The 144,179-nt window shown below is 44.0% G+C and overlaps 2 protein-coding genes and 1 long non-coding RNA gene across 3 annotated transcripts; 2 read left to right on the top strand and 1 right to left on the bottom strand.

Moving 5' to 3' along the window:
• Positions 1 to 73,484: 73,484 nt before the first annotated feature.
• LOC146062652 (uncharacterized) lies at positions 73,485 to 128,864 on the bottom strand. Its single transcript, XR_014471448.1, has 2 exons — positions 127,181 to 128,864; positions 73,485 to 73,646 (listed from the first exon to the last, which is right to left on the bottom strand). It is a non-coding gene; the product is annotated as an uncharacterized LOC146062652 (long non-coding RNA).
• Positions 97,378 to 119,154, top strand: LOC146062419 (uncharacterized). The gene is made up of 4 exons (XM_083174563.1): positions 97,378 to 98,198; positions 98,416 to 98,535; positions 105,635 to 105,764; positions 118,862 to 119,154. The coding sequence occupies exons 1-4, from the start codon at positions 97,749 to 97,751 to the stop codon at positions 119,152 to 119,154; spliced, it is 993 nt and encodes a 330-aa protein (XP_083030689.1). The 5' UTR covers positions 97,378 to 97,748.
• A 4,802-nt stretch (positions 128,865 to 133,666) lies between the features above and the next one.
• PTMA (prothymosin alpha) lies at positions 133,667 to 142,048 on the top strand. Its single transcript, XM_083177467.1, has 5 exons — positions 133,667 to 133,900; positions 136,575 to 136,649; positions 138,887 to 138,977; positions 140,342 to 140,415; positions 141,039 to 142,048. Exons 1-5 carry the CDS (start codon positions 133,856 to 133,858, stop codon positions 141,087 to 141,089), a joined length of 336 nt encoding a protein of 111 aa, XP_083033593.1. The 5' UTR covers positions 133,667 to 133,855; the 3' UTR covers positions 141,090 to 142,048.
• The last annotated feature ends 2,131 nt before the right edge of the window (positions 142,049 to 144,179 follow it).

The raw sequence follows: 144,179 nt of genomic DNA, 5'->3' as shown, positions 1-144,179 counted from the left end.
ACATAGGATGTGTAGGAGTGAGTGCACATGCTATGCAGTATTATAACAATGTACACGGCAGCAATAATACAGCACGCTGATAATGCTGTGTGCTTCCCCCCTCCCCCGTCTGTGCATGTCAGCAGATTTACTGCAGATGGCTGCAGGGAGGGGGAGGATACCTAGGTCCCGCCCGCTCATCCTGTTGGAGATGGTTCTGTGTAAAAGTAGGCTTTAGAGCACAAGAGGATTTCTTAGTAGGCTGAGGCATTATTAACCTTTTCCTGTGAAGTCTGTGTTGTCTAATTTGATTACAAATATAAATACATCTACTAATAGACAATATTAGTAATACAGTGCAGATGGGAATTTTATTTCAAGAAACGTTTACTAAAATGTAAATGATCAGCTTTAATGTATCCAATGGCAGCTGAGCAGCTCTATTCCATGTACAGGGTGTAGATATTAGGGTGGGAAGTTGTACAGGTTGCATGTGCTAAGATCACGTTGCCAGTCATTAGGTGCCCCTCTACTATATCCTTTACCGATATCCTTTACCGTGCAGCCATTTTCCTGCCTTTGTATTTCCCCACGATGTCTGCCAGTCCCTAAGAAAGCTACATTGTATTACCACTGTATCTCATTTACAGCAACTCTGATCTATGGATGTAGTGTGTGTATTTTATATACATATACAGTACACATTTCTCAAAGCCTTTCTGATTTGTCTTTTCACACCTTTCAACTCTACACCTCCCCCCCAAAAAATAGGGGGGAGCAGCGTCTACATAACCAACAGAAGGGACACATCTCAGAAGAAAAAGGGAAGGTGCTACAATGGCTCTGGTCAGGCAGTGTAGAGGCAGGAAGGATAGACAAGGAGACACCAGCAAAGAAGAATGACAAGAGGAGGAAGGCAGAGAGGTAAGGGAAGGAGGCAAAAGGCATATTCACAAAATAAAAATATCAAATGAAATATTCCAGAGGAAGGGTGGGGGTCTGTCGGAGAAGAGACCACAGTAAAAAGGAGTGAAGTATCTGCAATCGTTATATAAAGGCTGGCTATGTGGAGGACAATGTGTACAGTATCATATGTACAGACTTAGATATGTGACAGACTGCATGTGAGGACTAAATCCATGTACAGGTAATCTTTTCCACTCTAAATAATTAGTAGATCATTCAAGTATAAATGTAGCTAAGTGGGGTTTATCTTTGTATAATAGCATGAAATACTGTTTGTGTAGCACATGCTATCTAAGCTTAATGTATTCATTACTCTTGATCTACACTAATGTATAAAACTATGCGGGTGTAAATTACTAAACATTGACGTGTAATTCAAATTCTGTTACATTATAATACCATGATTGAAAGAAGTCTGTGTAGATTTAGATGTTTCTCATTCCAGACCACGTATGCAAAAATGGCTAGTAGTGTATTATATGTGCCACTCAGACAGACCTATACAGCTTGAAGAATATTATGTACATACAGTATTAACTCAATGCGCAGATATGTGTTCCACACTTTGAATAAACCCTACAAAGTATAACACATATGGGTCAGTGATGATGATGCATTTCCAGCTCATTTCTACTATCTGGCAATGGTAAGCCTCAAGGAGAAAATATGGCACAATGAAGAGAGAAATCCCTCAAATATATTTAACATTTTACATTGGGTACTTTGTAATTGATTCTATTGATCAAAAAATCCTGCGTGGAATCTGCTGATGTAAAGAGTGTCTGATCTAATGAAGATTCTTCATCATCATCTGTGACAGCACAAGTTATAACAAGGCTGCATACTGCCGGGGAGGATTAGCAGTGGGAGTGCCTTCACTTTAATTGACAGGGCGAGCCCTAAAACATTTTAATCATGTTCCTGTCTTGAGTCACATATACTTTATTACCTATATTTAATAGACAAAGGTAAGTCCACTATTTAAATAATCTTTGCTAAAATGACAATACAGAACCAGTATAAAAATACATCTACACTAATTACAATGTTAGTCTGATAGAAATGAATTAACAAGCAACTAAATTGTGTTCCCAAATAATTTATTAATGTTACGATCACTTTTAGAGGGGTATTTATTACAATTGTGAGAAATAAAATACCAGGCAATCAGCTTCTGTAATATTTTAAAGGCTTTATTTGAAAAATGACAGGAGCTGATTGATTGGTTGGTACCTTATCTCTCACAATTTTTACTCTCTCCAAGCTTTGATAAATACACCCCTTCATTTGATAGGAACATCTGACCCTTTCAGAAATATGTAGAGTGCTAGAAATGAGATTTTACATGTTTATATTTCTCTAGTACAGGCTGGTTAAGAATTGAACAAGTCAATGCAAACTAAACAGGATAACACACCACTACACTTTTTGCCTGTTGTACACATAAGTGTTATTTTTTTTCTGTATACACACACACACAAAAACAGCACCAATGGTGGCTGTTTTTAGTCTCCAGGCTTCACAGATAGGATTGCTGTTTTCTTTTTGTGTTTAATCATTCCATTGTTTTCTGACAGATACGACCATTATTTTTCTGTTGAAACTTCCATGTGTCCCAATAAGGAATGCTTTCCTGCTGTTTTTATATTCTTAGCAACTTAATATACATTGTTAGTATAAGGCCAGCTAATATACATTAACTAGAGGGCTGCCTTCATTTTACTAAAGCCCTTATGCAGGGACTACAAAGATGTAACCAATATTTCATTTGCAAAGGAAGGTATTTATCAAAGCTTGGAGAGAGAGATAAAGTACTAACCAATCAGCTCGTGACATTTTTTAAAGACATCCTGTATAATGCTAGAAGCCGCTTGGATAGTAATGTATCTATATCCATATTATCTGTCTCCAAGCTTCCATAAATATCCCCCTAATTATTTAGTTTTAGTGGGATAACAACTTCACTTATATTTCATTTTTCTTTACTTATTACTGTGGCAAATGGGATACGGGTGTTCTTAATTTGCCCTTCTAGTGGTTTCACAAAAGAGTGAATGTTGCTTATCTATGTGCAGACGAGCAACATAATTGATGGGACAGCACAGACACTACAGATACCGGGTTGGGTACATCATGTATAGTGTATATGTTATTCTGCATAAAAGGAATTACTGCTACATAAACAATGCTATATTATTGAAACATCATTCTGTCCTGTCATCATTTTTTTATAGGTTGAATTGCATTAGCGATCATGCATGAGCACATCTTGTTTCTTTAACGCTAAAGTCCTGTGTTTTATATTGGATTTTGTAGCACCACAGAAGATAAACACAATTCTTTTTTTTACACTGTATCTCGAAATGTGAGAAGAACAGCAGCCATGGTAAATGTAGGTCAACACCAGCAGGGGCAGCCTACTTCTTGGTTCTGCACAAGTAAAAAGACATTACAAAAACAGGAGTGATGTCATCAGAGTGACTGGGTATTATTTACTTAAAGGATCACTAAGCTTAATTAAACCAGTTAGCTAATATTAAAGAGCTGCTGATCACATTTAAAAATGTATATGTTTAGACACTTATGATGATATTTGAAATTGCATCATGTGTACTAGTGTATTAAGGAATTTGTGGGCTCAATAAATCAATATACACCAAGCAGATCATTTCTCACCTGTGCTCAGTGATGTTCTCTATTGCTCTTGCATGTTGAAACCAATAACAGATGTACCACACTATTAACCAATCACATGCATCCTTTTAGATTATTATATTATGGCAGCTGTATCCTTGAAATGATCTTCATTAATCAGTGGAGGAGAGAAATTGTCTGCAGCTCTGAAACAGGCCCTGTATGTGGTACTGTGAACTATGAGTGCACTATATAAATAACCCAAATGAATAAATATTTTCTTGCATATGTGATAATGATTCAGTTCTTTACCTAGTACTATAACACCAACAATATTGCAGCATTTGGTCAGTTTATTATTAAAAACAAACACATATACTCCACTCAAGATCTATATAATAAAGCTAACTGCTGATAGAATTGGAGTGATTGCATTGGTGTACATGTGCACATCAGACCCAACGAGAATGGCACACGCTACAGAACAAAGTTGTAAATGTGCTCCCACAATAGAACCACTGCATTTAACACTTTAGTGAAAAGTAAACAATGATGATCACAAGAACCAAAATAAGGATATAACATTGTGCAAAGTTAAAAAGTTCTCTGCAAGGCCATCAACATTACCATAACTATTGGGAAGGCTGACTGACAATACACCTCAATAAACATTCACAAACTTGCAAATAAAAATCCCCCTTGGCTCATGACACCAGTGCTGAAATAACAAGCCACTGACCGTTTCACTGCTTTTCCCAGTGCCATCTAAATTATGACAGCCTTACAGGGCCTACACACGGGAAGATAACTTACGATTGCTAAGCATACAGCGATGTGTGCTGAGCGCTCTGTCAGGGCCAGTGTTCTCTGGTGAGAACACTGGCCCTGACACTGGTGATTATAGACTTATCCAGCATGTTGGATATTAAATCGCAGGGCCATATCGACATGTAGGGCTGCACTTATTGCTATGGGTCATAGCACGGAGTGATGTAGAGGCCTTTTCAAAGCGATCTGCCCCTAAATCCCTACGTGTGCAGGCCCCATTAGTTTTATATGTTAACTAAGTGAAGACCCACTGACCATAACCTACTTATTAGCATCCTCAAATCTTACAAGTGTAAAACAGATGTGTAATTAATATATATATATATATATATATATATATATATATAGTGGAGTGCTGCACCAGCCAATGTTTTATATATATATTTGGACAATGGAGGAACCTTTTGATGCACCCTGCTGCTCACCCAAACTTCCCCCTGTTAGTGGGGCAGAAAGATAGAAATAGTGCAAATGGTGAATATTGAATACTGGAGGAACAGCTTCCTCCCAATAGTCACCATCATATCGATGTTTCAAAGGTCTCTAGGACCTTTTCTACAGGATAACAACGCCCGTTTTATTTAACAGAGAAACATCCAACATATGTATGTATGTGTGTGTGTGTGTGTGTGTATATTTCAAAATGTTATATATATATATATATATATATATATATATATATAATATAGGAAGGTAGGTTCAGGGTGCGCTAGAGATACATACACTACTTAAATATAAAATCCAGTTTATAATAAAAAATTGCCCTTATGTGTATAATGAAGAGTATACAAAATAAAAAAATACAAATACAGCATTGGAAGAGTACCCTTTAGGTGTTCAAACTTCCAATAAGGGGGCTCGCTATTCTTATTGGAAGTTTGAACACCTGAAAGATACTCATCCAATGCTGTATTTATAATGAGTATATATATGTATATATATATATATATATATATATATATATATATATATATTGCAGTACCTAACACTATTGTTAAGGCTGTTATTTAATAAAAAAAAACGACCTCTCCCGATAGAGAACTAGGTTGACACAATCAACATGACTGTGGATCAGCACATGAAAAAGTGAAAATGTTCACGATTTTTTTGGCCCTTTTCATACTTTACTATCCACGTACACTCCAATTGAGAACGGTAAAGTATGCTAAGTGCAGCAATAGCGGAGAGAAACACCTGGTCTATGCATGTCCACCGTTTGTCATTGTCGACCTAGTACCTACTGATTGTCAACCTAGACATTTTCTTTGCGCTAATCCACACCTGTGATAAAAATAAAGTGCTGACAGTAGTAATGTCTAGCTCAGTGTGCACTTTCTTCACATCTCTTCAATAGAGTCTACTATTGTAAAGCGCAACGGAATCTGCTGCGCTATATAAGAAACTGTAAATAAATAAATTATAGTCGGGTCAGTAATGATCTAGCATGTGCAGCACACTAGATCCTAAGCTCCCAATCTGACCATTGAAGACATTTATCGGCTAATGCTACTGCATACACATTATCCACTTATTGGGCCAATCAACCAGTACTTCTGAACATTCCCCACAAAAATGAACCCAGGTTAAGCAACCCTGACCAGACCTATTCAATTAGTGAGGATTACCCCCCACTGTGGAAAGTCTCTGATTACCCTGATGGTGGAAAGTCTCTGAGAAATGGGTTTATGTTTGGGGAAAGCGTGTCATTTCTGCAAAGTAATAACCCAATTTTAGGCAGAGAATAGGCTATTTAATTGAAAAGTCTTGCCACGATTTTGTGGGAATCTTAGTCCACAATTATGCTTTGCCAAATGTGTACCTGGGAGAGTACAATATAAGTTATGCAGAGCTGAGTGTGGCCACACAATTCAGCAGGTTTGGATTGACAGTTTTTGGGTTCATTTTTCTTTCACACTTCACTCAATCTCTACTCAAAGAAGACTGAACCACATCAAGTCCTAACTGTAGAAAAATGCATTATTGCTTGTAATAAATTAACAATATGTCACACATTACTTTTTATGGAGGTTATTATTATTATTATTATTATTATTTATTGTATTGTTTTGGGTGCCTATCTGCCAGGTAATTGTCATGTCTCAATACCATCCAAGAAACAATATGGTCATTATGAGACTAGGTAATCCACTGCACTTCCCCTGACCTGATATCAATATGCAGTGGGATGACCAAGTCTGAGTATGTCTCACATAGGGGGTTATTCTTGTTCACTCTTTCTGACAAATTCCTTCTTAGATGGACAAAACCATGTGCACTGCAGGGGGGCAGATGTTACTTGTGCAGAGAGAACTAGATTTGGGTGGGGTTTTACTTCAAAGTGAGATCTATATTGCATTGTAAAAATAAAGCAGTCAGTATTTACCCTGTACAGAAACAAAATCACTCACTCAAATCTAATTATCTCTGCACATTTTACATCTGCCCCACCTGCAGTGCACATGGTTTTGTCCATCTTAGAAGGATTTTCTTAGAGTGAACTAGAATAAGGCCCATAGTCTACTGGCCCTGAACTGAGAACCTGTGACAGTTAAAATTTGCAGGTCATGTATCATAGCTAAATTTTGTAAGCCATTAACCCATGGCATGTTTCAAGTAGACTCAAACTCGGTCCTCAGGAGCACACACAGGTCACTTTTCCAAGTCACCCAGCAGCAGCACTGTGTATCACTAACTGTCACAATTAATAAATACAGGTACACAGGTGCCCTGGAATAAAGGAACTATGTCGGTCCTGAGGTCATTGGGGCAGATGTATTAAGCCTGGAGAAGTGATAAAGTGGTGTTTGAATAATGACAGTTAGGAATTGATTGGCCGGTGCCTTATCACCTTCCATTTTTTTTTTCACATCTTTAGCACTTTACATGGCTTAATACATCTGCCCATGAGTTAGAGAACCTGTGAAGTAGAGGATTTCCCCATATTACCTCCTGGCTTTACTATTAAGTACTGTTAGTGAAGAAATGAATAATAAACTGCCTCCCTCCTCTGCTCATGGCTATGTGTCTTCCTACACTTGTCACATGCTTGCAACACACCAATCACAGAGCTGGCAGAGCAATACCAAACAACTACAAATAAAATAGAAACATTTATTGGCTTAACAACAAAAAAAGCACACCATTTGTTTTTTATTGTAACATCAAGTCATTTTTTCCTACTCACCCGAATACCAGTGAGACTCGCAAACTTTGGAGGTGTTCTGAAACACGCCAATGACAGAAGACCAGCCTACTAGATACCATCCGCTACCCAAGGCTTGATGATGTTATTAACAGTAACACACCATTGTGGCTACGATCTGTGCTGCACAGTACCACAAATCGTGCAATCGACATTGGGGAAAGAGGCTGCAATGAATTTGGTCATGTTTGGCAGACAAGGCCCATACACACTGGGTGATTTTCAGCTGAAAGCTGGCTAAAACTAGCCCAGCGTGTATGGCCCGGCGGTGAGCGGTGATGCACGCTTCCTCATCATCACTGGGAAAGCCGTTCATCTACTTGTATTACCAGCTGATGAGCAGCTTTGTGGACGGCTTTGCATAGCACTCTGCTATGCAAAGCCATCCGCCCCCCACTGACAGCGCTGGACTGGGGGAAAGCCGCTCAGTGTGTATGTACGGAGTGGCCTTCCCCCCAGCGATGACAGCGGTCATCGCTGTCCATACAAACCCGGGTAAAACCCTTCTTTTAACCCGGTTCAGATTGCTGGGTTGTCAGACCTGGGTTATTTGTGTGGTATGAAAGTATAAATGTGTGGCTAATTTAGATTCACGTTTTAATTGTATATTTTGATGATTCTAGCTAAACAATTTTAAAATGGGACACTGGAAAAGACTATAGTGATAAAAATGTTTATATATATTTCCCAAACTCTTTATCTGACTTGTTGTAAGTATGTATTCAATGGAAACTGGTACGAGGATGAAAGCCAACTAAAACAAGTTGTTACACTGAGAGAGACACTCTGTCTGGTGGAGGGTCAGAAAAATGGCAGGTCAGAGGAAGTGTGTGAGATATACATATGCTAACATTCAAACCCAAAAAAGATCTACCAATGCTAAGCTGATTTACAGCATTTCACATCCCGATGCTTCCCAAAAACTGCTAAATATCTCCTATAATAGGCAACAAACTACAGGCCACTAACCACAGATTATTCTATCAATTTCTGAAAACATCAACATAGAATATAAGAAAAATACAACTACGTTTTTTTTTTTTTTTGCAAAAATTATAAAAACTATTTTCAAAGAACAAATTTACAGATCACAATACATATAAAACCTAAAATAATTACTTGCCTTAATAACGTCTTAGTTCAGCTGACCAGACAAGCATTTTCTCAAACCTCCCAGTCTTCATTGTAGTCCATCTTGATTACCACTTTGTACTACCAGTGTTATACTGGTCCACACGCAATGCTGCAATTTTTGCAGCGTTGCGTGTGGACCAAATGCCACCCCCCCCTCGCATCTGCGATCCCCCGCACGGCTGCGAATGGATGATTTGACCATCAAATGATTTCTCCAGTGCTCACAGATCTGAGACACCTCTGTGGTGTCTCTGATCTGTGGATGCCCCATGCGGGAAGCAGACGGGTAGCTGACATCCGCTGACGTCAGCTGCCGGCCCCTGTACCATCGGGAAATTTCCATTGGAACTCCCAGCATTTTCATGGAAATGCCCATGAAATGCTCGGCGTTCCCAGGGGTGAATCCCCCGAGCCGCAGTGTTGCATATGGACCAAACGTCGCCCACAGTGCTGGCTGCCCCCCTCGTGCCCGCCATCCCCCACACACAGCTGCGAATGGATAATTTGCATAATCACCCATTCGCACTTGTGGGTGCAAATCATTCGATGGTCAGTGACCATCGAACAATTTCTCCAGTGCTTGCAGATCTGAGACACCTCTGCGGTGTCTTTGATCTGCGGGCACCCTGTGCCCGGTATTTCCCATGGGTAAATACCCCAGCGGCCGCCCCTGGCCCGGACTTCAGTGTGCGAGCACACATCGGCTGCACATGCGCATAAATAACTATGCGCCTGCGCAGTCGCCATAAATCTGTCCACCGTGTGAACGCACGGGGGACCGATTCAATCAGAATCACCCCCTTAATCTCCACGTCTAGTTCCTCTAGCCCAGGGAAGGGCAACAAGCGGCCCTCCAGATGTTAATGAACTACACATCCCAGCATGCCTTTCATCAGTTTCACCTTGGCCAAATAGCAAAAATAAGGCAAGGCATGCTGGGATGTATAGTTCATCAACATCTGGAGGGCTGCTTGTTGCCAACCCCTACTCTCGCCCCTAGTCTCGGCATTGCCCTATCCTTCTAGTCTAGATTATAAAACCTCACAAGCAGGACTCTCTGACTTTTGTTTCATGTCCAAACCACCTTCATCGACTTTATATGTATTTATTGTTTTTATGACTTGTTTATGTATACTTTGTAATACCTATTGCTGCAGAATTTTGTGGTGCTTAAAATAAATAATGATTATATAGTAGGGAATGTTTCTTGTGCAAGTACTAAAAAGGTACCCATAAAGGTGCAGATGTTGGCACCAGCTTATAGGAGGGGTTGGGTGGAGCAGGGTGTACCTTGTGAAGTTCCGAGTTTGTGTACTATTACAACCTAGTTTACAGTAATATTGTCGTAATCAGGTCTTCTTTTATAGAACTAGATTAGTGAAGTTAACTATAGGAGGGCAGATGGAGCATTTTTAGGGATATTTGTTGATTTGCATATCCACTCCACAAAAGGACTTTGACCCAGACTGAACAAGTATTGTGCTACGCTTATAAATGGAAACATTTAGCACCTCCTAATTGCACTTTAGTGGCAGAGCACGTTCTTAAACAAACTGAAATTGAGGTTTATTCAAAAAATATTTCTATGAATATTCACTCAAATATGTCTGAGATCTACGCAGTTACTATAGTGTTATTTTTGTGTGTGGTTAGTATAGCCTTCGACGAGAGTAGCAATAAAAATGGTCTTGAAATTAGCAACTTTTCTTTTTATTTACCCTACGCACTTTAAAACTTTGGGGTCACCTAGACAATCTTGTGTATTACATGAAAACTGACTTTTATTTATCAAATGAGTTGCAAAATGATTAGAACATATAGTCAAGACATTGGCAAGGTTAGAATTTTCTTCATCAAACTTGGCTTTCATCAAAGAATGCTCCTTTTGCAGCAATTACAGACCTTTGGCATTCTTGCTGTTAATTTGTTTCTTCCATAAGTAGTAATTGCATGATTTGAAGGTGTGCTTTGGGTCATTGTCATGTTGGAGGAGGAAATTGGCTCCAATCAAACACTGTCCACAGGGTATGATATGGCTTAGCAAAATGGAGTAATTGCCTTCCTTATTCAAAATCCCTTTTATCTTGTAAAATCTCCCACTTACCAGCACCAAATCGGCCACAGACCATCACATTACCTCCACCATGCTTGACAGATGGCATCAGGCACTCTTCCAGCATCTTTTCACTTGTTCTGCATCTCACAAATTTTGTGTATGTCCATAACACTTTGCTATGGGGGAGATTCTCTAAACAAGAAATGCGGTAAAAACCCCCTTATCGGGGTTTTTACCGCATTTTGGGATGCTGTAAGCCCCATAGAAGCCAATGGGCTTCTACCGCATCCCTCCGCCGACCCCCGCCGCCCCGCATCGCCCCCTCCCCCCTCACCTGTGTCCGGGCAGCACAGCGCAGTGCTGCCCAGACCTGTGACCTCCTCCCTGCACTGATCCTCTTCCGGGTGCAGGGAGGAGGAGAGCCCGGCGCAGCAGCAGCAGCGCCGGGTGTGTGAGGGAGGGGGGAGCCGCCGGGACCTGCTGGGACCCGGCGACTCCCACCGCAAAGGACAGCTCTTAACGCAAGAGCTGTCCTTTGCCTTAATTATCGCATATGTTACAACATATGCGATAATTAAGTATGCAATGGGTGGCGAAGGGGGGCAGAGATTCTTAGAGAATCTCCCCCTATGTCCAATGTGTTCTTTTGCCCATATTAATCTTTTCCTTTTATTGGCCAGTCTCAAATATGTATTTTTCTTTGCCACTCTGCCTAGAAAGCCAGCATCCCGGAGTCACCTCTTCACTGTAGACATTGACACTGGCATTTTGCAGGTACCATTTAATGAAGCTGCCAGTTGAGGACCTGTGAGGCACCTATTTCTCAATCTAGAGACTCTATTGTACTTGTCGTCTTGCTCAGCTATGACCGGGTCCTCCCATTTCTCTTTATACTCTGATTAAAGCCTGTTTCTGCTGTTCTCTGAAGGGAGTAGTACATGTCGTTGTAGGAAATGTTCAGTTTCTTGGCAATTTCTCACATGGAATAGCCTTCATTTCGAAGAACAAGAATAGACTGTCGAGTTTCACATGAAAGTTCTCTTTTTCTGGCAAATTTGAGAGCATAATTGAACCTACAAATGTGATGCTCCAGATACTCAACTATCTCAAAGGAAGGCCAGTTTTATAGCTTCTCTAACGGGCAAACCCATTTTCAGCTGTGTTAACATAATTGCACAAGGGTTTTCTAATCATCCATTAGTCTTCTAACGCGATTAGCAAACGCAATGTACCATTAGAACACTGGAGTGATGGTTGCTGGGAATGGGCCACTATACACCTATGTACAGTATATATTCCCTTAAAAACCAGATATTTGCAGCTAGTATAGTCATTTACCACAACAATGTATAGAGTTTTCTGATTAATATAATGTTATCTTAATTAAAAAAACAGTGCTTTTCTTTAAAAAATAAGAAGACTTTTTTGAACGGTGGTGTATTTATTTATTTAAATTCATTTTTTAATATCTTAGCACTTAATAAAAATGCATGGAAGATGCATGAAATGCACACTAATTTGTATAATAACAGTTTCTGCAAATGTGTAGGTTTAAATGTAAAGCTGTATTGTCACTGATTAATGGTTTACCATTGCTATAATTGATTTGTCTACATAGTTTATCTTTTTGTCTTAGATGGTTTTATTTCAACTAGATAATAGCTACCAAATGGAGAATCATTTTCTCTCCTGTTTGGGATATATTGGACTATTGATCCCAAAGTCATTAGTGCATCGTCCAATGAACTGCGATCTCTGTTTTTTATTAATTCATTAACCCAACTAAGCAAGTAGCTTAGATACCGACATGTTTTTAGAAGGATACTATGCAGTGCCCACCTTCGCTCTACAGCCTCATCCAGTTTTATGTCATATACAGAGATTGTTGATTAATCTCAAATAGCAAGACAGTGTACTCCTATCCCAACCCCAATAGCTTTGGAGCCTAGCTTCATATTCAGTGTTTAATCTTTTCACATGCTACCCCGGAGAGATACAGGAAGGTGCAAATGTTCCTACGCACAGAGGGACTGGTCTTTTTGCACGGACGCAAATAGCAAGTTTTAGCATATAGCTTAAGTGCAGATACAAATTATTTTGTATTTATTACATTCGGTTTGCAGACAAGGGAGCTTGGAAATCTGACAAATTTAGGTACAAGCTGGTATATTGTTGTGAAACCTCCATTCCACTGCTTTGTTGGTTCAGTTATATACATAGAGGGTATTCATATTTAATACCACCGTTTACGAATTCGGTCTGACCAACCTTGAAATATTACCTTTTTAACATGTTTTTTTCTCTTGGAAGACATACACCCCTCATGAAGTCTTGATTTATGAGACGAAACGCGTTTGGTCACTTCCATTCTGTCCATGAAATTTCCACAATCAAATAAAGATACCGGACAAGTCATTTAGTACTTAGATTATTATGGTTTATTTATAACCTTATAAGTCATGGACTATCAATAACCTTATTAGGTTACTTTCTGGTGCTCTTCCACTTTTGAATATATATATATATATATATATATATATATATATATTATATATATATATATATATATATATATATATATATATATATATATAGTGCCGGACTTTGCACAATCAATTAAATAAAAAAAGGTACTTGTGTAGTTTCACAGCGCCAGCATGGTGCCATGCGTCCTAGTCCCCTTGCGGGGCTCGCTTTGCTCGCCCACGTTGCGGGCTCGGTGGCTCGGTCCATTTTTGGTGTCTATGTCGATATAGGTTGATATGGACACCGTGGGATGGTAAAGTGTGAACAAGTTGGGTTTTTTTTTTTTAAATCCTATAAAAGTCGTATCGGCCTTTTGACCATGTTGACCTAATGTATGTCAACCTTTTTCATGTGTCAATATTTGGCTGTCGACTTAATGACTGCATACCGGGACTTCCATGTTACCGCTGACTGCACATGCACATCGGACCTGCCTGCCAGATAGAAATGTAGTGATTAGCCCATAGGCTGTGGGGGTCAATTTTGGTAATGCCTTGCATTCCAGAAATTGTTAAATATGGCAGCATAGCATCCCTCATAGAGACCTATAGAGGACGGGGCTGCCTGGGATAATTGAGGGATTGCAGCAAATATCTCTACTGTCTGCTGCAGATATATATAGAAGGAGGCCACTCTCCAGACTGAAGTTTCACAATATGCTTATTTATTTAATTACGCTGCCACATCACGGGTCAACGTTTCGACTCCAGGCGTAGCCTTTGTCAAGACTTAATGACAGACAGAATTATTTACAGTCAGTGAGAAGACACATACAGTAAATACATAAAAAAATGCAGCCAGTTCAGTTTGCACTTTTCTGCCACTACCAGAAACGGAGCTGTTTACAGCTTACACCCACACGCATTTTATCTACCTCTCGACTGAGCATCCGATATTGTGGATTCGAACGTCAGTACAACTCAGATATGGTCGTCAGCACTTCAGAAATGGGGTGGTCTTGTATTGATTAAGACATCATACATACACACCAAAAATAGGTGCACCAAGAAGGCCGCAGGCACCCTATATATTCGTGGACACTTCCATCTTATTATTGGATTTCTGAGATCCAGATTTTACCCAAAGGTTGGGCAAGTTACGACAGCCAACAGCTTCCTACGTATTACACCCTGCAGGTGTTTAATAGAAGGTTTCGGACAGTGCATACGCTTTTGATACGTTCCTATCTTATATTTAGTGTTAAACCCCTGATGAAGTCTTTTTCAAGACGAAACGCGTCGGGTTATTGATGTCGTATTCCGAAATGGAAACAATGTCCAGATGTGGATCTTCTAATAAAGCATTCTGGTTTTAATTGCATTGGGTCACTGTATTATATACCAGAAATATTGGTGTGAATTGTACAAGGTGGTGATAGCGCTCTCTAGATTTCCTGTGTCTATTTCCCATTTTTGCCTCCCACTAACAGGGGGGGTTTATAGAGTAGCTGCTTATATATAAGGGCGCACGTGGGGTCATTCTTTTGTTTTGTGTATATATATATATATATATATATATATATATATATATATATATATATATATAATGCGAGAATCCGCACTCCCAATCCAGAGGACAACAGCGGGGTGCTCCACTTAAAGTACCACTAGTGTACCAAATATAGTTCCAGGGGGCTGATCCAGGTAAATCAACCAAGTGTGCACACTCCAAAAGTACCAGCAAAAAAGTTTATTTTAATACATCACCACAGTGAGACCAGTCAATTAGTCGACGTTTCGGACATAAGTCAGTCCTTTGTCAAGATGACATCTGGGACAGCAATACAGCTCCACAGCCATACAGTAGGTAATGTGATATATATATATTCGTTCCAGCGCTCGGCACTCCAGTGTTCAGTAAGTAAATTAAATAGTTGATGCGCCCGGTGCTTCTCCAAGGATATGGATAGATGTGGTTTGTAGGATGGCACTGCTGGTCTTATGTAGATTAGGGATATAAAAAAACTCCCAAGATATCAAAGTTCATTTCAACGTTTCGATTTTATTAATCTTCATCAGGAATAACAAGTGAATGTGCAGGTACAGGTATTTATACAAGTGAGGTAACCTCGTGCTCAGGGTGTAGGTGCATGGTAGTGACATCATCAGTGGGAGACACCTCTGTCAACTGCCACGTAAAGTACAGTGATTAGCATAAATTTACAACACAATGGAGATGGTATACAAATAAAAGCATTAGCTGGTTTCATTACAGGATCTGCAAACAAAAGGTATAGCATCGCATGATAATGTGCAGAGTTTGGTTAATTGACAGGTTAATTGACAGGATACAATGTTATAGCAAATAGTATAGGGATGTTGCAATATAAATAAACAAAACAGAAAACGCAACATTTACAGAAAGCAGTTCAAAGACATGTATTCATTCAAACCATATGGTGCTACTGTATTTAAATTGTGAATCCATTTGGTTTCTAACTGCAAGAGTTTTCTTGCACAATCACCGCCCCTTATATCTTCAGGAACAGTGTCAATCATTTTATATCGTAACAATGCCAGTGTATGTTTATGCTGCTGAAAATGTTGAGCAACCGGTTGGTCTATTTTCTTACCTTCTAGGGCAAGCCTAATAGCACTGCGGTGCTGGGCCATACGTTCTTTAAACATGCAAACAGTTTTTCCCACATAGTATAGCCCGCATGGGCATCGCAAAAAATAAATAACATATTTACTAGTGCAGGTAAGTATGTGTCGGATGGGGATTTTGTTACCCGTGTGTGGGTGCACAAAGGTATCCCCGATTTCCAGGTATGAGCAGGTCGTGCATCCAAGACACCTGTGATTCCTGTTCTTTTTGGACAGAAAGTGTGTGACAGAGTTTTGCTTATATCTGGTAATGTCCTTGTGGACCAATTTGTCTCTTAAGTTTTTTCCCCGTTTGTAGCAAGGCAGTAATGATTTATTCCGTAGGGCTGACAGGTCACGATCTGCTTGTATTACTGGCCATGTTTGTTTTGCTATTTTAGTCAGACTGTTGCTGCTGGTAGTGTAATTATTAACCCATATAACTGAATTAAGATTTTTATTCATTATTGGCTGATTTTGCTGGGGTTTGTTTAGGGGCTGAAAGGGCTTTGGATTTCTTGTAGAAGTTTATTACTATATCCTTTCTGTAAGAATTTTTTGGTCATAGCCTCTAGCTGGATGAGTTCATCTGCTGGGTCACTGCATATCCTGTGCACTCTGAGGTATTGGGAGTACGGTAACCCTCTTTTTAGAGGTTCTGGGTGGTGGCTGGATGCTTGTAATAAATTATTACAATCAGTTAACATCGTTCATCATGTCACAGAAGTCATTTTTGGTACCACCCCACAGTATGAAAACATCATCTATATACCTGGTGTAAAAAATAATGTTGTTACAATATTTAGCATTTTTGAAAAATAATTCATTTTCAACAGAAAACATCAAGGCATTTGCGTATGCTGGGGCTGCGCAAGAACCCATCGCGCAGCCCAGCGTCTGAAGATAGAAGTCACCATTGAAAAGAAAATAATTACAATGTAATGTCAGAGATAAAAGTTCAAGAAAAAAATAAAGGTTCCGGACCCTCGTACAACAGGTTATCGGTGATGAGCTTTTTCACAGCCTCTAGTCCACGTATGTGTGGTATGCTGGTATATAGGCTTACTACGTCAATCAGGTAACAGCTTTATTGGAGTTATGTCAATGCGTTTCGGGAAGTACCCGTTGTCAGGACCTTTTTGTCCTGACGACGGGTACTTCCCGAAACGGGTTGACATAACGCCAATAAAGCTGTTACCTGATTTTTCAAAAGCCCCGGAGCGACGCTCTCTTTCCTTGTGCTATATTTGGGAGCTATCACAGCCCTCAGGGCCGGCACCTGGGCAGTGTAACATTGCCATTTTTCCTGTTGGCACAGGAGTGCCGGGCTCAACATTGGTTATATATATATATATATATATATATATATATATATATATATCTTAAAATTTGTGTCTAACCCCTGAAAATAATAGATGCAAATATTGTTTGATTCTGTTGATATGGGCCCCATAAACATATAAAACAACCCAATTAGTTCACATCGGGTAAATTCAGTCAAAGAGGCACATGCAATTAGCTGCAGTAATTTACCAACTCTCCCTGAAATGGCAACTCTAATACTTGCCAACGCTCCCTGAAATAAAAGCAATCTCCCAGACTCCCTGAAGAGACTAGCAATCTCTCAGATGTAGCAGTATATGTCCATTTTGTCACCACTCTAAAGCTGTGTACACACGGGGGCGATTTCAGCACATATCGCTGGAAATATGGCCGCTGAGCGACCATATTGGCAGTGATTTGTTTGTGCTGTCGGCGATAAATCGCCAGGTGCACGCTCCCGTGTGCAGCCCCTGATGGTCGCTGTTTCCCTGCCTCTTCCCCCGGCAGAGTCTCCTGTTCATCAACGACCATCTCTGGTCGCTGATGAACAGGAGACACTGAGCAATATATTACTAGCCATATATTGCTGAGCAATATATCTCCTAATAGGCCTAATACTGTAGGTGCTGCTTTCACAATCTCCCTGAAATGCTTCAGTAGGAAAGTATGCCTAATATTTAAAACATGATGGCCATGTCCTGCTTTTCTCTGTATTTCATTATGTGGCTTCAATTCACTATCCAAGGTTGCTCTGGTTTAATTAATAATTGTTAAATAAATAGACTTGGTTTTTACTCTATTTTATCTAGAGGGCATTGAGGAAACTGGATCCATCAAAACTTTGTTTGCTTTTTGGTGAATGAGATCAGCAAGAAAGTGAAAGTACTTGCAACAGTCTGCGACTAGGATGGACATCAGAAGCCCGCCATAGAACGAATCTGCATTTAATATTATGTGGCCCATTTATTATAGGACCACATATCCAATGCGATCTGGGCAGGATCTACTGCCCAAAATCGCATTACAATATGCGATCCCTTTAGACTAATGTATGTCCTTGCAGAGTGAGTAGATAGTTGCCTATCCCTGAAACAGGAGCAACCTCCCTCTCTCCCTGAAGAGTCTAATGCTGTGTACACATGGTGAGATTTGACATTAGATTTTGACTATATAGTCACAATCGCATGCAGATCATATGCAGATCGCAATGTTTTTTTTACCTTGCAATCCCGATGCGCGCTTCCCTGACAGGACAAATCGAAACCCAGATAGACAGGGCAGCAGTGACTATATAGTGCAAATCGAATGCAGATTGTATGAATTGTATGTTAAAAGTACAGAGATAGCAAAGATTGCATAGCCCTCGAATCTTAATGCTGTGTACACACTTGTAAAATCTGCATGAGATCCAGATGCGATTACAATTTAGACTATCTGCATACAATTTAGACTATATAGTGCAGATCTGCACTATATAGACAGGGCAGCCAAGACTTTCTGGCTGAGATATGGGAGCGCGCATCTTGAACGCATCTGGATCGCTTGGGATAAAACCCATACAATCTGCATGAGATCCAGATAAGATTTTGACTATATAGTCAAAATCTCATCTGGATCTCATGCAGATTGTACTAGTGTGTACACAGCATTAGTCAAATAGAAAGGGAATCTCACCGTGTCTACACACCTTAAGGGGTTTATTTAATAAGATGGGAGTTTTATTTCAGAAGGGATGTTGCTATGGGCAACCAATCAGAATCTACTTCTTATTTATTTAATACCCTCTAGAACAGGGGTGGGGAACCTTTTTTGTGCCAAGGGTCGTTTGTATGGGGGAAAAAATCCTTCGGGGGCCATATGTAAAAATTTCTGGTACAAATTAACCTGCTGCAGCTGCCGCTAAATAGGACTGACAGTCTCCGGCTGCTGTTGATTAAGAGGAATCTCGCAAGAACTACCGACCTCTCACGAGAATTCCCCTGTACTTGATTCCTGGCAAAGCCGCCAGGCGGGTGGGCAGGCCACTCAGACCAGCTATGGGGGCCTGCTCTAGAAGATAATAGGTAGACTCTGATTGGTTGCCCATAGCAACATCCCATCTGAAATAGAACTCTCATCTTCATAAAGAAATCTCCCCGATTTCTGCTAACCCACCTTATGCAGCGGTTACCTGTTTGGTGAAAAAAATAAATATATACAATCAGATGGGATTTGCACTTTATTACATAGGCATCACATTTATTATCACTAGAGACGGGATTATATGCATTTGCATATGTATTTGCATATTTTGCCCATTCTCACTGGTTATTGCATATTTTAGCTAAAATCTAGTAATGGTGCATATTTTTCCCCTTTCCACCCGCAAATCAGGGCACTGCTTTGCCCTGCTGCTGCTGGCCAGGTAGTGGTAGAGTGTGCAGGCCAGGCCAATACAGTATGTGCACAGTGTGGGGGACCTTGGATGTAAGCTACATCTGACACTACTCTAGGCTGCCAATCCATTTTAATAAAAGTCAGTCGGGGGCAGATGCCATCAGGAAGCTCCTGAACCTTTATTAAAAAACTGAAAACTCAAGGCTTGGCTTTGACTGAATCTATTCAGTGAATGAATAAAATTGGCCAAATTAACTCCACATTCCTGTGTAAACTTAAAGAAAATTTTGAAAATATTTTGAACACAAACCCAGTCTTTGAACCTTTGTGTCAAAATGATAGTTTTATTAATGGGATGGGTAAACTTTAGCCAGAAACAATAAGTGCCAACATAGCACCCAAACTCAGATACTACCCAGTTACCTCAGTGGATGTGGAATGGTCCTTTTCCACATAAAAATATTTTGAGTGATCGAAGAAGACACAATCTTACTACCAAACATTTGGAACAGTACCTGATTGTTTATGTTTTCAAGAGCAACAAAATGTTAAATGATAGTTAATTATCAATATTTTATTCTACTGCTTACTAATTGTATGCTGATTTTGAAATAGATAAGTTACAATTTTTTTTTATAATTTAATGTAGCATATTGTAACACTTTTCATGCATACTTTAAATATTTTTCAAGCATATTTACATGCATATTTCAAGCTTTTTACGTTGCATATAATCCTGTCTCTAATTATCACATATGTTGTGCTGAGAGAGAAGAAACTAAATATCACAGCAAATAATTGCAAGCAAATAATCCAATATTACAGGCAGCACTGTTATCAATACTTGCTACATTTCCCAAAGTATATAGTTACTAATGTTATCTAGAAATATCTAGCAACAAGCATTTAAGCACATGTACTTCTATATATGGAACTAGCCCTTTGGGTGGAGCATAACACCCCCGCTTAATGGGGCGATGTGCAAAATTCTACTGCCAAATATAATCCCTCTGAAACTATTTTTCAAAAGTTTGCAAGTATTCTGTAGACCTAGGAACAGGGGTTCCAAAAGAAACCTGTCCCTGCGAACTGCTTTGCCTAATGTCTGTGCATGTGCAGGTAGCGTGGACCCCAGCTGACCGCACTGGCACGCTGGCAGTTCAGCCTGTAGCCCAATAGGCTACAATGGGCTACCGCCACCTCATACTGGCGGTGATCCCAGGACCTGATGCGACGCTGCCTGATGTTGTTACTATACATATGGTTGAGGTTGCTGCCAGCTGGGATGGCGGGATCGCAGCAGGTATCAGAGATTCCTGCTGTAGTCCCTCTGTGTTACATTTGGCGAGATACTTACCATATTTTTCGCTCCATAAGATGCACTTTTTCCCCTCCAAAAAGTGGGGGAAAAGTGTGTGCGTCTTATGAAGTTAATACTGCAATTCTGAATTCGGTTCCTCCTGTCCCTGCGCACCGTAAGTATATCAAAGGCGCTGCTGGAAGATTGCTGAGGCAGCGGCCGGCGCTGCATCCAGGGACAGATACAGCAGGGGTGATCGCCCCCAGTCAGAAGCCTGCACTGCTGGGAGCTGGTACCTCAGGGAGGCAGCCATATTTTGAACCGCCGGAAGACGGGCCCCTTTGTAGCAGCCTCATCCCGCACTGCTGGCACCTGCACTGTGGCAGCGGTAACATCACGCACTGACAGCACCCTCTGCTTACACTGCTGGCAGCTGACACCCTAACCCACAGCACTGGGTACCGGGCTTTAGGGCTGTTCCAGCGCCATCCCAATCCTGTCAGATTCAGCACTGGGACCTATGGTCTGGACGCAGGTTCAAGAAAAGGTCAGGTTTCCTGTTTTCCTCCTCCAAAAACTAGGTGCGTCTTATGGAGCAAAAAATATAGTAATATTCGCAGCTAACCCACGAAAACCCACGGGTGTTTTGGGGGAATTAGTCACAAATATTGTATGATAAATGGGCACCTATATCACCAACTTTTTGACACTCTGCCGTAAGAAAATGACCATTAAAAAGGTGTCAAAAGTACAATCACATACCTCCCAACCTTTACAATTATAAATTCTGGACTAATACAAATAGGGTGTGGCCTCAAAGGGGGAGTGGATGCACAGTTATACTGCAATTGAGAGCCATGCCTACATTTGCCATCACTGTTTGGGCATGAGAGATGCTGGCGTGCCCTCAGTCCCTCTGTCTGTGTGAATAGAAGCTGTGCACACAGCATCTATTCACTGAGCCTTTTTTGGTGGCCACACCTATAAACATGACGGAGTTGAAATGCCTTAGCAGCGGATGATTCTCTAAGCTTCAAAAGTGATAAAATGGAGAGTGATAAACAGCCAGCCAATCAGCTCCTACCTGCCATGTCACAGACTGTGTTTGAAAAATGTCAGACAGGAGCTGATTGGCTGGCTGGTTATCACTCTCCATTTTATCACTTTTGAAGCTTAGAGAATCTGGCCCCTGGACTTTAACGATATGTATGTGAATTTCAATTTACGGTAAAGATAGAAATGTTTTTTTTTTTTTTTTACTCAAAATCTGCTAATGAATAGTACTGTATAATTCATAGCCAGCTTGTACTGTAGCAAGTGTAAAACCGACTGGGAGGGCTCTTTGTACCCCTTTTACAACACTGCAATATCCTATGTTTTTTGCTGGGGTAACCTGGGGCCACGCCTTGGCACTCCCATTCAAATCAATTGGCGGCTGCTGGTTGGCTGAGTGAGCCGTCTGTCACGGCTCTCTGCCAATTAGTGTTTTCCCATTGATTTCAGTGGTACTTTTGAAATCTCCTGCCCGCCCTCTCACCACTACTGCAGCCTGTTCTGCAGCACTGCTGGCACAGTTGCACTACCAACACAGCCTCCTCCCACACTGAAGATAAAGCTTGCACTGCTGACACAACAGCAACCCTATGCTGCCGACTCCTGCACTGCTCGCAGAAAGCATTGAATACACCCCAGAGAGGGAAGGGCCGCGGGTCGCCCCCAGCACATGGCGCTGCCGCACACAGGCTGCCAGCCCCCCCAGCAACAGCGGTGTGCTGTGGGTCCTCCGCAGCCTGCCGCACTTCCTATATTTGAGCACCTTACCTCTGCCCTAACGCCCTATACCAGTGGTTCCCAACCCTGGTCCTCAAGTACCCCCAACAGTGCAGGTTTTGCAGGTCTCCACACAGAATTCATGAAATAATTAGCTCCACCTGTGGATCTTTTAAAATGTGCCTGAATAATCTGTGCACCTGCCGGGTGACCTGGAAAATGTGTACTGTTGGGGGTACTTGAGGACCAGGGTTGGGAACCACTGCTCTATACAGTGTCCCTGGGGCCTGGGCCCTCCCCAGACTTCTGTGTCCTCCCCAGACTGTAGTGTCCTACACAGTGTGTCGGCTGGGCCACACCGCCCACACCCTGCCCGGGACTGCTAAATGGGTGAGCTGTACAGGAGAACAGCCGCTGTTCCAGGGCACCAGAAGAGATTAGAGGCAGCATCAGCCATAGGGTTCGGAAGGACAGTGGGACCTGACATCTTCTGCAGTGACAGAGGAAACACCCAGTTTTATCACAGAAGCTGAGGCAGGAAGGAGAAGAAGAAGGCTGCAGTAGTGGAATCCCAGGGACCAGAGCAGTGAGGAGCATAAGATGGTCAGGTTAGTAAAACAACCCGCAGCCTTATCCTAACTGCACAGTCCCCTCGCAGAATAACCATACACCTCCCACGCAGCCTAACTATACACACCCCACCGCAGCCTAACTATACACACCCCACCGCAGCCTAAACATACACCACCAACCTGCACAATAAACCTAACCACACTCTCAGCACAGCCTACCCGAATGCCCCTCTCCCCTGCAGCTTAACCCTATTAATACACATACACACACCCGTAGCCTAACACCATCCACACACATACCCAGCTGCAGCCTAACCCTATCCACACACACAACCAGCCGCAGCCTAACCCTGTCTATGCACACACAGCCACAACCTAACTCTATACATACACACATACACATCCGTAGCCTAACACTATCCACACAAACACCCAACCACTGCCTAACCTTATCCACACACACAGCCAGCAGCAGCCTAACCCTATCCACACACACGCCCAACCGCAACTTAACCCTATCCACACACACCTAGCCGCAGCATAACCCTGTCCATACTCATACACAGCCGCATCCTAACCCTAACTGGACACACCCAGGTGCAGCTTAATCCCAAACATTCACCCCTCCCCCTCCCACAGCCCCCGCCCCCCTGGCTGGCTGTGGTCCCTTACAAGATCCCATCCCCATTGGGCTGCTTTGAAAAATTTCCCTGGCTGGTTTGGAATCCCAATCCGGCCCTGTTAGTCACTCAGCCTGCTGCCCTCTGTGTAGGTAATAGTTTGTAACAATAGGGGGAGAGGGGCTGTCCATTATTTCTGATGGCAGCCCTGCACACTGTAACCGACATTGGGGCAGATGTATGAAGACTTGTTATGGGAGAGAAGGGGTATCAGTGCACATTAGGTGCACTATACCGCTTCTCCCCCATGTATGACGGCAGCAGCGTGTGGTATGCTATGCGCCCCTAAATGATAGCAGGCCGAATGTTTGAACGGTCAGCATCTCTGACTGCTTTTGGCCTCACCAGAAGCAGACTGGCGAAGCCCAGACCCTGTTAGGTCTGGGCTGCGCTGGGGATCTCGTGTGAGTAGCGAGATCCTGCGCATGCCCAGTGCAGCCGGCCGGGGGACAGGAGACAGCGCATCAGTGTAAACTGATAAACTGATGCGCTATCTCCAGGAGGGGACATCGCCAGAGGGGGGAGTTAGCACTCCCCCGCTTCAGTTGTCTGTCTCCCCTCCTGATTTGCCTCGCTAATGAGGCGAAGCAGGAAGTATTATAGTGGCGCGATAAGTGCCGCTATGATACATCTGCCCCATTATGTGATCCACACTCTATCCAGCACAGTATCTGACCAAAACTGCACTATATCTGAGGCACACTGTAACCCTGTGTGTTTGCTGGTGCAGTGTGGTATAACCCTGTGTTTGTGCCAGCGGCATGTGGTGTTGCTTTGTGTGCAGCTGTACCGGAATGTGTACATGTGGCACTATGTGGCATAATGTGAATTGGTACTAATATGTGGCCATGACCCTTATTTTTTGCGCACACATTGTCCCTGTTTTCAGTATTGGGGGGGGGGGATTTCCTTTCTGGCACACAGCACCGAGATGTCTATTTATGGCACTGTGCAACGCTGTATGAGGGATATGACATGGTTCCCTCCTCACATGGTTTCGACCACCAGCGTTGCTCTTTATATGCGCAGACCCAAAAAGTCCAGTGGCGGTTGAGCATTGCAAAGGACGGCTCTTAACGGAGGTGCTGTCCTTGCGTTAATCATTACATATGCTACTGCTTATGTGATTAGTATCAATGTGAATCCCATGCAATGTTTGGCAGGATGCACTGACAAGGTTTTATTGCATCGTGCTCAATGTCATCTCCAAGTGCTAACAGAACAGTTACCACTGCACCCGTGTGCAATGCAAGCAGGAACAACCCAGGCTACATCTATGTTTTTGTTGTAATTAGGGTAATTAGCAGTAATAACACACATTTCTGTCATTGCCACTGGAAAAGGGGATTATCACTGCAATATGCAATTTATCTATTTTGGAGAAATCAATGATTTCACATGAAGTCTCTTTAAATTCAGAGTTTACAGTGCACCCATATTCTGTTATGTGGACTGTGAAGTTTGTGCAGTTTATTTGCATTTGATCATCAGGTTCCACTATCTATGGTCTAATTTGTCATTTATATATATATATATATATATATATATATATATATATATATACTGTGACGTCTCTAGCTATATAAACTGGTGCAAACGAAAAAAAAAAAAAAGTATTTTAACCCTCAACATGTTTCTAAGCCAGAGAAAACAAATAGCAGGGTTTCAGTCAGTAAAAATGACTAAAATCGGTCAATTTTAATAAATTCTGCCCAGCCAATATGTTTTGCATTATGCGGGCTAAAAAGAAAAGAAAACCCTGCATTATGCGGGCTAAAATAAAAAAGTACAATAATAATAAAAAAACAAACAAACAAACATAGTTTTGCACGATGTAAAACCCGCTCCCACGATGGTAAGGAATTATAAGTAAAATACTCATACTATGGGTGTTATATATATAGAGTATCGTAATATTAAAATAACAGGTACTCCAGTCCCTCACAAAGACAATGGTCGGTTCACTTCAAAACCCAGGCACCCGCCACCCCCGTCAGCAGACACCCCAGTGGTACAGTCTGCGCATCGTTACCATATTCGGAGAAATTCTTCACAACTGCCAGAGAAGGACCGTTCCATTGCATGTGCGCAGGGGAGTCAGAAATTGAAAAACAATCTCCCGTGGCGTGGACAAAATCCTGCCGTTTCACGTGTGACAGGGCAAAACGATGTAAGTGAGCGTGTAAATTACGTCTAACATTGGAAAGATCACACTTTTTATGCGTGTAGAAGGGGGAAACCCTGCATCGGTTAAAGCCTAGTATCTGGCTGCGCAAGAACAAACAGGAGAGCTGCCAACAGCAGGGCGCCCAACAGCAGAGCACTCCCTCACTCATTCGGGCGGGGGCGGCTGAATGCGGCAGGAGGGGAGCAGAAGGCGACGCCTCTAATGGTATTAGCCGGGAAGCTGGCAGCAAGGAAGGAACTAATGCTAAAACAGACATGGCAGCAAGGACATACCAACGTCCACCATATATATGAGTTGTGTGTATATAATTATACCCCCCACACGCGAGAGATATATCCCTCCGGTTACATGAGCCACATGAGTCACTAGGAAAGTGTTACATGTGGAATGTATGAAGTTGTGACTGAAGACTAAACACATGGCTATGGGGCTCACCTCTTGAATGCAGCTGTTATATACTAGTACAGTATATATCACCTGCTGTATTGTATTTAAACACATGGTTCATTTGAAACTCAGCAATTAGTAGCAGTGATCTTGCTAAAATACACATATACAGTATATCAGCATTGGTGAGATAGCTAACAAGCAGGGTCGGCACCACCACTAGGCAGTTTAGGCAATTGCCTAGGGTGCCGGCCACTGGAGGGCGGCATGAAGGGAGCTGGGATGGGGGTAATGCGGCGGCTTTGTGGTGTGAGGATGACCTCACTCTCTCCACCCCCAGAGCAGATGAACCCAGCACAGCAGGTCTGCCCCGCTTGAGCAGCGCTGGCGTCCGCATCCCCCCTTTCTGGAACACCCCCCAGCACGGAGCAAATGGGCTGCCAGGTCCGCACTCCCACCCCTCCCTCCCTGGAGTAGGTGTGCGGTGGGTCTGCCATACCCCCCCACCACAGAGCAATTGGGCTGCCGGGCGCCAACCCCCTCCCCCCCAAGTGAGAGGCGCCCCCCATTTTGCATGGGTTGGTGAAAGTGCTTGCACTGGCACTGCTAACAAGTGGTCTCTTCTGGATAGTTTTTATGTATCAAGTATAACTGAGTACAGACGCAACGTTGTTGCCTGTAGTCGGAATAATATACATAGAATTGAGACTCCTAAACATAGCAGAAAGTGATTATACAAAAGGAGATCATCACAGGATTCACAAAGGGTATGGGTCATTGAGTCGACCCAATTTAGGTTGACATGCATTGAATTGACCACTGAAGGTCGACGGGCTTTAGGTCAACACCTAAAATAGGTTGACATGACTAAGGTCAACAGGGTTGGAAGGATGACACAAGCATTAGGTCAACAGTCTACAGTCGACATTTGTTTTTCATGTTTTTGTCTCGATTGTTGACATAGTCGACCAGGACACTGTCAACGTGTACCGCTGCGCTCGCCATGCTTCCAGTATGGCACTATTCTGTTCCCTCCATGCCCTAGTGGATGGTAGGGAATGAAATAGAAACATAGAATTTGATGGCAGATAAGAACCATTTGGCCCATCTACTCTGCCCCTTTTTTTTATCCTTCAGGTAATCTCAACCATTTTTGATCCTTATTTCTTTGTAAGGATATTCATATGCCTATCCCAAGCATGTTTAAATTGTTCTACTGTCTTAGCCTCTACCACCTCTGATGGTAGGCTATTCCACTTATCCACTACCCTTTCTGTGAAGTAATTCTTTCTAACATTTCCACTGAACCTACCTCCCTCCAGTTTCAGTGCATGTCCTCGTGTTCTATTACTTATTTTCCTTTGAAGAAAATTTCCCTCCTGTACAATGTTAAAACCCTTAATATATTTGAAGATTTCTATCATGTCCTCCCTTTCCCTTCTCATGTTTTACGTTAGCCTACAGTGCGCAGCTCCAAATTCCTTTTTGGCATAGGGAACCAAAATGTCTAGTTACGGTACTGTTGGTGAATGCCCGCAAATTGTAGTGGGTTGACACAGTACTTAGCCATAGGTAAAGCCTGTGGCTGATTATGCCCTGGGGCTTGCATTTCCACAACAGTTGGACATATCTGGATGGCTCACAGACTGGGGCCCTTATTCTGATCGGTGCGGATTTTTCCGCATGCGGTCGTACCGCCGATGGTTTTCGACTGCGCATGTGCAGAGGTCACTCTGCGCATGTGCAAGCGGTTTCGCCGTACGTATTCTTTAGATGCCGCACAGGGCGCGGAGAGGGACGTGAAGGGCTACTTAGCCTCATTACCCTATGCATACGCCCCGCGTTTCATGGGCTTTCCCATGCAAACGCAGGGCGTATGCATGGTAATGAAGCCGTGACGCATGTGTAGGGGGCGGGCATCTGACATCGCCGGATGTCAGCTGCCCGCCCCCATACATGATTTCATACGGACAAGTGTCCGTGTGGTCTAGGGTGGCGGGCGCTGGTGGAGCGTGCGGCCCTGCATTCGATGTTCGGCGACCATCGAATGCAGGGGCTGCTCCCAAGATGGAGGAGGCGTATCCCCGTCCACTTTCATGCGGACCGCCACATATCCGCGTATGGACGGAGGTGGCGATCCGTAAGGAAGGCGGGGATTCGCCTGCACGGTCCTGGCCGCATATTTATGATCTGGCCGCACCGATCAGAATAAGGGCCAATGTCTGGTTCAGAATCAGAATCAACTTTATTAGCCAGGTATACTTGTGTATACTAGGAATTTGTTTCTGGTTTACAATGCAACATCTAGGTAAGTACAAAGAAAAGGGAACATATAGTATACAGACATACATATGTTCATTAGGTGGACCGCTTGGAGAAATAAAGTTTTGAGGCTGCTGGTAGACTTGGCAGGAATGTCCCTATATTGCCTACCTGATGGCAGCAGGTTAAACAAGTCATGGCCAGGATGTAGCTGGTCCTTTACTATCTTCACTGCCCACTTCTTTGCTCTGGACAGATACAGGTCCCGGACAAGGGGAAGGGCAACCCCAATTACCTTTTCTGCTGTCCTCACCACCTTTTGAAGCCTGCGTTTATTAGTCGATATCACCAGACTAGTATTGAGGAGCGTAGTACAGACCACAAAAAAAGTAGAAGAGGAGCAGAAGCTGTTGTGGAATGATAAACTTTCTAAATTGCCTTATGAACAACCTGTGCTGTGCCTTCCTGATGATGACATCCATGTAGGGCCCCATTGAAGGTCCTGGGTATTTGTGGACCCAAAAAGATATGAGGTGGGAGTGGGTCACTTTCAAGTGTAGGAGCTTATGTGTATAAACAACCTAGGAGGGTCACCACCCTCAGAAACGGGTGCACATATGGAGAAAGGTTGAACAGACAATAGCTCTAAACAGAGTGACAATAGTGAATGAACTCCACTTGTGGTCTTGAATTTTTTCCACCGAAGAGATGTCTATGATCCCAACTTCAATTCACATATCCTCAACACAGTGGTGTCATGTAAAAACAAGATCAAACAGGCAGCTGTGTGGTATATTAATAAAAATTGTACATAAATATATTAGGGAGGGATTCTTATTGATGCAGGGACACCCTTCACCATAGATGGCGAATGGATGCATACTCAACTCACATTAATGAGAGGTAAAACACTCCTATAAAGGTATCTTTAATAACACACAAAGGTTGTACCTCCATTCACAGCAATATAGGTGAAGCGAAACACATCAAGGTATTTTTAATGGGTCATCATAAGTAGGATCAAACATACCACAACTCACTGCGAGGATGATTGGAGGACTCCCATAAAGTTATCTTCAGAATTATCACACCAATGTCACCTGGTAACAGACTTTATAAGGAGAACACATACAAAAAAAAAAAACATAAATTCAAGATAAAATATACACTTGGATGGCATAGAGTTAAACAGAAGAAAAAGCCAGAAATACAAATATAGGTTAACCAGGTTGAATATGTTTTCACTGGAGAAACGGAGGTTGAGAGTTGATATGATTAGTATTTTCAAATACAGGATTGGGAATCATATGGAACTGGGAGATGATTTGTTAAGTAACAGGCACTTTTATATGCGTGTACCTTCCACATCTTTTGATGGTCGGTGACTATCAAAAGATGTGCGAGGTTAACCGCAGCATACGAATGGATGTTTATGCTAAACATCCATTTGCAGCCTGTGCGGGTGAACCCGTGCTGCGAGGGGGGGCGGACGGGTTGGTGTACATTCGCAGGGTGGGTTTTGGTGGATTTGCAAGGCTGCGCATTTGCAGTCTTACGAATCAACCAGAATGACCCCCTAAATCAAGGACAAAAATCAAAAACAACATTGTACAACTAGAAATACTACTAAACAAAGAATCCAAAGTGTGGTGGGATACATTTACCATCCAATGGTACATAGACCAATGCACAGTAGCTAAAGGGCTGAAATGTAAGAAACAACCCACCGCCACTTAGATAACATCTCATTCATCTGCAAATGGAATCAAACACTTAAATATTGTTCTCTCAAACTCATGCGGGGGGAAGTTGGGGACCAAAAACAAACCCAAGTAAATCTAAAAACAACACACACAGTATAACCAGACAGACTTCTGAATGAAGCCAAAAGCACCACAGCAACTACCCAACAAACACAAGGTTATATTCTATCACAGTTCCCTAGAACTGGACAGTGCATACACAGTTGTCCTCCTAAAGGGCCTTAAATTCGCACTGACACAGACCTTGAACAAATTTGAAACATATTTGAATATAAAGACATTCACAAGAAAACTTGCCCTTAAGAGATACTTTGTACAAGACAAAATGCCCTACACACCTAAGCCGAGTAAGGATGACTTCCAATACACCATCCATGTTCTATCCAACTCAAACCAGAGGCCATATAATTAACACATCTGAACACATGGTACTTAAAGACTAGGAGAAGATAGATAACAAACATCACATCCACCAAAACCTAACAAGTAGAGAAAGAAAGGCTTTTACACAACTAGGGGATAACAAAAACATCATAGTGAAGCCAGCGGACAGGGGATTGTGATTTCAGACAAAGACATTTATATCAATGAATCCAAGAGATTACTGGGAGACACACAAACATCACAGACTCAGAGGAGACCCAGTATAAAGATGAACTACAGGAGCATCTGAAACAAGGACTCACTCGGATACTGAACAAAAAGGAGTATGAATACCTCAATCTAACCCTGTCATACCAGTATTCTTACCTAAGAGCCTACAGAACCCACCAGGGAGGCCCATAACATCGAATATCAACTCCATAACCTCCAATCTATCCAGGTATATTGACCACTTTCTGCAAAAACACGTCAGCACACAGAAATCATTTTTGAGAGACACCACACAAACACTATACAAATGCTCAAAGAAGTCCAATGGACAAAAGGGATGTGGTTGGGTACCACTGACATCACGTCACTCTATACAATCATCAAACACACAGGAATTGAGGGGTAGATAGATTTATTAACATGTCCCTAAATTTATTAAACAAGTTTCGCTTCACTTTTTCATGGTGAAGCAGCCTCGCAGTTCGCCCGAATTTATTATTGTCATTGTATTCATTATGGGAGTGCATTATCCCCACCCAATGGGTATATGCTTCCTCCCATAACAGACGTGCGCTCCCACTGCTGCCAACTACTGCGCATGCGCCGGTTACCTTGTCTCGCGATGTGTACCCGGCGCATGCACAGATCTATCAATCGGACGACGGGGACCAGACTTCCCGCTGATAAAAGTCTGTCAGCCAGGAGAGGACACAATACATTTTATTGAAATGAACAAAAAAATATTTTGGAATACACAGTGCCGGAAAAATCTGGCGTCCAGTTATAGGAGGAGCGCATGGCCACCTGGCACTTTCATAAATAAAGTAGGAGCCAGGCGCCCACATACAAATAACGCATAAATGTTAGCCCTCCTCCCTCATAGCGCCGCACGCTAAACACCCGCATCGTGGGTGTGATAGATCAGGGGAAGTGCTATCCCCTGCCTTAGAGCACAGCGATAGCGCATATGCCCCTGATCGAATGTTAATAAATCTATCCCTGACAGTGTTAAACACTTTTTAGAAACAGACCACACAATTCCCAAAACATAGGCAACATTCATCATTGACTGCATCAAATACATACTGGAACATAACTACACTTGGTTTGCGAATGAATGGGCAGAGCTATGGGGACATGGTTTGCTCCAAGTTATGCTAACCTGTTCATGAGTAGATGGGAGGATGAAAACATCTGACAGGGGCATGACTTTAAAGCAAACTTTGTCCTCTGGACGAGATAAATAGATGATGTCCTGTTCATATAGGACTGTACTGAACATCATGCAAAGTGAAATTGACACAGAAATTAGGTGCGTTAAAGCAGCTGGTAGAGAAATACACTAATATGGTGTCCCCACACCACATACAAAGACAAAGGAAAATGTAGTGTAAAAATACACAACAGGTGTGTATTGTATGCCTACGCTTGATAACAAAAAAATATAACACGTCCCTTAGGTGGGGGATGCCTCTCCTCTTCTCCGGCTCACACAGTGGTCTGGAGAGTTTATATAAATATTAGAATTCTCACTGGTTGGTAAGTGCATCAATATCAAGGTGAACCCTTCACCACATGTATTTAGAAAGGGAGATACCGTACATCCCTGGTAGGGGATAAACATCTCTTCTCCGATAACTTTGATTGCTAAATGAAAGTTGGTTTCCTTGGTCCGTTCCATTAGATGTTTTAACTCGTATGGTATAGGGCATAAACGAAAATAGAACGACCATATCGTTTAACGTTTAATCCATACAAAAAATATTAAAAAACATTTATAGATGATAAAAGATATAAAAGTCCACGATGGTGGAGAACTTGATGTCAATAAGTTCTCATATGCATTTAAGAATGAGAAGGTCCGGACTTCATCACTGCATAGCCCATCTACCAGGTCCCAGTAAATAGCTCTCCCAAAGGGGTCCGATATGTGCCAAGTACCGACGGGTTTCAACCCACACATGGGTCTTTTTCAAGGAAATAGTGGAGTCACGACACCACTATATCCTTAAAAAAGACCCATGTGCAGGTCAAAACACGATGATGAAGTACGGACCTTCTCATTCTTAAATGCATATGAGAATATATAGACATCAAGTTCTCGGGGCTGCACATGGGCTGACTCATGCGGCAGGTTACACCATCTCCTCTCGCCCATGGCTCACCACATCCGCTGTAGGCACCTCATGTTAGAAAACACCAAGAGCTAAATTTACTATCAATCGACTTGATTTGAGATTGCATTCTTGGCCTTAAAATGCATCTCGGTAATTTACCAAACACAAAACATGGCAGATATTGCTCAAATACAAATGAAGATCATTGTAGAACACACATGTACAAATCAATACAGCATTGGCCAAACTCGACTAGACTTTTTTATAGGCACCACTACTACCCATAAATTTACTATGAGGGTCATTCCATGGTTTTCATGACAAGCTTTGCATCAAAAAAGCATATCATGTACCAGAAACAACATTTACTTTGCACAAAATAATCAAAACACATGCTCAAAAAATATAATTCACAAGATCTGTTTAGTCAAACATTTGTTACCATGCAATGACCCATGATTCGTTTCTGCAAACACTGCCATATTTAGGGGGGTTATTCTGGTTCATTCAGAATGTTTTGCGCAGGGTGCAAGCAGTGCGGGAGGGAGAACCACAAGTTCTAGCATGCAGGAAATGCATGCTAGGACCTGTAGTTTCACAAGTTAAACACAATATTAATGTCTCCATATAAAGGGATCTAATTATAATATTAGGTAAAATGCCTATTTGTATAAGGCAATTTACATAATCATGGGAACATACAGTTATAAATGATTGCATTGTATAATATACACTGCGGTTGATGTAAAATGGTACACCAGTTAAATTATATTACTATATTATATTTCCTATATTGCATATATTCACCTGTATATAGTGTTGTACTAATCTTTTGCAGATGGAACACTTCTCTTGTTTTCTTTGCTTTTAGAGGTGCAAATGATATCAAGGCTTCTTGACACTACCATTAAACTCTGCATGGCCAGCATAAACTGGCGACCTTTCAGCATTCCTGCCACAGCTCAGTTACAACTCTTGATTTAGATGACATTGAAATGATGGGGTTTGGAAGGGTTGGTCATTGCTCTTTTAAGGGATACTGGTGAGATTTGGGTTAGGTACCTTTGATCAGGTCCTCAGTATGGAGAAGGAACTGTTGAAATCTAAATGTTAGAAGAAAATAGGGGTCCCTGCAGTGCGAGCGAGGTTTAAGGTCCATACACACTGGACGATAATGCCCGGCGTGTATGGCAGCGATGATCGCTACCATCGCTGGGGGAAAGTCGCTCAGTGCATGCACACTGAGCTGCTTTCCCCCTGACAGGCATGTCCTCAAAGCCGCTCATCTGGTGGTAATACCAGCAGATGAGCTGCTTTCCCAGCGATGATGCAGGAGCGCGTAGCATCGCTCATCGTGTTTTGAGCGGCTTTCAGCTCGAAGTCGCCCAGTGTGTATGGGCCTAGGGAACAGAGCATGATGGCAGGCAAGAAGTAGGCTGCCTGAACAGTCTAGGCATATGAGTAAAGGTGCTAAACTGATCTAAAATCTGGACCCTAGTAAGACTGCAAGTTGAGGAGGATAGAGTCAGGGAGAACTTCTGGTCACACTGTGGTGTGGCAAGCACTCTGAAAGTGAATGGCACAGATGTCACATTCTGATAAGAGGGATTTATTAACATCTTCTTTTTACCTTCTCTGTTTCCTCTCTTCCCATTGGTTTATTGCATGACAAACAGCCTTGCAACAACAATGCAAAATACAGCTGCAATGGAGATAGTCGAAGATTATATTGGTGGCAGATGCCCTGGCAATTTGCTTCCTCCACCAGTTTGTTTTATCATCTGAGAAAGGGGCTCTTGGGCCCCTGACTCTTCTCTTCTCAGTGACCAGTTGTCATGGGCAGATGGTATTGTGTGGTGCTCAGGAACTGGAGACTGACCAGAAGATGATGGGTTGAAATGAGCAGGTTTAATGAAGGATTTCATATAGGGGTAAACAATAGCAACCTCAAATATGTCTTTGAGAAAAAGTCTAAGTCAAAAGAAATAAGAAAGTCCTTGCAGGGCAACTTGGGTTTTCCAAGGGTAGTTGAGAATAGGGTGGCCAATCCTGGGATCGGGATCGGCGGGATCCCGGGATTTGGCCCTAAAAAGTCCGGGATTCCAATCCCGGGATTGGGGTATCCAATTTCAGGATTAGACTGCGCATGCGCAGTCTAATGCCGGGCAGCGTCTGAGCACTCACTCAGACGCTGCCCGGCTGTTCCTGACCCCGGCGTGCGGCCATGCCGCAGGCCATGCTGCCCACTCTGCTGTGACCCCTTCTCCTGCCCGCCCCTTCTCCTGGCCGCCCGCACGCCCCTTCTCCTTTCCGCCCGCCCCCCACCTCTTTTCCTGCACCTGCCCGACCGCCCCTTCACTTGTGCCCGCCCGGGCCTTCACCTGCAACCTGCTTGCCTGATTCTTCTCCGGCTGCTGATGAGGTGCACACGCCCGGAGGCACCATGCACCTCCAAACCCACTCCACTCCCGGCTGCCCACCTGCCAATGTAAGTAAATATGCGGGTTGGCCGGTGTGGGGGTGGGACTAGGTTACACGCCTGCAAACTAGGGATGCCAATCCCAGAAATCCCGGGATTGAGCATTTTTCAATCTCTGATCCTGGGATTGAAAAAATGCTCAGGGATTGGCATCACTAGTTGAGAAGAACTGTGCTGGATGAAGATTTGAGAGGATAATGGAGACTGTGAATTTGGGGGTTATTTTGGTTCACTCTTTCTGACAAGTTCCTTCTTAGTTGGACAAAACCGTGTGCACTGCAGGGGGCAGATGTAACTTGCGCAGAGAGAATTAGATTTGGGTGGGGTTTTACGTCAAAGTGAGATCTATATTGCAGTGTAAAAATAAAGCAGTCAGTATTTTTCCTGCACAGAAACAAAATAACTCACCCAAATCGAATTCTCTCTGTCCCCCTGGAGTGCACATGGTTTTGTCAATCCCTGGTCGGACCCTGGTCTTTGAACACAGGAGTTTCAAGGGTTGGACCCAGCTTCATACCCCATTTACACAGCACGGTGACCCAGATCGGACCCAGGTCTGCGCCGTTTACACTGAACCTGGGTCAGCACTGCTTTTCCCTATGGATGGCATTAAAAATGTCCATTTTAGGACTGATAAACTGCCATCCAACCTTCCCTCAATGATTTAAAATAAAAATTAAGACATGACAAGTTAGCATTGAAAAATGTTGGTTTGATTATTTTGTAAAATATTATATATTATTATAATAATATAAATGATACTGCATCAAATGATGATTTCTGTGTGCACTGCCTTTAATCTTCCTGGCTGCTGTCTTTTGCCCCTGCAGCGCACTGGTATCCTTTCAGCACTACCCGGATGTCCCAACCTGGGTTGGGACCATTTACACCGCCCACGACCCAGGTCCAACCAGTGTTCAACCCTGGTCAGGACCTGGGTAGGAGACCAGTGTTACTGGACCTGGGTTGGCCCCTTTTACACCAACACTGACCTGGGTCCGACCTGGGTTATTCCTTGGTGTAAAAGGGGTATAAGAAGGAATTTGTCAGAAAGAGTGAACCAAAATAACCCCCTATGTCTGGAAAGAAGAGCGAAGCTGATGAAGACTATTGGATCCAATGAGAAGAGCTGAAAGACTTTGGTATACTGGAAATGGTAGAACTTGGAACTGGACTTTGAGACTGGAGCTGGACTGGGAATGGGACCAGACCAGGAACTGGAGGATACTGCAAAGGCCCTGGGAGGCCCAGAGGATGGATGCGGACCCACAGGAATGGCTGACCTGTAAAGCCTGCGATGAGGTCAGAGGCCAGCAGGAATACACTGACAGACAGGGCAGTGTGAGCGCAAGGCACTAGTATTTAGTCAGGAATCTCCCCAAGGATGTGCACGGCTCAGGAGACTTTTTGTACTGACCCAGAATAACCTAGGCAGATCCCCTATATAGCTAGAGGGCGGCTGCCATAGGCTAACTGGTCATAGAGGGGAGGAGAGACCCTGACCTGGCCAAGCACACTGTTTGCCCACAAGCAAGATTGCAGTGCTGGCCTCCCCATGCTGCCAGGCCATACAGCATACTGCTGTGCCTCCGGCTCCCCCAGTGCCGCTCAGAAGCCGCCCAGAGCCCACTACTGCCTGTCCACCCCTGGAGCCCGCCGGACACTTGCCAGACGTCGGCAGGACACGGACAGGTGAGCACTATGCTTGCCGTATCCCGCCACGGCGGCATGTGACATCAGTTATGATATTAAAAGTCATGCTGCTGGACAACAGAGGACTTTGCGCCTGATTGGGACCCATTAGCAGAAGTGCACAAAATGGTATTCAGCAATTTTCACACTTCTGCGCATGATTAAGCAGGAACATGCATGTGCGAGCCCTGAAACTGTGATCACAGGAAATTGCAGTTTCAGTTCTGGTCTGGGTTTACGTTTTGTGAGAGCGGTCCTTATAATGCAGACATGCACATCCCACTTGGGGGGAGGGCAGTGCTGGATATGTCATACGCAGCTGCGACAACCCCAAACATGGCAGGCCTGCGTCTGGCTCTGCACCTAGACTGGGCAGACAGGGGGCAGCCGCTAATGTGTGAGCGCTGTGTAGCAAATTGCTCGCACATTAGCGATGTGCCTGCAAAATTTTAAGGGCACATTGCGGGGAGGGACCAAATGAGCAGGTCAGCCTTGCCTTGTGCTGGGCATCTCCTTTCGCAGTTTAGAACCAGCAGTTTTAAGTTTTGCAAAATTACAACTGACTCTGAATCAGGCCCTATTTCCTGGTAGTCATGAAGTTTAGCTCAAAATTAGGTTTTTGCAATTTCTGAATTTAATAGAATTTTTGCAGTGTAATAGTATTATGAACCTATGTATTTTCTGCTTATATGTTCAGTGTACAGTATGTTTGGAGTGCAAATGATAAATGAGGCCGTAAGTTTACTGAGGTGTGCAGGATGAGAATCCTTCCGATCCACACTTGTGTCATCAAACTCCACTCACCTCTTCTCTTTTAACCTCCTATAGATAATATTTAGGGTGCAATAATGCCTGAAATGTATAATGTATATGAAGAATTAGACAAAGGTCCTAGTGTAACTTGTATGTCCATAAGGGTTATGGAACTAAAGTATATTTTAATGTCCAACTAAAAGAGGGCATCACTGCAACTTAAGACAAAGTAAGGTATTTAGTACCCTTCACAATAGAAACTCTGTTAACTATTTGAAACAGAGAAGATTATAACGAACAAATAAAGAGCAGGACATTATGGTGTGTTGGTAGAAGGCTTCTATTTGTTCCTATTATAGGATGGCTGGAATTCCCCCTCCCATCTAGCATTCTATTGTGTGGGGAACAGCTGCGTCCGGCAGACACTGCACGGAGTGGACCATCTCAATCACAATGCATCATGGGAATCCAGCTCCTGTGTATGACACACATCCAGTACCTTGTTTTTATTAAACCAGACTGCAAACATGGAAGGGGATTCCCAGTTTAGAAGTTGTGAGTGATCACTTAAAATGCTTTTATACTTTACTCAGTATAGGAAAGCCTCATAAAGCTACACATACCTTGAAAAATTACCTATTACACTTAGGATATGCTGCCATGCTTCCATCCTAAACCGGACTAAATTATGTTGTTTTAAATATAAAATTACACATCAGCAAAAGTAATCTGCTGAAACGTGAAAACATTTTACATACAACAATGACCTATAAACAAATTGTAATAATAATTGACACATTTTGCAGCATTCCTCCACACATGCACCTCCACCTAGCCTGCTTCAATCCGTTGTAAAAAATGAATACTACCTAGAAAAGAGATGAAAATGGAAATTACTTCCTTTACAAATGGTGTTGTGGTTATCTTTGTTATCTTTCTCATGGAATTTCAATGTCATATGAAATGGACAAAATTAAAAAAGTACAATACAGTTAAACTAATAGGACCATAGAGTCCTAAAAAATGAGAGAAGGTGCATCAACAATAGTCTAATAGTACGTCCTATATACGTACTGTATATCTAAAAATGTTTGCATTTACATTCTTAGTCATATATAAGATTTTATCTTTATTATTTATAGCAATATCTTAAAAATATAGATGTATCCTTTGTAAACAAGTTATTATTGGTATTATTTTATTAAATTGTGCAAAAAATCTTGGCATGGTCAGCTTTCCAAATAAAAATATACTATCTATGTATCTAGACCAGGCATGTCCAAACTATGGCCCTCCAGCTGTTGTGAAACTACAAGTCCCATCATGCCTTGCCACAGTTTTACTATTAGGGAATGCTAAAACTATTGCAAAGCATGCTGGTATATGTAGTTTCACAACAAATGGAGGGCCATAGTTTGGACATGCCTAATCTAGACAAAATAGTCTCCTCTTCCAAGAGAGCTCTAAGAACTGGGGGCAAATCTAATATCAACTGATGTGCCAGCTTTTTGTTTCTATGTAAGATTCATCTTCTTTTTTTTTTTTTCTTTTTATATATTTATTGAATTTTCCAATGCTTTAGGGTTACAAAAGACCATAAAACAACAAAGGATTACAATCACAAGTATTTTTCCATTAGCTTACATAGGTTGCATAGACAATGGGCCTTATTTTGGTTCATTCTTTCTGACAAAATCCTTCTTAGATGGGCAAAACCATGTGCACTGCAGGTGGGGCAGATGTAACTTGTGCAGAGAGAATTAGATTTGGGTGGGGTTTTACTTCAAAGTGAGATCTATATTGCAGTGTAAAAATAAAGCAGTCAGTATTTTCCCTGCACAGAAACAAAATTACTCACCCAAATCTAATTCTCTCTGCACATGTTACATCTGCCCCCCCTGCAGTGCACATGGTTTTGTCCATCTAAGAAGGATTTTGTCAGAAAGAATGAACCAAAATAAGGCCCAATGTCACATAGGGAAATATTAAGCTACGGATATTGCAATAATTGAGTCCATAATTTGAAAGAGGTTTACAGTAAAGGGAAATGCACAATATATGGAATCTATTTCCTAAACACTTAATCCTTCTGGTATTACTAACAACAAAACCTGGGAGGGGAGATGGGGGGTGTGGGGGGGCTATTAACAAATCGGACTAGGCAAAGGGAGGGGGTACATGGGTTACCTCCGTTTATCAAGTTCAAAAATGCTAAGTACAATTACGACAGTTGGGAATAAATTGGTCCTTTATCAATACAACAATTGCAGTCTAAGACTAGGTATTCGTTATCATGGGCGGTCTTACATCTAATGTGGTATAAATTTGGCGTTGCACGTTTTCTGGTTTTGATCCTGGGGTGATTGAATGTGAGGTTATGATGGAGTTGTATCTGTCAAAATACATATATTTCAGAAATAAACCGTCCAGTTCTAGAATAGTCAGAGTTAAGGGCCCCATACATCAGCAATCACAATTAATGGATTTCCAGATCCAGGGATTTTTTTGCCAGATAAATGGATTCTACAATCTATTTGACTTGCCCACACATTACAGATTTATTTCAGTGATCGGCAGATTTTTCCATCTAAAGATTGCATCTTCATATCTGGAAATTGCCCAATCGATTGTCATTTCAGCTGTTCATAATGTAAATAGATGAAGAAGACGAATTGGGAATGCCCACACATATAAAAAATATCTGCAGATAATACCAGATTATTAAACATGTTTAAAAATCTGATTAAGCAATCGATTGGCGATCCCTATACATTTTTGATTGGGATTGCCAAAAGGGGGAGCCCACACATCTAAAATTAATTGTGGCAATCATCTCCAGATCTCAGGATTGTCACAATTAATTGCTGATGTATGGGGCCCATTAACCTGGTGATCCAAGCATTTAAGATAGCCTTCTTGGCCACTGTGCAAAGAAGCATCAGAAACGGTATCAGGTATTTATGGTTCACGTCCAATCCCCATACATCGAAGTTTGCAAACAATAGTGGTTGTGGATGAGCTGTGACCCTTAATGAGAATGTGTTGTTTATGTAATTTATGAGCTTATACCAGTATTTTTTTATTTTTGTACAGGACCACATATTGTGGAAGAATGTTGCCGAATGGAAACCACACTCCAAGCACTGCTCTGTTTCACTTGGGTCGAAGTCGCAGTGCTGTTTCTGGGAAATGTATGCTCTGTAAATTGTTTTTATATGTATTTCTTGTAAGATAGATGATTGAATAATGTTGATAGTTTCTCCGTAATATTTAAAGATTATTTTCTTGTTTAATAAAGGTATGTCTGATAACCATGAATTTGCAATTTTGTCTAATTCAACGTCAGAGTTTTTATTTTGCAGCTCATTATATACCATACCAGATTTGAATTAGTTTTTTTCTGAATTTGTCTAACCATTGATGCAATAGGAATTGGGGGGGAGACGATATTATGGATGCTGCTATGGTGAGTGCGTAGTGTTGTAATTGTATTATTGGGAAAAGACAGTGAGGCCATATTAACCCCTTCAGTGGCAATCCCGAGAATTTTCCGGGCTGTGCCTCAGTGCCCAGTCTGGCAAGCCCGGAAAATTCTCGGGATTGCTACTGTTTACAGCCGGGCAGCGCTGCTGAGTTCACTCACTGAACTCAGGCAGCTTCAGCGCTGCCCGGCTCCCTCCCCTCTGCGGCGCCTCCGTCTCCCTCCTCCTCCCCCCTCCCCTCCGGGTTTTGTATGAAGTCCCCGGCACCGGCTTATGACAAGCCGGCTGCCGGGGAAAGGGACGCAGTGTTGGGGGGGCGCAGGTTCGGGCAGCCGCTGAGTGACAGTTCAGCGGCGCTGCTCGTACCCAGGTAGGCGGTGGTGGGTTTTTTAAATGGAGCGCTCCCCATAAAAAACTCGCCCAGTGGGGAGCGCTCCCAAAAAAAAAACCCACCACTGAAGGGGTTAATCCTTGAGTACCTGGAATGTAAATGGTCTACCTCCCGGATCAAACACCTGCGGAATCATATTTAGACCCCTTACTTTCATTCGATTAAAAATTGGGTTATTCACTCCTGGTGGGAATTGTGGATTTCCGTTTATGGGTATCCACTCGGTACTTGTATGATCTATTCCTATCTTCGCTGTCATTTGAGTCCATGCTTCATAAGTGTCTCTGAATAAGCAATTGCGATAGATGTGAGAGGGTATAAACTTTTTAGGGGAATAAAGTAGTGCCCCAGGGGAATAAGGGAAAAATAGTGCTTTGTCCACCTCATATATAGAGTACGTGTCACCTTCTATTAGCCATCCCATTGCAAAACCAGATAAGAAAGCTCTTGAGTAGATGGTTAGATCAGGGCGCCCTAGCCCCCCCCCCCTTGGACCTTGGAAGTTTTCGTTTGGGAAGTGAGATTTTTTGGCCTTTTCCCCCGCCATATAAATTTACTGCAGGCCTGTGTTACAATAGTTATATCTTTTGGGTTTCAGTTTAATGGGTAGCATTTGAAGTGAGTACATTAATCTGGGAAACACGACTGTCTTCACTGTTTCTATTCTCCCAAGCATGGATAAAGGCAAGTCTTTCCAGCCCTTCAGTATTTTAGTGATTTTATTTATAATGTGGGGGTAATAACTTTTATAAAGATTATTATAATTAGGAATTTGGACACCCAGGTACTTAATTTGATGAGGTTGTAATTTGATGGTGTTGTAACCTTCCGTTGCGTCAAACGTTGGGGGATCTCCCTTCAAAATCAGCATTTCAGATTTATCGATATTCAACTTATACCCTGAGAAGCTACAAAAGAGTTGGATATCCCTGAGGACCAAAGGGATAGCATGCTGTGGGTGGGATAACAGCAACAGCATGTCATCGGCAAGCATGATGCCAGTGAAGTATGGTGAGTCTCTCAGGGTGATTGCCAGCGGTTTCAGAGCCAGGGTGAATAGTAATGGGGACAATGAGCAACCCTGTCTCGTCCCCCTGAGAATAGGAAAAGGATCTGAGAGCATTCCATTACATATAATGCGGGATGCAGAGCCATTGTATAGCATTTGCAACAACCTGATAAAATCTTCTGGAAAAGAGAAGCGTCGCAGGGTATCATAAATGTGATCCCAATGCACTATGTCGAACGCCTTTTCGGCATCTAATGAGAGAATCACCTTTGGGGTATTCGACACAGCACATTGGGAGACCTCAACCACCGCCAGCACCCTTTGTATATTGACAACAGAATTTCTGCCCATTACAAAGCCGGTCTGGTCAATATGAATTAATGAGGGTAGAATCGTTTTCAGTAGTCCGCCATAATTTTGGTTAAGATCTTATAATCGATATTCAATAAAGATATCGGCCTATATGACCCCGGCAATGACAGATCTCTACCCGGTTTGGGCCATACTCTAAGCGTGGCTAGATTGAATTGAGGAGAAGTGGCATTCTTGGACAGAATATCGTTTTGTACTGCTGTGAGGGTGGGAGTCAATTTATCTTTCAGTAATTTGTAATAATCGGTGGTAAGGCCATCCGGGCCGGGGGCCTTCCCAACTTTCAATCCTGATATTGCGGATGTTATGTCTTGAGTAGTGATTGGGCTCGTTAGGTACACTGCCTGGGCTGCATTCATTCGTGGAGTAGTGAGTGATGCCACTCCAGAATTCTGCTGCATTATTTTTGTTGGAGTTGGGTTCGGAGTATAGGTGGGTATAAAATAAATTAATACCTGGGCATTCTGGGAGTTATTCTTAGATACGGTGCCCTCTGACCCTGAAGTAGGGAGGACATTAACTTGCTTGACTTATTGCCGAACTTGTGGAAGCGGGAATTTCCCACAAATTAAGAAATGTATTCTAGTTTTCTAGTATTCTAGTTTTCCTATTATAGCTTCATAGTTGGCCTTAGAATCTTGGTAGGCTTTTTTAGTGATTGAGTTAGGGGAGTTTTCATAGCTGTCGGTCAGGGAAGTTTGAGCTACTAAGTGTTGTTTATTTGTACAGGTTGAGTATCCCGTATCCAAAATGCTCGGGACCAGGAGAATTTTGAAAAACGGATTATTCCGTATTTCGGAATATTTTAATATTTCAATTATGTATTTTGAAGTATCTTGCATTTATGCTATATAAACACATCGGTACTTGTGAGTTATCTGGGCGCCCGATTTCTAAATCGGGTCGGATCGGGCACATCGCATCGCATCGCATGCGACCATCGGATGCGATGCGATGCGATGACCCGATTTTTCCATAGGAATCAATGTTAAAATGGACTGAGTCCATTTTAACATGGAATTCAATGGGGAAAAAGGGGTCCTTTTCATACCCCTACTATCCAAGTGGGCATGGAGTTGGATATAAACCTGTGGCGAGCGTAGCGAGCCACCGAGCCCGAAGCGTGGCGAGCGTAGCGAGCCCCGCGAGGGGACACAGAATACCGTCCCCTCGCGGGGCTCGCTTCGCTCGCCACGCTTCGGGCTCGGTGGCTCGCTACGCTCGCCACAGGTTTATATCCAACTCCATGCCCACTTGGATAGTAGGGGTATGAAAAGGACCCCTTTTTCCCATTGAATTCCATGTTAAAATGGACTCAGTCCATTTTAACATTGATTCCTATGGAAAAATCGGGTCATCGCATCCGATGGTCGCATGCGATGCGATGCGATGCGATATCGCATCGCATCGCATCGCATCTGATTGTATGCCTTAACTTAAGGCATACAATCAAAAAATCGGGCGCCCAGATAACTCATAAGTACCAACACATCAAACACATGAAATACACACAAATATATTTTATTTGTTCAAAAAACAAGGTTTCAAAACATGAAACAAAGTTTGTGTACTATCTCAGATATTGAATTTGAATGCCAAGCAATCATTTTCTTGTACATATATAGTGCCAGTTACATATCATGTCCTCAGTAGTCCTGTTACAAATGTCCCCAGTGAGTTTTTTTAGCAAAAATATTTTTTATTTTTTTTCACTTTCTGGAATGTATGGTATTCGGATACGGGATACTCAACCTGTATTTCTTTTAAGTGAGGCTAAATGAGAGATAATTTCCCCTCTAATTGTGGCCTTGGACGCTTCACTAAATAGCATCAGATTAGACTCCACAGTCTCTGCATTTTCTAGGGCGTAGTTATTACATGCATCTAGTACTGCCTTTCTCAGGTGTGCGGAGGAAGCCGGGGATGATGGAAACCGCCACATTATACATTGGGGTTTCTCCTTAGTGAAATGTAATTTAGCCCACAGTACAGCGTGATCAGATATAACAATCAGCGCTGTTTCGCACTGTTCTATTCTTGGTAGTAACCCGTGTAACATACATATATAGCAGGGGCGGTTTTAAGACTGCCGTCCGTTCCTCTTCCACTGTCGGGTGCAAGGTTGGTGGAGGTAGCGGTGACCGGGCTAGGAGGTGGCAATGGTGAAATTCGGCCGGGACAGAAGCGTGCACACCCGTGGCTGCATGCTCACTTCATAGTGGTCACTGTGGTGGGCGGCCGCTCTGACCGCACTGTCTCTCCACCGCTGGCATGGGCACTTAGTATGCGGCATGCCTGGTGGTGACAAGTCTCACAATGTGCCTACTTATTGTACCATATAATATAGAGGGGAGAGGTCAGGACTGGGAAGGGGAGGGGTCAGGACTGGAGGGGGAGGTTCAAGATTAAACAGCAAACCACCCCCTCCCCCTAGAAGAAAAGTCTAGATCCGCCCTGTTATATAGAGGATAAGCCACCAGTGGATGACGAATGACATGTATATTCCTGGTCTGTGGGATGCAAATCTCTCCATATGTCTAATAAACCCGCTTGTTCTAGAAATGCTGGTATGCCAAATCTGGGAAGGGTATGGGCACGTACTGCATGTAACTGTCTGTCTAGGCCCGTCGTTGCTGTCAAATTAAAATTGCCACACACCACAAGAGGCATGTGAGTAAATGGGGCAAGTAACGAAATCAGCTTTAGAGAAAAAGATTTTGAGTACATATTAGGGGCATATACATTTAAACATTGAAAGACATGGGGGCAGATTTATTAAGCTTGGAGAAGAGATAAACTGGAGATAAAGCAGAGAAAAGGTAAAAGGAGATTAAGCACCAGCCAATCAGCTGTGTTTGAAAAAGACAGTTGGGAGTTGATTGGCTGGTGCTTTATCTCGTTTTACCTTTTCTCCACTTTATCTCCAGTTTATCTCTTCTCCAAGCTTAATAAATCTGCCCCATGGTCTTCATATTTCATTTGACACATCACAAATCTACCTTCTATGTCAGAGATAATTTTCGTAACTTCTAAATTGAGATGGCTCTTAACTAGGATGGCAACACCTCTTGCCTTTGAATTAAATGAAGAGGAAGCTGCCACCTTCCATTTTTAAGCATATTGAGCTCAGCGGTTTCTGTGGGAGTCAGATGTGTCTTGAATGAAAACCACATCTAACTTCAATTTGTTCATGTAGATTAGAAATCTCTTGCGCTTTACTGGGGAGTTAACTCCTCCCACATTCCAACTACCCAAATTCAGTGACATTGGTATGTTTTGGATACGGTAATTTTATCAATGAGACAATTAGCATTTTTGTACATTATGATGTTTGAGGTAAGTACAGAGTATAACTCCATGTGGAGGGGAGCGATCTGAACAGGATGGTGTATGTGGTAAGTAAAATCCTTATTCACATAAAGGGTGTGGGGGGGGGGGGGAAATGGGGAAACAATGCTTTAAGCAGGCTGGAGTAATGGGTGAAGAGCATCACAACCAGAACGTGTGATTGCAACTGCTCCTCCAGCCCGCAGCCCATCAACATTGGTAAATATAACAGTATGGACAGTACAGTCATCAGTAACGGTTAGATTTACAGCAGCTCTATACTCATCCGCCTTCTTCAGGAGCCATTGTTGTCACCAAAAGATAAAGCATATATAGTAGTCAGGCAGGAATCATCAGCCGCTCCTAAGTGAAGCTTCTGCAATAGTCGCCTTAGCGGTGGGAGACCGCACCGGCGGTGAACCACTCATTGGTGTACAAGTGAACAGAAGGATGATCCGTGCCTGATGAAAGTCTGGATGCTCTGGATGGGTATGGCGTAGTTAGTTCATGTAGTACAAATCTTCTTAGTGGCCGTAGTACCAAAAAAGGATCAATAGGTGGGATCTGGTCACCATAGCTAGAGAGTCCTGAGGGCCTGTCGTGTAAATGGTATGAGTCAGCATCATTAGGAAAAGCCTTCAAAGATAACTTTTGCTAAAGACGTCACTCAAAATATGACATTTGGCTTTGGGTGTGGTGCGACCTCTCCTCTTCAGAAAGGTAGCACTCTGCATCTCTCGTGGACATAAAATCTTTGAAGGAGATTCCATCGTAGATTCTTAGTTTTGCTGGGTAGAGTAACGCAAATTTGCATTCCATTTTGATCAGTCTGGAACAAACCTGGGAGAATTCCTTTCTTTGTTTCGTGAGTTCTGCCGAATAGTCTTGAAACAGTAGAATGGGGTGTACTTCCCACTTTATATTACTTACTTTACAGGACCAAAAAAGCTCTTTGTGAAGATAGTTCAGTGTTTTAAAAATCACCGTTCTTGGATGCGCGCCATCTATGCGCTCGCTCAACAACTAAATCTGAGCATAAGTGCTGGATCCGTAGGAACTCCGGGAGTTTGTTCTTTATAAAGTGAAACAAGTAGGCACCTTTTACCGTTATTGGCAGACCCACTATATGCATATTATTACGTTTAGATCTATTTTCAAGATCTTGAATTTTGTTATGGAGGGCCTGAATTTCCTTAGTGTGCTGGGAAATTGCTGGCTTGATTTCAGGTATGTCTGCGAGACACTCCCCCACCTTGCACTCCATCTCCTGCACCTGTATTTTGCAGTTGAGTGATCTGTTTGTTGATGTCCGCCATTTGCTCCTTGAGCAGTGGCTCCATTGCTACTCTAATGACGTTAACCCACTCCCCCTGTGTGACAGGCACATCTGCCTGTGTAAATACCTGTTTATGCTGAGCTGGAGAGGAGGGCAGTAAATCACTATCTGAGGCTCCGGAGAGATCAGGGGCAAGGTCCTTGTGGCGCTGTGGGAGTGGAGCGTGTGGTCCTGATGGCTGGCGCCCGGAGCTCGCTGTCGGCGCCATCTTGGATTCGGATGTGCGCGTCACCTTCTCTTTTTGTGACCGGCTTCTGGATCCTGGCATGGTCTGTAAATATTTTTCCATGTGCAGCTGGATGTCAGCGTGGAGGGCGGGCTGTGTCTGGCACTGTTTGGAGGCTGTAGCAGCCATTGGGAGTTGAATTGGGCTGGGTGGGCAGTGGAGCTTTAGAGGCTGTTACCTTTTATCCCGCAGCCGGAACTGCAAGATTTATCTTTAAATGCCTATACCTTCTTCTAAAAACATGCATGCTTTTCCACATCAGTCATGACAATGGCATCAAAGCCATTAGAAGAAATAATGCAGAAAAATGGACAAACCTGAGCTGTAAGAAAATTTTGGGGTAATAGAGCATCGTGGCAATTCTTTGGGCATTTGTGGCAATTCTTCCTCCATGTTATTCCTTTTCTCCTTGGAGGCTTGCTTCATAAACAAACACATGCCTTCTTGAATTCTGAAGTCATGGAGAATTTCTTAGATTTGAACATTGAACTTGCCTATAACCAACTAAGGGGGTATTCAATGCAGGATTCTGACTATCGGAACGTCCCGACAGTTGAAATCCATGACCATTTATGTTCCGTTCGACTGTAACTCGACAGCCGAAATACAATGTTTGGTACTTGTTTCCTAGCACGGCGCCCAATTTTTCATCTTATGGCATCTTATGCCATTGCATCACATTGCATGCCATATAGCCGCATGCGATGCGATACAATTTTTTTTTTATAAGCACCCTAATGGGTGCTTACAATGTTAAAAGCAGCCCCAATACAATTTTTTATTGTATAAGCACCCTAATGGGTGCTTACAATGTTAAATGTACCCCCACGCCACCCACTATCAATGCGAACCCGAACGTGGTGAGCGCAGCGATACTCGTCCTCCGACTTTTTCATACCCCCACTATCCACATCAGGGTGGAGTTGATCTTACATAGTGTGGCGAGCGCAGTGAGCCATCGAGCCCGAAGCGTGGCAAGCGCAGCGAGCCCCGCGAGGGGACGCGCATTACTTTACATGTATTCCGCGTCCCCTCGCCACGCTTCTGGCTCGATGGCTCGCTGCGCTCACCACACTATATGAAATCAACTCCACGCCAACATGGATAATGGGGGTATGAGCCGGCTCCTTGCAGGCTCGCTGCGCTCGCCACGCTTCGGGTTGGCGTTGATAGTGGGGGGGGGGCATTTAACATTGTAAGGACCCATCTGGGTGGTTGTACAATAAAAAATCGTACACCATCACATTGTATGCCATTGTATGGCATACAATTTTTTATTGTACAACATCGCACAGCAACGCATCGCATACCATATTTAGTCTTATGGTATACAATGCGATGGGCGCCGTGCTAGGAAACAAGTACCCAATGTTTTTCAGCTGTCAAGTGTCGGAAACTCCATGAATCTGCAAAAACAGACACTTATTGTCGAATAACAGGCTTGAATTTGACAATCTGCAGACATTTCCAACAAAACAGATCTGACTTCTGTCACAAACTGCCTTTAATACTGTTGGTAACGGTAAAGGGATGCTATTTCTGCTGGCAGAAATAGCAGCCAGGATTGATATCATCCCTAAAATGAAGACCTGATTAGAAGTGCTACCTAAAAGTTCCAATGTTACTGCAGGAGGAAACACTACATGTGCTCAGGGATGGTATAGGTCAGAAACTACTACAGATGTTCATCTGCAGTCTTTTAAGTTGTTGGCCCAGGACTAAATGTACACATTAATGCCCCAGGTGTAACAGGCTACTAGAGCCTGTCTTTATCTTCAGTAGTGCACACAGGGGGGGTTTCTGAGTACACAGAACCCCCCCCAGGAGTCTAAGGGTCATAGTCTGAAAGCTGGGGGTCCCCTCTTTCCATGGGTACAAGAATTTTCAAAATTGGCCCTTGGGAACCAGAGATATCTGACTTCAAAGCATTGGTCCCCATCCAAGCTTGTTAATTGCTCTTCCCAGTCAGATATTTAAGGTTCTGTCTGACTTAGTTTTTCTGAGGGTATATTACAAAAGCTGAGACTCTCCCCCTTTGAAGGAAACTAGTAGCTTGTCACTACTGTTCCCAGAACCAGAGATATCAGCCTTCCAGCAGATGGTTACTGCTCCAGCTCCACACACCTGGTATGTAGTTTTATCTACTCGTTGGCAGATTGCTCTGCCTCCTGAACTCTGATCCCCTAGTCCCCAATAACATTTGGTAGGTGGGATTCTCAAGTTTTTAATTCCATTAAAATCTAAGAAATCTATTTCCGGAAACTGGAGATATCTGCAGTCAAGCAAGCTGTCCTCCCACCAGAAAATTATGAATAGTAAGCCCACTCCACTATACACCCCTCCTCTGCATATTAAACATCCTCTACCACCCTGGAAGTTACGTATCAGGGCCCCTTTTATATACATTTGGTCTATCTATAATACAGTACTTTAACTGACCCGGTATATACTGGGTCACCTAAGTGTCCATCTCCATGCTTTGCACCGCCCCTCTGACAACCCCCTTCTGAAAATCCTGCGTTTGCCCATGATCTTTGTGCCTTTTTTTCAAAGGGGACTGTTTTAGTTGCTTTTCTCATACCCCAAAAGACTTCAATAGTTCCAGAAAATGCATATCTTTAATTAGGCCTAACCACCTTCTTAATCACGTACACTTTTCTACTGCTATATAACTCTTCTACATAAAGCTTACATGTTTTTTTTTTTAAATCCTACTGATTTACTGATTCATAAACCAACTTTGCTGTGTTATTGGATTGTATAGCCCAGTGGTTCCCAAACTGTGCTATGACACCCTGGGGTGCCTTGAGTGACTTGCAGGGGTGCCCTGGGTTGGTGGTCCATGACCAAATAAATACATTTTTGGCCAATGTAATAGGAAAATCAAGTTCTTATGGCTTCTAATCATAAAATATGTGGATAACCAGCTGTGAATCCTGTTCTTCACCATACAGTAAAACTAAAATAAGGATGACATAAACACAATTTGCTTAATTTAATATTATTTTCTGAAATTGTCAATAATAAACTATTGGCCTAGGGATGCCCTGCAAAAATTGTGTTTAATACACTGTTTGGGAACCACTACTATTGTTCCTGAAAACACTGTTTCCCATTACCGTCCAGCTGGATCAAACTACTGTTTTCTCATGGATTCTAAATTTGCCGTAGGGCCCTGGTACCTCTGTGATCGTGAGAACCTAGTCTTTTATTTAAAAAAAACAAAACATTTTGCCGATTCTTTATTGTAAAGTATAGATTATAAATAAATAATAATAATAACAACACCCTTTTGTAATAAATGTCATAAAGGAGCTTTACAAAATCTATACATAGATAGGAAAGCAGCTTTTCCAAAGGTTAAAGGAGTCCTCTTTTTCAGATGAAATTGTTCTTTTCTGGACAGTCCAATACTCTAGCAGAGATTTGGAAAGTTTTGAAACAACCCCATTGTAGATACTGAATTTTAGAAAAAAAAAAGGGTACTTATGTAATATCTGGGCTCCCGGTTTTCTTATGAGACTGTGTCCCCTCGCGGGGCTCGCTGCGCTCGCCACGCTTCGGGCACGGTGGCTCGCTGCGCTCGCCACACTATATAAAATCAACTCCATGCGTAGTTGGATAGTTGGGGTATGAAAAAATGGGGTGCATTTAACATGGGAGTCCAGATAATACATAAGTACCAAAAAAAGTATAGAAATGATCTCTAATGCTGCCTATACACTTATGCGATCAGATGCGATGGGACATCGCAATGCGATGTCCCATTGCATCTGATCACATCAAGTGGTGGCCAGTGCAGCAACCGATGTCGCATGCCACCCTGCGATGGACATCGGGTGCTGGAAGAGGGGTGGTGTGGGGCTGTGTAGGCGGGACCGGAGCTGGAGACCAAAGCGGTGGAGCTTTCAGGCGGCGGGACTTGTCATCAGCAGTTGACTTCTGCAGTTGACTGATTGGCTGAGAGAGCTCTCTCTCAGCGGCCTCAGCCAATCAGAGGGCCATCCAGTGTATCTGCTGCCGAGTCCTGCCGCCTGAAAGCTCCACCACTCCGGTCCCCGCTACACAGTCGCCATGACTAACCCTGCTGCTGCTGAGTCCCTCCGGTCCCCAGCATTAAGGTACCGGCTCCCCACCAGCGCTCCGGTCCCCATCCCGGCCCCGCTCCCCAAACCCACCGCTGATTGCATTCGAGCAATCGCATGTGGTTAAAAACCACATGCGATTGCTCATGCAATTTGATAAATATTATGTGCAGCTCATTATATCTATTGATGTGACATTCGACAGCGTGCCTGCGCATCGTGTCGAATGTCAGCTTAAAATGCATGCAATCATTAGATTTATCTGCCAAATGTGGTCGAAATCTAATGATTTGCATGCAATATCTCACATATGTATGGGCAGCATTACTCTGTACTCCCTCCATTATGGCAGTTCTACGGAAACTATGGATGTTTAATCAGGACAACAGTGCCACCTGGGTGATGCTGGACTTGTATGCAGAAAAATTGATAACTCTGATGGAGTCCATACCTTAACCCCATTGAGAAACTATGGGCCAAATTGGAGTGACGGATGCATTGTAGGAATGGCAACACCTGTTGTTGTCCAGGAACTTGTGGACAGTTTGCCAAGGAGGGTGTCTGCAGAAATCACTGCAAGTGGTGGACCCAAAAAGTACTGACATCAATAAAATCTTGCTGCTTTCCATCTCCAATCACTTTTGTCTATATAGTGTATATGTTTGTAAAACTTAATATATATAGTTTAAAATTACATATTTGATCACATCACGTTAGGTCAGTGGTTCCCAAACTGTGCGCCTAGGCTCCCTGGGGTGCCTCGGGACACTTGCAGGGGTGCCTCGGGTTGGTCGTCCAGGACCAATTCAAATTATTTATGATCATTTATTTCTGAAAAAAACCAGTGCTGGTGGCTGCCAATCATAAAATGTGTACAATCAGAATTAAAAACTTGCCCTTTACCATATAACTGAACCTAAGAAGCACATATAAACACAATCTACTTAATTTGATATTTTTTGGGGCCTAGGGGTGCCGTGGAAAAATTCTGATACTCTAGGGTGCCGTGATTAGAAAAAGATTGGGAACCCCTGCGTTAGGTTGTAAATTGTTATTTTTAGTGAAGTTTTTTATATTACCTCCAGGTGGCACTGTTCTCTAACTAATATAAGCTTTGACAGAAACTAGACTCACATATCTAAAATGCTTGGGCACAGAAGTATTATAGATTTCCCATTTTTCCATATTTTGGAATATTTGTATACCATCTTGGGAATGGAACATAAATTTAAACAAAAAATGCATTTATGTTTCATATACGCTTTATACAAATATCCTGAAGGTAATTTTATTACAATACATGTAAAAATGTTGTGCATAAGCATAAAACAAAGTTAGTGTGTATTGAACCATTAGAAAGCAAAGTTGGTACTATCTCAGTCACACTCAAAATAATTTGGATTTCTGAATATTTTGTACATTGGATTTTTGGATATGAGAGTATTGTGGAATGTTGTACTTTTGTGTCATAGCTAGAGATTGTAAGATTGCATGTAGGGCCTTCCTAACTCTATTACTGTTTGTTATTACCCAATTGTGTCTGTATTCCAATTGTATAATACATTACGACATTTGCGGCACAATTATGGTATAAAACGTCTACAATCATATGGTCGACTACTAATGGTCGACAGGGTTAAATGGTCAACGGGGTCTAAAGGTCGACGGGGTCCAAAGATCGACATTGAAACTGTCAAAAGGTCGACATGGTCAAAATGGCGACTTTGGAAATGTCGACATGTGAAAAAGGTTGACATGGGTTTTTAATGTTTTTAGGGTGTCTATGTCGTCATAGGTCCACATGGACATGGCTGCGCTCACCATGCTTTGGGCTCGGTGCCTCTCTGTGCTCAGCACACTATTTTATTCTCCCTCCACACCTGGATGGTAGGGCATGAAATATCGCCTTTCGGCGCATGACGGTTCAATTTTTTGTTAAAAAAATGCATGTCAACCTTTAGTCTGTCGACCATTTGACCAGGTCGACCTTTTGGCTGTCGACCTATTGACCATTGTCGACCTATTGTCTGTTGACCTTTAAACCCTGTCAACCTATTGTATGTCGACCATTTGACCATGTCGACCTTTTGAGTGTCGAACTTTAGACACTGTCGACCTTTTGACTGTTGACCAATAGTAGTCGACCTTATGACTGTCGACCTAGAGTCATTCTATGATCAGTCTGTTAACTGTTAATAAATAGATAGGTACTTGTGTATTTGCAGGGCGCCCACTAAGCTATTTGCTTAGTGGGCTATTCTGCGTAGTGAAATCGCATCGCATGCAATTTTGCGGTGCTATGCAATGCGATTCTCCTTAGTTAATTTTCAGTTCACCACTGCCCGCGGATCGCATCGCATTGCATGCCATTTGCGATGCAATGCAATTTTTCATTGTATAAGCACCCATGCGATGAGATGTGATGGTACTTCATTTCATTTTAAAAGCACCCATGCACACCCCCACTATCCACATCACCTCGAAGCGTGGCGAGGGGACGCAGTTACGCGTCCTCCCAAACCTTTCATACCCCAACTATCCACGTCGGCGTGGAGTTGATTTTATAAAGTATGGCGAGCCCCGCGAGGGTATGCGGATTACTTTACATGTATTCCTCGCTATGCTGGCCATGCTTCGGGCTTGGTGGCTCGCTGCGCTCGCCACACTTTATAAAATCAACTCCACGCTGACGTGGATAGTGGGGGTATGAAAAGGTCGGGAGGACGCGATACCGCATCTCCACGCTTCGGGGTGACGTGGATATGGGGGGTGTGCATGGGTGCTTTTAAAATGAAGTACTATCACATCTCATTGCATGGGTGCTTATACAATGAGAAATCGCACCGCAAATGGCATGCAATGCAATGCGATCCGTGGGCAGGGGTGCACTAAAAATTAAGGTACTATTACCCAAATTAACTAAGGAAAATCACATTGCATCGCATAGCACCACACAATTGCATGCGATGCAATGCGATTTTCCTTTGGTGCTGTACGTATGTAAATTGGGCACCCTGCAAATACACAAGTACCCAGCGGTGTAGCTAGGTGCCACGTTGCCTGGAGCAAGGGCATGTTTCACGCAAGGGCATGTTTCACACCCCCCCCCCCCCCCCGATTTGTAGTAGGCAGGGGACGCGGCCTAACATTATACCACACCGTAATGCCCATTGCACATAAAGCCACATGCTGTGATGCCAATTACACATAAGGTCACACATGATGCCCATTACATACTATATAACAAACCTTAATGCCTATTAAACATCACAGAGACATTACATAGTATAATGCCCATTCTACATTATGGCACACACCATAATGCCTATTACACATTGCGCCTTACACCATGATGCCCATTACACATTATGCCTCACACCGTGATGCCCATTAGATGTTGCGCCTCACACCGTGATGCCCATTACACATTATTTGACACAAATGATTCCCATTACACATTATTTGACACACTGTAATGCCCATTACATATTATACGGCACAGGACAGACAGGGGGGGCAAAGATGGACAGATAGAACAATATAGATAGAAAGATGGACGAGGGGAGGGGGAGAACAGATAGATGGATCAAGGGGAGCATAGACAGATGGGGACAAAGTACCATGTTGGGGGACAGACTGACAGATGGATGGAGGGGCAGAATAGACAGAGGGAAGAGTTGGGGGGGCAAAGACAAACAGATGCTGGGATGCTCACCATTACCTTCTCTCCTTCATAAGACAATGGCAGCTGCTCCTCCTCCCTGTGCGAAGCAAAGGCGTCAGCAGTGGGTCTTCTCCCCCCTTCATGGTGAGGCTATGGGCAGGTGTCCTCATGATGTGGCTCCGGGCTGCGGCTAGTCCCCACCCCAGACACCGCGCGGCTCCGGGCTCGATGACACCGCGCAGCCTCCGGGCTGTGGCTAGTCCCCCCCCCGTGTGCATACGCCAATATTTATTGGTACTTGCAGAGGCGTAGCGAGGGCGGTGCCGGTGGAGCACCAGCTCCGGGCGCAGGAAGGTATCATGGCGCCAGAGCTGCGCCGGCACGCCAACTCGCCCGCTCCCCTGCGCTCTCTCTGCCGCGCCGCCATCTCCCTCGCTGGCTCCCGGCGAGTCCCCGATGTGTCTGGGAGACCGTGACGCGGTGCTATTTAAAATTCACCTCTCCCGCTGGACCGCGCTAGCCAATAGGCGCTCGCGGTCCAGCAGCCACCAGTTGATTGGATTTTGACCATGTATTACATTGGTAGAAAGGGATGTCATGGTATGTGTGTGTGTGTGGTTACAGATCCCAAAAGGCCCTGGATGTCGGTACCTGCAGTTATACCAGTACAAGCATGTTCTAGCAGCAATGTGTATGCTGGCACTATCATAGCCAGCATGCTCTAGCCATCTATAGCTACCACGGGCAGCATGGATGGTGTAATGGTTAACATTACTTCCTCACAGCGCTGAGGTTATAGGTTTGATTTCCACCACGGCCCTAACTGTGTGCAGTTTGTATTGTCCCTGTGCTTGGGTTGGTTTACTCCGGTTTCCTCCTACAATCCAAAAAATATACTGGTAGGTTAATTGAACCCTAGAATATCTGTGTGTGCGAATACATGTGGGAGGAAATATAGGATCTTATTCAGGTCCGTTCGCATTGGGGGTTATGTTTTTTAACTGCACATGTGCTGTGTGTGTGCACCCACGGCAAACAGACTGTTCGCAGTGTGCACGCACCCACCCTTGCGGAAGGCGGGGGGTGTGCGTGTGGCGGCGGGCTGGCTTATTAGCATATAGGAACGCCCAGCATTTCATGGTTCCCACTGACATGCGAATGAATGTTTATATGAAACATCCATTCGCATGCTGTGTGAACGTATGCGCCCTGCAAATGGTGGGTGGGCATACGGCTATTTGCAAGGCAGGATCTGGTTGACTCTCAAATTTGCAAATTCATATCCGAGTGAATCAACCAGAATAACCCCCATAGAGTGTAAGCTCCACTGGGGCAGGGACTGATGTGAATGTTAAAATATTCTCTGTAAAGCGCTGCGGAATATGTGTGCGCTATATAAGAAACTGTTAATAAATAAATAATAAATACCAGGTACCAGGGCTTGTTGAATCTAGCAATATCACAGACAATTTTTTTTTTCCCTCCACTATGCTTGACTATTACCCCAACACCCACCATCTGTTTGGGTTTTTGTGTATTGACCCCTCTAATCAGGGCTGACTCAAACACATGGGGCAAATTAGGTGGCGCGGTTCCAACATTAAAGTATCTCCTCAGGTCCCACTGCGTCTTCCCGTGGCAGAAGAGAGGAGAGGTTGCATCCTTGGCTCCTCTGATTTTGCTGTGACAGGTTTTCCACTACCGCGCTCTAGGTGTCACACTGACTGGAGGATTATCAGCTATACCCATAAAAAGCTGTGTCCTATTTCTTTTTAATGTCAGTGGCTTGCACTACATGTCCTCCTTGTTAATGCCTATGGCACCATGTGGACAATAACGACGGAGAAGTGTTATTATATAACTCATACAGCCCCCAGCTAATAGAAATTACATCAAAAGCAGACATTTTCATTAGAAATATTGCAGGAAAAAGATTTCCCTTTAGATTTTTAAAGGTGAAAACAACAGATTACTTGAATTTGTATTTATATGTTATAACATTTTATTTGAAACATGAGACTTTCACATTTATTAATAACACTCTATAGGTACTATTCTCTATGAGCTGGTGCCATTTCGGTACATTACTATATTAGTATAGATAGGGCAATGTCATATCTCTGTGTAATTTATACGCTATCATAGGTTGTGTGCAGTGGTGTAAGTTCGTCTCAGTTGCCTGGAGGCAAGATAAATATTGGTGCCCCTACCAATTAGTAAGGTGTCTGTCTCCAGTATGACAGGTCATGGGTTCTAATACAGGGCGACACTTGAAAAAATGATGTTATGAGGGGAGTCAGCCACAGAAGTGATATTGATGGCTTTCAATCAACTGATTCAAACTCACAGGTGGAGGAGAGGTGACGGCTGTAGATGACTCCATTGCATACTTGCCTACTTTTGAAAACTAGTTTAAGGGAGATTATAGTTGGTAATAGAATTGAGCAAAGTGCCATGTTGAGGGGGAGGCATGTCATGCTCCACCCAAAAGGCGTGTCTAGTTCAGGGAGTCTCCTGCAAAACGCAGGAGGGTAGGTAACTATGCTCCATTGCCTCCCGGAGTTACGCCTCTGGGTGAGCGTATGCACATTAATAACATCTGATGTACACCGAGTGCTATTTTTCAGAAGGAACCAGCAGGAACTCAGTTCCTGAACCTCTAATTAAGTATGACATCATCAGGAACTGAAAATCTACTTTTCATAAGATAAGTTTTATTTTAAAGTCACCTGTGAGTGCCTTTGTTTCTAAATACAATATTTACATCTACCTCTCCCTCCCTCTCTCTATTATATATGTTTTTTTTTATTTAATTGATCCACCCCCAGACCTGGAGTTCCTGAACCTATTTTTCCATAAAAATAGTACTGTGTACACCTATCATGAATCCTACTGTTGTGCAGTCAGATGGATCCTGACATGCTTTAGACAGAACTGCTGCACTCAAATGTGCTTTTTGTGTACATTTTCTTGTTTGTATTTTTCAGGTGCAAATCCAAATATACTAAGGAACAAGTTCATGCATTACCCGTTTGTCGGGCCATCTCCTCAAGTAGGAAACGTCGCTGTTGTCCCTTGCTTTCTATTTATCCCAGTGAGGGTGCATTGTCATGTTTTAGAGGCAGTGGGCTAAGACATGCTGCTTAGCCACAAACTACAGTAGGTGACCATTTATCTAAGCATTGTCAGAACAAAGCACTGCAAGACGATAAAAAAAGTTTTGGCCATCTAGTGAATGCAACACAATTAAAGGGCTAAAGCTCGCCATACATCAGAACATAGGACTTTAGGCCCAAATGCAAGATTTCGATGGATCATGCATTCGTTTGTGTGCACATCATGTACACTTCGAGAGGTATGCTCCTATGATCTTATGTTTTAAGCACGTTTGATCAATTATACAATCTGCATAGTATGCAGGTCATTCTAATGTATTGCTATAGCATTAATAGGATACATTTGGGTCAGTTGTAAAGCATTCAGTTGTTTATGTCATTAAGCTTAGAAAGAGTTAAACAAAGATGTCTGAGATTCACACAACTACAGTCTGATCCAAATTGCCCAAACCGAGAAAGCTTGGCACAATTATAATCTTTGTAGAATTACTATTAATAATACGTTTCGGTACTTCTTTACTTTCACGGCGCCACTAGAAATCGCGGGCATCGCTGCCATTGAATGCACTAAAAATCGGGTGCGACGCGATGCCCGCGATTTCCCATAGGGAACAATGTTAAATTTCTCAATTGACCCGATTTTACTGTTCAATGCCTCAATTGGCACGATTTTTCCATAGGAAACAATGTTAAATGGCCCACAGAGGCCAAATAGGCACCCTCAAGTGTGAAATGGCCCCCACAATTGTTAACGCCACCCCACGATCAACGTCAACCCGAAGCGTGGCGAGCGCAGCGAGCCTGCGAGGGGCGGCGGTACGCGTCCTACGACCTTTTCATACCCCCACTATCCACGTCGGCGTGGAGTTGAGAACAGAATAGTGTGGCGAGCATAGCGAGCCACCGAGCCCGAAGCGTGGCGAGCGCAGCGAGCCCCGCGAGGGGACGCGGATACCTTCACAGGTAAACGCGTCCCTTCGCGGGCTTCACAGGTATCCTCGTCCCCTCGCGGGGCTCGCTGCGCTCGCCACGCTTCGGGCTCGGTGGCTCGCTGCGCTCGCCACCATATTCTATTCTCAACTCCACGCCGACGTGGATAGTGGGGGTATGAAAAGGTTGTAGGACGCGTACCGCCGCCCCTCGCGGGCTCGCTGCGCTCGCCACGCTTCGGGTTCACGTTGATCGTGGGGTGGCGTTAACAATTTTGGGGGCCATTTCACACTTCAGGGTGGCTATTTGGCCTCTGTGGGCCATTTAACATTGATTCCTATGGAAAAATCCTATGGAAAAATCGGGTCAATTGAGGCATTGAACAGAAAAATCGGGTCAATTGAGAAATTTAACATTGGTCCCTAAGGGAATTCGCGGGCATTGCGTCGGTTGCGTTGCACCCGATTTTTTAGTGCATTCAATGCCCGCGATGACCGCGATATCCTATCTGTCCTATCTAGTGGCGCCGTGAAAGTAAAGAAGTACCTACGTTTCTTATATAGCGCAGCAAATTAGCATTGATACACAAGAATAGGTGTTATCTATTGCATAGGCTCTTGGTGGGCTGTATGATAAGGGAAAGTGAAGATGGAAAAGTGAAGAAAGAAAATAAAAAATATATGAAGGTATGTGCGGACAGAACAGTGGAGATATAAATGGATAGGAAAGTTTCTGAAGGTTATGCAGGTGGTTTTGGAATTTGATATACTGCCTGAAGAGGGGCGTATTCAGGGAACGCTTGATGGTTTGGAGAAGTGGGGAAAGGTGATATAGATTTTGTAAAGAGTGAAGGTCGGGAGATATTTTGACACAATCAAAATGATGTACAATGGTGTCGTTTTGTTAATGGCATTGTGTGTGAGTAAAAATATTTTAGAATATAGGTAACTAATGGAGTTACTGAAAGAGCGGATCCACAAACAATGAACAGCTAGCGAGGAAGATTAGCCACATAACTGCATTCAGAGTGGATTGTAGCCGTGAGTCTCATTTTGGCAAGACCAGTCAAGAAGACTTTTGCAGTAATTAATGCAGGATATAATGAGAGCATGGATTAGAGTTTTTGCAGGGTCTTGTACAGGGCATAAATTGGTCATGCAGAGGTGGGGGGACTAATTTCTCTACGCCACCTAATTACACCCCCCCCCCCCTTCCCCCAATAGGCAGAGACAGTACCAGTGGTAGGGTTTTTGGCATCCCCCTGCAAACTAGCATGCTTTTCTGTGAGAATTACTGTGCAGGGCCAATGCGGAGGTTAAAATGTTCCACCTCACCATGGGCTCACTCTTTCTGACAAAATCCTTCTTAGATGGACAAAACCATTTGCACTGCAGGTGGGGCAGATGTTACTTGTGCAGAGAGAATTAGATTTGGGTGGGGTTTTACTTCAAAGTGAGATCTATATTGCAGTGTAAAAATAAAGCAGCCAGTATTTACCCTGCACAGAAACAAAATAACTCACCCAAATCTAATTCTCTCTGCACATTTTACATCTGCCCCACCTGCAGTGCACATGGTTGTGTCCATCTAAGAAGGATTTTGTCAGAAAGAGTGAACTAGAATAAGGCTCCACTTTATCCCCTGGTCTTGTATAAGATATGGTCATATTTTGGACTGTTTTTTTTCTGTACATTGAATTTGAGGACAGTTCAGACTCAGAGTCAAGAATGGCACCTAGGCAGCGTGCATGTATTGTAGGATTGATTGCCAAGCTCTCAGCAGTGATATACTCACAATGATAACAAAGAGAAAAAAAAAACTATACACACAGTAGCACTCAAATGGTGTCCATAAAATGAGATGTAATGAGCCCCATGCAAGGTGCTTATGAACAAGTATCCAATCCAATAACAGCTGAGTGCGTAGTGATGTAAAATGATGCAGCAATATGGATCTATAGCAGTGGTTCCAAAACTGTGTGCCGCGGCTCCCTGGGGTGCCTCGGGACACTTGCAGGGGTGCCTAGGGTTGGTCGTCCAGGACCAATTCTAATGATTTATGAAGGTCGACATGGGGTTAGTTCGACAGGGTCATTAGTTCACCAGGGTCATTAGGTCGACATGGGAAGGTCGACAGTCAAAAGGTTGACAGGTTTTTTTTTTCTTTTTTGTTGTCTCGAATTCCGACAAAGTCGACATGGACACAAAAACGTAGAACCGCTTCCCCTCGCATGGCTTGCCATGCTTCGGGCATGATGCCTCGCTACGCTTGGCACATTATTTTATTCTTCCAACATGCCCTAGTGGATGGTAGGGCATGAAATACCGCCTGTCTGCACATGTCGGCTCACAAAAATGTAAAAAAAAAAACATTTTTGATTGTCGACCTTCCCCATGTGACCTAATGACCCTGTCGACCTAACCCCATGTCGACCTTCTGTCAAATGATGCATGTCGACCTTATGCTTGTCTGTCTAGTGACTGTATCGCGGTTTGAGCATGATCTGGGTACACATAATACTGAAATCGTTAAGAGCTGATTGGTTTGCCTGAGGTATAGGAGTAAGGACACCGATGGATGAATAAGCCGGAGGTGACATAAATCACCGAAGGGGATAAGGCTGAAGCAAGTTAACAGTTTTGTTAAGTTAGACAGTATGCTGCGTCTGGCAGCCAATGGGTGCAAGGGGAGGAGTTGGGAAGGGGAGAAGGGTCTTGTGATTAGGAAGTGGCTTCCTCTGGAAGTTTTTTCCCCACCCTCCCATCCCTATTTTCTGTCTCTATTTTCTTCATTAGGCGGCGGTAAAGAACGGTCAATTGTGTAGATGGAATGTGTGTAGATTAGTGGGTGCGCTCTCCAGGCATCGATTGTCATGAGCCATACTTCTATGCACGGAAGATGGCTGCCTCCACTGACACTGGTGGTTGGCTGGCAGAGTTGGTCACCAGCGGTGTGTGAATGCTATGGTGATCCTACCCACCCCCTTTTCTTTAGTATGACCGTTCTTTAGTGCCGCCACCAATATATATAGTCTTTAGTCTGTTGTCAAAATAAATTTGACATTCATTATTTTTAACGCCAGCACTTGTGTCCGTGTCGTTATTTTTAGATAAGTTTAGTAAGTTAAGTGTTAAGGGTGTAAGCCTGAGAGTACCGATGGTGAATTTATAGAGTAATCACTGCATGCTTAACTCATTAAGTGCCAACATCTCTGTGTGCGATGCGCAAAATATCTGCTAAAAAATGCCCACATCTTTGTGAGAAATGTGCAAAATATGAGTGTCAACATCTATGGAGAATATTGGCTTAAAAAATGCCAGCATCGCTCACATTTGTTATATAAATTCAAATAAAAATGTTATGTAAAAAAAAGATTACATTACCAATTTCCAGTAAACATAACAGGTCATTATGATGAAGAAAATGTTTGCTTGCAATTTTAACACCAATTTTGACAAATTTACTTGGTACTCAAAGGGTTAAACAGTGATGGTTTGAATGGGATGAGCACAGGAGACAGAGCTTTACTTATTTGTGTAGAATAGGATCAAGAAGAGAGGTAGTAGGATGAGGAGAGTGTTGATACTTTATCTACATTTGTGGAATTAAATTACTAGAAGGTAGGTAGGGAATTCTGCAGGTCACTGGCTGAGAAAGAGCATACAAATTCATCTTGGATTCTATCAATACTGCCCTTCAAATAGGAAGCAAGATCTTGCACATTGATAGTAGCTGGTGGTTGGGTTAGGAAGGATTTAGAAGTAATTTCAATATATAAAAAATTGCTTGTGGTTAGAGGCTTGAGCAGAGATGAGCAATTGGAAATATGTTAGTTTGGCAGTGTCCAGGGTATTACAATAGAACTGGTAGTCTTATACATGAGGAAGCTGCTTTGTGTAAGAATCTTGTTAATTTAGAGTGCCATGGTTGACATCTAGGCCTACTAATTCTTACCACACATTTATAGGGGGCTATCCCTCTTAGCTGCTGCCGGTGATGACTGGTGACTGCGACTCTGGCCTGAAACCGAGGAGGCTGTATATAGCTTTTTTGCATGGGACTTGGGCAGCAGTGAGAACGGCTGTTGGTAAATATATCAGGTAAAGAACCACAGGACTGGCAACTGGCTGGAGATTACCGGCTGAGTAATACAGCTGGACCGGATTGGCTACAGGCTGAAGAGATGCTGCAGGACTGGACTGGCTACCGGCTGAGGAATATGAAGGACTGGACTGGCTACTGGCTGAGGAATATGCAGGACTGGATTGGCTATTGACTGAGGACTATGCAGGACCAGACTGGCTACCCGCTGAATAGATGCTGCTGGACCGGACTGGCTACCGGCTGAGGAATATGCAGGATCAGACTGGCTACTAGCTGAGGAATATGCAGGAATGGACTTGCTTCCGGTTGAGGAATATGCAGGACCAGACTGGCTACAGGCTGAAGAGATGCTGCTGGACCAGACTGGCTACTGGCTGAGGAATATGCAGGACCAGACTGGCTACCAGCTGATGGTATGCAGGACCGGACTGGATACCAGCTAAGGGTATGCAGGACTGGACTGGACTGGCTACTAGTTGAAGGCATGCAGGACCAGACTGGCTACCGGCTTAAGGTTTGCAGGACTGAATTGGCTACCGGCTGAGGGTATGGAGGATCGGATTGGCTACCGGTTGAGGGTATGCAGGACCGGACTGGTTACCAGATAAGGGTATGCAGGACCGGACTGCTTACCGACTGAGCATATGCAGTAGATTCATAGATCTTAGTTGAATATAAGAAAAATGTTTGCTTGGCAGTTTTCACACTAATTTTGACAAATTAATTGGCACTCAAAGGGTTAAGCCTATGGGTTAAGAGCACTTAAGACAGAGGTCCTAATGTCTGCACCACACCTCTTCCCCATGTTCATATTTTACATACATGTACTGTATATGTGTTTAAAAGTTGGTTTTGAGAAGGCGCTACACTTAGGGCCTTATTCTGCTTGGAGCGTCCGGGCCGTACGCGTACGTCCCGGGGTTTTTTACGATCTGCGCATGTGCAGATACGCTAATGCGCCGGCGCGAACACTCCACAACGCTTACGGCCGGGGTCTCAACGTGCGAAAAAACCTGTACGCGAGCGTACGGGTAATGGGGCGGCATAGGGGCGTGTTGATGGGAGCGGCCGAAATAATGAGGGAAAATGGGCGTAAATATGGGCGTACACGGGGGTGTGCACCCAAAATGAGCGGTGCTACTACCGCACGATCGACTAAGGCACCGTTCGTTTCGGACGCCAAACAGGCGGCCGCCAACCGCCAGCTAAAACCACCCCTACAGATACCGCATGCCAGCGTGCGCCTGAGTTGGCTAATTAACGCTGATTACTACTCAAACACATACACCTGAATGTAATAAGCAATGCTGCAGTCTATTAACTACAAACCATGATTTCACTGCCTGCAAGCCACACATGCAGCACGCAAACACATTGGAAGCTTATGTTTCTATACTTCTCCACATTTAAAGGTTTGTTTAATTTAAGGTAAGAATCTTTTTATACGCTAAGGTAGGTATTTGCTAAACAGACACATTCACTACCTGCTTTCATAGACTTTACGCAGTAGCACACTCAATCTACACAAGTCGACATGTGTCAACGTGTTCACTCTAATACTAACATAGGTTTTGTATTTAGGATACAATAACATAAACCACATCTAACACCTACAAACGATGTTTCAGCAATGTTTAAAGCCCATGACCACTATTTTCCACACAATCTTTGTATAGTACCCAAAATTATGACCTGTACCACTATCTCATCTGCTATGATTTGGATTTCACTACACTCTGGATGTAAGATGCCACCAATCACATTATTGCACTCTCATCTCTCTAACAAAGGATTCCTACATCTGCTTATGACACTGTCAAATCATATATATTTTAAAAGTTATGCATGTTTGTTCACAAGCTAATTTATCATGTTTGGCCCATTCACACATCTTTTTTTAGGGAGGACACATATGAATTCCTACACAAATGTACCTTTTCACCCTTGTTTGTCTGCCTCACCCACTCCATGAGGAAAGCATTGTTCTGGACCTGCTTTTACCTACTACTGTAGGAGCTACCTCACCTGCACACAAACTGCTTTCTCACCTATTAAGTTGCTCTGCACATGTGCTGACACAAACTAATTAGCAGGGAAAAGTTGGATAGGAACATGGGAATGGCCATGGAGAGGGTTACACATGGGAAACTTCCACCACACTTCAACAAATGTTCAAAAATACCCTGGTCAGTAAGTACACATAAATCTAGTATTTGTTTCACACAAGAAATGACACATACCACAATTTTGATTTAATTTGTAAAATAAATTTATTTGCTGTTCAGCATCACAGCTTGACACTTTAATGTGAGAAATCAAAAAAACAAATAAAATAGACACACAAATAATAAAACAGCCAGAACAAGAGGTTGCATATCTCCAAACATGTGTTACCCTGCAAATGCAATGGTGAAAGAAATGGGGACACCAGAATACGTACTGCAACAACCAGGGTGAATACTAAGCAAGATACACACCACCAAAAAAAAATATCCTGCATTTGTAGAGGTCAAAATACGAACTTTCATGCCCATGGCACGCAAATGGATCGATGGGCAACTCAGGAAGCGAATGTCCAGTGCAATTTAAACCTTTGGCCTCCAACCACAGAGGAAGTGAACCAGGTCTCATTTGGGCCCTTTTTTGCCCCTTTTAGATGGGGCCTTGGGGACAGGGGCCTTTGGGTCAGCTGGCTTTCGGCGTCTTCCCCTAGTCGCCACAGGAGGGTCAGCCGAGGTGGAAGGTTGGGGAGCAGCTTGGGGTGGGGCAGCAGATGGGGGATTGTCCCTTAGGGACCTGGCGGTGGACAGCTGCTCCGCAATAAGTTCATTCTGGCGGCTGAGGTGTTGGCCAATGCTTAGCATGCCAGCCGCCAGAGTTTCATTAATGCGGTTCAACGCCTCAACCTGCAGCTGGTTTGTGGCCTTCCACTCCGCCAGAAAATCCGCCACCTGCTGCTGACGGATCGCAGCATCCACCCCTTGCTGCTCGATCCTGTCCAGCGTCACCAACAGGCTCTCACTCAATGTCTCCTGTGGCTGGGGCTGGGGGCGACGTCTTGCTGGAGGCTGGACCACCTGCTCCACCTGTGGCTCTGCAGAGGCCGATGCTGCCGGTACATCCTGACTTTCTGCTTCTGCTAGGATAAGAATTGAAAACAATGTCACCATCACATACGCAATAAAAAATATCTTTCTAAATACAATGCATTACTGTGACTTACCATCAAAAGCAGCAGCAAAGACCTCCACCGGGAGCTCACTGTCCATATTGGAGATCCCCCTGATCTCCCCCACATCGATGACGTCACAGGAGTCCAGCTCCAGGGGGGTATACTCCAAATGGTCAGGCATAGGACCGCTCCCGGTGGACATGCTGTGGTTGTACCGGTCAGTCATCTTCCTCTTTAGGGCACTTTTGAAGTCAGTCCACCTACAAGTTTAAAAATACAAATATCACCATGAGATATGTGCACCACTGTGCTACGTGTAGGGTTACCACCTAGTCCCTTTAATTCCGGACACATGTTACTTACACAGGTTCTGTGGCAGTTTAAAATTAGGTGAAGTGGAGTCTTGAAGTCAGCCAGCCACAGAACCTGTGTAATTAATATGTGTCCGGAATTAAAGGGACTAGGTGGTACCCCTAGCTACGTGACATTTCCTAGTGTGGGTGATCTTTTGTGCCATGTGTGGCCAAATATTTCTTTGATGGACAAAACCATGTGCACTGCAGGTGAGGCAGGTGTAAAACCCCACCCAAATCTGATTATCTCTGCACAAGTAACACCTGCCTCACCTGCAGTGCACATGGTTTTGTCCATCTAAGAAATATTTGGCCAGAAAGAGTGAACTAGAATAAGGGCCTCAGTTCCTGCTGGAGACTGCTGAAAAATTGCCCTGACAAACACACTAACCTTTTCTTCACCGCGTCCCAAGTTCTGACCACTGGTGACACCTGGTTCACTTCCTCTGTGATCTTGTCCCAAAGGTTTCTCCTTGCACTGGCACCCGGCTTCCTGGTTGCCAATTCAATCCATTCGCGTGCCCTGGGCACGAGAATTCGCATTTCGGCCTCTACAAATGCAGGGTTTCTCCTTCTGGTGGTGGTATCCTGCTCAGTCATCACCCTAGATGTTGCAGCACGTTTTCTGGTGGCCCCAGCTCTCTCACCATGCACCTGCTGGGTCACACCTGTTTGGAGAGATGCAACCTCTTGTTCTGGCTGGTTGCTTGGCCCTTGTGGAGCTGGTGGAGGTTCACCAGGGCCTGTTACTGAGGGGCCCGCTTGATCTTGCAGGCGACTCCTCTCTTGGGCCCTCCTTCTCCGCTCCTGTTCCCTCTTCTGTAATGCTTGAAGCAGGGATTCGGCTTGTGCTCTCTGCAGAGCGTCCTCTGCTGCTGAATCGTCAGAGTCAGACATGTTTGCAGCAATTGTGGGCTGCATCTGACTGAATATTTATATGTTAATCTCCCGCCACGAACAAGGGGGCGTATATATTTTCCCGCAAGGTAGATGCAAATTTACGCCGATATTTCCCGCCGATAATTGCCGCTTAAATTACGCAGGTCTCAATGCACCTGATCAATCACCCGTATATGTATATACACAGGTTGTGGAGCATTGTGGGCTACATCGTGAAATGTGTGCACCTGTCATTCCAATGATGAGTGTTGTCAGCTGGTATCTGTTGGAGTTCGTGTATGCTTTGTGAGTCACATTTCAAAACAGCACGTTATCATGCTTGCCTTGCATATGTAATGTGTATGAAATTGTCATACAGCAACATGTTGCATTGTGGCCCTTTAGGCAGCGTAGTTATAAGTAGAGGGTTGCGTGTATTATTTTCCGCCTACTGTATATACAGTACTCCTCTCCATGCATATCGGTGTATCGTGCCCCCTTTAAGCAGCGTAGTTATAAGTAGAGGGTTGCGTGTATTAATTTCCGCACACTGTAAATACAGTACTTCTCTCTTCATTGAATGCATGCTGTTGGTTGTGGTGTGTGTATATCGGAACGGTCCGCGTAAGTTTCTATTCGCATCCAGTTTGTTAATGTAAGAAGGATTAATAAAGTTAATACCAAACAAACAATTTTTTACACCAATCAGCAAGCACCAAAAGTGATATATGTACCTGCAATTAATAACTGCGCCATTGCCACCATGACTTCAACCAGGGCTAGGGCGTTTTCTACCCAGGAGCTATTGGCCTTGGTTGAGGTCATGGACCGCCGCCTGGGGCCCAGGGGCCCTTATGTATCTAATAGGGAAAAGCGGCGGGCATACAATGCTGCCCGGCGGCTAATTTTCGCCAGGACCGGCGTAGATAGGAGCCTGGCTCAACTGGAGCGGCGCTGGTCGGACCTGCGCCGGCGGCAGCCAGTGTTGCTCAGCACACTTCGCCGCCATATTGCCCGATGTAAGTTTTTATTTACTAGTATGCCTGCGTTATTTTGCAAATGTTTTCTGTACTTTTTATAAATGTGTCCCTGAGTATGTGGGTGTATATGGGTGTATATGGGGGTGTATATGGGTGTATATGGGGGTGTATATGGGTGTATAGGGGGTGTATATGGGGGTGTATATGGGTGTATAGGGGGTGTATATGGGTGTATAGGGGGTGTATATGGGGGTGTATAGGGGGTGTATATGGGTGTATATGGGTGTATATGGGGGTGTATATGGGTGTATAGGGGGTGTATATGGGTGTATATGGGGGGTATATGGGTGTATATGGGTGTATAGGGGGTGTATATGGGTGTATATGGGGGGTATATGGGTGTATATGGGTGTATAGGGGGTGTTTAAGGAGTTGATCAGTTTTTGGGTGTAGGATATCAAATAGTTTGCATGATAAATGTCTGAAATTTCACAGCAATGATAATTTTGAAGGTTATGAGCATGACTAATGTGAATTTTTCTTTCCCCCTTTTTTATGAAACCCAATCTTCGATTTCTATGCCATCAACATGAACATTTCAGCACGGGCAAGGGCACGCATTGAAGCCCGGGAGCAGGCAGCCCGGGACCAGGCAGCCGAGGAGGAGGAGGAAGAGGAGGAGGAAGAAGAGGAGGAGGAAGAAGAGGAGGAGGAAGAAGAGGAGGAGGAAGAGGAGGAGGAGGAGGAAGAGGAGGAGGAGGAAGAAGAGGAGGAGGAAGAAGAGGAGGAGGAGGAAGAAGAGGAGACCCAGGATGCAGTTTGCACCCACACAATTTCCCCATCCCCCACCCCCTCCACAACCCCCACCCCCTCCACAACCCCCCCCCCCTCCCTAACCCCCACCCCCTCCACAACCCCCCCCCTCCACAACCCCCACCCCCTCCACAACCCCCACCCCCCCCCTCCCCACCCCATTTCCAACCCCCCTACACCTCTCCACCACCCACCCCCAAACCTCTCCACTCCCCAGTCACACCCACTACCTCGGTCCAAACACCAGGACCATCCTCCTTGCTCCTGCCCCCCCCAACCACTCCACAGCCAACCAGCGGCGCCCAGGATGGCTCAAGTAGCCGTAAGTAAATAATGTGTCTAATGTTGACCTACACATTTCTACACATAAACAATCACAACAACCACATATGTGTATCCAACATCAACATTAGTTGCAACATATCACTGCAGGCCGACCATGAGGTGTGTCCTGTCCTTCTCCAGGAACAAGGGTCCCCTTGGTGGTTTTTTTGAGTGTGGCCATGCCTCACCCCTTGAATAATTGACATAACAGTACATCCAATGAGATATCCGACATTAGTGGTGTGGTAGTTATGTGGCTCCAGGTGTTGGGTAACTCCAGTTCCCAGCATGATGTGCAACACAGGGCCAGATTATAATGGAGGCGCAAGGGGTCAGTGCCCCTGGGACCCCCTCTAGCTAGGGGCCCCCTGTGGTTGTCATTTTTTTTTTTAAAAAGAAAATGTTTAAGTTATGTTTTTTTTTTTTTAGCTAAATGTTTTGTGCATGGGTGGGGTAGTGCTGCAGCTTCACCTATCTGCCAATGTGACAATGATTTATGGTGCTGAGCATCGGGAGGCAAGGCACACTGATTGCACAAGTGTGCAGTGCATTTCTGGGAGTTGACTAAGTCCCATGACACTTTGCACCAGAGGATAGAGGCTGAGAAGTTTGTGCTGAGCTCTGATTGGTGGAGCTCATTACATACTTCTCAGGTCCATGGAGAACAGCAGCAGCAGCTTAGTCATAGGAGGGTTTTTAATCAGAGGCAGCACTAGGACTGTGAGGTCTCCTCCAGAGTAAGGGGCAGAGGGACAAACACAGGCTTTTCATGTGGTGTGTGTATATATATATATATGGTGTCTATTATTATTCCGAGTGCCGCCAACCCCCTGTCTATATATATATATATATATATATATATATATATATATATATATATATCCCCTGCAGGTAACCATTGACCAAGTTTATTCTGCCTTTACTCTATGTTTTGACAGTATAATATTCGCCCATGCAGTGTGCGGCCAGTAATGACAAGTGCAAGGGGGCCCCCCGCTCTAAAGTACCCCGGGCCCCCCAAAGGCTTAATCTGCCACTGGTGCAACTTAAATGTAGAGATTGTTTTGGTAATAGTGTGTGAGGCCATGCGGATGCATGCTTTACAAACATAGCTGTAGGCCTATAATTTGTACAGCAATGTCCTAAATTTAAAATAGTAAGGAGTGCTTAAGCCACAACAATGTCATAACCCTTAAATAGCACAGGCTAATTGTGAGGTTAGAGGAGAGTCCCCCAAAACCAAAGTACCAATTGGGATACAGCATACATTCATTGATGAAGGAGTAATTGAATTAATGTTATTTACTATGTACAGTATGTGCGTGTTAACATATTATTTTTTAGTACTGTGTTTACAGCAGACCCATCTTCAATGTAGTTTCTAAATGTATGTGGCCTTCACACATAACTCTGAACTTTTTATTATGTACAAATACAACAAACATTTGTGTATATTAATTTTTTGTTTTATCCCTTCATTACAGACACTGAACAGCAGCAGGAGGAGGTGGCCGCAATAATGCGGGAAATAATGGTCACCCTCATCTACCTGCAGCTACTTTTTGGCCTTCTGGAGGCCCGCCTTTAATTTTTTATTTATCCCCCCCCCTTTTTATTTTTGTATCCAATAAAAGTTTTATTACAGTTCGAAATTGCCTGTGTTTTTAATAATAAATATGTTAGAGGGCGTGTAAGGGTAGGTACATACAGATGTGTACTGTAAGTTATACTTGTAATTTGAGGTGAGGGGTAATGATTGATGTGTGAATGTGTGTGTTTTTGAGTAAAATAACACATAGTGAAAATGCATGAATGTTTAATGTTGTTCGATTAAAACATCACACATAACATCAGGGTAGGTATACATGTTACACATTTTGGACAAAGTAATTACGTACATAATTTAGTACATATACAGAAACACCAACATAACTTGATTTAAAAGTAACAGCAATATGGGGACACATAGATAGTGATTAAAATGCCACATTAGAACATAACAAATATACATGTAATGTGGGTTAAAATGTAGTTTTATTAGGTCTTTATTAAGGTAGACAATTGAGTTAATAGAAAACAATAATTGAATAACAAATAGATTAATTAATCAATTGTCAGATTAGTAGTTGAGAGGCAAGATTTGCAGGTCCATATATGTGAAGGGTATGCCAGCGTGCACGGACGTACGCTCACTCTCACGAGCGGTGACATAAGCTGAGTTTTCCATTGAAAACAATAGGGACCCGTCCGTGCAAACTGGCGTACGCTCAGATCGCCGCAAGAAGGCGGTGGGGAGACGGAGGAAAGACGGCCGTAGACGGCGCCGTACGCTCAGTTGTACGCCTGTTGTCGGAGTGCAAGGGCTGGCCCGTCCGCGTACGTTGCCGTACGCTCATTTGTACGGCACTCCCCTTCTACGGTATTTCTGCCCGTACGTAAGCGGCTGATTTGTGGGTGGACTTAACCCTAACGGCCGCGTATGGCTAGCGTGCGGTAATTGTGAACGTACGCACGTTTGGCCGCTCCGATCAGAATAAGGCCCTTAATATACCACTAGTATAGTTGCTATTTTATTTCCATTGCCATTTTTACACCAATTTGACACCAGTTTTTCCTGATAAAGCATATTAGTATACACCCTTATACAGATAAACTAGGATTAAGAAATATACAATTTATTAAAACAATGTAACTCCATAGTGCATATTATAATGCACTTAAAATTAAATTTGACAACAAAATACAGAACAACATGTCTGAGTAATTGTTTTTGTTTTATCCGTTTAAAACAAGGAATACCCTAAGTTTGGTACATGCAGGCTTCCACTGTTGGTTTCTCAGTGTGGCTTCTCTTTTTGATGCTCTACGCATTTTATCTTCATAAAGACTTCTTCAGGTGTTCTTTATTTGTGGAAAACTGGAGAAAAAAAATATGGATAAGTGTGTTTTTAATATAAATGACTGTTCAATTGTGTGAGGAGGAGTTTATAGTACATTATAAAAACATTTTGGGGGATAACTCTATGGGGGTTACATTTTTTTCTGACTGTTGGAAAATGTGTCCAATTCATCTGTCGGTATTCCAGAGGCAGAACTCTGGGAGGCAATAGAGTCATCTGCCGCCAGGCTCCTGCTCTCAAGGGGGCACCTCTCCACCACTGCCAGTTTAAATCCATTAATTGAAAGCAATCAAATATGCTTCTGTGGCTGAGTTATGAAATATATATATATGTTCTCTCTCTCTCTCTCTCTCTCTATTATATATTCATAACAGACTATATATATATATTTTGAATGACATTGTGTGTGTGTGTTTTAGGGGGCGGCACCAATAATCATCTTGCCTCCGGGCAACTGGGATGAACTTACGCCACTGCGGTATTCGATCTACCGATGTGCAAGTTGGAAAACACTTGGATCAGAGAAAAACTCACCGTACCACATGTATTTTGTTGAAAACAAACACAGATTTATTTAATTGTTTATTAACAGTTTCTTATATAGTGCAGCATATTCCAGTGTGGTTTACAATTGGAGACACACCATTTTTGTGATTCATGGTCCCGACCATGCAGGTGTGTGTTTGTGTGTGTGGGGGCACGGAATCTGCATGGCATCACACGCAGTCGCTGTGTCCACAAACATGGCCGGCCTGCGTCTGGCTTCTCAGATTCTGCACAGCCAGGGGGCAGCCGGTGATGTGTAAGCGCTTTGCTATATAACAGGCACATCATGAATCATGACTCGGCATGCGGGGTGGCCGTGTCCTGTGCTGGGAATCCCCCCCGCAACCTGTCGGTGAGATGCCGCACCTCCGGGCGGGGGCGCGGGGGAGTGAGATGCCACAGCTCCGGGCAGGGGGGGGGGAATGAGATGCCGCAGCTCCGAGCGGGCAGGGAGGTCAGTGGTGTGTGGGCGGCGATATCCAGGGGCGGGGGTATGGCTGACTCACCTGCTCCAGTCCCAGCCGGGCCTCGGCGCCAGCGGAAGCTCTGCTGCTGCTGCTCGCAGCTCTCCACCCTCCACCAGTGGCCGCCCCTGCCTCTCTCTCCTCCCTGCTCTCTTTCACCTATCTCTCTCCCTCCACAGTTACCCCCTCTCTCTCTTTGACAGTCCCTACATGACGTTGTCTCTCTCGCTCCCTGTCTCTCCTTTATACCATTTCTCTGGGGGGAAGGTGGGGGGGGGGGGAAGGAGTAGGCAGACCATTTGTCTAGGGTGCTGAGAAACCTTGCATCGGCGGCAACAGAGGGACACACAGCTTGGTACAGACAGATATGTGTAGTAGCTGTCAGGTGAGCAAAGCGTCCAGTCTTGATCTATGGCCCTATATTCATCTCACCTAGATCCACAAATATATACACGTAAGTTCATCCCAGTTGCCTGGAGGCAAGATAAATATTGGTGCCCCCCCCCCCCTCCCCCTACACACACCCAACCTTATATAAATATATGTATGTATGTAATGTAAAATATGTTTAAAATAGAGTGTGACATCTATGATCCTTGTCGGAGGGGGAGTCAGTCACCGAAGCGATATTGATGGTTATCAATTAAATTATTTAAACTTGCAGGGTAGGATTGGTGCCCCCTTGTTAGCAGGAGCCCTGCGACAGATAACTCCATTGCCTCCCAGAGTTATGCCTCTGCCCCCTTTTGACTCCCTCACTTTGGCACTCTAGATTTATTCAGCCGGCACACCCTTTAGTCCTCTCTCCCATAATTTTAAGATTTTGTTTAAGGTTATTAATAAAAGCAGCCATATGTGGCTTGGATACATTCGGTTTATTATTAAGACCAGCTATTAACCACTTATCTGACAACATTTTCCACACACATCCCTTTCAGAAAATGTCATTTTTTAAATTGCTTAATAAAGTTTATGAAGTATTTTAAAAAATATATCATTAAAAAAATATATATCTAAGGGGTGTTTTATGTCACCCCCATCCCCCATGTCATAGGCCCACATTTGTGCAGATCTCCTCTTCTAAAGCTAGGGTACAAAGTGGGGTGGTGTGGACCCATGTGATGCTAAAGGAAGCAATGCCAGCTGAAACATGGGGTCGCACTTGTATTCTGTAAGTGGGCGACCGAGGGGGGTCAAGGGGGATGCAGGAGTTTTGCTCACCATTTTGGAGGGCCTGTTTTTTTCTGAGATCAACAATTTCTGATACTAACAGAGATCTAATTTTAAAATGTGTAATTGTCTTTTTTATGGTTTTTATTAATAAAATATAAAAATATATTCATTTACAAAACCAGCTGATCAATTGTATGCCTGTATGAGCTGTTTCTTTTACATACTGTTGTGAAGAGCTCTGTAAAGGTAAATGTATTTGTCCGTAACCAGGGAACTACTACCAGGTAGTTACTAGCATCATTTACTTACTGTCCATACCATGGGACAAGACCAGGTGCAAGCAGTTAGTGAAGTGTGAATGGCAGTTGGAGGAGGTTCCTGCTGCTGAATTAATAAGGAAGTAAACAAAGTGTGATCTCATTTCACTGCAGAAATAGTGATATATATATATATATATATTTTTTAAATCAGTCGATCTCAGTCAGGGAGTGGTTATCATTCAGCACATTTTTGCAGTGGTATTTTAAATTATGTATCAACATTTACTACAGTGATGTAGAATTGGTTAAAACTGCAATTTATTATAGACGACCCCTTTAGAAATGCAAATGGTAAAGTTGTGCCCACCACTAGTGATCATGCTCTCTGAAATTTTGACTATTTTGAAAGTATTAATAATCTTTCAAAATTTTAACATGAACGTTCTTTGTCTCTGTCTATTCAGTCTTGCTGATATAGTAACCACTGTAAACATATGTGACAATAAAAACACACCCATAGTAACACTATTCATGATAACACACACCTTGGTTTACACCCATATTATTTTTCCACTTCAGGAAAGCATGCCTATTCTAACAAGAGAACCAAGCTGCTGAAATAGCTACAGACAGGAGAACTGATGTTGGTTTGTGACAAAAACCTAAAGGGCTTAACCTGGACAAACACCTGGCAATCTCATTAGACCAGGCTGGTGAGAAATCACTGTATGTCTGATTCCATTTTTCCAGTACAGCTAATCTGGATTCACGCAATTCCCATCCAAAAGAGGAGGGAGTTCTGTGGCTGCTATTTACATGTAAAAGGTGCTGTTGGACAAACTGACCTGATACCTGCCTCGATATTTAATTGCTCATTTGAGCGGCTTTTAGAAATTATAAATTTGTTGGTGTGTAGACCTGTCCTCCAATCATATTGGGCAATAGGAAGGTATGAGGAAACCTTGACAAAAGCAATGTCTCTTCACGAAGGAGACGCAAGTGAGATTTACGAGTAGACCACACCCTTCTTGGAACCGCATTCCATGTCCCCTATATCTGTTCTGTTTGGTATTTCACTGGAGAAGGGAGTATTTATCAAAGCGTGGAGAGAAATAAACTGGATACAAATAAAGTATCAACTAAGTCTAAAAGTCTGGGTACACACTGTCACGGCTTGATGGCAAGCCCACTGTCACGGCGACATAGCAGCCAATCCAGGTAAGCTTATACACTTACTGACCAGCTGCTCGATGTGTTGGGCATGCATTACTGCCAGGTGGGCATTTGAATTTGCTATCCCGGTGTATAGATATATCAGGCATCGACTGTGCTGCATGTTGTGCAAAAACATATCATTTGCCTAAACCTGCCAACCCGCTATCAATATTCCGCCTAGTGTGTACCCAGCATATCTGTCACTTTACAAATACATAATTCAAAAAGTATATACCAAGTTAGGGTTAATGTATTATCAGATATACTATAAAGAAATACCATAAACCAGTGGTTCCCAAACTTTTTTGAATCATGGCCCATTAGAGCATCAACATTTTTTCAAGGCACCCCTATGCCAAACGTTTCTCACTGGGAAATTTAAAATATTAAACCAGGGTTGCCGACCCTCCCGGAATTCCCGGGAGTCTCCCGAAAATCGGGTCCCCCTCCCGGCCCCCCGGAAGGGTGGGCAACCCTCCCGGAATCTGGGGGACCCCCCTGAACCCACCGAATCACATGCCGCAATCCGCGGGTCTCAGAGGAGGGGGCGGAGCTAAAATGGCTCAATCGCGTCGATTTAGCCCCGCCCCCTCCATGGATAGCAGTAATATCTACTATTTCCCATAGTGGGGGCGGGGCTTAATGACGTCACCTTCAAGCCCCGCCCCCCGATCGGGTAAGGAAAGTCTCCTCTCCGGGCTTCTCCCGGAGAGGAGCATTAAAAAGTCGGCAACCCTGTATTAAACTGAGTAAACAGTGTTTCTGTCATCCTTAGGGTCAGTTATGGGGGGGGACAGGATTTGCGTCTGTTTGTTCACATATGTTATGATTGGCAGCCACCAGCACTGGTTTATCCCGTTACATTGACCATACATAATTTGAATTGATCCTAGACCACCAACCGAAATCATCAATGCAAGTGTCCTGAGGCACCCCAGGGTATCTAGGCACACAGTTTGGGAACCACTGCCATAAAGAATGTTAAGAATATTCCACAGTTACAGTATGCCAGGCGCATGAAGAATTTAGGTCTATATATTAATATGTAAACAAAACTAGGAAATTCCAAAAGTAAGAATAGTTTTTTTAATTCTGATCCCAGAAGAACATAACGTAATGTATTTAAGGTATGTACAAGCAAATATAAAATACTTAGCATAATTACCAACATAAAATGGGCTGAGAGCCAGTACTCTGGGCAGTTTAGCAAGAGGTATTTTTGTCATGATGAGCAGTGTAGGTTTGTTTTGTCTCTAGCTCAGTATATTTTTAGCAGCGTCTGGCACAATAAGGTGGTTAGATATCCCTCTACTGGCAGCAGTTGCACATTGTAAAGAAATATGTGATCTTTAGCATAGTCCTTCAGCTCTACAGTTCTAAACTGAAACCTGTCTGTGGTATCACAAGTTTGCAGCAGTAGCACTTGTACTACATCGACCGGGGATTCTGCTGAGATTCCAGTGTGCCGCGCAGCTTCAGGGATGCTTGTGTCTTTCCTTACTTTATCATTGTAATAACATGCAGCCGCATACTTGCTTGCTCTCCTTTAAGCTATGGGAGCAGACTCCTGAATATCAGGTAGCTCTCCCACACATCCAGTGGCAAATGCAAGTTTTATAGAGGGGATTTCCAGATATTTGCAATATAGAGAGCAAGAAAAACATGGCGAGAGAAAATGAGGCATGACGAGAGAGAGCCATGGTGTGAATTTAATGACCTTCCTAACATCCGCAATGCTTCCCAGACTCATACCTCCAATCTAGCAGGTCACGGTGATTTATTTGAACTCTGGCAAGCCATTTTTTAAGCAAATAATCTAATATGTGCCTCTATCTGTTTATACCTTAATGAACACATGTCTGTTTCAAGAGGACACCTTTCATCTGTCTACAAAGTATGTGTGTAGGCACAAGCTACAGTAGTTTTTATTTCTATTAGTATTATGTGGCATCCTCTTCCCTCTTTTCAGCAGCACTCGCCTGGATGTTCCTGCTGCGTGTGTTCATGTGTCTCTGCCTCTTCCCCCATTCCTGCAAGTTTAAGCATCATTCCACTGATATCTCTCAGGCCCATCATCTTATGTCCTCCATGCAAATCCACCCTTTGCTTTCCCAGATCAGTGCCCTGGTCTGTCAGTATGTGTGCTTACCTCTCTGCAGCCCTGTGGCAGTGTGCAGGCTGACTCAGTTCTCACTCAGGGTCCGGGATCAGCGTATTTGAGACATAAAATAAAGTACCATAATAATCAGGCCTTTTACAAAAAAGTAAGAACTTTCTATCTCCAAACTCAATTGCCATAAAATCCATTAAGGGAGAAGAGTCTTAAAACCCTTCAGTGTAGCCAAAAAAATAATTCAACTGCATCCAACACTGTAATTGCACCTCTGAATCAGGCCCTCAAGGTGCCCACACACTAGAAAGATGTGTAAAAGAAGATGTTTCTAAAGATTTCACTTGAACTCCCTGTCAGTCCTGGACAAATCATTCCCTGACAAAGATTTATCTTGAGATTTCAGAATTTTTTTTAGTAATGGGCCGGACTATTCTAGTGAAAGTGCCGAAGGCACGTGGCAAAAATTAACAACATAATTTTTTTATTACACATTATGCCACATGCTGTAATGTCCATTATACATTATAATGTCCATTACACATGATGCCACACACTAATAGCTATTACAAATTACATATTATGCCACAAAACTGTGTATTACCCATGGCAGTTTAAATTGTTGCCAAAGGGGATTACATGCTCATTTCTCCGGGGGCATTACATTATGGCAGGTGCCACACGCTAGGGATCGTGCTAGTCGGCGTCGCACCAGAGATCGGGGTAGCTCGTGACAGGGATCGGGTAGCGACAAAGGATTGTGGTAAGCATGGCAGCTTTACACCTCCTGCCATGCTTACCAGGTTCCGCTGGCTCTGGGTGGGATTAGCCAGACATCAATCGCAATCCGATGAACAGTCCCATGGATCGTGAAAGATTTTGCAGTAAAATCGGCCAATCAGCCCAAAAATCGCTGTACTGTGTGTGGGCACCTTAAGAGGATCACTGTTCAGTAAGCAAACACAATTTCAACCTATCTTACTTTCTCCGGCAATCGCTGACTTACTGTAAAATTTTACATAATGTCACCATTTTTATATTTTCTTTTATAAGAATTCCTGGTTCATGTTTGACAAATAGTGAGTGATGTGATTCCAAGAACAGGTTAAGAATAGCCTAATACATTATTTGTAATTGCGATTGTACAGGCTACCAGTAGGTGGTGGCAGTGGGCAGGACAATATTGCCTTTCTAAATTGTATGGACTTTGGACCTAAATTTACAGTTCAGAGCAATGCCAGCAAAAAGTTGTAGATTAACACTTGTACAAACCAAACCTGATTCAGAGTTATGCCAATGTGTTAACTCCTGTATATGCATACGAGTCACACTGAACATGAATACCAATTGTTATACCATGAAGGCACAGAACAAATGTAGGCCCAGGAAGTGCGGATTTTAGTGGGCATAACTGGGAGGTAAGTACAAGTGGGTGGCTAAAAAGATGCGGGTGGTCACTGACAGTAACTGTGTCAAAGACGCAAAACAGCTCACACAGTATGCCATTCTCAGAGAGAGAAAACCTGCACCTGCCATAGGGCAGATGAAAGTTTAGATGATGGGTCCAACGTCATTTTTATTTAACTTTTTAAATTGTATACACTTTTCCAGACGGAAACATGCATGGATCTCGCTGATCTTTGCCTGCTTCTGTCAAACTCTCCTGACAGAAGCAGGTCTATTTTGGGGCGATTTTTTAGTCATGTTAGGCGTGCGATCTAAAAAATCACACCCTATTACATTTGCGATTTGTATACTTTAGAATTGGAAAACATCTTGATGTGATTTTGGATGTGTGATTTTTGTGGTCACGGCATAACGTGCGATTTGTGGAAAATGTGCGATTTGCCACCAATTTGACCAAGACATCGCACCTGTTACATTTAGCCAATAATGGTATAGGATATGTGGAACAAGGTATAGCAATATTATCAAACCCTTTATCCATTATCACCTCTATACATACATAAGACTATATTATACATATAGCTTAATGCAATTTACAGATGTGTCCACTGCATCAAACCTCCTGGCACATTAAACAGCCCTTCTAGTCACACTATGATGGGACTTGTCAGGTCACACCAGACATCTCCCGCTGCACGGCTTATTGTGGAAAGATGTATGAGGAGACATCTGTAGATGCCAGTTTCTTTACTAACAATCTGATACATACTGTAGTAAAGGTAGACTAGCAGTACTACTCCCAGTTGGCTGCCACACTAGAGTCCACCTCCATCTCCGAAGGTGTTGCAAAGAGGACATTTGACTCCATCCTACTCGGGTGCTGGCCCTCACCTAACTGTGGCCCTTATTCATATCTGATCGTAGTACAAATTTGTTCTCAAAATGGGCACAACCATGTGCACTGCAGGTGGGGCAGATGTAATATGTGCAGAGTTAGATTTGTTTGAGTTATTTTGTTTCTGTGCAGGGTAAATACTGGCTACATTATTTTTACACTGCAATTTATATTTCAGTTTTAACACACCCCACCCAAATTTAACTCTCTCTGCACATGTTACATCTAGCCACAGCTCTGCTTACCCCCTGGGCCTAATTTAGCTCTGATTGCAGGGCACATTTTGTTAGCAAATGGGCAAAACCATGTGCCCTGCAGGTGGGGTGTAAACACGGTGCAATTTAGGGGTGTGGTATATGGTCCCGACAGTCATTAGCTCGATATCGGGATCCCGACTGGCCGGACTCTTGCGGGCTCGCTATGCTTGCCACCTATTCTATTCTCCCTCTATGGGGGTTGTGGACCCCCACGAGCGAGAATAGCCGGTGGCCTTCGGGACCCAGAGTGTCAGGGTTTTGACTGTCGGGATCCCGACGTCGAGGCAATCACTGTCGGGATACTGTCCGGCACCCGCGATTTGGCCAGACAATTTTTACTAGATAGTCAAAATTGCCTAAAAGTTAACCAGAATCATCCCTTATGTACACTGAGGCTGATAGTGATGCACGGACCCACAGTGTCACTATCGTCCGGCCAAATAAACTCTGTGGTGGTCTAGACAAAATTGCCTTGCCTGCACAGTCTATTTGGATTTGCGGCTGGGGATGGCAATCTGTAGTTAGCCATCTATCTCCAATGGCTAACTACATCTTGATTTTGACTCTGCTTAGTCAAAATCACCCAGTCTGAGCCCGTGTGTACACCCCTTTAAATATGGGTGAGTTATTTTGTTTATGTACAGGGTAAAATACTGACTGCTTTATTTTTACACTGAAATTTAGCTTTCAGTTTGAGCAAACCCCACCCTAATATTATATCAGCCCCACTTGCAGTGGGATATGCTTTTGTCCATCTGCTAACAAGATGTGCCCTTTGATCAGATCTGAATTAAACTCCCTGTCTATAGTTGAATCACATCAGGTAAAGTTTGACTCCTGTGTTTTATGGGGACCCTCTTGGATCAAAATCTGCTTGCCTGGTACACCAAGTTGGTTGAACATCATGGACCTGCATCCAACCAGGCATAGAGAGACAGCATAGAAGTTTGATTATACTTGGTCCACAAGCTGGCTCCATGATAAAAATGTTGCAGATGTCTCCCTAAATACAACTACTGTCTTCTGATGCTTGGCTGCTGGTCCACAATCTGATGCTGGGCCTTCATTCTGTCAGGGCCCGGGTCCCAGCAATCCCCCTAATGGCAGCGACTGGGCTATATGGAGAAGAAGAATATGCGGCCCCCAACCTCAGGGGGTTGCCCAGAACCAAATGTGGCCCCCAATCACAGGGAGCTGCCCAGAACAGGAGGCGGCTCCCAACCACAGAGGTCTATTAAGAAGATGCAGCCCCCAGGAGCAGGGGGCTACCAAAAAGATGTTGCAGGGGGCTACCAAAAAGATGCTGCCCCTAGCCACAGGGGGCCACAAAGAAGAATACAGGGGGCTGCCAAGGAGAAGATGCGGCCACAAGCCACAGGAGGCCACCCAGAACAAGATGCAGCCCCCAGCAACAGGAGGCCAACCAGAACAAGATGCGGCCCCCAGCAGCAGCCATTGACATCCTCTACACAAGTGGATTTTTTGGTATGGTGAAAAAAAAGCTCTTTGGCCTGTCACTCTGGAATTTATAATGGTGTTTTATATTCTCCTTCTATCATATGGATTGTCCTGCTGGAGAAAGTGCGATATATAAATTAAAGTTACTTACTTACTTTTTATTTTTGTAGAATAAACATTAATTTTGTTCAGTCGTATGGCTTCTTCTTCTATCGTCACCTCAACACTTTACCAATAACCCATTAACAATGGGCCAGATATCATTCCCCTCTACACATATTACATCATTGATAAATGGAGCCCACATTCTCAATGATTTATGTAATAGTTTGTGGCTTGCTTGTTGTGTTTAGGCCAGAGATTTGAAAGGGTAAATTTATAATACCAGAATACGCTGTGGGGGTTATTCATTAAGACTTGGGTGGGGCTGTTCCGATGCTGGGGGTCTGCGCATGTGTATTTGTGCATGTGCAAACCCTGGCAATGAACAGCATCGGTGAGTTACACAATCGCCGGGCCATTCGTTGCTGGTAGGGAGGGCCGGTGGTGGTGGTAATGGGGCTCACCCATGGGAAGGCCCATTGTTTTATGGGCATCCTCATGAAGAGGCTGGGCATTCCCATGGGGATGCAGGTGGGCTGGCGCCTGCTGGGGGCGAATGGCTGATGTCACAGGACGTCAGCGCCCGTGTTCGAATTGTCAAAGTTTCAGCTTGATTGGATAATGTTAAGACGTGCCTCATCAGCCCTAAGATGCATTTTTTTTTGCCATAAATCACTACCATTTATCCTAGGAACCTGGATTTACATTACTTAAGTTTATATAGTTTATATATTTAGCATTTTCCAGAACCAGAAGAGTTCCCTTTTTCGGGACTGTCAAAAATTAACTAAATACGATCATTTTTTGTTTTAAGTTTTTTTTATAATGTTTGTTTCATTTAACATCAAAGCAGCGCCAATAAGGTGCTTTTTAAAAATAAAATAATCCAAGATGTGAGTGAAAACTAAGCTTCAGAAATAGGGAGAAGTAGAAGGAGGTGGAATTACATACAAATTTATGAACCAACTCTTTATTGTAATCATTATCGTCAACTTAATTACTACAAGAACAATCTTCGGAAAGTACAAACGGTACCACATAAAACAGTGTTTTAAGTCTAAGTTTTGCCCTAGCTTATATTTTAAATGAATCTAATCGGTCGCCAGTTGAGGTAGAGGTTTGGAGAGGGTCACTTTTAAGGGGTCAGGAAAGAGCTTTCAACATTCAGTAACTACTGTACTTGCAACAGGTATTGCTTTTGTTCTTAATTTTTTGCAGTGTCATTTACGACTCTGAGACCCCTGACTATTTTCTGCCCCTTCAAGAAATCTTCATTATCAAACCAAACATCTGGATCAGCAGGGACGTGCAGTAAGGGGAGGCAGTGCCTCCCCTGTCATCAGGGCCGTAACTAGGGGGGATGGCTAAGGGGTCACGCTGGAGGGTGGGGGCGCTAGTTTGGTGTCCCGGCAGCGTGGTTCCTGGGATGAGCAGCGGGGGTTCTGGGACTGGTGGGTTAACGCCAGGTCCTAGCGGGGTCCCGGGGACTGGTGGGTTTACTCCGGCTCCTAGCGCTGCCGGACGGTGGGCGGGAGGCAGGTTTTGAAAAGACTTGCCGGACGCTGATTGGCTGAATTCCGCCAATCAGTTTCCGGCAAGTCTTTTCAAAATCTGCCTCCCGCCCACCGCCCGGCAGCGCTAGGAGCCGGAGTAGGGTGGCCAATCCAGGGATCGGCGGGATCCCGGGATTTTGCCTCCAAAACGCCGGGATTTCAATCCCGGGATTGGAGTTTCCAGTCCCGGGATTTCGGGATTAGACCGCGCATGTGCGCAGTCTAATGCCGGGCAGCGCCTGAGCTACGCTCAGACGCGGCCCGACTTCTCCCGGCAGCACTGCGCAGCGTGACGGAGATCAGGGGTCACGCTGCGCAGGCAGAGGTTGCGCCCGGCAGTGTGATGCCGCGCCGCCCGCCCAGCCAGCAAGCCCGCCCAGCCAGCAAGAAGCCAGCAAGCCCACCTGCCCGCCCAGCCCAGCCAGCAAGCCCGCACATCCAGCAAGCCCACCACGCCAACTGCGAAGTCAGCGCGACAGCTCGCCCACCCAGCCAGCACGCCAGCCCGCACCCAGCCAGCAGCATGGACGACCCGTCGTCCCACCCACCCACCGGGCTCCTGGCAACCCTGCTGGCCCCTGAAACGTAAGTAAATGTGGGGCAGCCAGGGAGTATTTTTATTAGGAATAATTAGGAATTACGAATCCCGGGATTGAAAAAATGCCCCGGGATTGGCTTGCCTAAGCCGGAGTTAACCTTCTCCAGTCCCCGGACCCCCGCTGCCTGACCCCAAGGCAGTGATTTTTTTTTTGGGGGGGGGGGGGGATGGGGCGTCCAAATGACTGCCGACCCGGGCGCCGAAACACCTAGTTTCGGCCCTGCCTGTCATAAATGATTAACACAATAAAATAACACAAAATAAATACTTATGACACATATCTGTCATAAATATATGCTTTATATTATTTTAATAATTTTTTATTCATTTTTATTCATTTTTTCCCCCGGCTTCGTAGGCACCAAGAGCTTAAAGGACCTTTACAGAGGAGCCAGGCCCACTGGGCAAAAGTGTAATTCAAAGGTGTTATGATATTAACAGAAAATGATACATATGGAACATCCCTCAAAACCTCAATAAGGTCCTTTTTAAATGGATGTAATTCCAATGTTTGCAAATGCTGTTTCCCAATATTCTTTCTCCTGTGAAGACTTTTAGGCCCTTATTCTGATCGGTGCAGCCGGATCCAAATATGCGGCCAGCACCGTGCGTCCTAAACCCCGCCTTCCATACGGATCACCAACTCCGTCCGTACGCGGTAAGAAGCTGTCCGAACGGACCGCACGTGTATTTCTCATGAATACACCTCCTCCATCTCAGGGAACCTCCCCCATCATTCGATGGTCGGAGACCATCGAATGCAGGACCGAGTGGCGGGGTGTAAACATATGGTAATGAGCCCAAACAGCCCTTCACACCCCTCTCCACCCCCTGTTCGTAGTGTACACATTTCATGCGGAATGTGGCCGTGCGTCCCGCTCACACATGCGCAGAGACGCCTCTGCACATGCGCAGACACAAAACATCGGCGGCACGAACGCACGCGGATATTACCGCACCAACCAGAATAAGGGCCTTAATGTGGATGTTGTGTCTCAAATCAACTCAGTATACAAGAAAAATATATATGTGTAAAACCTTTACAACAAAATAAATTGTTATAATGAAAATAACAGTAAAATATATTATCTCCTTTGTGATTAATTTTTTGCGTACCTCGCTCACCACACATTGAGGGGCAAGAAAGCATATCAAGGTATCTTTCTCCCAAGTAAAACTGCCGTCAGCTAGACTTCAGTCATAAGAAATCATATCCCACTCAGGTGATTTTCAAACATATAGCAGTTTCTTTCAGGTATCACTACTGTAGGATTTAAAAAAAAACTGGATGTAATGGGCAAAGTACTCCACAAGGTACTCAAAGCAAAGAGAATTTTCACAGCGAGATACAACCACTTAGTATGGATTGATAGTGTTGATTTTTAGGGGGAGAAATTAACCACAACCTTGTGGTTTTATGGGAACGCGCTTTGTGGTAAGGTGTACTTAACTTACATATGCGGTAGGTTATAAATGCATATAGCGATTTCTTTAGCTTAGATACCAATTTTCAGGAATATAGGTGTGCCCCGCTCACGGTAAGTCAGGTGCCTTTCAAACTTATAGCGGTTTCTTTCAGGTATCACCACACCACACTGTCTGCAACTTGGAGACACTTTATTAGATGTGCTGTTTTCTATACCATTATAGCATTCTCCAAATCATCTAATTTATGCCAGATACTATAATTAAACAATTGTGTTTAACTAAAGATACATGACTTTTAGACGATTTCATCCGATTTCGGCACTTTGGGCTGATAACCGGGTGAAATCGGCCCAAAATCGCAGGTGTGTGATATCTGATCCGTTGCGCGGTCCCATGCGCATCGGACCGGATCAGGGAGGTTGGACGGTCAGCACATAAGATCACGTCCAACCTCCCTGTAAAGGCGACTTTTTAACACATTTAAGTCTCTTCTGTACCCTCCCCCTCCTCCCCCACCGGCTACCATCAGTGCACAAGAACTTGCCTCCTACTTTAAGGACAAGATTGATAACATCCGAGATGAAATGGTATGCTCCACAATCTCTAACCCTCTTTCTGCCACACCTGAACCCTCTGGCACTTTCTCTTCGTTTGAGCCCACAAATGAAAAGGAAGTATCCGCACTCTTCTTATCCTCCTACTCTACTACCTGATCCTATACCTGCACAAGTCATTAAAAATCTATCTCCTGTGCTTATTCCAACCTTAACTAAAATCTGCAATCTCTCTCTTGCTACTGGTACTTTTCCGTCTCTGCTTAAACATGCAGCGATTACTCCCATTCTGAAAAAACACAATTCTGACCCTAACTCTCTCTCTAACTATCGTCCTATCTCTCAGCTCCCATGCCTCTCCAAGCTACTCGAGAGACTTGTCTACTCTCGCCTAACAAACTTTCTTAACTCCAACACCCTATTAGACCCGCTTCAGTCAGGCTTTCGCTCTCAACACTCCACTGAGACAGCACTGACTAAAGTGGTGAATGATCTGGTAACGGCTAAGTCTAAAGGCCATTACTCACTGCTTATTCTTCTAGATCTTTCTGCTGCGTTTGACACTGTGGATCACACTCTCCTTTTACAAACACTACACTCCCTAGGTCTTAATGATACAGCCCTTTCCTGGTTCACATCTTACCTATCTGATCGCTCTTTCACTGTTCGCTTCTCTGACTCTACTTCCTCTTCACTACCTCTGTCAGTCGGAGTTCCGCAAGGCTCAGTCTTAGGTCCTCTGCTTTTCTCAATCTATACCTCCTCGCTTGGCAAACTAATCAGCTCCTTCGGATTTCAGTATCACTTATATGCGGATGATACTCAAATCTATCTATCAACCCCAGAGTTGTCACCAGTGGTTTTGGGCCGAGTCTCTGAATGTCTCTCTGCCATCTCACTTTGGATGTCTTCTCGCCAACTCAAACTCAATATTTCCAAAACTGAATTACTTATATTCCCGCCAACTAAGAACAGTTACCATCCTGATATCTCCATCACTGTTGACAACTCGACAATCTACCCTACCCCACAAGCTCGTTGCTTAGGGGTCACCCTCGACTCTGACCTGTCCTTTGTTCCCCACATTCAATCTGTCTCCAAATCATGTTACATGCATCTAAAAAACATATCCAAAATACGACCGTATCTCACACAAGACACTACTAAATCTCTTATCCATGCACTCATTATATCCCGCATTGATTATTGCAATAGTCTCCTAACTGGACTTCCCAAGAACAGACTCTCACCACTGCAATCCATTTTAAATGCTGCTGCTAGGCTGATCTTCCTTGCAAGACGCTCATCGTCTGCTGATCCGCTCTGCCAGTCCCTCCATTGGTTGCCTGTATATTACCGTATTCAATATAAAACACTTCTACTTGCATATAAAGCTATTAACCATACTGCACCAGCATATATCTCTGCACTTATCACACAATATCTCCCATCTCGACCTCTCCGCTCTGCACAAGATTTGCGTCTCTCATCTGAGCGGATCACTAGCTCACATTCACTATTACAGGACTTTCATCGGGCTGCTCCCATCCTATGGAATGCCCTTCCATGCACAATTAGACTCTCCGCTAGCCTCCAAACTTTCAAGCGTTCCCTGAAAACTCACCTCTTCAGGCAAGCCTATCATATTTAAGTTCTACACGCATAACCCTCTGAGGCACATATGTATTATCTAGCTTCCCTACTGACTTGTAACTTGTTGGGACTGCTATGCTATTACTGATGCCTGTCCTTGTGTTTCCCTCCTATATACCTAATAGATTGTAAGCTTGCAGCAGGGCCCTCTAACCACCAAGTCTGTCTGTTACCCAGTTTGTTTTATCACTGTCTACTATTGTAAAGCGCAACGGAATCTGCTGCGCTATATAAGAAACTGCAAATAAATAAAATAAATAAATATGCCTGCCCACCTGACAGGCATATGCATGCAGATAACCGGGGGAGCAGTGGGAAAAATCGGTGAAAATCTGTGAAAAACTCATGTCAACCCTTTGAATGTCGACCATGTCCATGTTGACCTTAAGCTTGTGTCTGTCTTCTGTCAATGTCAACCTATGGTACATTACCATTTGGGGTCACTTAGATATTTTCTTATTTTTTAAAGAAAAGCAGTTTTTTTCAAAGAAGATAATATTACATTAATCAGAAATACACTCTATACATTGGTAATGTGGTAAATGACTACACTAGCTGCAAATGTCTGGTTTTTGAAGGAATATCTAAATAGGTGTATAGAGGCCCATTTCCAGCAACCATCACTCCAGTGTTCTAATAGTACACTGTGTTTGCTAATGGCATTAGAAGACTAATGGATGATTAGAAAACCCTTGTGCAATTGTTTGCTCATTGGAGAACCTATATAACTGGCCTTCCTTTGAGCTACTTATCTGGAGCATGACATTTGTGGGTTCAATTATACTCTTAAAATGGCCAGAGAAATAGAACTTTCATGTGAAACTCGACAGTCCATTCTTTTTCTTCAAAGAAATTACTAAGAAACATTTCCTACAACAGTGTGTACTACTCCCTTCAGAGAACAGCACAAAAAGGCTCTAACCAGAGTAGAAAGAGAAGTAGGCCCCAGTGCACAACTGAGCAAGACAAGTTCATTAGAGTCTTTAGTTTGAGAAAATAGACACCTCACAGGTCCTCAACTGGCAGCTTTATTAAATGGTACCTGCAAAACGCCAGTGTCAACGTCACCAAATTATGCATCCTTTAAACGAGAAAGAACTATGCCCAAGTGCAGCTTGTGTGGACAAAATCAATTGATAAGTCCGCTCATGAGGGTTTAGAAACTGCGCACAACACAAACAAAAAGTATTGCACTTCACAACTCTACAGTTTTCTTTTCTTCAACTGCCTTGCTTGAGCATGCTAGTAGATTTGTCTACAATAGGCATGCTACTGCAATAAGGCCTAGAGTTTGAAGAGAGCCCTGTAGTATTGATTGGTTTTTTTTTTTTTTGTGTTCTCCCTACTACCTCCTGTTAAAATAAATGAAAGGGGAACATATTGACTTCAGAAGCTGATGTATTTAATTGAAAAGAACATCATAGTAAATTTAGCCATACACATGACTTGAGAGCACTCCTTAGATTCTAATTGGCTACTGATGCTGAAGCATACCGCACATTTTCAGGGAATCTTCTATCATTTTCTCACTTGGATTCCAGCCAGTAAAAAGTGTAACATTCAGAAACTCATGTGGCTATGTGCTTCCCATTCCCTGGAAGCTCACAACATTTTAATACAGTATATGTCTGTGTCAGATCAGACAGGTGAGCTGAAAGTGATCAGTCCCCTGTACCTCTTTAGTGTAATCATGTAGCTATACATAAGTGTAAGCTCATTTTGCTAGCAGAGTGCCTGAATTTAACCGAGATACTGTAGAGTGTGCAAAGGCAGAGCTTGATGGAAGGATAAATAAAAACAGGTGCTGCATATATTTATATATGTGCTATGATAGCCTTGGTGGAAGGAATGCAGCTGTAAAACACTTACAGTATACAGTGTACAGTATACAGTGATTGAGCATTTGGTGCCCTCCCTCCCCCTCCATTAGCCCACTGTGCAGAGCAAGGAAGGGGCACATAGAACATTGTGTGATACAATAGAAAATTACCACAGCTAAAAGGATGGTTAGAAATAGTGATGATATAAATATTTGATACAAGTATGTCAGCATCAGCATATGATATAAGGTAGACATAAGATACAGTGACATACACAACAAGAAAAGCAGAATGAAATACAGTAAGAAGACAAAAGAAGCTGAGACATATTAAAGTACCAGCAGTCACAAGGATGCAATCATGGTAATAAATAGACTCACACAAATCAAACTCTCTCTGCACATGTTACATCGCCGCCCCCCCCCCCCCCCCCCTGCTGTGCACATGGTTTTGTCCATCTAAGAAGGAATTTGTCAGAAAGAGTGAACCAAAATAGCCCCCACAGTGCTCTGACAGCAGAAACAGTACAACTTTAAATGCTGTTTTAGGGTTGTATATTTTGCATTTATTTTATATCGAAACTTATCATAAAACAAACTAATGCACATTGAAGATAGCCTTGATATTGCCCGTTAAGTGCAGTACTAACCTACAGTAAGGAACAAGTCTGAGGAAGGCTTTGGCATTTCAGTAAGATTCACTCATTGGCCCTTATTCAGATCTGACTGCAGTACAAATTTGTTTGGAAAATGGGCAAAACCATGTGCACTGCAGGTGGGGCAGATGTAACATGTGCAGAGAGAGTTAAATATGCGTGGGGTGTGTTGAAACTGAAATATAAATTGCAGTGTAAAAATAATGCAGCCAGTATTTATCCTGCACAGAAACAAAATAACTTACACAAATCTTATTCTCTCTGCACATGTTACATCTGCCCCACCTGCAGTGCACATTGTTTTGCCCATTTTCCAAACAAATTTGTACTGCAATCAGATCTGAATAGATTGAGTGGAGTCAGTGGGGAAAATAAAAATTTTGGCAAATGGGATCTACTGCATTAAAGGTGCGTACACACGGGCTATAATCGCTGGCAATATAGTCACTGAGCGACCATATTGCCAGCGATTGGAGTGTGCACTGGCGATAAATCCCTGGGTGCGCTCTCCTGTTTTTAGTCCCCTTATGATCGCTGGTTGCAGGAGCTTGCTCCTGCGACCAGCTGATTCCCTCTGCGGTTCCCCCAGCAGAGGTTCCCTTTCATCAGCAACCATCTCTGGTCGCTGATGAAAAGCAGACACTGAACAATATATCGCCCCCGTGTGTACACAGCTTTATAGTCACACTTTGCAGCAGCCTGATCTCTCACAAAACACCTTGCACTCCCATAGAGTTTTAACAGTTATGTGCAGATTCGGCTAGGCGGGCAAAGAGGTGTAAGATATGATGCCATTGCGGATGTTTAAACACTGTGGTAGTTGCAATTTGCACCCTTCATCTGCAATTGAATTTCCCATAGAGAGTGCTAGTAGGGATTATGGAATTGATAAGAGTCCAAGTTTGATACTGTCAGACTTGACTTGCCAAGAAAGTGCAGAGGCAGCGAATTATCAATGACATATGTCCAAAGTGCCGTGAAGTATGTTTTCCACCTATAAAACTAGAAAGAGTTTAGGAAAAATGTATGCTATTATCGTTTTTGTTATATGTGTGTATCTAATAATGTGTTGAGGTAAAGAAAACCGATTTTTTTTCCACTGAATTCAGTATCCCTAAACTTTGCAAAAACACATGCAGTGGGGCACTATACTATGAACCGTGGTAATTTACAAATATACTGTAAATAAAAAGCGATATATTGTGGGGTAATGTCAATAACTAGCGATACAATGTGGTGTACTGTTGACAAGGAGCAATACGATATTGTGTTATGTCAACAATGAGCAATGCAGTGTGGTGTAACGTGAATAAGGTGCACTACTGTGAGGCATAATGTGAATAAGGGACACTATTGTGTGATATATACCCCTTTTCCACTAGCAGAAAGAGACACCGAATGCTGAATAAGCAATGAGGCTGACATAAACCACGTAGGGTTCCTGCAGGCTGCACTGCCTAGCTGTCACATGGTTATGTTGATTAGGATGGGCACAAGGCCTATCAGAGCAGGGGGAGGGCTTAGAGGGGTTAGAAGGGATCACGAGTCTAGGTGATCCTCCTCTGTCTCAGGAAGCCCCACTCACCCTTCCCTATTTCTCTTCTTCGGCGGCGGTAAAGAACGGTCATCTCTAATAGATCTGTGTGTATGTAGATAGTGGGGAGCACTCTCCCTTGACATCGATTGTCGTGGGCCATGCTTCTGCACGGGGGATGGCCGTTACCATCTGCCCAGGTGGTTGTGTAGGGAGAGTGATCACCAGCAATGGTATGCATGATCATCTTTAACCCCCACTTTCCTATAATGACCGTTCTTTGGTGCCGCCACCATTTATAGTTATATATATATAGTTATTTTTCAAAATATATTTTGACAGTCTTTTGAAACGCCAGCACTTTGTGTCCGTGTATTTATTTTAGGATAAGGTATTAGATAAGTAAAGTTAAGTTATGGTTTTATGTGATGGTTTTAGAGTGTGGGCCTGGGGATACCCGATAGTGAGTTTAATAACCCAGTAATCTGGGGGACGCGCATCTACATGGGTTTTTCTGCTAGTGGAAATGCTCCCTGTCAAATAACCCAGTTTGGATTCCCCGGCAATCCTACCCAAGTAATGATCAGGGTAGCACCCGGTTTGCACCTGGGTTTAGGGTTAATGGAAACGCTCCCAACCCGGTACTTTTTACATGTCAGGTATACTGCAAACAACAGTTTTCACAATAGTTTTATGTGTCGTGTCTGAAGACACTTTTTAAAAGGTTTCATATTGAATATTTTGGGACTAAAATAAAGTTAAAACTTCTTCAAATAAATATTTCTGGTCTATTCTTTAATCAGAAAATGTTTTGTATAATGGTGGCCCTTTTGGGTAATGGTGGCCCTGTTTTATGACTTCCCCTTTCTATTAAAATGATTTCTCAATATGGATTCAGTATTGAATCCCGGCGGTCGGGATCCCGGCGTTCAGAATCCCGACGCCGGAATCCCGACAGCCGAAATGCCGACAAGGGGGGGACGTGGATCGCCCCCCCTTGCGGGCTCGCTGCGCTCGCCACGCAGGGGGCCCGGTGCCTCGCTACGCTCGGCACGCTAATTTATTCTCCCTCCAGGGGTGTCGTGGACACCCCAGGAGGGAGAATGTGTCGGCATTTCGGCGGTCGGGATTCCGGCGTCGGGATTCTGAACGCCGGGATCCCGACCGCCGGGATTTTAACTGCATCCCCTCAATATTTCCCTTTCATTAGTCCCCTGCAAAGATGTGTTTGTGACTTTTCTTCCCCCCCAAAAAAAATACATGTACCCCACCATGTGCTATTCCTGTTATGTGTAACTCCGCAGGTTGCACACCCTGCTAGCTCTGACCTATGCAGTTCACCAAGTTGGTTGCCTCAGAATATTTAGATCTTCATGGTTTAATTAGTATCAACCAACATGGGTTTGTGAAAAACCAATGTCAAACAAATTTACTAGGATTCTATGAGGATGTCAGCAAAAATCTTGATAATGGAAATGCTGCAGACGTAGTCTTCTTAGATTTTGCTAAGGCCTTTGATACAGTGCCGCACAAGAGGTGGATAAACAAAATGGAGGAACTGGGTCTAGGGGTAAAAATTTGTATATGGGTAGGGAACTGGCTGTGTAATAGAGATCAGAGAGTGGTTGTGAATGGCACAATATCAAATATGATACCAGTACTAAGTGGAGTACCACAAGGGTCAGTACTAGGGCCCATTTTATTTAACATATTTATTAACGATATTGGGGTGGGAATACTCAGCAAAGTTTCCATCTTTGCTGATGACACAAAATTGAGCAGAGTAATTAGATCAACCGAGGATGACTCTGCACTTCAGAACGATCTTAATAAACTAGATCAGGCATGTCCAAAGTCAGGCCCGGGGGCCAAATGCGGTCCGTGCTGTCACTTCAAGCGGCCCGCAGCCTCCAGCTGGAAGCGGGCAGAGCATCAGATGTGGGAAGCACAGGACACTAAAGGTGGGGCCCTGGCGAGCACGCCTTTACCTTGCTGTCTGCTGCAGTGAGGAGGTGCCAGCCGACACAGTCAGATGTGTTTGGGGTCCTACCCCTGCTGCTGCAATCGTATATCACCCTACTCCACAATCACAGTGATAGCAGTGTTTGGGGAGGGGGGCAGCAAGGGAGTAGCTTGCTCCCGTAACATGCAGAGCGGAGGAGGGCAGCAGCGGGAACCCAAGCATCTCCTGTCCTTGCAGTGCCTGCTTTACCTCTCCTTCCTCTGGCTCACACAAGGGGCTGGGAAACATAGAGAGAAGGGAGGGGGCAGAGTGGGGGACATACAGTGAAGGAGGGTCAGACTGGGGGACATACAGTGAAGGAGGGTCGGACTGGGGGACATACAGTGAATGGAGGCAGTGATGGCCATTCAGAGAAGGGGGAGCAGGGCTGAGGGACATACAGGGAATGGGGGCAGAGTGGGGTACATAGTGAATGGGAGTCATACAGTGAAGGAGGGTCAGGGTTGGGGGACATACAATGAATGGTGGCACTGATGGACATTAAGAGAAGGGGGCAGGCTGGGGGACAGAGTGAATGGGTGCAGAGTGGGGAAAATACAGTGAATGGGGGACATACAGTGAAGGAGGGGCAGGCTGGGGGACATACAGTGAATGGGGGCAGGCTGGGGGAAATACAGTAAAGGGGCAGGCTGGAGGACATAGAGTGAATGGGGGCAGAGTGGGGGACCATTCTGATGTCATTAATGATTCAAAGATTTTTAGGCTGAATGGTCGGCCCCCACAAATTTACACTTCACCAAATCTGGCCCTCGTCGCAAAAAGTTTGGACACCCCTGAACTAGATGAATGGGCAAAAAAGTGGAAAATGAGGTTCAATGTGGATAAATGCAAGGTTATGCACCTTGGGAGACATAACCAATGTGCTAGTTATAACCTAAGTGGGGAGGCATTGGGTAATTCAGAACTTAAAAAGGATCTCGGAGTCCAAATAGATAACAAATTGGGGTGCAGTGCTCAATATCATATAGCAACAAACAAGGCAAACAGAATACTAGCATGTATAAAAAGGGGTATGGAAACTAGGGACTCAAAAGTAATTATGCCACTGTACAAAGCATTGGTTAGACCACATCTTGAATAAGGAGTACAATTCTGGGCCCCTCACTATGAAAAGGACATCATAGAACTGGAAAGAATCCAAAGAAGAGCAACAAAGCTAATAAAGGGAATGGAGAATTTAAGCTATGAGGATAGATTGAACAAATTGGGATTGTTTAGGCTAGAGACGAGACATGCTTAACATGTACAAATATATCAGGGTCCAATATATGGAACTGTCAAGCGCCCTTTTTACTACAAGGAAGGACTCTAGGACACGTGGGCACGACTTTAGATTAGAAGAAAAAAGATTTTGTTCCCTTAGAACAATGGTTCCCAACCCTGGTCCTCAAGTACCCCCAACAGTGCACGTTTTGCAGGTCACCACACAGAATCACAAGTGCTATAATTAGCTCCACCTGTGATCTTTTCAAATGTGCCTGAATAATGAGTGCACCTGCTGGGTGACCTGGAAAACGTGCACTGTTGGGGGTACTTGAGGACCAGGGTTGGGAACCACTGCCTTAGAAGAAAAACATTTTTTCACGGTCAGGGCAACCAACCTATGGAACTCTCTTCCTGGTGAGGTGGTGTCGGCAGACACAATAAAAATGTTTAAAATAAGGTTGGACAAACATTTATTGGTTAAAAACCTACATGGGTACAAATAAGAATAACAATCTGTCTTTAAGATATCAGTATTCACTACATAAAACAAGGGTTAAACTAATAAACCAAGGTTGAACTAGATGGACGCACATCTTTTTTTCAGCCTTAACTACTGTGTAACTATACAGAGATGGCAGCGTCTGTGAGGACGCAATGGTTTTTATTCAGTTAAGGACTGAATTGGGGAAATCTAGTGGATTCCTAGTTTGTTACTCCAATGGATAAAAATAGAATTCACTTTGTAGGAAGGGGTTCTAAAGATTCTATACTTAAAGCATTAAAGCGTTTTGGAAAAATCTGAATCATGTACTAAAGCTGGGTACACATATGTACAATTTCATTTTTCTTGCGACCGTTCGATCGACCGAATTCACGTTCGGCCGTCCGAAACATACGACCGATCTGCGCGTACACATATGTACAATTTTACTTGCGACGTCCGATGTACTCCCGTCCAAACAATCGCAAGAAAAAGATTGTACCACCGTACACACTCTCCCGTTCTGGCTATTCGCACGATAAAAATGTACACAACATTATCATAATGGGCTGGATTAAAAGAGCATACCAAAACGAGGCGTGATCACGGAACAAAGAATCGTTCGTGTAGTACAGTGAATAGAGCCGTGACTATTCAGATCCATTGCTAGCTGTACAGGATATACGTACGTACGTTCGTCTATCGGTGCATTTGGGCCTTTTTAATTATGAGCTTGAGGAGAAGGAAGGCTCGTGCGTGCATTTTGGCTGCTATGGCCATTAGATTGCAGGCTATTAAAAAAAGAAAAAGGACCAAGAATCGGAGCTGCTGGACCAGAGACTGGCTTCTGAGGAGAGACACCTTCTCCCACATGCCATTGCTACAGGAGATACGGGAGAACAATCCTGATGACTTCAGGAATTATCTCCGTATGGATGACGCTACCTTCATGGAGCTGCTGACACTGGTTACCCCTTTAATAGAGAGAGAGGACACCTATTTCAGGAGGCCTATTTCTGCAGAGCAGAGACTGGTGGCAACGCTGCGTTACCTGGCAACAGGCAGGACCCTTGCCGACCTGAGATTCACCACCGCAATATCATCTCAAGCGCTGGGGCTGATAATACCAGACACCTGTGATGCCATCGTCCAAGTTCTACAGGACAAATACATGAAGGTAAATATGGAAATTACATACATGTCCCCCATATGTGCACATACCTGTACCCTATATGTATATCTTTACAATGCCTGTTAATTTAAACTTTTACACCAGTGGGTGGGGGGTCATTTTGATAAGGCGGGTAATAGCTTTGAGGCTGCAATGGGGGAGGGCTGATGGGTCTAAAATCAACCCAACAGATTATTAATACACATATACTTTTATATTGCAGTTTCCATCGTCCAAGGAGGAGTGGCAAATTATTGCACGTGATTTCAGAGATCTTTGGAATTTCCCTAATTGTGGTGGAGCTATCGATGGCAAACACATCAGAATCATGCCCCTGCAAAGAGTGGCTCTTTTTATTATAACTATAAGGGGTTCTTCAGCATTGTTCTAATGGCCACCGCTAATGCCCGATACGAGTTTGTATTTGTGGACATTGGGAAAAATGGTAGAGTTTCAGATGGAGGAGCCCTGGAGAATACATTTTTCCATGACAAACTGAAAAAAAATGAACTGAATCTGCCAGAGCGGACTGAAAATGAGCACGGTTTGAACTTTGTTTTTGTGGCGGATGAGGCCTTTGCATTGCACCCTAATGTCCTTAAACCCTACCCACAAAGGGCACTGAACAGGGAACGACGCATTTTTAACTATCGCCTGTCACGTGCCAGGCGAGTGGTTGAAAATGCGTTTGGGATTCTGAGTAATAAATTCAGAATTTTTCACAGTGCCATCAATCTGCGCCTAGATAAGATTGACAAAGTGGTGCTGGCCTGTTGTGTGCTGCACAACTACATGCGCAGAAAAGCGGTGCACACACAACAACTGGGGGCTACAGTGGACGAAAGCCAAGTTGTTGACGAGCCTATTGGTCTGACAGCTTTGGAAAATAATTTAAACACCAGAAATGCATCAACGCAAGCAAAGTTGTCAAGAGACGAGTACTTGAATTATTTCAATGGTGTTGGGGCTGTGGAGTGGCAGAATGACATGATTGCTTAAAAATGTATGTTTTTGTCATTGTAAATATATTGTTTTTTGGTGTGTACAAATCAATATTTTGCCAATAAAATTTGTATACTCACAGTTCCGCACAAGTTGTCCTCTGCCTCTTCTTGCAGCAAGGAGGGGGAGGTGGAGGCCGAATCACGGCAAGTGAGTGGTAGTACTCAGGTGCCAGGCATTCCTGGAGGGCACAATGCCACGACACCTGGAGTGCAGACTGTACCCAGTACTGGTGTTTATGTACTAGCAAGTAGTGGCTCCACCACACCTATTTCTATGCCAATTTCTCCTGGTACTTTTGTACAGTCTCCAGGAGCAATACATGAAGGTAAATATTGAAACAACATGCATGTACCCCATATGTATATCTGTGCCCTATAGTCACCCTGCATGGTAAATGATATTTTCACACGGACACCAACTAGATTTTAAATTTTTATATAAATTATTAACTTATAAACTTATAACAAATATAACATAAATAACAAGGAAATAAATAATAAAGAAATACTTAAACATAAAAATATTTAAACTATATTATTAAAACAATAATGCAATTAAATCAACTATATAAAATATTTACATATGGTGGTAAACTTGTCCCACCCCATAATCCCCTGTATCCATCGGTGGTTGGGAGGGAGATGGACTTTCCACTAAACTCTGGAAGGGGCCACCAGGTGGACCTGGTGGGAGTGTATTAGCCAACGTTGCCGGTTGGTGCTGCCTTTGCCCAGTTGGTGGCTGGAAATGTTGGTACTGCGGATATTGCACCGGGTGAAATACCGCTTGTTGGGGTATAGGGGCAGGGCTGATGGGTTGAAATTCAACCCTAGGCAGAGGGGTCTCATCGGTGAGCCGTGTGTGCCGGGACAGAGTCCCCACACGGGCCCGGTACAGCGTTTCATAAAATATGCGCTCTACCTCCACCCTTGTAGCCGGGTCTAACTTTCTTAAATTGTCAGCCAATACACTCCCCACCCGGTCCGCATCATCCTCCTCCATGGTCATCAATCTGTTGGCAGACTCCAGGATCTTGGTGGTTGCCACGTCCGCAGCATCTGGAGTCTGCCTCGGCCTTTTGCGCCCTCTTCTTGATGTTGCTTCTGCTGGAGGTTGAGCGCTTGTTTGAGGTTCAGCGCTGGCCGTGGCGGTTGGTGTGGGGGTGGAGCAGAGGGCCGGTGAATGCAGCTGTGATGCCACCTCCAGCGATGCCGAAGATTCCTCCTCGGCAAATAGCGATGGCTGTAACAAAACAAGATGATGTATCACTATCGATTTTTAAGACTTCAATATATTTTTATATCTACGCAGAAGAACGCAGCCCACACACCACCATGTTGCTGCCATGGATGAAAGTGAGCTAGTTGAAGAGGCGTTATGACTGGCATCTCTGGAAACTAATTATTTAGATACCAGACATACCAAATACTAATTTAAATACCAGAAATGCATCTATGCGTGCTAAATTAACCAGGGATGAATACATGCAGTATTTTATTGGTGTTGGCGCTGTGGATTGGCAGAATGATATTATTTCGTTAATTTTACACCACAAAAAAAAATTACAATAATCCGCGCCAGAAAGACTACAACAGTGTAGATACCAGGGATTACCAATCCCAACCAAAAGTTCCAAATACAAAAAATGTGGTAAATGCACTTGCGATGTCTGAATATTGATCACTGTGTTCTCAGGCGGATAAGAGTATACCTCCACCACTGATAAGAACCAGAATTAGGGCCACAGAGAATGTCAAATTGACGATGTATAACCAAAAGGGAGGGTATCGCCCCCTGCAACTGACCTCTCTGTTATGCCCAACAGAGAGGTCAGTTGCAGGGGGCGATACCCCCCCTTTTAATTTTACATGTTCACAATTTTTATACTGTACTTGCTGTTATATTTATCTGGTTTAAAAAAAAAAATTAAAATAAAATCCGTCTACTTACTGTGCCGCAAATGGTGTCATCAGAAACCTCTTGGTTGCACGGGGAGGTGGAGGGGGCAGGCTGGTTCCTTGCAGTGTTGCTGACCGATTCCCTGGGCAGCTCCTGGTCCACCGTGAAGGCCAGCAGGTCGTAGTACCACAGCCTGGGCACATAGACTTGGTCTGCCCCTGCCCCAGACCGCTTTGAGGACTCCACCTTATTTAGTTCCTTTTTAAATACGGTCCTCATATTAGCAATCCGAGTCCGGACCCACTCTACATTTGCTATGGGGTAGTATGTCTGGCTGACCCTCACCAGCTCCTCCAGAGCAGATAGCCTCTTCTGCCGATTCGAATGGTCTCTGGATTTGGTGTTCCATAGACAATTCTGATCCCTGTAGGCCTCAATGAAGTCCTTCATAAATTCGACATTTTTTTCTGCCATGGTTGAATTTCTGTTCCAAAAAATAAAATAAAAAGGCATATTATTTTCTTGATACACAAAGCACACCATAAACTATTTAATGTACAGGTGTTCAGTCTGTGGGCCACTAGATATACTGTAGCTATAGTACAGGAGTTGAAACTCTGTGGGACATAGGATACACGGTCACTACAAGCCCCAGCATACTCATGGCCCACAGATTGAAGTCCCTGTCATAGAAAACTACACATTTTGTTTTAATACTCACCGAAAGAAATGTCGCTATACAGTCCGGAAAATTCGCAGCGCAGCTCCGTTCACTCGAACAGCAACGACGGAATATTCTTTCGTGCTGAACGTGGCTTGAAACACAGTGATTGGATGAGCGCAGGAATCTCCGCCCCACTCACGTGCTTGGCGTCACACAGACACGGGACATCGAGGAGCCATGTCGGAGGGTCTGGCGCCACCACATATGGGGGAGACCAGTACAGCACCTTTGATTGCAAATTCAGCACTGATAACAACAGATAAAGAAATCGCTGAGAGACAGGACAACAAGGAGAAAAAAGTGACGCGCGCCTCCGCCATGTCATCTGCAGGAGGTGGAACTGATGGTCAAAATGCTGGATAGAAGGGACTACGATTGTTCGCGAAAAACATACCCCAAGACAAATTATAGAAAAGAAATTATTATGCAGCGTGTATGCAAGGAGATAAAGGAGAAGTTTGGGAAAAGAAGGTCCAAATACCAGCTACAAAAACGGTGGTCGGACCTGAAGCACAAGGAGCAGGCCAAGCTCAAGAAAATTCGTGGAATTATTAAAAGAAGTGAGTACAATGCCCTAGGTGGCTTTATTAATATACTGTCTTGATCCATTACATTTTGTGTGTTTTGCTGACATGTTGCTTGTTTTTACTCAGAGGAAATCCAATCCAGGAGAAGACATGAGGAAGGCAGAGACAGGGCCTCCAACCTGAAAATAAAGAAGGAGAGTACAACAGGTAAGGTTTTGTACCAGCACACCAACACAACAACACATGTTTTATACACAAAACAAGGGGTAGTAATATGTCACTTTACCTTGTCACTATAGATGATATCCAGGCTGCGCAGCCGATGGAAGGGACCACAGAGGGCCACCAAGTGATTGCGATCACCAGCAGTGTAGATGGTGAGTGTATACTGCAAATCATCTTTATGGGATAGTGACGTATCATTTGTGGAAAGGTAAACATTTCTTTATCTGTAGTTATTATAGATATCATCGAGATTTCAGATGTCAGTGCAGAGGGGGAGAAGAACACACCATCACCTGACACGTCCAGCGACGAAAGCACAATGCAAGAAAACATGACACAAGTCCATAAATGTCTACAAGAACTAAGCGGAAAAGTCAATACCGTAGCCCAAAAAATTTCAAAAATCCAAAAAGGCGTAGCAGTAGTACACTCATTATACGAAAAAATTTATAACGGTTTGCATTATAAAGTCAAAAAATAGTTTGTGTACTTTATTTAACATTTTTTCTCCTTCTTGTTTATTTTGAGGCCAGCAGCATGCACCCAATGGTGTATGTCATGGCAAGCAGTCTCACGGCAGCAATGCATCACATGTGAGCAGGCCAGGATGTTCCCATTTGATGCGTTGCTGCCGTGGGACCGCTTTCCACTACATACACCACCATGTTCAAATGTGTTTTTATGTTTTTTGGGTGGGTGGGCGTTCCTGCTACACCTTCACACGTGGCACTTATGTCATGGCAAGCAGTCTCACGGCAGCAATGCACCACATGTGAGCAGGCCGGGATGTTCCCATGTGATGCGTTGCTGCCGTGGGACCGCTTTCCACTACATACACCACCATGTTCAAATGTGTTTTTATGTTTTTTGGGTGGGTGGGCGTTCCTGCTACACCTTCACACGTAGCACTTATGTCATGGCAAGCAGTCTCACGGCAGCAATGCATCACATGTGAGCAGGCCGGGATGTTCCCATGTGATGCGTTGCTGCCGTGGGACCGCTTTCCACTACATATACCACCATGTTCAAATGTGTTTTTATGTTTTTTGGGTGGGTGGGCATTCCTGCTACACCTTCACACGTGGCACTTATGTCATGGCAAGCAGTCTCACGGCAGCAATGCATCACATGTGAGCAGGCCGGGATGTTCCCATGTGATGCGTTGCTGCCGTGGGACCGCTTTCCACTACATACACCACCATGTTCAAATGTGTTTTTATGTTTTTTGGGTGGGTGGGCGTTCCTGCTACACCTTCACACGTGGCACTTATGTCATGGCAAGCAGTCTCACGGCAGCAATGCATCACATGTGAGCAGGCCGGGATGTTCCCATGTGATGCGTTGCTGCCGTGGGACCGCTTTCCACTACATACACCACCATGTTCAAATGTGTTTTTATGTTTTTTGGGTGGGTGGGCGTTCCTGCTACACCTTCACGCAAGCACCTGTATGTGATACTCTGTTCAGGTCCGACCACCCAAATAAACAAAGTGTTCACAGTATTTTTTGTCAGTATTTCTTAATAAATGTTAAGTGTTTATGCAGAACAATGAACATCAAATATCTATCTATCTATCTATCTATCTATCTATCTATCTTCTATAACTATATCTGTCAGGAATGCACACACAACGATTATTTATTTCAAAAGGAATGCACACACAACGAATATTCTTTAACAGCATGGCGCGGAAAGTACGGGGGAGAAGACTTCCTGTTGTTTACATGCTGCGCTGATGGAGGGATGACGCAGCTAGTCAACACCCACATGGGCGTGCTGCTTTTGGGAGGAATGATCGCAGGAACGGGCTGCATATCGATCGAACATGCGTACACATGTCACTTTTCTTTCGATATGGAGCCGTCCTGTCGGAAGAATATTAAGCAGCAAAGAACCTGCGACCGACCGACCGTGGACGGCCAAGAGCGTTTTTGGCCGTTTATCGATCGCAACGAAGGGATCGGGACAGCATACACATATATACAATCGAACGGCCGTTCGTCCGCAGATCGGAAGAACGGCCCGACGATTGTACATGTGTACCCAGCTTTAGACCCGGGTTTTGGTTTTAGGTTTGGTTCTCTAATTTATCACCCTCAAGTGTTTTGATTTCAGTTCATTTTAATTCAGTAAAAAAAAAAATCATTGATAACAAATTTCATTTTTACAATCCAAAACCATAAGTTCGGATTCAAGCTGGCACTCGGTTTGGATCAGCTCTTCTTGGGGGAACCGGACCAGGTTCTGGTTTGGATCCACAAAATTTGTGTGGATTAGTTATTTTTGGAGAACCAACTGCATATCTCTACCTGAAATGAGATGACTTTCCTTGCAGATACAGTACTGAAAGCACAGCATGACAGTGATAATACATTTTAAATTATTTATTGGAAGAAGAGAGATGTTTAGTATCCCTGGAAACGTTAGAAGCCATAGGATAAATTTAGCAATATGTTTTTATTTCTAATAAGGGGGCAAAATCCTGACACATTTTTTTTTTTTTCCCAATTCATTCTAAATTAAACTGAAGGGAAATACACATGGTGTGATTCCGGCTATGGTCAATTTTGACTATGCGATTTTTCCTTGAAGTGCATGGAGCCGATTTTGGCTTCATGCACTTGCAATTTGAACTATGTACTATTTGGCCAGGGGCGGAACTACCGCCGGTGCAGACGGTGCAGTGCACCGGGGCCCAAGGGGTTAAAGGGGCCCGGTGCCGCCATCTGCCCGGCATGTCAAAGTTATGTATTTTTTTTTATTTTTTATATGTGGCGCTACGCGTGTCCGCCGGGGGGTATGCGGCTGGGCATCGGGGGGGGGGCGATGCGGCTAAGCATCGCGGGTTATACGGCCGGGCAGCGTGGGGGAGGGGGTGACGCGACAGGGCAGCAGGGGGTGTATGCGGCCGGGAAGCAGGGGTATGTGGCCGGGCAGCGGGAGGTAGCGGCTGGGCAGGGTGGCTGTCCGACAGATATATGGATGTAGTAGAGGCAGCAGCGCTCTGTACCTATGCATCCATTTCCATCCGGTGACTGTCAGCTGGTCTTCTTCAGTGTAGCCACAGCAACAGGCAGCCAATCGCAAGGCTGCCTGTTGCTGCTCTCAGTCTCAGGAAGTGAATTTGTCTGCTCTGAGGCTGAGCACGGGAGGACTCGAGGAGGAGCAACAGGAAAACAGCAATGGCAGAGGTAAGTTACTTTAATGGGAGGGGAGGGCAGTGGCACTGCTGACACACCTCAAATTATTGGGGGGCTGGGGGCACATAAATTAAAATACAATGGGGACTCATACATTTCTAAAAATATGATGGGGCCAAAAAAATATACCAGTGAACAGGAGGGCAGAAAAACAAATGAATAATATAATGGTGCATAAACCTTACACACCCCCCCCCCCCCACCAGGCTAACTTTAACCATACACCCCCTCCTCTGCAGCTCAGCTCTCACTATACACTCTTCACCTCTGAAGCCTAACCTTCATTATACACACCCCAGTAGCCTAAACCTATCTATACACCAACAGCCCAATTATTCACCAACCACCTGCATCCTAAACCCACCCATCCCCCCTCCACAGCCTAAACCTAGCCATACACTCCCCTCCGCAGCCTAACCATACACCCCCTGCAGCCTATAACCCTAACCACACATACACACCCCGCAGCCTATAACCCTAACCATACACACACACCCAGAAGCCTATAACCCTAACTACACACACACCCCGCAGCCTATAATCCTAACATACACCCCGCAGCCTATAACCCTAACCATACACACACACACACACACACCCAGCAGCCTATAACCCTAACCATACACACACACACACCCCGCAGCCTATAATCCTAACCATACACCCCGCAGCCTATAACCCTAACCATACACACACACACACACACCCCGCAGCCTATAATCCTAACCATACACCCCGCAGCCTATAACCCTAACCATACACACACACACCCAGCAGCCTATAACCCTAACTACACACACCACGCAGCCTATAACCCTAACTACACACACACCCCGCAGCCTATAACCCTAACCATACACACACCCCAGCAGCCTATAACCCTAACCATATACACACACCACGCAGCCTATAACCCTAACCATATACACACCCTGCAGCCTATAACCCTAACCATACACACACACACCCCGCAGCCTATAACCCTAACCATACACACACACCCCGCAGCCTATAACCCTAACCATACACACACACCGCAGAATATAACCCTAACCATACACACACACCCCGCAGAATATAACCCTAACCATACACACACACCCCGCAGCCTATAACCCTAACCATACACACACACCCCGGAGCCTATAAACCTAACCATACACACACACCCCGCAGCCTATAACCCTAACTATACACACACCCGCAGCCTATAACCCTAACCATACTAACACACCGCAGCCGATAACCCTAACCATGCACACATAGCCCGCAACCAAACCCTAACCATACACATACACCCCGCAGCCTATAACCCTAACCATACACACACACTGCCGCCTATAACCCTAACCATACACACACACACACCCCGCAGCCTATAACCCTAACCATACACACCCCGCAGCCTATAACCCCAATCCCACACAAACACACACACATATTGCAGTCTATTTTTGGCGCACACTGTTCCCATTTTGAGGGGGGGCACAAAGCATATTTTCGCACCTGGGCCCACAATGCGCTAGTTCCGCCTCTGTATTTGGCCTATGGCCAAATACATTACCAGCAATTGCCATTGTCAAAATTGCGTTGCCGACACAGTTTATTTGGTACTTATATGTTAGTTGGGCGCCCACTATAGTTAGTACGCTCATACCCCCACTATCCATGTCCGTGTGGAATTGATTTTATATAGTGTAGCGAGCACAGCGAGCCACCGAGCGAGGGGACGTGTAAAACTAAGCAAATAGCTTAGTGGGCGCCCAACTAACATATAAGTACCATTTTTTTTTCCATGAGATACCAACCTTGCAGGTCCACACCCCGTATTGCAAGTAAGGGAAACACAGCAACTTTGACTAACTTTTCATATAATTTTGACTATATGGTCAAAATTGTTAGCCAAAATCTCATTGTGTATACAAGGGTATTTTTTCAAATATGCAGTCAAAATAAACCATGCATTTGTCACAAAAAAATACCCCAGAACTAAAACAGAAAAAAATACATTCATAATTAGTCTAGTCATCCCACATACCCATGAATTGTCCAGAAGGTATAAAGAAAGTAATACACAAAGATTTCCAGGACATTTAAAAGATTATATTCCCATAATGCCATGCAAGTTTTTCTTTTTGTTGGAGATTGCAGATCTAGTTTGGCATTTTAATATTATGCCTAAGCCAGATCCTACTGGTTCAGTGGATAATACCACTCCTATGATTTCATAATAATGTTGGTAAAAGTCGTTAAACTGGCTGAGCAAACTTCAGGATAATGGGAATATTAACACTAGCAAGACACTTGGAACACAGACACTTTTGAACATTGAGAATGTTAAACAGCAGCATTGTGTGATCACTTTATCTGAGCAATCTAAGAGTTGAAGAGACTTTGGGAGCATTTTTATTTTTAGTGAACGGATTACCAAATCATGCAGTTGGGCTGGAAAATGTTGCACCTTCTGCTGGGAATACTGTAGCTTGATGGATCTGGGTGTACATTCCATTGGTCAGGGTAGGTACATTGGTACTCCATGCACTGAACCCACAGGCAAATATTAGACTTTATTTTGTGAATTTACATAAGAATAAAGAGTTGAAGTAGTGCATTTATGGGATTTCATTCCTCTGTTAACAATCAGCTATAGTGCCTCACAAACTGACTTGATTTTGACATGTGCTAGAAGTGGTGGTTTATATTTCAACAGATTACTTTGCAACTTGTAGGTGCCCTTTACAGGGGAATATGTATTAATAAGGGTAATTCTACCAAGGTTCGCTCCTTTACTGTAATAATGGATTTAGTAACAGTAACTAATGATTTGACCTAATAAAATGACTAACTGTGCCTCAGCTAGTTTGAAAAGTACTAAACTATAACCTAAAGTTGTGTCTTGTTGAATTACATTACATAGATACAGTACATAGGCATACCTCCCAACTTCTGCCCGGAGGAAATAGCGCCCGAAAAGGGGGCGGGGGCGTATGCAAATGAGGGCGCGGCTTATGCTAATTAGCCGTGACCTCATTTTCATACGAGAATAGACGCTGTGCGCATGCGAACAGCGTCTATTCTACTAGATTGGGGGGTCTCCCAACTGCCACCCCCCGCAGCGGGACAATGCCTGCCGCGGGTGGGACAGCGGGATAGGACCCGAAAATCGGGACTGTCCCTCTAAATTCGTGACAGTTGGGAGGTATGCATAGGTATAAGAACGGTGGTACATGTGTATTATCACGGCGCCAAGTACGCAACTTTCTTAGTGGGCTATTCTGCGCAGTGAAATCGCATCACATCGAATGGCACTTTTTCATGGCATGCGATGATTGCGATGCAATCTCACTAGTTAATTTATTCACTGTACCCTGTCCACATATCGCATCGCACGTGACCGCATGCGATTTACCACAAAACCCCCTGTGTATATGTATATGTGATGCAACAAAACACAGTGTATATGTGATGCAATTTTATTTTTCACACCCCCACTATCCACGTCATCCCGAAGCGCGGCGAGCGCAGCGAGCCGATGCGTCACGCATCCTCCCGAACTTTTCATACCCCCATTATCCATGTCGGCATGGAGTTGATTTTATATAGTGTGGTGAGCGCACGCAGATTACTTTACATTTATTCCACGTCCGCTCGCCACGCTTCGGGCTCGGTGGCTCGCCATACTATATAAAATCAACTCCATGCCAACGTGGATAGTGGGGGTATGAAAAGATCGGCAGGACGCGTAACACGTCCGCTCACCACAATTCAGGGTGATGTGGATAGTGGGGGTGTTTTTAGGAACACATTCACACCTGCAATATCATATATCTGACACAGTAATGACGACATGTGTTAATGAATAACTGGAATTTACTTAATAAATAATAATGAAATAGCATATTAAATAAATTAACAACATTACAAGAAATAATGACAATAATAGCAATGAATCAAGTATAACAACATTAATGAGTAAAAATCATGAACAAAAAAATCATAAAACTGTCACTCTGCCTTTGGAAGCAGCGAAAGTGTGTGAAGGATGCGCCCGAATGAATCAGCACCCAAAGTCTTACGCCACATGAACTTCTTCAAGTATGATTGCAAATGATGACGTGTTGTGCCTCTTTGGCGCTTGTTGCACCATTTGCATGAGCCATAAAGGCGCTCAATGTTCTGTGTGTGAACACCTGTGGCCGGGTCCACAAAGTTATACCTGTGGTTAACTCTTGCATGTTGATATCCAGCCTGTTCCAACTGCTCTGTACTGTAGGCCCGCCAGCAATCGGAATAAATTGTTGTGTAATCATTGATGGCCGCCATCAGAGTGGTGGCATCCTGTTTTGTCACCACAGTAACAAAGCACTGACCACTGTGACGTGAAATGCCTCCAAAGATCCATTGCTGAGGTAAAGTACATCTGACATTACTTTTTCGCTTCAGAAGTAAACTTTCATCGACCTCAACAATCTTCCCAGGACCACCGATACGCCGCTGGGGCTGCGCCATAAGGTCCATGGTGCAGGCCTCCCGCATCCATCGATTGTAGAGGACCACAGTTTTATTTGATAATTGTAGCTGTCGCTCACAATAATAAATTTGTAGCACCCCAGTGGGTTGCTAATCACTATAAACTGACATTTTGAGTATCTGCCTAAGGTATGGAGCACTGAGGGTAAATTGAGTGCAGGCCCCTTTAATGCTACCAGCAGGTGCGGGATCAACCCAGCAGGATGATTGACAGCTTTGAAGAAAAGGTAGCTGTATTGGCTAACAGAGTGTGGGGTCAAGAGGTGAAGCAGGAAGAAGCATGTGGAAGAGAGAGAGAGGGCAGCAGCAGCAGCATGGTGTCTGAGCTGAATGGAACTGAGGTGTGAAGAGAGTGACACAGAGAGAGTTCTTAATCTCCCCAGCTAATCTGCCAGCCATCCCTGCTAGCAATAAAAGTGCTACTGAGTGGGACACAGTGGAAATAACTGCTAACAGCAGCAGCAGCAGCAGCAGCAAGGTGCAAAGACACACAGAGCCCCATGTGCTCAGAGGAGACCCTGCAGAGCAGGACAGCATGCAGAGTGGAGGACACTGTAACAGCCTGTACCAGCAACATCTAATAAAGCGTGAGTCTGACTATAACACCCCTGTGTAAAAGTGTGCTCCCCACTAGATCCAAGTTTGCACCACTCACCCCAACTCCAGTATTAACAGAGGAAAGAATCCACAGAGAACTCAGGCAAAAGATAGCTCCTGGCTATAGAAGTGTGTCCCTGTCAGACCCCCCAGCAGAGTATAACAGGACTGCCCTAAAAAGACTGTAACCTTTATAAAAGGATCTCTCAGTAGACTGTGAATGCAGAGACTTCATTTAACCCCTTCATGCTGGAAGCTGCTTTGAATGTGGGATTCAGCATTAACCAAGCCCTGTCTAAGGATTTGAGAACACCTAAATGAGTTGGCCTTGGACTGTTTTCAGTTAGCAAACCTATTGCAAGACTCTCAGCCACTGACCCCCAAATAAAGACTGTGCTTTACTGCTGACTGAGCCAACCTGAAGAGACTGTTACACATCATTTGATCTGCAGGATCATTACAAGGAATAGTGACTATTGAGTTGTATCTGGGTACCCAGTAGTAGGATGATATAGCAGAGTCTAGTTAATGTATGCAGCTATTGCACATAATAGTAAGTGTATTGTGAAGAGAAGTTTGCATATATTGCAGCTACACAGATTGTGTTACAAGAATTGAATTGTTCATCGGATTGGATATATTGTACTCTTCCGCTAAAGATGTGTACAGAAGTGTGCAGTGCTTTGTTTGCTTGATACCATAATTGCCGTTATTACTGAAGGTGTTCATTTATACCATGGGTCCTCAAACTGCGGCCCTCCAGATGTGGTGAAACTACAATTCCCAGCATGCCTTGCCACAGTTTTAACACTCCCTTATAGGAAAACTGTGGCAAGGCATGCTGGGATTTGTAGTTTCACCACATCTGGAGGGCCGCAGTTTGAGGACCCATGATTTATACCCTCACCCAAGAGTCACAAAATAAACCGTTATAATTGTACCAACTTGTCCATTCATTGTGAGCAATTGGAAAAGAAGAACTGAAGTAACCTCACAGTGTGAACTCCACCCAGTTCAGGTAAACCAGTCCACCACTGGCCTTGGGGGTGTCACAAATTGATGTGAGCTCATCTGCCAAGGAATAGATAAATCTAATCAAGGTGAGGAATAATAAGCGGCACCCTGGAAAACAATGGCCCACTCTTAGGCTCACCTTCTGTCGGCATGCTTTGATATGGCATATTTTCATACCCCCACTATCCATGTCGGCATGGAGTTGATTTTATATAGTGTGGCGAGCGGACGCGGATTACTTTACATGTATTCCACGTCCGCTCGCCACGCTTCGGGCTCGGTGGCTCGCCATACTATATAAAGCATAGGGTGCCTGTTAGTACAATTCTGCATCAGCAAATTATGCTGCTGAAAGAAGACAACAGCCTTCTCCTCCGTCTTAGGCAAGCTGAACATATTTGTTGCAGGTACAGCCATTTCTGACACTTCTCCTGCAGCTTTGAGTGATGCAGCCATTCCTGTCAGTAATTCACCTCAGAATGATTCTGACAGGGAGCGGGAATACTACCTCTGACTGACTACGCAATTTACATTACCTACGCTAATTCTGAAATGACAGTTACGCTAAATGCCTAACACACACCAATACAGAAGTACCATATTAACTACTGAAATCGCATCGCATGGCACTATAACGTGACATGCGATGCGATTTCAGTACGGTAGCGGACGTATGCTAATTGGGCGCCGTGATAATACAAAAGTACCAGAAAGGCATACAAATTCATGTCCTGTGTATGTTTCTTATCCAGAACAGCTGCCAAGGACAAGCCTAGATTTTGTCAGGCCCACGTCAGCAAGCCAAGCCTACTGTATCCCACACATCTTCCTTGTTTTCTTATTTTGAAAGGCTAAATGCTACACTCACAGTTCTAGAGCTTACCAGGGTAGACCAACAATATCACAAACCACATGGCCAAAGTTCACATCTCCAAATGAGTAAAGTGATCACAATTCTCAGTCAAGTGAGAATTGTAATGGCCAGTCAGCACCAACTGCAGGCTTAATTTCAATCAATGAAGCAGGGCTCACAAGCGGCAAAAGTTGTTGGCAGCTCACGCAAAATAAACTTTAATATCACTGGAATCCCCCCCTCCAACACACACAACTGGCTGCAATTTAAGGGGCTACCAGCTACAGGTATAGAGACCCCTGTGTACCACTACACATAAGATGAATTTGTACTGTACATGTGACCAAGTGCAGCCATTTAGAAGCCTGCAAAGTCATCATTGTTAGTTTAGCATACATGCTAAAGACAATGTAGAATGGCAAATTGCTATCTACTGGCCGTTGTAACTGGTAGTTTACACTCTGTGCATTTATACTGCATATAGTATATTACTGGTCTATTGTTTAAGCAGTAGAACCTTATAAATTAAATGAATGTCTGCAACATAGATTTCTGCCTTTTAATTATTGGTTTATACGCAGTTGTATTATGTTTTCTTTGCGGATAGCAAAGTGCTGGGTGACATTTGGTATTAAGAAAACCTAGGTATCCGCCTTGGGCCGAGCAGGTCCCAAGGGTCCCCATAAAGATGTCCTGGCCATACAAAACATTCCCAGAGGAGCATTGTGTGACTACTCATATCATCAAATGGACCTGCCCACACTGCCAAAGTTCCTTTGATGTTTTAAAAAGGATAAAAAAATGTTTGGACACACAAAATGGTTTCATCCACTGTATGTGTACAGGTCAGTTTACATTAAATGTGACACTGGGGCTAGATTCTTTTAAATCCAGGATAGGGTTCACAATGAACTATACCAAAACTGAAGCCCTACTGTTCCTTCCCTTTTTCAGTGGCCCCCCCAATGAAAGTATAAAGTATTTGGGCATTAGAATCCCCAATCTAAATTATATACATCCAATTATATTCCACTTTTTCGAAGAACATTTTCAGCGCCTGAACACCCGAGCCCCCCATTACTAGGGCTTTCTGTATTTCTGTGCTGAGCAGGGGAGAAGGGCAGCTGCAGCAGCAGCAGCCTGTGTGCCGGCATGATTCAAGGCCTAAGAAACACTTACTTACAATGTAAGTGTTCCTCTAGGCTTGCTCAGAGACTTTCATCCATGTCTGTGCTGCGGCACTCCGGTGTCCAGCTGGCACCGAGTGCGTTTGCTCAGCATCTCTTGCAGGTCCCGCTAAGTCGTATCTGCGACCTAGTTCATCACAGCATCCCGCGCCGGGCCTCCACTCCACGTGGACGCCAAGCTTCCCCTGGTCCTCGGAATGGGCGCAGCCATATTGGATTCATCCACATGATTACGGTCAGCCAATCCTGGACTGGCCTTTCTGACATCACTCCATCACAGCCAATCCCTGGCCCAGTCAAACAGTCAGTACAATTATGTCCTTAGGGTAACAGTGTCTCCTGTTACCTCTGAGTATCTCCTACTTTCCAGAGCATCTGCGGCTTATCACCTCGCTGCAGCCTGACTCTCTCCAGAGTCCAAGACTGGGAAATTACCTTGGTTCAACCATGTAAATTATTTTTCATTGTTTCCTGTGTACCATCGATCATTCATCATTCATCCTGCCTTCACTGCTTGCTTCTTCTATCTGCTCGCACCTCAGTACCATCTCCATTACCAGCCACCATTCAGAGAGTCAACATCAATAATACTTACAGCCATTATCGGTGGAACTCTTCTTTGTGTTAGTGTTACCAGCTGGAGCTACATACTTACCTGCAGTGCTCATTCCATATTCTCCACCATCGATGGTCTGCATCAGCCAAGGCCGAATATCATTTAAAATTGTTATACTTACCCGAGTCCTCCAGTGACTTCCTCTACACTCACGCCTTCGGGCCTCCTACACTGCTTCCAGTTGTTAGCACTGTGTATATGCAGTCCAAACTAATTATATAACCCAGCTTCCGTTTCACTCAAGCCTCAGTCCAAAGTCACCCCTCAGCCGCGACAAACATCATTTAATTATACTTATGTAGCTATACATCACTGGTATAATAAATCGTGCTGTGTAATATTGCTTACATATTAGTAATGGAATTATCACTGTTATATTATATTTAAAAAATACACTATTATTGAGAGATCACACAATAGTATGAGTATTTGCCAGTTACATTGTAATTGACTTTATTACTGGCACACTAAACTCTGATGGCCATTATCAGTGTCATTCTGCAGCTTGTTGGATATTACCATTGTTACTATGCTTGGCATTTTGCTGGGCATGTTCCATTTTGGAAAGCACTATTATTGTGAATATGCCAACATATTGCCAGGGTGTACTATACACTTGGATGCAGCTGTGCAGAAGTTAAGTGACCTTGGAAATGTAATTCAAATGCCATTATCTGTTGAAAAAAATGTTGCCCTCTGCAAACAAATCATATTCTCGGTCCATTTCATGGTGTACAGTATACAACATTTTCCAGAAAATGTCAACATAGCAAATGAGCATTGCAGTTAAGTAACGTGGTACATAAAGCTATGATCTGACATTCTGCTAAAATATTTTTTAATAATAATAATAATGACAAACCACTTAAATGTCTCAATTTTGCCAGACAGTCTTAATTCTATGGCAATAGGCCACTGACAGGAATATTACCAAGTGGAATTTGTGTGCACAAACAAAACAGAAAAAAAGAAACTCATTCTATTGCCATAGTTTTCTAATATAAAGAAAGAGGTAGAACTATAGGAAACACTGTTTCCTGGGTGATGTTTCTCAACAAATTATGACATCAGAGATTGTCCTAACAATGGGGCGGATTCTGACCTGTTTGTTCGGCTCCGAATGTGGCCCAGTGTTCGATGGTGGGGGTTTGCGCATGTGCATGCACGAATATGCACATGTGCAAACCGCAGGAGCAAATGGCTTTGGCGAGTTTCACACTCGCCAAGCCGTTGGCTGCGGACAGGGAGGTTCAGGGGCAGGTAGGGGGTGGCAACAGGGAAACACCCAGCAATTTATGGGCATCCCCATAAAAATGCTGCCTTGGAACACAGGTGTGTCGATTCCTGCGTGGGACGGGTGGCTGACCTCACATGAGGTCAGCGCCCGCCTCCTTTTTGTCCAACTCCATCCAGGATAAAAGACTTGCTTTTATCCAGGGGATGTGTTAGTGTACACATCCTCTTGCATGCTAATGAGGGGATATACACACACACACACACACACACACACACACATACACAAACACACACACACACACACTAGTAAGCCCGCTCGAAGCAAAAGCTTCAAAACCTAGTCTGCTACCTTCTGTGTTTGAGAGAGAGAGAGAGAGAGAGAGAGAGAGAGAGAGAGAGAGAGAGAGAGAGAGATACACACATATGAAGTAAATGTGGAATACCCAGTCCAGGGTTTAGAGCAGTAGCAGGACTGAGTTGATCCAGTCCAGGTTTTCTGATTTCTGCTGTGAATCATGGTTTTGCTAAAACAGCACCTGTGGTTTCCTGCTTTATATTTGTTCAGAACAGAGATCAGTGTTCCCAAGGCCTTTCAGCGGCTGGGCAATACCCTGGGGGAATGTGGGGAACTATGCTAGGGATCTCCAGAGTATAACCGCATTCTGAAGCCTATATGTTGCCTGCTGGAAGTCATGCCATGCTGTAACCTCTGACTTGACAAATTATCCATCCTGTATGCTGTCCAGAGGAGGCTGCAGCGCCTACCAAGTAGTAGTGCAGGGAGGGGGAAATCACACACCACACATATAAATGCATGTTATCATGCATGTAATATATGTGCTGGATCAATCTCCTGGGACTCGCCAGCACTGGTCAGGTATAAAGATAAGCGATTAGTGTGTTGAGCCCACCCTGGCCAATAGGAGTCCAGGGGGCGCACTTAACACTACACTAGTGTATGCTGATTTCCGGGCGCCATGCGTCCGATTCAAAATGAGGTGGCGATCTCCAGGGAATCGATCCAGCACATATATTGCATGCATGTATATATGTGCTATGTGATCTCCCCCTGCACTACTTGGAAGGTGCTTCAGCCCTGAGGCTGCCATTTTGAAGAAAAAGACTTACCGTATATACTCGAGTATAAGCCGAGTTTTTCAGCGTTTCTTTTAGCTGAAAAAGTCCCCAACTCGGCTTATACTCGAGTCAGTAGCTTCTGTCCTAAGTCCGGCCATCCAATTCGCTGCACGGCTCCACTTTGAGGAGAGGCGCGGCTACGGCAACATGGCCGCCGGCCTCCTGCACTATACATGTCCTCAGTGAAGGAGGCCGGCGGCCATGTTGCCGTAGCCGCGCCTTTATTCAAAGTGGAGCCGGGCAGCGAAGTGGACGGCAGGGCAGTGGCAGCAGCGGCTGCGTACCCCTCCCGTGGAGCCATTCAGCGGCGCACCCCAAGCCCCCTGGAGTCGGACGCTTGAGGAGGTAAGCGATGGCTGCTTCCTCTCCCCTCCATGTGTTTTGTCCCTTGCAGGGGGATCAGCTTGTGGTGTCACAGGGATGAGCAGGGGGATCACCCTGTGGTGTCCCAGGGGTGAGCAGGGGGATCAGCCTGTGGTGTCCCAGGGGTGAGCAGGGGAGCAGCCTGTGGTGTCCCAGGGGTGAGCAGGGGAGCAGCCTGTGGTGTCCTGCTATTGGGCAGGAGGAGCAGACTGTGGTGTCCTGCTATTATGCAGGGGGAGCCACCTGTGGTGTCCTGCTATTATGCAGGGGGAGCTATCTGTGGTGTCCTGCTATTAGACAGGGGGAGCAGCCTGTGGTGTCCTGCTATTATGCAGGGGGAGCCACCTGTGGTGTCCTGCTATTATGCAGGGGGAGCTATCTGTGGTGTCCTGCTATTAGACAGGGGGAGCAGCCTGTGGTGTCCTGCTATTAGGCAGGGGGAGCAGCCTGTGGTGTTCTGCTATTATGGAGGGGGAGACGACTGTTGTTTCCTGGTATTATTATACAGGGAAATGTACCAGTAGCTGCTGCATTTCCCACCCTAGGCTTATACTCGGGTCAATAAGTTTTCCCAGTTTTTTGTGGCAAAATTAGGTGCCTCGGCTTATATTCGGGTCGACTTATACTCGAGTATATACGGTAATTCTTATCCAGTGTATGTGATTCTTTTTCACATTTGGTGGCCAAACAGGGTCCTCACAGCTGGACATTTTAAACCACAAAAACCCTAGTAAAGCAGTTATAAACTGGTAAAAAATTCTGGTTACAAATTGTGCAGCTGGCTTGGGGGCCAGAAAATGTTGTCAATGTGGTATGTCTATTTTCTTGTCAGCCTGAAAAAAGAAAAAAAAATCCAAATTTGTGCCTGTAGTGGAACAGCAGGGCAACTTGAAGTTGATAAAGGTTATGCAAGTGGCAGCCAGCCTTAGAGGGGGGTGTGGATCGTTTTATCAACCACACTTAGGTCGACAGTCATTAGGTCGACACCGTTGGGTCGACAGGTGGGAAGGTCGACAGGTGTCGGTGGACAGGTGGCAAGGTCGACATGGGTTTATATCGACATAGCGTTAGGTCGACATGGGTTGGGTGGACAGGTCGGAAGGTCGACATGTTTTTTTTTTACTTTTTTTTACCCGAATGTCGACACAGTCAACATGGACACAGTTGGAAGTCAACCGCAGCCCCTCGCATTCGGGCACAGTGCCTTGCTGTGCTCGGCACACTATTTTATTCTCCCACCACGCCCTAGTGAATGGTAGGGCATGAAATACTGCCTGTCGGCACATATCGGCTCAAAAAAACAGTAAAAACCATGTCGACCTTCCGACCTAACCCATGTCGACCTAATGCTATGTTGACCTAACCCATGTCGACCTAACGCTATGTCGACCTAAACCCATGTCGACCTTGCCACCTGTCGACCTTCACCTATGTCAACCCAACGGTGTCCTGAGTCTGGCACATTTTTTAAGCCTCCTTAATTTGTCCACTCAGGTAGATACGCCATGTACCATGGAGTAATAAACATATTTTCTAAAGTCTAAACTGTCTGCAGGGCAGCTGCACCTGGCTGATAGACAGAAATCCCAGATTCAGCTGATGCATGAGGGACATCAGGCACAAATGAAGCTGCTCCATAAGGAATTAAAGGACCTGAGAAAAGGTGGGCAGGAGCGGGAGAGATTACCGAAGCTCACCAAAGCTGACAACATTGAGGCATTCCTTTGCACTTTTGAGTTCAATGCCATGCATTTAAAATGGCCTGCAGATGAATGGTCTAATAGACTGCCATACATACTGTTCAACAGGGTAGGTGCAGAGAGCCTACATGGATATGACTGTGGCTGAGGCACGCTCCTACCCTGGCCTTAAAAAAAGGCTATACTTAACAGGGTTGGGGTGACGGGCCCCAGCAAAGTCCAATAATTTCATGACTGGCGGCTGGATGCCTCTGAGGATTCAGCTGGCCAAACTAGCCAGGCTAGCTAACTATGCAGTGCAAATTGTGACGATATTCGCAATGGACCAGGCTATGCGGGTATTGGACCACACAATACAACAGTGGGCTCTTCAGGCTGACCCCCAGACTTTTGAGGAGTTGGCAGTAGTGATTAAGTGGCTCTCGACCTTGGGGAAATAAAGTAAAGCCAGGTCAGGATTTCTGCCAGTACCAAAGCCCAGAACTCAGATGCCAGTGGGTAAGACAAAGGCCCCACCTCCCACTGTGTGCTTTGAATGAGGCGAGCTGAGTCATGTACAGCAGGACTGCCCAAGACAGGGAGAGCTGATGGACTGTAGCACAGGGAAAGAGGCACAGCCAATGGTCTGCATGGCTGCTGGAAAATATTCCAAAGAGAATTCACCCTGTTCCGTGTACTGGCCCAGCTGGTTGACCAGGTCCTGCCTCCTGTCAGGGTGTTATATATACATGGCAATGTTGAGGAGTGCCCCCAGATGTACTTATCCCTTACATTACAAGACCGGCTATTAAAGCTGGTAGCTGCAATGACCTCCAGACTGCCTTATCCACTAATTCTGGTCTGTGACTTTTCATTGCTGCAGGTGCTGATTAGCAGTCAGTAGTTGAGGCGTCTCAGGAGCCGAAGACCAGAGAATACCAAAGCGTGGCATCTGGGAGAGCAACTGCAGCCTCTGAACCGCCCCAGTAATCAGACGGAGGACCATTGGAACCATGTTGGTGAGAAAGTATCATTACAGGACTTTGGGCGAGACCAACGGAAAGATTACAATCTGGACCATGCTTTTGAAACTGTGAAAGTGCATGGCCAGAAGGCAAAGCAGCATGTTTTTTGTTGAAAATGTTTTTTTTTTTTTTTTTTTTTATATAGTGTTACCATTTTACAGGGGAAAAGAGCAGATTGGTAGTTAGTTCCCTGAAAACTTGAGTAGTTTGTATTAGGAGCTGCGCATACACATCTGTGGGGTGGCCATTTAGGTAAGGAGAAAACTCTTCAACGCATACAGTTGAGGATCTTTGGCCAGGCATCTATGCCGCAGTCAAGAGATATTGTCAGGAATGCCCAGTGTGCCAGATGATGGCACCCCGGCCAGAGTTTAGGACTCCACTGGTACTCCTCCCTATCATTGCCTTTTGAGAGAATTGGTATGGATCAGATAGATCCAGCGGAAAAATCTGCTTCAGGACATCAATACATAAATGTGGTAGTGGATTATGCCACCAGATACATGGAGGTTATAGCATTGAATAACATGAAATCTGGTAATATTGCCAAAGAGTTACTAACCCTGTATACCAGGGAATCCCGAAGGAGGTCTTACCTGACAAAGATACCTTTTCTTTCCAAACTTGATTTTTGCATTCAGAGAGGTACCCTAAAGTCCCTTTGAACTTAAACTCCTCAATGGGAGACACCCCAGAGGTATTCTGGATCTATTAAAACAACAACCATGCCAAAAAACTGTTTCGTTTGTGTCCAACTTGTATGGCTGACTAAGGCAGATTGCGACACTCCTGAATGAGCACATCCAAAGGGCTCAACAGCAACAAAAATATAGTTATGATGTCACTACAGTCAACCTATCCTTTAAACCAGGGATACGAGGTGCCTGTGCCCACTACTGAAAGCAAGATGTATGCTCAATGGCAGGGCTGTTTTGGGATCATATTGGCAGTGGGAACAGACAAACCTACCATATACTGTAAACCTGTTGAAAACTTGGGGGGAAAAAACCCCAGTCAGCCCTCTTTGGTGGCAAAAAGGTCCCAGAATGCCAGGTATTGAAGTCACCCTTAATCCTAGTCAGAAATAAGAAGTGGTTAAGGTGGTGGTACTGTACCAAGATGTATTTTCTGCAATTCTGTGAAAGATACAGATCATCCAAAATGATGATGTGACTCCATCTATTTTATGTTACTAACTAGCTCATGGTCCAATCTGAACATGCTTTAAGGAGTTCTGTGGCTGGACCACTGAACTGTGTCCTGTCACCTTGGGGGTTAAAAACACAGGAAAAACAAAATCTGGTACTTGTGAGTTATCTGGACGCCCGATTTTTTGATTGTATGCCTTAAGTTAAGGCATACAATCAGATGCGATGCGATGCGATATCGCATCGCATCGCATCGCATCGCATGCGACCATCGGATGCGATGACCCGATTTTTCCATAGGAATCAATGTTAAAATGATTCCTATGGAAAAAGGGGTCCTTTTCATACCCCTACTATCCAAGTGGGCATGGAGTTGGATATAAACCTGTGGCGAGCGTAGCGAGCCACCGAGCCCGAAGCGTGGCGAGCGAAGCGAGCCCCGCGAGGGGACGGTATTCCGTGTCCCCTCGCGGGGCTCGCTACGCTCGCCACGCTTCGGGCTCGGTGGCTCGCTACGCTCGCCACAGGTTTATATCCAACTCCATGCCCACTTGGATAGTAGGGGTATGAAAAGGACCCCTTTTTCCCATTGAATTCCATGTTAAAATGGACTCAGTCCATTTTAACATTGATTCCTATGGAAAAATCGGGTCATCGCATCGCATCGCATCGCATCCGATGGTCGCATGCGATGCGATGCGATGTGCCCGATCCGACCCGATTTTGAAATCGGGCGTCCGGATAACTCACATGTACCCAAAATCTGTTAAGGATGTGCCAAGGATGTATACAAACCATCTGCTAATCCTACATCGATAGCAAAAGTAAGTTTAAGTAAACATAATACATGGTGGTTGGATAGCCCTTCTCAGTCACTACTGTTGTTGATCCTTCATACATATAAGGCATTCATAAAAATGGCACACAAACTTGATTGAAGTATACATCCAAAAATAGACATGGTAAAACAATTTTTTGACACAATTTGAATAATTTACTATCATTCCCATTGTATGCAGTGAATTTCTAAAATAAATAAACATTAATATTTTTTAATTTTTTTCAGTTATTATTTCTAAAAATCTGGTATCAGTTAGAATCCATTATATTTTAGATTGTGTTTGTACATAAAATTATTCATAAACAAATATTGAATATATGAAGTATTGCTTGACATTCCTGAGTACCTGATATTCTCTGTCTCTAGCCAGTAGGCCTGCCTGTAATTCGGGGCAAGAACCCAGCCAACCTGGCTCCTTATCCTGAGCTGGTAACACATCCTCTGGTGACAAAGGAACATGTCTCCTTATCGCAATAATATGGACTATTGCACATAGGAACACTATCTTGCATACCTTTTCCAGCAAATACATTAAGTTGTAACCAGTACAGTGGAACACCTTAAAATGGCCAAAGGTATGCTCCACCATCTGTCTGGTGGCTGTAAGTGTGGTGTTATAGTCTGTTATTGCCCCTGTTGTAGTTGTGCTATAAGGAGTCCTGATCCAGGGGGTACATGTATATCTATTATCGGTACTTGTGTAATAAGACGGCGCCCGACTACGCTACATTTTCAGCGTAGCCCAACGGCTGCCTAGCGTACTTAGCGTAGTAAAAACCTAACTTAAGTGGGAAGAGTTAAGTAAAGGGAAGAATGCAGATGAAATGTGGGATACACTAAAAAATGTGCTCGAATAACTAACTACAATATACATCCCAAAAGTCAATAAGGGTAGATTCAATAAAAAAAAAGCCATCATGGCTGGACAAAAAAGTAAAGACAGCAATCAACAATAAAACAAAAGCGTTTAAATTCAATAAAAAACTATGTAAATGAGGAGGCGTTCAACAAGTATAAAGAAGCAAACAAAATTTGTAAAGAGGTAATCAAAAGTAGCCAAAAGGGAAAACGAAGAGCGCATAGCCACTGAAAGCAAAACTAACCCCAAGAAGTTCTTCAAGTACATAAATAGCAAGCGAATAATTAAAGAGAACATAGGCCCACTAACTGATATCAATGGTAAAAGTTTTACAGAGGATAAGGGAAAAGCAGAACTGTTAAATGGGTTCTTCTCATCAGTGTTTACTAGGGGAGAGCAGACAGAGGAATACACAGGTACCACAATTGGGATGAATACGCCGGATCTCAATATTGATTTCACGACCGACAAGATAATATTAAGGCTCAACAAAATCAAAACAAATAAATCACCAGGACCAGATGGGATCCATCCTAGGGTACTAATGGAATTAAGGGAGGAACTAGCAACCCCTCTATATTGCATTTTTGATAATTCACTATCATCAGGTAAGGTACCAAAAGACTGGAGAATAGCAGAGGTAGTGCCGATATTCAAAAAAGGTAAAAAGGGATGACCCAGCTAATTACAGACCTGTGAGCTTAACATCAATAGTTTACTTAGTATTAACCAACATGGGTTTGTGAAAAATTGTTCATGCCAGACAAATTTATTATGCTTCTATGAAGATGTCAGCAAAAACCTTGATAATTGAAACGCTGTAGATGTGGTCTTTCTAGATTTTGCAAAAGCTTTTGATATAGTACCACACAAGATGTTGATAATTAAAATGGAGGACCTGGGATTAGGGGCAAACATTTGTAGATGGGAAGGGAACTGGCTGTGTAATAGAGAACAAAGAGTGGTTGTGAACAGTGCTGTATCAAATATGACACCAGTAAGTGGAGTGCCACAGGGTTCGGTATTAGGGCCCATCTTATTTAACATATATATCAACGATATCGGGATGGGGATTCTCAGAAATGTATCCATCTTTGCTGATGACACAACATTGAGTAGAGTTATTAAATCAGCAGAGGATGTCATCACACTTCAAAGTGATCTTAAAAATCTAGAGGAATGGGCTAAAAAGTGGAAGATGAGGTTCAATGTGGATAAATGCAAGGTTATGCACCTTGGGAGACATAACCAGTGTGCTAGTTATAAACTAAGCGGGGAGACATTGGGTAATTCAGTACTTGAAAAGGATCTTGGAGTCCAAACTGGGGTGTAGTGCTCAATGTCACATAGCAACAAAAAAGGCCAACAGAATTCTAGCATGTATTAAAAGGGGCACGGATACTAGGGACTCAAAAGTAATTATGCCACTGTACAAGGCATTGGTTAGACCTCACCTTGAATATGGAGTACAGTTCTGGGCCCCACATTAGAAAAAGGACATCATAGAATTAGAAAAACCCAAAGAAGAACAACTAAGGTAATCAGGGGAATGGAGAATTTAAACTACGAGGAGAGATTGAGCACTTTGGGACTATTTACACTGGAGAAGAGACGTTTAAGGGGGGACATGCTCAACATGTACAAATATATCAAGGGCCAATATAAGGAACTGTCAAGCACACTTTTTACTGCAAGAAAAGAATCTAGAACGCGAGGGCACAAGTTTAGATTAGAAGAAAGAAGATTTTGTTCCCTCAAAAGAAAGAAATTCTTTACGGTCAGAGCAGTCAAACTGTGGAACTCTCTTCCTGGAGAGGTGGTGTCAGCGGACACAATAAATATGTTTAAAATAAGGTTGGACAAACATTTATTGGATAAAAACATCCAAGGGTACTAATAAGAATCATATTCTGTCTTTAAAAATGACTCACACTCTGTCTTTTACAAGGGATAAGCTAGTAAAACCCAGGTTGAACTCGATGGACGCAAGTCTTTATTCATCCTTATCTACTATGTAACTATGTAGTGACTCCGCGGCAGCCCAACGGCTGCCTAGCATAGTTAGTGTAGTGACTCCGCAGCAGCCTGGCTCTGTCCCCGGCGTCCATGGCTCTGTCCCCGGCGACCATGGCCAGCCTAGTGAGCGCCTCTCACAAAGCGCCTGTAACCACCAGGTCCCCATGCGGGCACCGGCAGAGAGGCACTCCATCTGTCTGAGATGCAGGTGCGTCTCAGTATTATTGCGGCAGAGTACGGCAACCCTGCCCATGTCCGCTTCAGGGAGAGCCTCCTTTTCAAACCCCCACTATCCACGCCAGCTCGAAGCGTGGCAAGCGGATGAGTTACGTCCCCCCCCCCAACCTGTTCATACTCCCACGATCCATGTCAGTGTGGAGTTGATTTTATAAAGTGTGGCGAGCGCAACAAGCATCGCAAGGGACATGGATTACTTTACATGTATTCCGCAGCCCCTCGCTGCGCTCGCCACACTTTATAAAATCAACTCCACGCCGATGTGGATAGTGGTGGTATGAACAGGTTGGGGGGACGCGTAAAGCGTCCGCTCACCACGCTTCGGGCTGGCGTGGATAGTGGGGGTGTTTTAGGAACACAAATCTGACAGGGACACTAACTACGCTAGCGAGAACACTACGCTACTTCTGACTGACTACGCTATCTTCGCTGTCCGCGGGGACACTACGCTGATTCTGACAGGGACGCTACGCTAACTACGTAATGGGCGACGTGCTATTACACAAGAACCCTACTATCTCCAAAACAAATATGCAAAAAAATTAAAAATAATTATGGTACTTGTGTACTAGCACGGCGCCCATCGCATCGCAGACCATAAGGCATGCGATGGTATGCGATGCGATTGGCACCCGATGGTATACAATTTAAAATTGTATACCATTGTATATGGCATACAATGCCATACAATGCGATTTTAAATTGTATAAGCCCCCTAATGGGGGATTACAATGTTAAATGACCCCCACTATGAACGTGAACCCGAAGCGTGGCGAGCGCAGCGAGCCAGCAAGGGCGGCGGTACGCGTCCTACGACCTTTTCATACCCCCACTATCCACGCCGGCGTGAAGTTAATTTTATTTAGTGTGGCGAGTGCAGCGAGCCCGAAGCGTGGCGAGTGCTGCGAGCCCCGCGAGGGGACGCGGAATACATGTAAAGTAATACGCGTACCCTCGCTGCGCTCGCCATACTATATAAAATCAACTCCACGCCGACGTGGATAGTGGGGGTATGAAAAGGTCGCAGGACACGTACTGCCACCGCTCGCCACGCTTCGGGTTCACGTTCATAGTGGGGGTGGGGGTGCATTTAACATTGTAAGCCCCCATTAGGGTGCTTATACAATTAAACATCGTATACAGTAGGGGGCTTATACCATTTTTAATCGCATCGCAGTGCATCGGGTGTTTGCCATGCGATGCGATTATAGGTTGTGCAACCAAATATTGTGGGTGCCGTGCTAGTACACAAGTACTATATATATATATATATATATATATATATATATATATATATATATATATATATATATATATATATATAACGATCCTGGCGGCGGCACTCAATCAAGTAAATAACCACACCGTAGGCAGTGGCTTGTAGCCGACGTTTCAAACCCTTGCGGGTTTTTTTATCAAGGTGCAAATATATATATATATATATATATATATATATATATATATATATATATATATATATATATATATATATATATATATATAGAGAGAGAGAGAGAGAGATATCTATATATATATATATATATATATAGATATATATAGATATATATAAAATTCAAGCTACAATATCTACAAAAACAGTATATGCATAAAACACTTACCCAAAGCCATGCATCATAGATCATTTTTGCCATATCCCTGATTTCTATAAGATTTATTTTGAGGGTTAACCATAAATGTGTAATATGTGAATATGCAAGTTATAAACTCTTCAAAGCTATATTTTTTAGGCAAAGTTAAATGACATCCAAAGACAAATTTTTATAAAAACTTTAATTTTTCATTATAAAACTCAAGCTACAATATCTACAAAAACAGTATATGCATAAAACACTTACCCAAAGCCATGCATCATAGATCATTTTTCATTTAATTTCAGTAAATACATTAATCTAGCATTCTTTCAGCATCTCCAAAGAATAAAGTGTAAAATATATATATATATATATATATATATATATATATATATATATATATATATATATATATATATATATATATATATATATATATATATATATATATATATATATATATATATATATATATACTTGTTTAAAAGTGTTGTCTCCTGCCAGTGGTGTGGCAGCCCCAGCTGTGGCTTGGGGGAGCCAGCGGTCTCGGGGCTCACTGAAAAATACCTGCTGTCCTGTATGAATACAACAGTTTGCTGTCACTCAGTAGTAGTGGGCGGTGGTAGCTGTGTACTGTAGCTGAGTACCTTAGATGACAGCCTGCCCCCCCCCCCCCAGTCTTTTCGTCTCCTCTGCACCTGGGGGTGGCCTGTGTTATTACCTGCACATACTGTACTTATGCTAGTATCCCCGGTCGGCAGGGCCGGCTCTACCATTAGGCAGCTTTAGTTTATAGTTAGAGCACTGTCGCCTGCCCTATATATATGTGTGTAGAGGATAGTATTAAGAAAAATCTTAAACTGGGTATACACTGTGCAAGGTAATGAAGGTCAGAGTGACATATTGCTCCTTACTTCATTACGGTATGTGGTCCCTGGGTCGACAATATCTAGGTCCACAGTCACTAGGTCGATCACTATGGAAATGGTTGGCATACCATAGTTTGGCACTGACAGAAGGTCGACACAAGTTGAAGGTCGATGTTGACATGGTCAACACCCACAAAGGTCGACACAAGTTTTTTCACATTTTTTGTTGTAGACTGTCTTGGTTCATACTTCACTAACCAAGTTGGCATAGTGACAATATAATAGTGTGCCAAGTGCAGCGAAGCACCGTGCCCGAAGCATGGCAAGCGCAGCGGTACACTTATACGGTGTCCATGTTGACACAGACACCTAAAAAGGGTAAAAACCTTAAGCTTGTGTCAATGTCAACCTATGGTATGTCAACCATTTTTAGGTGTCAACCTAGTCACTGTCAACCATGAGTGGTTGACCTAGTGACGGTCAACCTAGACATTGTCGACCCACCATACTGTAACCCTTCACCCTGTGGTTGCTAGTGTTATAGTTAAATTTGATGTGCAGCACATCAAACCTGGTACTGTCGCCAACGACCCCGGGCACCCACAAACTGCCAATACACACTCAGCGATCAGGCCGATATGGTGGTCCGAACAGTCCATAACTGACATATTATTTATTTATTACCAGTTTCTTATATAGCGCACATATTCCGCAGCGCTTTACAGAGAATATTTGAACATTCACATCAGTCCCTGTCCCAGTGGAGCTTACAATCTATATTCCCTACGCACACACAGACATTCTAGGGTTAATTTTTGGGAGCCAATTAACCTACCAGTGTATTTTGGATTTTGAGAGGATATCGGAGGAAACCCACGCAAGTACGGGAGAATATACAAACTCCGCACAGTTAGAACCCATGACCTCAGTGCTGTGAGGCAGTAATGCTAACCATTACACCATCCCGATATCATTCCAGTGTGTACCAAGGTTTATGCACAGCTACTACTATTCATTAGTCAGGGGCGGATTGGCCATTATAGCCACCGGGAGGCCGACGCCAGTGAGGCCGAAATACACAAAATAATTCACCTACTCCGTGCTTCTCCCCGAGTCATTCCCCGGCCGGGCCGTCCCCTCTCCATGTATTATTCATAAGCAACGATTCGCCGCTGCTGGTTGCGGCTCAGCCTCCTCCTGCCCACTGCCCTCCTATCCCACTGCTGCCCCGCCTCCTCCTCTCCATATTGTACTGTAGACTGGCCCTGGGGAGGCGTGCACAAAGGGACACATGCCAGGAGTACCTGCAGCATAGTCCCCGAGCAGCGCACTCCCCCTCCCGCACAAGCAATGCACCCCCCCAACACGGCCCCGAGCAGCGCAGTCACCCTCCCGCCCCGAGCGGCTCACCATCCCCCCTTCCATTCCGAGCAGCACACCACCCCCCCTCCCGAGCAGCGCACTCACCCCCCCCCCTCCCGAGCAGCGCACTCACCACTCCCACCTACTAGTCAAGACTATGAGGGGAGCCGCGGCCGGGACCGAAAAGGGGCGGGGCTTCGGTCTGAGGGGGCGGAGCTAACGGGGCTATAAGGGAGCTGACTGATGATGGAAAAAGCAACAGGTCAGGAGAGAATGAGCTGCCTCTCACCTGAACTAGGTGAGTAACATGTGATTGTAATGCAACTGGTGTCAGCATATGTACAGTAAGCTCTACTACTGTCAGCTACTGGTGTCAGCAACTGGTGTGGGCATATGTACAGGCAGCGCTACTACTGCTAGCAACTGGTGTGGGCATATGTACAGGCAGCACTACTAGTGACGGCAACTGGTGTCGGCATTTGCAGGAAGCTCTACTACTGTCAGCTACTGGTGTCAGCAACTGGTGTTGGCATCTGTACAGGCAGCACTACTACCGCCAGCAACTGGTTTGGGCATATGTACAGGCAGTACTACTAGTGACGGCAACTGGTGTGGGCATATATACAGGAAGCACTACTACTGTCAGCAACTGGTGTCGGCATATGTACAGGCAGCCACGCTACTACCGTCAGCAACTGGTGTGGGCGTTATATATAAGCAGCGCTACTCCTGTCGGCAACTGGTGTGGGTGTTATGCATAAGCAGCGCTACTCCTGTCGGCAATTGCTGTGGGCGTTACGCATAAGCAGCGCTACTCCTGTCGGCAGCTGGTGTGGGGGTTACGTGTAAGCAGCGCTACTACTGTCGGCAACTGGTGTGGGGGTTACGTATAAATTGCGCTACTGCTGTCGGCAACTGGTGTGGGGTTACGTATAAATTGCGCTACTGCTGTTGGCAAGTGGTGTGGGCGTTATGTATAAGCAGCACTACTCCTGTCGGCAACTTGTGTGGGTGTTACGCATAAGCAGTGCTACTCCTGTCGGCAATTGGTGTGGGCATTACGCATAAGCAGCACTACTCCTGTCGGCAGCTGTTGTGGGGGTTACGTATAAGCAGCGCTACTACTGTCGGCAACTGGTGTGGGGGTTACGTATAAATTGCGCTACTGCTGTCGGCAAGTGGTGTGGGCGTTATGTATAAGCATTGATACTACTGTCGGCAGCTGGTGTGGGTGTTACGTGTAAGTTGCGCTACTACTGTCAGAAACTGTTGAGGGCTTTACGTATATGCAGCGATACAACTGTTGGCAGGGGTGCCGATTTATGTTTTTGCTAGAAGGTGCTCAAGGAGGTGTGGCCTCATGAAAAGGGGCATGTCATTTGGGCCTGCAATATGCTGAGATGAACAGTGAATCACAATTTACACACAATAAGCAATAGCTAATACTGCACACTGTATACACACAACACATAATAGTGACTAATACCGCCCACTGTAAGCACACATACTACACAAAAAGGGCAGTGTGTATAGAAAAAGAACACACACACACACTGCACTCTGCCCAGCAGTTATTACTCACCAGAGCAGCAACTTTGTGATGGTGCCAGGCAGACACTGCTAATGGTGCCAGGCATCGTCTTGTATGCGCAAGTGCACATGTGCCAGTTGCTGGGTCACTGTTTTAGGTAAGGGGCCTGCTTACAACACACTTCTCCTGGCACACTGCCTCGCGTCTCCCAGGCAGCAGGTTTGGTGGTACAGGTGCAGCCTGGCAGTGGGACTTGGGAGGTTATGGGCCCGTGGGTGCTCATAATTTTTTGTGGGTGCTAGGGCCCTTGAGCACCCACAGAATCGGCGCCTATGCCTGTTGGCAAATGTTTTGGGTGTTATGCATAAGTTACGCTACTACTGACGGCAGGACCGATGTTGTGTTTCTGCGGATGTAGGGTGCGTGCACCTACGGCAAACTTTCGGTTCGCCGGGTGCACGCACCCATGGCGGCGTGTGTGTGTGTGTGGGGGGGGGGGGCAGAGAAAGGCGGGGGCGCCGAGCTGCCCCATGGGTTCCATGTTATGCTGGCTCCGCCCATTAATGATTTGCTACCGGCCACATGAGGCCACTTCCAGATATTTTCCAGGGCCACTTTTATTCCCCAATCCGCCCCTATAAGTAGTTTTCCATGTTGCATTGGTAAAAACTGAAATGCACTTTATACTGTACTTCATAAACACATGTTTAAAATACAATTGAATATATCACCAATTATAATGTATACAAGTTGTGCAGTTGGTCCATTTCTTTGTAGATGAGACCTGGTAAATCCTGGGCAGGTGAACTATATAAATGCCCCTTTTACATACTGCAGGTGCATTTGGTAACATAACAATGAGGAATGGCATCAGTTAATGGCTCTGCTCTTGAAACTCAGCCTATAAATAATCCGTCAGAAGTACAAATCCTCACCCTGACCTAATACTTTCCAACCAGTTTCCTGAATCGTGCCTCATCAGGCTCACTCACATTAAGGCTCAAATCCAGTTTTCTTCTCCCCTACTCCGGGTTTTATTCTATCTTCACTACCTTGTGGACGTGATATATGATGGGCATTAAATGCATCCAATGAAAAGCCGCAAAGCGTCAGCTCTGAGTTCGTTGTAATATATCTACCAATCAGGAAGCACTAGCCAAGACATGACAGGGATAGCACCAATGACAGAGCAGAATCGCGGGCTTGCTTGTCAGGCGTATTCAAGGTGCCATATTGTGTGTGGAACAGTCGTCGTTGAGTTCACCCTCTGTTCGTCGACGTTTCGTCTTATTAGAGGTCTCTGCTCGCTTTTTCTGGACACTGTCTGACTCGTCCATAAACGTAATGTGCATTGTAGAAGGGCAGTTCCATTTCTACTCAACGTCCGTCGAGTTATTCGGAGAAACGTATCGGCTAATGTCCTGAAGCGCCATGTTGGATGTGGCAGTCTTTGCTGTACTTTGAAAAGGTGCCAAGCTCGTCTTTGATAGTTTTTCTTTTTGCATATTGCAGTTATATTATTTATCTAAATAATATTTCCGTGTTCCTGTAGTGGATGAAGTATCCCGGGCATCTATGACAATATCGCTTTATCATATGTAATATTAATTTTACACTGGGTGCGTGTGGCGGTAATGGCCGTTACGGTGAAGGGAGGGGCTGTGCTGTCATTGCCAATCAGGCGGCTGCGGCGTACAGCTGGGTAACTATGGCGCTACTGTGTATGCCGCATGTCACCGTGTAACGCGCACACGCCGTCACTGCCACACATCTATAGCGTCTAATAAAGTTAACCCTTCATGAGCCGACAACTAATAGCACTGTAGCCTTTATGAGAGCGGCACGGATGGCCTGACCCCAGCCGGTAGGGGCAGCCTTATATCCCACCTGGAGCGGGCGTCTGACAGGAGTGACAGGTAACTGCTGGACACAGTGGGGCTTACACCATGGTGCGCGCGGCTGGCCGCGGGGACCCCGAGGCATTACATTACATTGCACACCGTGCACAGTAGCGGCGGCTGTGATGCTGCTGCGTATGTCAGGCTGCTGCGTTTTATCCTAGTTGCGTTACACACATATTAGCGTTGCTCTCAGCAGGTATCGGTCTAGCGGCGGGTCCCGGCACTGCACCCCGGCAGTGAAGAGGGCGGGACGGCCCGGCCCCGGAGAGGTGACGGTATAAGGCAGGGGGAGGGCCAGTGCCGAATGGAAAATTACCACTCATTTTCTCCTTAAGGGTTAATCAAATGGGGGGGAAAAACCGCGTTTCTCTTGCATAAGCGACCGGCTAACGCAGCGCTTTTGCGAGGGAAGCGTTAGTTAGTAGCTGCAAATAGTGTATCCCAGCGCGTCATGTGAGTCTATAATAACGTATAATATCCTATATAGGGCAGGCTGCTATACATGATGACATGCGTGCCCGTGGTGGGGGCAGCAGTAGTGCCGGCGCTCTCCTCTGGCTGGCATACATCCATGTATAGTGTATATGAAGTATATGGCTTCTGGGGGGAGCGGGGTGATGGGGCAGGCGTGATAGTGGCAGTGTTGGTTATAAGAGCTACTGTACATCGCGCTGTAATAAATTGCGCTTTAAAAATGAAACTCGCTGTAGCGTGTCGCATGTTTCTGCGACTGTTCGAGCGCCCCACGCAGGAGATGCACAGCCACTCAGCCAGTGCCCACCTGCGCCGTCCAAGCCACGGACTGTGTGTAGAATGCCCGGTGTTCTAGAACGCTATTCATAAAGAATAGCGAATGCGCGCTGGCAGCAAACTGTGCGCAGAGGGCAAGTAGATGCCCTAGGGGCATGTTTCACAACGTAAAGGGGCTGTTCTTATTCTAGGCGCTTTGCTGGTTTTTTTTTCCCTCTGGTTTTGCACACGCCACCACCAGCAGCCCACTCCCCCCCTCCTCTCTCGGAGAAGGGGGAAAAAAAACCTGTCCATTTGCATTGGATTGCCAAACTAAGCGCTGCTAATGCTAAGCCAAGGCGCATGCGCTATGGAGCGGCCGTGGGGCGCACAGGCTGGCGGCGGAACTGCAGCTGAGAGAGCGCAAGCAAACAAGTCCCCCTCCCCCATTGTTTTAGCTTGGGCCAATCATGCAGCGGAGATGTTCGCCCCCCTTTTCTGGGGGGATATTCACCAATCAGCAGGCGAGGAGCCGGTGTGTCGCTCCTCCCTCTAATCTATATTAAAGTCTCTGGCGCCGCGTGAGTCCGTCACTGGCAGTCACTATAGAAAAATTAAAAAAAAAAAAGCCATCTTTGCATTGTTCCCGCACCCGCTCCGCCGTCTCCGCAGCTTCCCCGGATCTACCTGCTGGAGACCCCCACCCCCCTTTTTTATTTAAAGATCTGTATAGATTAGATTTTATTTTATTACTGCAAACATGTCAGACACAGCAGTGGACGCCAGTGTGGAGAAGACAACTAAGGTAACAACACATCTTTGTGTAGTAGTGTTGTGTGTCTGTGTGTGGTGGGTCTGGCAGTGCCCTTGTTACAGTGTATGTGTTCTGCACCTGATAGCTCCCATACAGACACTTTGTCCCAGTTGTCAGAGGCTGCTGCTGGCAGCGGACAAGAAGTTGGAGCTGTTGGCACAGTGCTACAGCGCTGCCAGGATCAACACCATGCCGGGCGCTATACGGTGCTTCAGCCCCGACCTCCTGCTCCCCGGCATCCTTTCACCATCCCAGCGCTGTGCCCCATCCCCGGCAGGGAGCCGGTGTGGCTGCCGCGCAGGGGTTACTCTGGTCCCAGCTGCGCGGCTGCAGTCCCAGGGGAGACGATGGGTCTGCGGGGAGGGGGACAGATGGTAACCGGATTAAGACTTTGAAGGCAGAGCCTTTAATTAGGAGGTGGAGGAGGGTAATTACTGAGCGCGCTGATTGCAGTGTCTACCTGGGAATACTAATCGGGCAGTGCGTGCGGGGTCCGGGCGATAGCGGGCAGCCTCACCCAGCACCCTAGCCCGGGGGAAGGCGGGTGAGGCGCCAGTGAGCACAGCGTGTGCGCACTATACACACAAACACACCGTCCTCTATACCCCGATCACCCCGCTTATGCTGTTACTGTATTGTCTTAACTCTCCCCCTAACGTGAGACCTGCTGTAGCGCGTCACTCCCGTAATTTGCTATGAGTAGCCTCCTGGGACTTGTAGTCTCCCCGCCCTCCCGCTCCGGGCGTGTCTGCATGAGGGAGTCGGGCGAGCCCAGTGTCAGGGCTCTGCAAATCCCGGGAGCGTGTGCGTCTCATGGGGGCCGGCACACGGAGGGGGCGACTAATCGGCCGCCCCGGAAAGCCGCATAAGGACATGGGCCGGGACAAGGTCCAAAGACTGGCCAATGGCTGGGCACCGTGAGCGGCACCGATTTTGAAATGGAGTTTACAGCATGTTTATAAATTGTAGGCACACCGCGGGCAGGAAGGGTACTGCACCATATTGTTAGGGAACGGTGCACCTGCAGCACCTCATCTTTTTACATCAATGTTTGGCCGCTGAGAGCCTCTGCGACCTTAATCCTGTGTGATGTATTGTAAAATATGTTCACCTTCTGCTGAGGGCTCATGTTTTCTCACTGACCCGGTATACACCCCTTTTTAATCTATATAAATATTTGGCACCACACATCATGATTCCAAGCACACATGATACCTGGGGAAAAGGTTCTAGTCTTCAGCACGAACCAACTTCTAGTATACCTGTGGAGCTACTGGCTGTGCATGCAGGGACTTGTAGCTGTCTGAAATAATGCAGGACCATATGTTGCTGGTAACTGAGGAATCCTTGCTCTGTTATAGATCTCCTGTTTACTAGTTATGCAGTTTGTGTAAAGTTAGTACTAGTCTAGACTGACGTTGGTTTATATGATTTTCCAATTGTACACATTGAATCTAAAGTGGCTCCAGGGTGTAACAAATTGTAACATTTTTACTATTTTGGGATTGTTTAAGGGGAACAATGCAATTGTACTATAAGTAGCTTAACATTGGTTTTCATAAATAGGTGTACTATTGAATTCAGTTTTTATGATTAAATAGTATAAAATGCCTCCTGTATTGTAGTTATTCTTGGCTTGCAGTGTGCTGGACAGCAGCATAGGTGCTTTGATATATGGTCCTGTACTCTATCAACAGAATAAATTTTTTTTTTTTTATACATATCCATGTCATCTGATTTACTATTTATATATAATGTAGATTGTGTGGGCTGGGATATGTGGTAAACAGGTCAGGGAATTGCTTGTTTTTGTATTGTTTCAGGAAGAGTTAACATCGAATAGCACTGTAGGTAGCGTTAACCTTTCAGGCTGGGCTGAGACTCCTGTGCACAGCCTTTTTTTTTTTTTTTTAAAGTAAGGAAATGGTTATTTGTGTGCTAAAGGAAACTTCGGTTATGCATCACTAGCAACAGGAGTACACTCTTATAAAGTAATTGCTAATTGAGTGTAATGCCTTTTTTTTTTTAAATCGGGCATAATTTTTGGCAGATGCCTCTGTTGGCTATAGCAGAACATATCAACAGTTACTTTGTTTAAATTGCAAGAATAGCGATTTGTGTGCTGCTGTTCCTCTTCTAACATGCTTTTGTAGTCTCAGTTGATGCTGTGATTGCATTGGGAATGTGTGCTGTAATCGGAGTACGGAGAATACTGGTGGTCAACTACCACACACTGAACAAAACGGTCTTCACTTCCTGTACATTGCAACCTGCTACAATTTTTAAAGCACAGCAAAATGTGCCTGCATAAGGGGGGTGGGTTTTTTGCTCTAATTTTATGACACTGTACTATAGGCAGATTGTGCACGCATTTGATTGCCCTGTGCCTTCTGTATGCTGGGGTCATATAGGTTCCACAAGCTTACAATTTGAGACTTTCAAGGGGATTATAACCAGATAATGACAGTGATGGTGAGATTGTGATGAGGCCATTAATTGTTCAGGTTCCATGGCATGCACACCTCATCCTGTGACATAGAAAAGTAGTAATAGTACATAAAAGATGCCTGATACATTCACTTATGGGTGACTTTAAGGACAGATGGTGCTGACAATTTCTTTCTAAAGTATGTGGGGAAACTAAATTATTTTTTTTTTTATGAAGGACTTGAAAGTAAAAGAAAAGGAAGTTGTAGAAGAAACAGAAAATGGAAAGGGGAAGCCAGCCAATGGAAAAGCAGTAAGTGCTCTGTCTACATCAGTGATGGGGAACCTTCGGCACTCCAGCTGTTGTTGAACTACACATCCCAGAATGCTTTGTTACAGTCTTAGCATGGCCAAAGAGCACAACTGTAGCAGTGCATGCTGGGATGTGTAGTTCAACAACAGCTGGGGGGCCGAAGGTTCCCCATCCCTGGTCTACATACTTGGAGTCCTCAAAATAGTGTCCAATCTTTTGCAAGTTTTATGTCTACACAAGACAATAGTGAACTCTGGAATATAGACGTCTATATGCTTTATACTGTATTTCATGCAAAAAATAAATAAATGTGTGTGTACAGAGAAAGACATTTGTTTACGCTGTGTGCAGCAGCTACTCGATAAGACCTCCGTTAGTGGAGGACATCTTCAAGGGATATGTGCAAAATATGGATATAGAGAGCGCTAGATAGTTACCTCCCACCTTTAGTGCGAAATTCGACAGTGCATACAATTTTTTATAATTTGTAAAGAGATTTATTTAAAAATGACATAATTTGTGTCATACACTGTACATTTGAAATGAGGATTACAAGATGGATTCCAGTTGAAATAGAGACCCAACGCGTTTCGTCAAACGACTTCTTCATGGGTTATTGACTCCAAACTGTAGGGTTTGAAGGTTTAAAAATAGTTCTAAAAAACGTCATAGGTTGACGTTTGGTGACGTCCAACGTAATCACAGGTAGATCATAAGTATTGGACCATCCATATATTTTATTTATATTTTAATTTATATTTTATTGGACCAAGTGTGTAACCGTAGAAGCTCGCCAGTGTCTGACTCCTGGCAGACACTGGCGAACTTCTACGGTTACACACTTGGTCCACGTATTAAATATATGGATGGTCCAATACTTATGATCTACCTGTGATTACGTTGGACGTCACCAAACGTCAACCTATGATGTTTTTTAAAACTATTTTTGGTACTTATGTAGTATCTGGGCTGCCGATTTTTTTGATTGTATGCCTTAAGTTAAGGCATACAATCAAATGCGATGCGATATCGCATCGGATGCGATGACCCGATTTTTCCATAGGAATCAATGTTAAAATGGACTGAGTCCATTTTAACATGGAATTCAATGGGAAAAAGGGGTCCTTTTTCATACCCCTACTATCCAAGTGGGCATGGAGTTGGATATAAACCTGTGGCGAGCGTAGCGAGGCGAGCGAACGGTATTCTGTGTCCCCTCGCGGGGCTCGCTACGCTCGCCACACTTCGGGCATCGCATCCGATGGTCGCATGCGATGCGATGTGCCCGATCCGACCCGATTTAGAAATCGGCAGCCCAGATACTACATAAGTACCCTATTTTTAAACCTTCAAACCCTACAGTTTGGCGTCAATAACCCCTGAAGAAGTCGTTTTCGACGAAACGCGTTGGGTCTCTATTTCAACTGGAATCCATCTTGTAATCCTCATTTCAAATGTACACAGAGTCTGACACATTATGTCATATATTTTTAAATAAATCTATTTACAAATTGTAAAAAAAAATTATAATATATATTTTTTTTCATTATACCCAACCATCTTTTAGTAATCTACGTAATGGGCTGCAATGTGCAGCAGTTTTTGCCAGGACACCCCCTATTTCTCACAGCCCCTGATTGAAAACTGGGTTTAAACCAGGCATGTTCAAACTTTGGCCCTCCAACTGTTGTGAAACTACACATCCCAGCATGCCTTTGCCATAGTTTTAGCATTCCCTTATAGCAAAAGTGCGGCAAGGCACGATTGGACGTGTAGTTTCACAACAGCTGGAGGGTCGTAGTTTGGACATGCATGGTATGGTAAGCAAAATAACCAATCAAGAAATTAGACTGATTGGTCCAGTGTTCACAACCTAAAATAATACCCTCTCCTTCCATTTAAAGATTATCCTCTTTATTCGATTTCAATTACAAAATCAGCATAGCTCCTGAGACCATGGCGGCATTTAGCAGCCGCTGGGGCTCTGGCTAGGGGAAGGGGATAATTTGTAGTTGCTAAATTTATTTTTGGCCCTTTAGATGTAGGGATTTAAGCAGCTGCTTGAATCAGGCTTCTGAAAGACCAATAAAACTAATGTCCCTTTCTACTTTTGCCAATCTCAAATGAATTCATAAGTATCCCAGCAAGGCTAACTATGGCATCTCGAACTGGCCACTTTTTAAAAGCATAAAGCTTTTTATGTAATATGTATTGATGTATTCAATGTAACACTTCAGGATAATGAAGAGAATGGTGATGATGGTGGAGACAATGAAGGCGATGAGGAGGAAGAAGTTGACGAGGAAGATGAAGAAGATGAAGTAGAAGGTAACTTACCACTTGCTTAAACATTTATAATGTATTTGTTATATAAAGAAATGAAATGGAGAGCAAAAGCAATATACTAGATCTGCTCATAATAAAAAAAAATGCGCCAGTCCAAATTTTTATTTTGTGCAAATTTGCAGCGGCACACATCATGAATAATTATGGGCGAGTAACATTGTTGCTTCTGTTAAACCCTGTACATACTGGGTGGTATTAGCCAGTATTGCTGGCTAAATGGTTGCTAAGCGACAATATCGCCCGTGTTTTTTGTGTGTACAGGGAGATAAATCACAAGTAGTGTGCGATAAATCGCTGAGCAATAATAAGCCATAATCGCTCAGCGACAATATTGTGTATACACCGTTGGTGTGAGTTAAAAGGAGTGAAGGTTGCATCTGCAAAGTGCTGCCGCTACGAGCTCCGATGTTTCCAATTGCCCCCCAAAGTGTGTTCCACAATACATGGATATCTTTTTCATGCATAGTTTTGGTCCAAAAATGATGGGCATGGAATCAGTGATGAATTTTTATGTGTGATTGCAGTCATGTAACAGAGCATTGGAGGGTGGCTCACATTGATCCATTTCCCTTGCCTGCTCCTCTGAGCTTTTCACAGGTGCTCCAGGCTGCAGATTACTAAGGGACAAGATCTAACGTCTCTCCCACACAGTGTGGGAGCTGTGAATCGGAGGGCAATTACTCCTGGTACCGCCCCCAGGGCATCCCTACTTGTTGCACGCATCCCTCCTTTTGGCTCTGGATAATTCTATTCCTTAAGTCGTCATTACACGCATAACAAAGTGAATACAATGCTGATATAAACTAGGGATGGCCATCGATGGTAGGCATTGATAGTGATACTGCAACCAGCCATCGATGGTATAAAACTGATGGATGACTATTTCTTTTGACTGACTGGCCCATTGCCCAATCAGAATGTGGGGGAGGGGGGTCACAGGTGTTGGGGCGGAGCTATGCTCTGTGTCACGCCAATTTGGGGGGGAAAAAAGAGGGCAAAACATCGGTTTTGCTGTGCCTCCATTTGAGGGAAACAATCTGGTTCTCTCCCATCAATGGCAAAAGTATCTGACATCAGCCATCGATTATTTCGACTCGTAGATGGCCATCCCTAATATAAACCTACACGTAATAACTTTATTTAAATCCATGTAGACACCACTGTTTAATGGTCCTTAAACCCAAAATTCAAGAGTGCTGAAAAGTTAATACAGCATCACATATATAATCCATGATGCATATGTATTGATATTCATTGAACTGTATTTTCTGATTTTGTGCAGTGTTTCTTTATTACATTGCTTCAGGCTTCAGTGGCATGACATGACATTTTGTTTTCTGTATCAGGAGATGGTGATGAAGATGATGAGGATGATGAAGCTGATGGACCCACTGGGAAAAGAGCAGCAGACGATGACGATGTGAGTGACACAAGTAGAACAATATGTTGATTGCAAATAAGTACTTGATGTGACTTTCTTTTTATGAGCTGCTGCAGTGGTTCAGTAGAATGTTCTTTTGGATTGAGCTTTCTCTTGTCCTTACGCACATTTTCATTTGCGTTAGATGCTAATTCATTATCTGTTTTGGACAACCAGAAAACCTTTTACTCCCACCTGATTGGTTGGCTTACTGTCCTGCCTGTTATGGTTTGTGACTTAAAACTTCTGCTTTAGAAGGCAGAGTACTGCACAACAGGAGCCATCTCTTCATTCTAAAGTGGAAATAGTTCTATAAAAGCCATTTTAATGTTGGCTGCTGCCATTCTGCTCTTGCAGCCGCAGTGACCAATGACGGGACTTTATACATGTTCTTTTATTAAATGTATATGTTTTAAGACTTCTCACTAAAGAATCTTACATTTGCAATGGTCATACGAGTCCATTATTCCTATGATGGCTGCATATATACATGCCCGCATAATCCTCAGAATGCAGAGGTTTGAATAAAAATGTCCAGTTTTCAAAATTCTCTTTTGCTCGCAGTCTATTATAATGTTAATGCTGATACTCTATAAGATGACTAAGAAATGATCTCTTTCTAGGACGAAGATGACGTTGAAACAAAGAAGCAGAAAACAGATGAAGATGACTAGAGGGAGGTTTCCCTGTCTCCATATAAATCTATATATAATCCTTCTCCACAGCCTCCTCACCCTCATCACGCTCAGAATATGATCACTTAAAGTGATGCATCCGTCCCACCCTTCACGCAGGCTCCCATGGCCCCCATCTCCGTCCACACACATGACTGCGCCTGAGGCGCAAGTCACTGTGTCCCAAGGTGCATACTTTTTAGTGCAGCCCTTGGCCTTCTTAAGCCGAGTGGGCCAATCCTTCACTGCCTGTGTGGGCTGCAATCACTTGCTGTCCTCTCTGATCCCGAGGAAAAAGGAGGTGAGGTTAACCACAACAGAGGTTTTTTGTTTTTTCCTTTTTAAATTACTCAAATGGAAAACTAAAAACACCCTTGGATGTGGGGGTCCTATGTTTGTATTTTTTATTTACATTTTATATTTTTGTACATATTGGTATACAGCTGTCCTTTTTCTGTACCAGGGATCTGGCTGACAGGGTGTGGGGCTTTTAAATTACACATGTAATTTTGTTTCATTTTAATTTTTTTTTTTTTTTGTAATTGCTCCTGTAAATTTCTGCCAATTTAAACCCTGATGTATTTTGTTCTTTTCTGGGCGGGGTGGGGTGGAGTAAGATAGGGCTGTTTTCTTCTCCAAGGGGAACAAATGGAGAAATCTTTACAAAAAAGAAAAAAAAGTTGTTACAAAAAAACCTAAATAAATAAGACAAAATTCCCTTATAAGAAAAATATTCTGATCATTCCAGTAACTTTTTACTTTTGTTTTGTTTTTGAGCATATTTTTAGCTGTTCTTTAGATGGGTTTGGATGAGTAAAATGGCCAAAGATTTAATTTTTTTTGTGTTCTGTCTGAAGTTGCTGTTTACTTTGTCATTTCTTGGCCTGGCTGGATGTGTGTGGCAGTATTGTCAATAAAACTGCAATTTTAATTTGCAGGCTTTCTTTTTGTTCTAATAAGCATGGTGTTGAGTCTTCTGTTCATTTATTTAGTAAAACCAATACATATGAAATATATATTAAGAATTAGCAATAAACACTCATAAGCACAGCCTTAAAACATGTGGCCCCCCTTCCTTTACAGTAGTAAATGTATTGTATTTACCATTACCATACAAGGGACGAAGGAGGCAAATCTATAAATAAATGATACTGCCTGAAATGGTTTGATTCTCTAAACCACAGGTTCTTAATTCACATTTTCTAGGTGACCTGAAAAATTAGACCTTTGTGGGGTCTGGAGGACAGAGTTTGGGAACCATTGCTCTAAACCGTACCTTTTTAATCTGCTGAACTCTTCATAAAGTGGGTTTTAATAGGCAGTTCTATTTTCTAGATAGTGTGCTGGACATATTGTTTGTCTTAAGGGGTGTACATACAGTTAGATTTTGTTTTGTTTCGAAATTCAATTCACTTTCTTCTATATAGTCTTGCCTGTTTTTTTTTGTCGATTTCCACTAAATGTGCATCGGGATCGAATTTGACTTTCATTCGATTTTGGCTATATATTCAAAATCGAATGTTGTATCTTAACAGTGTGCACACATCATTAGACACACCATGGAACTTATGTATAGGCCATATCCCTAAAATTATGGATGTATTCCTTTTATAATAGCCACTTTCACATTCAGAATACTGAAGTGAAATAGCTCATCCTTTGTTCATATTATTTGAAAGTGAGTTCAGTACATAGATTACTATATGCATAAATTACACACATATTTTATTTATTTTTTTGCTGCAACAAGATATTTGTACACTTGGAATTGCTGAAACTGAGTGTAAAATACCACACATGGGGATTTTTCTATATCTATCTATCTATATAATCACCGGCGGCGGCACTCCAACAAGAAAAAACCACACCAGAGGCTATGCAGTTCAAGCCGACGTTTCAAGGCCGTTCGGCCCTTTTATCAAGGTACAAAAGAGATATAGATAGATAGATAGGTATATAGATATATATATATATATATATATATATATATATATATATATATATATATATATATATATATATATATATATATATATCTATATCATATAACACAAATTTAGTGGTGTACTAGTTTTAGGTGATAGAAGGGCCTGTACTCATATATTCCATGTGGATAATCTGGCTCTATATAATATGCTAGTTCTAGAATACATGCACTGTTAAGAGTATCAAGAGGGCCAGGATTTTGAACTGCAAGGCCAGATGTACTAAAGGTAGGTACGCATTAGATGACACCAGAGGTGTCTGCAGCATCAACAGGGGAGTGCAAATGAGGGATTATAGAGACCGTGTAATGTGTGTGGAAGATTCAGCCTCAGGAATCGCGAGAGCTGATTGCATCCGGTGCCCGGGAATCAGCATAAACCTGCCGCCTGGGCTTCTATTGGCTGGGGTGTGGGTTTAACACGGTAATAGCTTATGCTGATTCCTGGTGAATTGTTCCAGCACATATATTACATGCAGTATATGTGTGCTCTGTGCTTCCCCTGTAATCCTTGGTTGATACTGAAAATGATGCTATATTGATAATGGTTTCCCTTGAACCTCCTGACAAACGATATAGTGCATACACACTAAATGTTACATATCATATAGGTAAATCAGAATTGGATCTAAATGTCCAAATTAACAGCAAACTGGGTTGTAGTGCTGTGTCGCATAGCAGTTAATAAGGCCATCAGGCTACTAACCTGCATAAAAGGGCCATGGAAGCTAGGAACGGGAATGTAATTATGCCACACTACAAGGTATTGGTTAGACCACATCTAGAATTTGTGAACAATTATTTGTAAGGGGGATGCAATAATTAGTCCTCTCCCTCAGTTCTGCCTAAACATAATCCTGGTAATGTGTTGGGGGTTGTGGTCAAGGGGTTGATTGTAATAAGGTCGACAGTCAATAGGTTGACTACTATGCCCCTTATTCTGATTGAGTCGGATGGTTGCGTATTTCGGGCGGGCACCGAGTGTTCTTAACCCTGTCTATCGTACGGATCGTTCACGCCGTCCAAATGCGGTAGGACACCAAGCTAATGGAGCGCGAGTGGATGTTTCATGTGAACACCCACTTGCTGGCCTGTGGGAACCTCCT

The sequence above is a fragment of the Crinia signifera genome, chromosome 3 (genome assembly GCF_055691185.1).
Source record: "Crinia signifera chromosome 3, ASM5569118v1, whole genome shotgun sequence".
NCBI classification, from domain to species: domain Eukaryota; kingdom Metazoa; phylum Chordata; class Amphibia; order Anura; family Myobatrachidae; genus Crinia; species Crinia signifera.
Note: the sequence above shows the minus strand (reverse complement) of the source record. Positions and strands in the feature narration are given on the sequence as shown.

Bases quoted from the DNA above. Each gene is read 5' to 3' on its own strand.
- PTMA (XM_083177467.1), top strand. From the start codon at position 133,856: ATGTCAGACACAGCAGTGGACGCCAGTGTGGAGAAGACAACTAAG. The intron at 136,650-138,886 runs GTAAGTGCTCTG...GTAACACTTCAG, and splicing joins AGCCAGCCAATGGAAAAGCA to GATAATGAAGAGAATGGTGA. The intron at 140,416-141,038 runs GTGAGTGACACA...ATCTCTTTCTAG, and splicing joins GAGCAGCAGACGATGACGAT to GACGAAGATGACGTTGAAAC.
- LOC146062419 (XM_083174563.1), top strand. From the start codon at position 97,749: ATGAGCTTGAGGAGAAGGAAGGCTCGTGCGTGCATTTTGGCTGCTATG. The intron at 98,199-98,415 runs GTAAATATGGAA...TTTATATTGCAG, and splicing joins TACAGGACAAATACATGAAG to TTTCCATCGTCCAAGGAGGA. The intron at 105,765-118,861 runs GTAAGTTACTTT...AACTGTCTGCAG, and splicing joins GGAAAACAGCAATGGCAGAG to GGCAGCTGCACCTGGCTGAT.